The sequence below is a fragment of the Melopsittacus undulatus genome, chromosome Z, assembly GCF_012275295.1.
Source record: "Melopsittacus undulatus isolate bMelUnd1 chromosome Z, bMelUnd1.mat.Z, whole genome shotgun sequence".
NCBI classification, from domain to species: domain Eukaryota; kingdom Metazoa; phylum Chordata; class Aves; order Psittaciformes; family Psittaculidae; genus Melopsittacus; species Melopsittacus undulatus.
The window spans coordinates 88,219,327-88,363,505 of NC_047557.1; the positions used below are offsets into that span (position 1 = coordinate 88,219,327).

Genomic DNA, 144,179 nt, shown 5'->3' on the forward strand with positions numbered 1-144,179 from the left:
CAATATGGATATAGATCCACAAAGAAGATTCTCCCTACTGTTAAGCAAATGTGTATCTGACTGCAGAACTAAGACAATGAAATCTGGAACTTCAGTTCCACACAGAAGCAGTAGTTCCTGTTATCAAATCATAAATCATGTCAGATATCCTTTCATTTATATCCAAATCTCAGTTCTATGCAGTAATGCTGGAAAATTAACGCTGACCCGAATGCTGAATAATATGCTCAAATAAAATGAGACAAAAAAATGAGGTAGTACAACACTGACATTCCAAATGGTGTAAGCCATACACAAAAACTTTCTAGTCGTCTTCCCAAGGTCTTCAGGTGCATGAAATAGGCATGCATCCACACTCTTCAATGGCTTAAGGGCTAAAATGCTATAGTGAAAATCAGGCAGCTGCCTAGGAATGGGGTTTGACCTACTGGTAGTATTCTAAATAGCCTTCAGGCTAGCAGAAGCTTCCAACACAAACCATTATCTGTACCTTGTGAGAGCAGCTTAGTGGACGTTTTTTCACAGCATAGCTGAATGGTAGTCACCATTCCCAACACAGTTCCCACAGCCCTAAAGTTCTAGAAGCAGAGGCAGGTGGTCTGAGTTTTTCCTTCACATCTGAATGTTAAAATCAGCCTCAAGATTTTTGGCAGAGCCACGTGCAACTATATAAAGGTAACTTGAAGCAGCCAGAGGCAAAGAAAGAAAGTAGGCAGCAGGAAAAGTCAAGGACACAGACAGAAAGGCATGGTAACCCATCTTTGGGAGAAAGCTGAGAGAAAGCAAGAGAGCAAGTGCACCTTCTAAAACAAAGGACTAGGAACTATAAACCAAGAAATTATTTGCTGCAATTTGATCCCAACCATGTTTAGATAAGCAGTATGTACAATAAGGAACTGCTTTTATGTGTCGTTCCACATAAAAAATTCTTCTCTGAACAGGAACCTGTAAAATGCTGAACAACAATAAAGCTCTTATGCTATTAATATCCTGCATTTATGAAGTACCAGTTGTCATCAAGAATGTTCAGTGTACCAGTCACTTTCAGAGAAACAGACCAATTGTAAAACATTCAGCATGCATTTGCATGATTAGTGAAGGACAGTGAAACATAAATCTGCATTTGGCTAAAAATAAATACGAAAGAAAGACTACAAGCACATTTGTTATGGACACCAGAAACTCCTACATCCAAGTTTCAGAAAGTGTTCTTCCTAAGCACCCACGTAAACAGCCAACAATTCATGTGCTCTAATATGTTTAAATAATTTATTTTAAAAGAGCAATGTGATTTATCATTGCATCTGCAGTAGATGTAACATACAATTCACACCAAGAGGTCACTTTCGTATTTTCCTTCAGGAATTTTCTTTTATCCAGAAGATACAACATGCTCACTCTAATAATTCATGTATTTTGGGGACTACTCACTAGCAGTGGAAACACCCAGACCTCTCCTTTCCATAGGAACACTGACCAACCTTTCCTCCTGTGCCTTACATTATACTGAGCCCTAAACAATGGCCTTATCAGAAAAATCTTTGTGTAGTGCCTGCATCATGCAGTGCTTGGAGTGTCTGCAACTGTTCCTGTAAACTGCAGTGTTATTTTACATTTAGTTAAATTGTGCAAGTCTTGTCTATCCTTAGAGAACCATATTTTCCTGGTCAGCCAAGCATTCTAGTTAAACTGACTAGCAGAGTTCTACATAAACAGTCCCTGTTAATAAATATTCTTCCACCCAAAAGATAATCAGTGGAACTAACCTGAGAAGGAAGGCTGTTGTTATTCAAAGTATTAACTAGAATCTGTGCTAAAATTAAATAGGAACACGATCACCCAGAGGTCCAATATACTTGCCAACATTTTTCCCTTTCGTGTGTCCTCTAGAGGAGGAATTAAAACTGTAACCAGGAAACCAACATAATAGCATGAACTGAAGTTTCTTTCATCTAAAATGACCCAAAATGCCCTCCTGGAAAAAAAAAAAAAAAAAAAAAAAGGGAAAAAAAGCTTGCCTTCCCACACTACTGCTAAATCTCTGGGTTAAAAATCCATGCAAATCTAATGCAGTGAAGAAATGCGATGAAAATGAAATTAATGTACTTTTGTACATTTGAGAATTTGGAAGAATCCCCCTTTCTTTTGAACATATAAAATGAAAAGATCCACAACACCCAGAAGGCTGTGAATAATTATTTTTACTAACAGGACTGCCAGAAATTTTTAAACACTTACTAAGCACAAGATTTCAGGATATAAAAAAAAAAAATAAAACTTTTAAGTCTTTTCCCCAGATTCCTTTCCTCAATAGACTTCACATAAAGAACTTATTTCAATTTTCCCCTCTATTAAAAATAAATGACATTAATAAAGCCAAAGAGGAGTCATTTCTATTCATCTAAATTCTGCAAGGGAGCACACTTATGCAGATGGATGTGGTGAACAGTAAAAATCATTCAGAAATGAGGCTGCACTGCTTCAGTTTTGGCCTTCCTAGTGAAGTAAACAATAAGCTTGATTCTGCTCTGTGACTTATTACATAAGTGCCACTCAATGGCATATTTTTACAGCTGATACGAAATACATGTTAATCTTATTTTTTGTGAACTTTCAGTAGCTGCAGCTTTGCATTAGGCAGTGACAAGTATGGAATAGTTCTATGGAACAGAACTCAGAATTATTTATAATGAAAGCCAACAGAGAGCTCCAGTTCTTCTGGTGTATATGCTGAAGTAATCCTGAAGTAACTTGATTTGTAGAACCAAACTGAGTTTTGAATGAATTTCAGCTAAAATACTCCAGGTGCTGTCCTAACAAATAACTGTAAAATAGTCTTTTTCCCCTTGTGGGCTAAGCTAAACTCTTCCAAATAGGCAGAATTTTACTGTTTATGAACTACAGCATTCCTGAGTAGAGACAGTGGTCCTGTCTATTTTGCTCTTCTTTCTTCCTGATCAGCATGTATTTCTATCAACCTCTGATCTCTAGAACATGGCAGTATGGGCTGTGAAATCCCCAGCTGCCAAGCCTGACATGAGAATTCAAGTATTTTTAACCTTTGGTAAAACCTGATCTCAGTTCTCTTACATGGTAGACAAGATGGTGGTATTGCAAAAACAGAAGATCATCCTGGCTGCAAAGGGCCTTGGATCTTACATTCACAGAATAACCTTTCTTGGTATAAGGAAAATAACATAAAGCCTATGGTTGATGCATGCTACATTCAGTTTCTAATACAAAGAGGCCTGAAATCAATTAACAGAGCCTATCAGAAATCTGACCTTGTATCAAGGTATGAAAACTTCTGCATTTAACTGAAATATTATTATTTAATGAGCTGCCTGTTGGCTATGAGAAGTCATCACATTTACACCCTTACTGCCCAGTTAAGCTGAACTGGACAGTAGCACACTCTAGCCCAACTAAGCCACATGCTGTTTTAAATTTGGTTATAAACATAAAGGCTCCACATATCTAGCTGGCTTATACAGCAAAACATGCAAAACTTTGTCAGTGAACAGCTGCCAAAGATTTAAAGCAAAAAATGTCTGTCACCAAGAATAACCCATGCAACTCCTTCATTACAAAATTATATGTCCTTGAAGGACATCTAAGTAAGTCAACTATTCATCTGTGTAAACCAGGTGAAAATACTGACACTGTCATCTCAACTTCAATTCTAAATTTACTCTAGCAAAAAAACTGCTCTGTTTTTTTATTAGATCAGTTTGTGAAGGTGTATAACTAAGGGTCATTGATAGAATGATATAATTTTATATCCTGAGGAGACTCTCTGTCCTATTGACAGGACAAGAGCCTAAGATAAATAACTATTCTAAATAAATATTACTTCTGTAGGAACAACATTAAATATTCCATTACATGGAAACTATTAAGAATTCCAGCAAGAAATCTCCAGAATTGTGCAACAAAATTGCACACTCTCATTTCTCCTCCTGCCACAAGAAAATGACAGCAAATACCACAGCCAATGCTCACGAACAATTCTACTTTTGAATTCTGAACCCTGACTCTTCAAGTCATGCTTAACCATTATCTTGAGCTGGGAGTAGAGTACCTAAATTAAATATTATTATTTTTCTCTGCACTCCTTCATTCTTTATTTCCAAGCCAGCATGCCAGTTTGTAGTTGACCATCAGGGGCAAGGTAGCACCCTGTTAAAATAGCAGCTGTTGTAAATCTTAGGTCAAGTAGCTAAAAGCTGCTATGCTAAAAGTTACTATGGTGAAACAGCAAAACAAAGATGTGACTGCAACACAGTCCCAAAAAAAAAAAAAAAGAAGGAAAAAAAACCCAAAAAACCAAACCACAAACCAAAAAACAGAGAAATTCAAAAAATTCTGCAGAGAAAATGTTAACAGGTTAATAATAACCACATAATTTCTGTCTTCATTGCTGCCTTAGATGTACCATTACAGGACACAAGCACAGCTTCATTTTGGCAGACATTTATAGATACTTACTATACCATCAACCTTAGTCTTTTTTGTGTACTCATGCCAAGTCCAAAGTGACGAATTTCTATTCATTTCAGCAATGAGCTTGACTTAGCAATACACCGCTGGAAAATGTAATTTCAGTTTTCACTGTATCATCTCTTGCTGTAGTAGTATTATTCCCTTCCTATGTTTTACACCATAAATTATGTCAGAATAATAATGAATCAACTCAAAACACAGAATGACAATGTTTACCTGATGTGAACATACTCTGAGAGTGAAATTAGACTTGCTAAACTGCACAGGCATAAAACCTCATCATGTACATACATATATAATTTAGTTTCTTACAAATATGTAAGTGCATATTACGAATGGAGAGCAGTTCAGTTCAAAATGAAAAAATGTGAGACCTCCTGACTGTTCAGTGCCCAATAAAAATTGGCTTTTACATGCTGTGGGAACACCTTTTACATCATTATTTAAGTCTTAATGGACTGTTACCAGCTTTGCTTGCTGGTTTTCTCACAACTGTAACAAAACTTTGCAACTTCCAGTTATCTGGGAGGTTTTTTCCGTTGTTCACGCCATATACAAGCTATGGTCCTTGTTTCCTAGCAATTTCAACTTAAAATCTTGCTATTTTTCTCCATTTCTTCCTTGGATAAAGTAAGTCTGTGAAACAAAGTCATTTTAAGCATATTGTTTGTCAAGTTTCAGTCATTAGTACGTAAACATGTATTTGTATTCTTATGGTTACTCAAATGGGTGGCATTTGAGTCAGTTTAGTCAGGTAGAACTGAGATCCTAGAACTTTCCAACAACCACAATTAGACCAATAAAAAATTTATGATCTTGCAACCTACTGATGAAAATACTAACTTAAATTATAGTCTCATTGATTTTTGTTCCTCCACTCTATTACAAGCCAAGCACATAAATGGAGGAAGGAATCAAATTAATACAATCATATAGAAACATTTTTAAATGGTGTTCATCAGTACTTCAGTTAAATATCCCCCAAATTATCTCCTTATTGATATTAACATCTTTGATGATTTTGCACACCCAGAATAGATTCTATAACATTTTGACTTGTCTGTTGTTAAAAACAGCAATAAGAGAAAAAATGTATTTTAGTATTACCATAAAGTATTGATTTTAATTTGAACAGAAAAAAATTAGCAAGCTGATTGGCAATCAAAGCATTAAGACTAATAAAAGCACTGTAAACTTTATCTTATTTTATCCTGTAATTCTTTCAAATAGTGTTTGTTTATCTCAATAAAAGTAAGTATTGCAATGTGCTAGATAACAACCTTTTAGGCTGATTAAATAAACCCAGCGCTATTTTATCTTTAAAAAGCCATCAGACTTGCAAAGAAAATACTCATTAGTAATCTGAAAACCATGTTATGCTACACTTGCATTTAATAAGGTAACAACTTACATTTATGCAGTACCTTTTATCCCAAAGCAATTTACAACTTACAGCCAGAGATTATCACTTCATCTCCAGTGAAACTTGGCAACTGTGAAGCGTTGCTCTGTACTATAAAGTAAGAATTCTGGTAGGTAACAATAAATATAAGGTTTCAGTTGAATAAATATGACTCTTGTATTTATGCCTCCAATTAAATAAAGCAAAAAATTTTAATTCTTTTTTTGAAGTTTCATTGCCTTTTGCATCTAGCATGCACTTGCCAAATGAGAAACAGGTTCTATTAAAAGCAGAAAAACATTTGCAACATCCCCTTATAGATTATCTGAAACAAACATTTTCAGCAACATTCCTGATCCAACAAGGACTCTGAAAGTGCCATCTAACACATAGTTAAAACTTCTTCCTGAACTGCTTCCTATGTATAACTTTGGCAACAGTACTTAGGAGTAGCTTGTGATCAGGAGCTACATTTAGAAATACCTCTAATGTTCAGGTATTTCAATGAAGATAAGGTTTAAGAGAGAAAAAAAATAGTTATGCCAAGCATTCAAAATGTCACAAGTTAGGCTCTTACCACTAGAATAACCATATTATGCTAAAACAAATACAAATTGTATACTTCCATTTTCTGTTAATTTACTCTCTGAAATACATATTTTCAACTTACACCCTGTAGCAACAAAGATGAAAAAATACTTCTTAAAGTAAACAAACAAACAAAAAAAACCCCAAAGAGAAACTAAAAACCAAAAACCACTGAAGGCAAGAAGTTATATGACTTAATGTACTGTGGATTTAGGGGAAAAAAATACTCACTAGATTGCTATAAAGTTAAACACAAGCAGTTTTATTTTTCAAATAAAATTTGGCATAAGGGTAATTAACTATAACTGAAATTCATGCTTTTCTATGTAGAAAAACAAGGGCATGTGAATTAAATGAGAACAGAAAATTTAAAACACTGATAAAAAAGAAAACACCTTCTTGCTCAATCAGGCTGTGGGACCACCTACCATAACACAGGTTGAAAAGCAAAACATGAGTTTAAAACTCCAGATAATATTGGATCATCCCATCCTCAGCTTGCACACGAAGTCCTTCAGAGAAATAAATGTTCAACATGCCACCACACATTTAAGATGTCTAATGCAACTCTCTGTAAACTTTCATGACCTGCTAAGATAAGCAAATTTTAGAATTAGGACTCTCCTTTGGAGACAAGACCGCAGAAGGTAAAGAAAGGTTTACACAAAAAGTCCATTCCAATTCCAAGATCAAAATCTGATTCTTGCCCCACGGCCTACAGAGTGCTGTAATTCAGTTAACCTTCTGCTAGAGGGGGAAACAAGGAAATTACAGCAGCAAGAGGCAGATCTCCTAAGAATCCATTAGCAAAAGAACCAGACAGATCACTAATCTGATTTCATTTCATACGATACATAAAAATCCTGTGAGAACCAGCCACATTGTAGTTTTCGTATTTAAATAAATTGAAAGAATAAGTAAAGCACTAATTGATCATCTACTGTGAAAAGGTTTGGAGAAATACTTAAAGCACCATTGTGACTATTCTGTGAGAATAAATGATAAAGCATGCATTTCCATGTGTATCTCAGAGTGAATTCTTCATGCAAGCTGACACGGCCTTTTTGACATCCAGTTCTTCTCAGACACTCATGCATAAACACTTTGCTACAACAACACTGATGAGCAATGACATAAGGAATTTAGGTCTAACCAACCAGAACAGTTGTCTGAACAGTTACATCCTTAAATCCTCAAACCCCTTCCCTCGCTCTTTTAAGCAAATGAGGTGGGTTTTTTTTTTTTCCTTAAAAATGTGATTTTCTTCAAAATATGATAAAAAATTGATCATATAGTTGTCACTTAGTACATTTTTTTCAGCAAACCCCCCAACAGAAGAGCAGCACAATAAAGAAAAGCATAATGAGAGTACAGTGGAGCCATGTTCTTCCCCACAGATTGCACTCATCTCCTCTCTCATTCTACCTCTGGCTAATTATTCACAAAGACTTTGGAAGAACTAAAATTGGTGCAGAGTTTTAGTAAATCAGCTTAGCCAGACAAATCTCTCACAGTTTTCATTTAATTTCATTTTGTTTCTGCAACTGTCAACTTCCTAATCACAGCTAGTCTCTTCTAAATACTCTGTATTCTGCTGTTTTCAGAATAAAATAAAAAGCAGAATCTTAAAGCAAAAGTTTGTATCAATTTTTATGTGATAGTAATTTTTAAGTAGTAATTTCTAACAGATTCATAGCCTGCAACAGGTCCTTAATATTTGGAAATTGAAATAGTATTATTTTGGTTACATATAACCAGCAATCTAAAGGGTCAAGTGACCTTATAATATATCCTATTTATACTGCTGTCCTCCAACATTTCTCTCAGAAAACATAATTGTGAAGGACATCAGAGGCTATAGAAATATGCTATAAATTGTGTGCTCCCCATCCACACTACATCTTTGGTCAGCAGTACCTCTTCGAAATTTCAGGAGATAAGATGCACAACATACGATCAACTATCTGCCACCTTCTTTTTTATGGGAAAGTTGAATATATTTCAGGTCTAATTTATATAAAAATCTGTGGAGTGATGAAGGTATTCTGGAAAAATATGATCCAGGATGTCTTCACCATACTAACAAGCATGATAAGCAGCAAATCAACCATCACTGATGTTGTCTGTCTTCTGAAGCACAGGAGTACATTCCACACTGCTTTAAAAAGTAAACACTTCTTCCAGCTCTTACCAGCAACATGTGAAGTCCTCACTTCTCGATTGGCCAAGAAACATAATAATATGATACAGATAAATTTACCTAAGCTGAGGTCCCAGTACATTAGCACCCTCTGGGTCATCACCCTGATCACTTGTTCTTAAAATTAGCGAGTAACTGCTACTTCTTTCAGGACCGATATTTGGTACAAGCATCAAGGACAAGGCTAAATCATATCTTCAGCTTTATCTGAACAGCCCAGACTGAAGTTGTTCTTAAATTTTATTTCATTTTTAGGCTATAGGCTAAAAAGCCAAATGAAACACAAGCCAAGTAGGAGTCAAAACACCTTTATATTTAACTTCCTCAATCTCAGAAAGAAACTTCCCTGTTATTTTGATGGTTTTGTCAAACAGGAATGGAACCTTCCTCTTTTTCCCTTTGTTTTTTCCTTTCCCCAGAAAGAAAATTCCACTTGCCATTTCAGAATAGTAGTTTGACTAAAACTGACCTTCTTTAGAAGGCCCCACTTAGCATGGAAAAGGTTTACTTCTGCTAGAATTTGCAAAGCAGCATTATACTGATTCTTTTTCCCTTGCTTTTCTCCCTTGACATGTACACCAGCACATACAGTATAAATTTTCATCTCTGCACACAGTGCTCTACATATTCTGTGGTATCCTGCTGAGCTTAAACATTTTGCACTTGCCTAAAAGAAGTTTGAACTAAAAGGCAAAGAAAGGCTGGACCTTTCACTGTTTTTATTGCATGGAGAAAAATAAACGAGTCCCACCAACCTGATAAACAAGCAAAAACAACACATTACCCTCCCTGTTGGCATTCATTGCACATGTGTACATGTGTTTCAGTATCACCATGCAAACTCATGTATAACTTTGGCAGGTGTATGCATGTGCAGGAGAGCATAACATACTGTTGGCACCCATTACCCCTGCTTTCTTGCCCCAGATCATATAGTTCATGGTATCTCAAACAGTATTGCAGTGTCACAGCCTTGCCAGAGCATCTCAGTCATGTATAAGATACAAAATGCTGAGGAGAAGCTGCTGCACCTGTCTTGAATGTCCGGGACTCCAAACCCTAGCAGATGAAAACCAAAGCTGTTACTAAAGTCACGTACAGGGTGGGCTGCAGATACCCTGTGGCCCTCTGCATTTTTGAAGTATATATTTTCCACTGCAAACTGGTTCAGGATTTCTAACCAACTAACAGTTCATTAATAGCTTGAAGACAAACACCCTCAGTGAGAGCTGAGCTAAAACCAGAATCTACCCTACAAAACATACTTGACTACCTACGTGAAATTAAAGGTCTTTTAAAAGTAACTGTTCATGGTAATGTCTTGTGCTGTGTTTAATCAGATAAAAAGCAAGTAAAAATGGTCTGTTATGTACACTTGGACATAACGGTTTCGTTTTCCTTTGCGTATTACACCACCAAGTGGCCTAACACTCTTATTTTTTTCTGTTCACTGTTTCCTCCAGGGACACAACTACACACAGCAAAATCAAATTAAAAGATGAACAGCTACCTAAAATTAAAAAATTAACCGGAGTATAATCTGACAGATTCAGCTGCACATTTGTATTAAACTTTTTACTATTTTTACAAGTGCAAATTTAATACAAGCATAAATTTTATTATCTGTTTCTCCTCTTACAGCAATTTAGGAAAAGGTTCATCTCCACCTCTGTTTGGGTGATACATGTCTAATGGTGTAGTCTGATGAACCCGCTATGAACACAGGCATTTTCAGATGCTTCATTAAATTTAAAATATTACATAAGCAATTAAAATACATACTGCTATGGAAGGGGGGGGGGGGGAATGGTTTAGGACTTCAAATAAAATCTGGCTAAGCAAGTGAATCAAAGAAACTCAGAGCAAGCTTGTAATATTTTAATTGAACAAGCAAAGCTTGCAGGTATTTGAAATGAGCAGGACTACATATGAGATCAACACGATCAGATTCAGAATCGACACTAAATATAATTTGGTAACACCTCCAAAAAATATCAGATTGCACTCACCAGTTAAAACTAGAACTCAATCTTTCCATCCTCATTTTCAGGGCCCGATCTTACACTGCCACAAGATTGCATGGCTTTTCTGGAAATCTGCTCCATATCTAAACAATGAGCTCATCATTTAGACAACATTGAGCTACAATTTTTATGTTAAAATTATTTATTCCTTAAGTTATCTTACTGAGACGATTTTATTAAGAGTTTAATACTCCTCCAAGCCTGAGGAACACACTTCTTTCAGCATGCTTACAGCAAATGCCAAGCAAAACTTTAGACTTTGTTGTTTCAAGCACTGTAGAAAGACAGCATCCAGGCTGCATGCAGCACTCACGTAGATTTTAGCTAGACATGTGCAGAAGTAGAGCTATTTCCCTGCTACATGGCTATAAGCATACAGCAATTGCAGAGTGAAACTCCTGCTCCTTTGCCCAGGTATGTGTTCCAGGAAGTCCACTCCATGATAGCTGCTGCCTTGAACACCTTAGAGTAAGCTTGGAATAGAAGAATATAACTAGTAGGCAAAATAACACAATGGGATGCAGATTTCAACTAAACCTACTCAGGAATACAAGTGTGATTTGCATTCAGAAAGGACTAGCTAAACAGAAACAGAGGGCATGAAGATGAAATGCTGGGCTGGAGCAAGTCACCACAGAAGACAATATCCTGCATTGAAAAATGGCCTCTACCAGTAACACTCTAAAGAACTTACCTGCTGCAACTGCTAAGAAAGGCTCCAGTCCCAACTTGTTTGCTATTCAGGTTTCTCCTTTCTTTAGCTCCAAATCCTTCACTTGACTAGAGAGAAACAGGGATGATGAATAAATCCCATTTGTCCATCCATCTCCACTCAGGAGGGAAGCTATGTGGACTCAGCTGAATCCTGTTTAATTTTCCCAACCTGTGCAGCAATAGCAGCTAAGAACCAATTCCATAAATATTCAAATTTCATGCAATTTCATGCATGTCTAGGAAAAAATGTGCTATTTTAGTTCAGTGCAACCAGGTATTTCTCCAGGTGCATAAAATAACTTCAACAGAGATTTATTAAAAAAAGCACCCACAGGATTTGGACAAGGTTGCAGGAAAAGTATTTAGAAAACACAGACTTACACAAATATACACACCTATCTAACAGAGTGATCTGTATGACTGCTCTATGGACATCAAAACAATCATCCATAATTATTATTGAATTACAATGTTATTATAAAGTTTATTACAGTCTTACAGATCTTGGGGTAGAAACAGATTATGCCTATTATCACAAGTAAATTAATTAGGAGTACTTTTCTTAGACAATATGCCATTTCTTCACCACTAATACTTTATGATGTGCATCCAGAAGGGAGTTACCACTCCCAGAATATGCAGCACTTCAGTGCTAAAGTAAAAAAGAGAAAACACATCATAATAATGAGGCAGTCTATTCAAGCTAAGGGAAACATTTCCATCTGCCACACTAGATTTTGTCAGAGCATACGCATATGGCAAATGACACAGTCTCTTTAACAGTCACAGAATCAAGAAAATAGTCCTATCAAACCTTTTAGCTAATAAGTAAAAGTCATATTGATAGTAACACATGAATCAGTGAAACACTGTCTACATTCTTCAGCTATATGTGTATAGATATTTTTAGAAACGTGTGCTAGTGTAAAATACTGGGTTTAAATAAAGGTTTGTCACAAAAAATGTTTGGCCCAATGTTTATGTGTGTCACAGACTACAACCCAAACCTCATTATGAAAAACTCCCAAGCTTTTACATACTTGTACACACATGGAAATGTTCTTCCAGAACTTTTAGCAGACTTGGCTCCTGTGCTTTGCAGCGGTCTCTGCATCCTTCTGATTTTATCAGAATATACCTCTTCCTTCTGGACTACACTAGCCATTAGCAAGAGGGTTTCACCAAGTTTCTTCTATCTCTGTTAACACATTACATTGGTTTTGCTATTTACACACTGATCAAATACATACCCAGAAATGACTGTGCTCATTGCATCCTTCTTTGCTCAGTATTTTGGATGAAAAAAAAACAAAACAAAAAAAAAAAAAAAAAAAAAAAAAACAGTAAACCCCAACCACCCAAAACCAAGTTAAATAGTTATTTGACGTCCAGCTAAATGAATGTAGATTAATATGATCTTATGCTATCCACAGATTTCAATCCAAGTTCTTTAAATGACAGATGAAGGTCCGTAAGAAAACACTTGGACTTCTATTTTCAAACATTTCCTCCATTACTCTTAGAGGCTAACAGTGATACCAACATGCATTATTTTCTCTCACTCTTAAATGCTAGTTGCTATAGTAACCTGACACTGATCAAGATGAGGAAAATGATCCTCAGAAAATATGCAGTGAATGGTAATTATTAATTCTGTACATTCAACCAGCAAGAATAAGACCTTGAAATTCTAATACTACATAGTGATAAAACTTACAAATGGCTTTTTAGAAATTATGCCCACACAGACATTTTCTGAATAATGTCATACATGGAAACAATGTGACCTGAAGCAGGGCTTTACATGCTGTTACTGCCAGCTATTTGATTGCTAACAAAAAGTATTTCAAAGAGCATAGGTAAGAACTTTAAAAGCGACTACTCAGAAGCAACTGTGGACACAGAGTTTCTTGCCCTGGCCCAGCTCTGTGTTTTGTGTGCATAAGCTGCAACAAATTTCCTTTTCTCTGTGATGTAATTCTAGAATCCATTCAGCTGATATCTGAAATATCTCTGCTCACATTAACAAAACACATGCATACTTCATGCACTTCAACTTGCAGTCACATTAAGAATTCTACCAAGTTATTGCATTAGCAAAACTCATGCATCTTCAGCTGACATGCAGATCTTGTTACAAAGCTACATGCAGACCAAGTAACAATAAGATCTGTTAACATTCCTAAGTGACAACACAATATTTTGAGGGCCAAAGCAATATTGTCTTTTTCTTTGTAAGTAATTGAAGCTTCTCTATTTGCATTCCTTCAACCAGAAAATGTATTTTGTTCAAAAAACTGATCATGCAGGAAGGATAAATTTAGTTACAAAAGTTGCATGTAAGAAGTAAAAATCTTTATCAGCTCCCAAAACCAAGTTCATCAAATGGAACGAAAGTGCTGCAACCTTTAGAAGAAATAGAAGACCTCTCATCAATTTAGTCATTCTGTAAGCCATATTGCACATTAACTTGAGAACATAAAAGAAATACCCATTTGTATTGAGCATTAATATCTAACAGCTTCCTTTTTAGAAATCTGATTTGCCTTCTGGAAAGCTGTGTATTAGAAACTGTTTTATACTGTTTCCATGATACTTCTTATATAGTTCCTCATTAGAAACTTACTGTATGATACTTTTTATATAGAAGTTTCTATATTATACTTCTTAGACAGTTTCCAGATAATTCTGCATACCAGTGAAGAATGTCACAATTAAACAATGATTTACTAGGCTCAGCATTAGCATATAGCACACATAATGCAAAAAATCTTAAAATAACTAGCAGCTAATTTATTCCACTTTAAAGCCTGTTTATGGGAAGCCCCCAAATTTTTACACAAACAGAAAATAATGAGATTATATAATTTTTACTAGCAAAAGAGAAACATAGGATACATTCTTATTTCCAGCTGGAGTTAAAGACTGTTGAAAGAAATTTGAACACTCCAGTGATCTGACATATTGTAGAGGGTCTTGCTGTGCTTGTAATCAAAACACATGCTTCATGAAACAGATTTTTAAAACCCTGTACAATAAAACTACCAATAGCTGCTCTGATCCTTGTTCAAATTTGTCTATTTCAGTGCAAATATACACCATGAAAACTTTTTTGAAGACAAGGAAAAGAAAGAAAATGTTTGACATCAAATACTTTGTTGAAGACAGTTTGTTAGGAATGAAGTTAAAGCCCTTCAGCAAAAGTCCAATGGAAATCAAATGCCAATGTGTGATTTTAATTAAAAACTAGGAGAACAAAAGTTTCTTTCACAGCCATCTGCAGACTGTACACTGGAGACAGTTATAAGTTTTCCTATCCTGATTTAAGTTAAAGGAAAAGGAAGAGAAGAAAGGAAAAAAAATTAGGAGAAAAAGAAAAGGCAACGAGGGGAGAGAAAAGGAGGAAAATACAGTATGGTGAAATGAAATACTCCACTCCAATGCTCCACCCCTCAAGTAATGATGCCAAATTTTATACCTTGAAGTAGGGTGCTACAGTTACTTCAAAATAAAGTGACAAGAGAAGGCTATAGAATATACAGCACATACATATACAATATATAGATGATGTATTAAATCTTCGGATTGTCATATACTGGGGAAAAAGAACAACCAACAAAAACAAACAAACAAAAAAAAAACCACCACAAAGAGATCCATTTCTTGAACTTGTTAGCAGTTGGAAATTATTTTCCTAGTTACAGGAACTCAAATCAGCAGAACAGCCCACTTAGGAAGCATTACAAACCCAGATTTTTGAATGTGTATTTCATGCCAAGTAGGGTCCAAATCCTGAAGTCTAGAATATGACTAACAGACATCATAGAAGTATCAGACAAAAGTCAAGAATCCAAAAGTCTGAGAGTCAGATTTCCAAGGAAGTCACCACATTAATTTAAACAGTGCAAAATGTAGATTATTTGAATGTGGGCTTCCCAGTCCCTAGGGTTCACCTACGCCATATTTCTAAGTCTTTTTCGATAATAAGAGTATGTAAGAGATTTTAATGAAAATTTTCATTACAAGTAAGTAAATCATACCTGTAGACAGGAATTCGGCAAAACATTAAACAGTGTGAGACTTGCAGTAAACCAAAGAAAGTCAGCCTTCCACAGTCTGTAGCTCTGGCCACCCTGAAAGCTCTTCTGCCATGGCACCAGACATACATCTCAGCAAAGCTATGGCAACCTTCAGTGAGCTCTGAACACTAACAGCCTTCACTTCCATGGGGCAAAATTATAACGCTTGAACAATGTGACTGGTTGTTGAAAATATTTTATCTGAAAATACAAAACTCTACCAACAGGAAATAGCACCTCACAGTAAGGTCTTTATTTAACAGTGATAGAACAAATTACTTTTCAAACATGTAAATGACACCTCTTCCAAGTCACATCCAGCATCTGTATTGAGCTATAGAACATTCAGGATTTTCCTTTTTGCACAACTGAATTCCCCTGAAATTGGAAGGGTGTCCCTGACTGGGGCTGAGAAGACATTATGTATTGGAAGAGGAGGCAGGGATAAGATTCCTCTACTTTCCTCTGGTGCTACAGGTAACAGCAGAACTGGTTCTCAGGGAAGTGACAAGCAAGACCCAAAAACAATGCTCTTGAATACTGCTGAGGAATGAAGCACCTTCTCTTTCCAAGCTTACCCAAGCTGGACAGTGATTTGAAAGGCTGTGCGAGTAGTCTTGAAGGGAAAGAAATACCGCTCTCTTAATGGGAAAGGAGAGCTAGAGACGAAGATGGCAAACCCAGCATGTTCCAGGGGTAGGGGTGTGTGTGTGTGTGTGTGTGTGCAACAGTTAAGAACAAGTATCTTTCTCTCACGCATTTAATGTTATTGAAGGAGACACCTAGGAAGAGCAGCTGTCAAAATTGCAATATCTCACATTACTTGTTTGTGTATAATTTTCTCAAATTTCATTAAATTCAGGACAAGAAATTTTGGGATAACAATTGAACAAATGGTCATGTCATAACATTTAAAAGGCAAAAAAAAATACTTGGAAAATCTGACAGTCCTCTTGTAAGAATAGAGGATATAGCAATTCTTTCATTCTATAAAGCACATCCTTTAAACATTTACTAGTCTTGTATTTTTTTACATGTGGCCACATTCCAAGCAAAAGCCCTCTACCTCTCACTAAAGTATGCTGAAGAACATTCACTGCATATGTAATAAGAGTATTAAAGGATCCAGATGTGAATTAGAAAAACAACTGTGTCTATTATAGCTGAATTTCAAACTACTGGAGTAAGATCAAGCAGGAAAGCTGTGGCTTGTTCCAGAGCACCACCCCCACAATTCTCTCAGTAGGTTACCAAATGACACTAAATCTAACCAGCAAAATGCAAAACAAAGCTGTTACATCTGATTGCATTCCCAGTGACTGAATGGACAATGAACAAGAGATTTTTCTCTAACTTCCCAAGATTTAAAAATAATCCTTGTGTAGATGTACAGCCACCCATATCATACATTTCTAATTAACAACTTATTTTCTTTGGCTATGAAATATCACATATGAGTCAACAGACTTGAGGAGTACTTACAAGACTATTCTGTGGGAATAAAATTGAAGCTTCTCTTTTTAAATAGACACAGTTTATTTTTGGCACTCTAAACTTCAGAGAAGTAAAATTTCAAGAGGTATTACAGAATAGGTGTTAGCAGAAAACATTACGTACACAGCATTGTTGAAGCAGCCACAACTCCAGCTTAAGCAGTATCAGCAAATACACTGTTAGCTTTGAAGGACTATATAGTCAGTGTTGTTTAATTTTGAAAACCATTTGCTTGATTTGAGAAGTACTGCCAGGAAAGGCAAATGGGTTAACTTCCACCATTTCTAGGAAACCTCAATTTCTAAGTTATTTTTAACCTGTAATGGGTAATACACATATATTTGCCTTAAATTAATAACCTAATTATAAAGGCTTGCTTTCTAAACTGGTGAGCATTCAGTTTAAACACTCATTCTGAAAGGCAGAGCCTGCCATAGCCAGGGCTGGAACAACCATCACTGCTTTGTGCCAGAGCACAGGACAGACCTGTCCCTTCCACTAGTGCAGTCCTCAGCACATCTCTGCAAACTCTACTCTTCCTCTGGCACAGAATCACAGAATCCCAAGATTTGGAAGAGACCTCGAAAGATCATCTAGCCCAACCCCCCTGCAAGAGCAGGGTAACCTAGAGTACATCACACAGGAACTTGTCCAGGCAGGCCTTGAGTATCTCCAACGTAGAAGACTCCACAACCTCCCTGGGCAACCTGTTCCAGTGCTCTGTCACTCTTACAGCAAAGAAGTTCTTCCTGATGTTAACGTGAAATCTCCTATGCCCCAGTTTACACCCATTGCCCCTTGTCCTGTCACTAGATATCACTGAAAAAAGCCTAGTTCCATCATCCTGACACTCCTCCTTTACATATTAGTAAACATTGATGAGGTCACCCCTCAGTCTCCTCTTCTACAGCCTCTGCTGTTCTCGCCGGTACAAAGCTTGGCCACAGGTTCTCAGTTTCTGGGCCTAGTTCTCAACCTTTGGGCCTTTATCCTAAACTGAGGTCTGCTGCAAGCCAGAGCTCTGCAGCAGCACCAGGTCAAGCAGACCCCTTCATGCTCAGTCAGGTGCAGCTTAAAACTGCTTTAGGAAAGCAGGCTTCCCTAGCACCCCTTTTGCTTGTACCACACTTGCCCCCAGCACTTACACCCACAGCAAGGGCAATGGCCGCAGCGCAGGCTAGTGCGAACACAGAAGTACTTGGGGAGAATTCTGCAAAAGGCACTGGACCGCGCTGCCCCTAGACCTGAACGTGGGGAAACACAGTGGCTGCAGGGGGGGCGGCAGCGGGGGGGGGGGGGGGGCGGCAGGCCCCCAAAAGAGAGCAGGCGAAAAACCACCCCTGCTCCGCAACTGCCTCGACCAAGCCAAGTCAAGCCAATTACAACCCTCCCGCCACTGCGCATGCGCCGGCTGCGGTAGTGCTCGCCGTACCTCCAGGCCGCCAGAGGGTGCTGTCTGCTTTCTGATAGTCCTTCCCGCCGGTCGCGAGAGGCGCCGCTTGTCGGGGGGGCCGGTCTCCGCTACAGCAGCGCGGCCTGCGCAGGCCCGGCTGGCGCCATGGGCAAGAAGCACAAGAAGCACAAGTCGGACAAGCACCCCTACGAAGGTGGGGGCGACACCGGCGGGCAGGGGGTGTCAGCGGGAGCGGAGCCTCAGTCCTTCCTGCCGGCCGAGAGGACCGCGCGGCCTGCCTGGGCCCACTTCCCGGGCGTAGCGGCCTAGTGCCGCCGCTGAGGCCGAGCTGGGTTTACTGGCGGGGGTCGGGACTCCGCCCGCCGGCGCTAATTCCTTTTGAGGGAGAGGCAGAAGAGGCCGCGAGTCCGGAACGCAAATGCAATGTGGGCTAGTGGCAGGATGGGGAGGGGAGCTGGGGCGGCAGAGCTTGTGGTGGCGGGTTCAGGCTGAGAGCAGGAGCACGGAGCTCACACCGATTGTTTTTCCGCTGTTTTAAGAATACGTAGAAAAGCCACTGAAGCTGGTGCTGAAAGTTGGAGGAAGTGAAGTTGCGGAGCTCTCTACCGGAAATACAGGACTTGATTCCAGCCTGTATGAAGACAAATCCGAACATGAGAAACACAAGGACAGGAAAAGGAAAAAGAGAAAGAAAGGGGAAAAACAAGTTCCTGGAGAAGAAAAGGAGAAAAGAAAGAGAAAAGTTAAGGTACGTATTCATAAAGCATGTATTTATGAAGCATGTAGACATGCTTCAGCTTCCTCTAGTCTTCACATGAAGAGTTGAGCAGAGAGGACTGTAACTTGTATTCTTAAGTTGAAACACATTCAAACTCACTATGTTAGTTTTGCAGGTTCCATTTCTCTGGATAGTTTCATTAGAAAAAGATAAGTCGTCTGGAATATCTCATCTTTCAAAAAATACAGAAAATTTAAAAGGTGGGGGGAATATTCTGTCTCTAAATTCATTTATATAAAATGGGAAGAAGGCTTTTCAATTCAGAATAATAGAATCATAAGTTCTTAATTAATCTGAAAAAATACTTCTCTTGTCAAAATCTTAACATAGTAAGTAATTAAAACACATTTATTTGAAGAATTATTGGTACCTGTAATTTAAATTTCTTGGCTATTTCATAACAGCTTTTTCCTAAAACTTAAATAAATATCTTATTAGGAACTTCCCTGGAAACAACTCTCTGCAGAGTTGTTCCTGTCATGCTATAAGTGGCTGTCTGTCACATTTAAAAAAATAATCCACTGGTGCATTGCATTCTGTAGCTGAATATTGTCCAGCAGATGGAGACAGTACATAAAGTTTAAGACTTACAACTGTATTTTTTAAAATATGTGAAGTTGTTTTGAACAATCCAGAGAGTATTATGTACAGTGGTAATGCTGGTTTTGCAGCTTCTGTAAGTTTCTATATCAGTATTTCTCTTTCTAGGAAGATAAAAGGAAACGAGACCGAGACCCTGCAGACAGTGAGGGAGAACAGGAAATGAAATGTCAAACCCCCATTAGATTGGAATTGCCACCAGAAAAACCACTGACAAGTACTTTATCAAAACAGGAAGGTAAGGGGGGAAAGAAAGAAATTTCTTTTGTTAATTGCAGTTTTCTTTAATTGACTCAGATTTTATTGTTTCTGTAGCAAGTAACTTGACATTTTTTGCCATATTAGTATTTTTCCCCATCTCATACAAAAATCTGAACCTACTTTCATCTATACAACTTTTGCAGACTGGTACCTGGTACTTGTGTCAGAGTGGGCACAATGTCAAGGGCAGTGAGAAAAGTAGATCCTCTATATATGTTGTGGGTTTTGCCACTGTATTCTTTTCATTTATGATAAACTCTCAAGTTGCATCAGTTTTGTTTAGTTGGTTTCTAGTACCTTGGACATTTAGTACCTCTTGCAGTCAGTTCTGTCTCACACCCTTTCTCCCTCCACTTCTTTTTGATCTAGAGGTGGAGCAGACACCACTTCAGGAAGCTCTGAATCAACTCATGAGACAGCTGCAGAGGTAAATGTCTGTGCTATGTGCTTTCAGGGCTATAAAATGAAAACATACATTAAGGAAAGAGCATATAAAAAGCTGAGTGAAAATATTGCTAAATATATTGCTAATAGGACTGGCTTAGGAATTTGCTAGTTTAAGAATGCATGCATCTAACTTCTCAGTTTAAGCTTCTGGTAAACACTTCCAGTTTCAAGTTTAAGATACTTTTAAAAAACTTCTAAAATGCGACAATTTTCTGATAATGTGATGCTTTCTTTATAAGAACTCTTTTTTTCAGAGAGGCCCAAGAGTTTGGAATGAACTTGCCAAACCGAACCTTCTTTTACCTGGAGTTCTCCTTTTCTTAGGATTATTTACTATAGAAAGGAAGTACACATTGAAAACTTAAACCACTTTCTCTTACTGTCGTATTAACCAAATGTCTTGATCAAAACACTCAGATTTGCAGAGTTTGCAATTCTTTCAAGTAATCTGTGGTTTAACATATTCATTGTTGACTTCAAGAGTATCTGTCTGTCTTGCACAAGAGTGGTTGAAAGATCTCTCCCATTACCTGTATCATCAGATTCAGCTTGAAACTTGGTTTACAACTTCTCTCTTAACTTTAAATTTTAAAGACTTTGGTTTCAGTTTCAAGAAACTTAACAACCATAAAAAAGTGGGTGTGTTTTTTTGGCTACCTTTGCACACAAAGAAGCAGTCACTTTTGCTTTTGAGTCCTTTCTCTCAGTTGGAAGCCATTGTGCAAGTGTTCCACAGGTGTCGCAGAATATCTGTGCTGTGTGCTTCTGCAGATGTATAGCAAAAGGCTTTTCACTGTTCTGTAGCAACTTGGAGCAGAAATCCCTAAGTCATAAGTATGCCTCAGGAAGAAGGCCTGAAATGCCAAAGATTCCACCAGTGAGCGTAGTATCAGCACTGGTATAGGAGGCCAGTCTGACACTGTTTTGCTTTTCACTGATTTCAGTGATTTCACTGATTTCAGTGAAAAGCAAAAAACAGTAGTCTGGCAGGAGAGATTCTTGCCCGCTTAAAGCGAAGCCTGATCCTAAGGGGAAGATACCAACCAACTATATATTTTTATTTGAATGCTATTAGAAGCACCCAGGAGCATCAGTGTCTGTCAGAGATCACCTAAAGTCTTAAGAAATTTTAATGTAAAAAAAACTATTAACATTAATTAGTAGTTCTATCATAACTTTCATCAACAAGCTTTCCCTTCTGTTAATTTTATTGTTAAATAAACAATGAATGACAAGTATATATTCTCATAACATGTGTTCCCTTTGTTTTTTGGTGGTTTAATTATAGTACAAAACCACTTTTTGAAAAGCCAAAACCTAAAAAAGGGGTGGTTTGGGTTTGTTTTTTGGGGTTTCCTTGTTCTTAGGAGTACAGGTAGTTACAAAAATGTGAAAATAACTTCCATAGTATGTTTGTGGCACTTTTTTGGTATATAGGTTTGCCTATGGGATCTGTTCAGCCTTCAAAACTGAAAGATTATGCTGATGCAAACCATTTCTAGCTTCATGTTTTTGATTCCTTTTCAATTTAATCCTTTCTTTTCCATTTAATTTCCAAGCTCAATATGTTCTTTGTTATAAATTGAAACATAAAAAGCTGTCTTTTCATTTCTTAACAGAAAGGATCCAAGTTCTTTCTTTTCATTTCCTGTGACTGACTTTATTGCTCCTGGCTATTCCATGATCATTAAAAACCCAATGGATTTTAGTACCATGAAAGAGAAGATCAAAAATAATGGCTACCAGTCTATAGAAGAATTAAAGGTAATTCTGTAAATTTTATTTTGACTACAGAGATAGATTATGCTCAGTTGACTTGAACTCTATTTTATGAGAATATGAAGCTGCCAAAAGAATTGATACTTCTGCCTGAAGTAATGTTTCTTGTTGAATTTTAGTGAGCAAATTAATTCTGGAAGTGAAAGAGAAAACACTTCTGCTTTGGACATGCACATCTCAAAGATGTGGACAGTTTCAGGTTTTATGCAGGATTAAATAGAGTCTGTCAGTTTGTTCTTCAGCGTGTCATTTTAGATATTTACTTAAGAATGAATACATTATCATTTCTGTCAGAGTGCTTTCTTTTTTTGAATGTATTGCCTTTCGAAAAACAAGGACTCTAGTGAATTTCTTGGCTTTGCCTGTCTGTTGCTACTTTCTTATTTGTTTCCAGTTACCTCTCTGCTAGCCAGGCTTATCTAGTAGATCCACAACTAGCCAAGACAAGATGAGCTCAGCCTGTTGGCAGCAACCACTTAACCCTGTGCTGTAGTGTGTCCATTCAAGGTCCTGTCTTGAAGACCCCTAACATTTCTAGAAGGTGTGGGAGCCTGTTTTGTTCTCTTCAGCAGTATTCTCTAATTCTTTACAGGTTAGATAAGCAGTCAAGAAGTGTAATTTGCATGTAACAGTTGAACTTAGGCAGATGTTGGTTAATAGTATGGGTTGTGTTTTCTAGCACATTCCTCTTTAGAATGCAAAAACTTCAGAAGAATATTCCTTGTTGTTTCAGATGGTTTTGGTTAGTTTTTCATTTTATCATTTCATCTTTGTAAATAGCTGAGAATGTGATAAAACATACCTGCCTGTAGAGGCTTTGCAGTGAGTATAAAAATGAAGTTTCTAGCTCAGTCATTCAAGAAATGAACTTCAAACAAGCATACATTTCCTTTCCTCATTGTAACTGCAACTTTCACATATTCTTTATAATGATTTAACTTTGAATTGCCGCTTTTCTGTTGTAACAGTTAGCTTTATTGTCTGTTTTTATGTTATTTCACTTTGTTTTCTCTTGTAATGACTGCCGATTGTTCAGGGAAGTGGGTAATTTTAGCTGAGAGGATTTCCATTAGTACTTTAAAAACCACAGACAATACTGAATACCTAAGAATACTTTCAGGATGTTTATTGCTAGTTTTGAGACTTGTAACTTATCTTTGTTTAAATTTTTAATTAAATAGATTTCATAGATTCATGAATTAAGTGTTCTTTGAAGTTTTTTTTTTCCCTTAAGCTCAAGACACTGCATTTGCAACAAGGCTTTTAACACAGTATAATATAAAATCTTAATTTTCATTCCAAAATTATTAATGTCTTTCCAGGACAACTTCAAACTGATGTGTACTAATGCAATGATTTACAACAAACCAGATACCATTTACTACAAAGCTGCAAAAAAGCTGCTGCACTCAGGGATGAAGATACTGAGCCAGGTAACAGAAAATACAAAACAAAATACTAAAACATATACTGCTTCTTTTCTGATCCCTATTTCATTCCACCTTCCTTACAGGGATCTCTTGAAAACTAATAAAAACTTCGTATTTGTCAAATGCTTGCATATTAGAATTTAAATATATTGTTTTAAGGCTCAGGCTTCAGTACTACTACCAGATCAATTATTGAAGTAGTTTGCATTTAATGTTTCATTTTTTGAACTGTCTGTATATTTGCTAATATAAGAAAGAATGAATTGAAATAAAATCCTCTCTGTGTAGGTTATTAAAAGATTGATTAAAGCAGCAGATAAAAGGATTTCTGTGATTTTTAGGAGAGAATTCAGAGCTTGAAACAAAGTATAGAATTCATGGCTGACCTGCAGAAGACAAGGAAGCAAAAGGACAAGCCGGAACTGCAGCAAACTGGGGAAGATGAAAATGGTCATGGAAAAGATAAAGGAGAACCTGTGGATGGTGATGCTAAAGCATTCAAAACACCTGGCAAAGAACACAAAAAGTGAAGTATTATCTCAATAATAGTTACAGCATACACCCTTTACATGCTGCAGAAACAGGATGACTTTTAGGGACCAGTGGATGGCTGTTTCTCTTTTCCCGGTACTCCGTAGACGTTAAGACTTCCTCGTCTCAACAGAGCAACATTTATATAAAGTGTCCTCATACACCAAAAAGACATAAGATTAGACTCTTTTACAATACCCTTTTTTTATATGTATAGATAATTTTTTCTTTTAATCTATATAAATGACCTTTTAAACATTTTGGTACAAATAACTGTAGCCAATTTCAAGTACTGTTGGGAGTTTTTGTATTTTCTATTTGTAATTGAATTTTGTATTTGTATTTGAACCCTTTTCAGTGTTCTGAGATGCTAGAGACTTTATTTTCACAGATTTGAAAATACAGATAGTAAAATTCAGAGTATCTAATATTTTATCAAAACTATCCTTGTTAGTACTGTGGGAGTGATGACATAAAATCTAGCAGCATCCTAACCTCAGACACTAGTATGGCTTAAGTAAGCTAAATACAGAGTTTATTAACATAAAAAAGCATTTACTGATACAAATCTGTTACCTACTTTTGCCAGCTATTGTCAGTGGCACTTTTGTTACCTGTTTTGTTTACAAAAACAGTTTGCATAGGACACAAAAGCAGTTTCTTCACTATATCTTTTCATGGTATTTAACCAGTTGGTGTCTTAAATATATCTGTTAAAGCTAGTAACTATGTTGTGTGTGCTTTATTCACAGGAAGGACAAAGATCTGCTTGAAGACAAATTGCGGAGCACTAACTTGGAAAGGGAGCAAGAGCAGATTGATCGTATTGTTAGAGAATCTGGAGGGAAGTTAACAAGACGGCTTGCAAACAGCCAGGTAGGTCTTTGTCTATTTAGTAGTGTCTTTCACTTTTTCATAAATAGGGTGACTTAGCATCTTGTGTCAACTGAAACTTAAGGTATGCTTTTACTACAGTTACAGTTTACACCATTCTGCATGTGACTGATCTTCTGTGTAACATAAGGTAAAAAAAAAGCATATCAGTTGAACACATGCTGAATTTCAGCAGCAGAGCAAGTTCAGCTTAAATTTCCAGAAATTTTACATAAAGTAGTGGAAAAGTAAGAAAAGTAGGAACCTCAAAAAATCTGACCTGCAAAAACCTGTAGTTCTGAAAAAGCTGCATATCTGATAAAAGGTTATTAATGCTCCAGGAGAAAGAACCCAATTTGGTAATAATGGGCCCACTTAATTTTCAGCGTGAATTACATGTATTATCTCTTAGCCTCTACAGAAACAGCAATAGTTATTTCTTAATTCCTTGTGCCTGTACCAATAATAAAATTATCTAGTGAAAATAAAAAGTTAAAGCAGCACTCACTTTTGAGTCTGACCTTTCCAAATCCCTTTCTGATTCCTGCTGGTAGAACTGTTTCATTAAGTGTTTTTATTAGTTTAAGAAATCAAAGTAGTCTGCTCTTATTTCAGTGTGAATTTGAAAGAAGAAAACCAGATGGTACAACAACTTTGGGCCTTCTTAATCCAGTTGACCTTACTGCAGGAGGTAAGTTGGTATGATTCAGGTAACACGCCGCTTTCACCTACCAGGCCTGCTGCTGTTTTGCTTGAGGAGATCAGCAAATGCTGGCCAAGAACTGAATGTTTCTTTTCAGTCTGATAAAGATCTGGATTTTAATAAGCTGCAGCTCAGGGAGCACACAGATAGGGACCAGTTGTGCCTGTTATTAGGATCAGCTGGAGGGAGCCCTTAGTGGCTGCTGCTTCTCCTGTGTGTGGGAGCTGACTAGAAAGCTTTTGCCATTGGAGAAGGAAGTACCTGCCATATGCTTGGGCACATTTCATTCTTGGACTCCCCTTAAGTCTGGTCCGTGTACAGAATGCAGTGTCTCCTGACCTGAAAGGTCACAGATGTTCCAGAATTAGCCACTAGGAACATGTTGGTGCCATCTGTATAATGCCACTAGCTAAAAGAATGCAGGTGGTTGACATTTTAACTGGCAGCTCATTACAGAGCCAAACTGACTAGGTCAAGAACAGGCAGAAGTCAAGCTGAAGAGTTGACTTTTCCCTTTCACCTATTTGTGCAGTAGAAAACATCAGCAAGAATAAATAAAGTGTGGTCTTCCTTGTAAAGAATCAGATCCTCTTTAGTTTCATAGCCTCTGTTAGTGGAGAGCAGGAAGGAGGAAGACTAATAATGAAAAAAATGTAAATTCTAAATTTTCTATACTTAAGTAGTATTGCCACTTAGTCTGGATTTCATGTTTAAGATTACACATAGTCTTTACTACAAAGCATTTGGGGAGGAAAACTTTGAGAGTTGTATCCTGTTTATTCTGATGTTTCTGGCTGAGTATTAAATAATTTCCACATCTTCCTATGTCACCTAACTACGGCTAACATACTATTGCTGTGTAATGATACATCCTATTGCAGAGCCAGGTTACTGCCCTGTAAAACTGGGTATGACAGCTGGAAGGCTTCAGTCAGGAGTTAATACATTACAAGGGTTCAAAGAAGATAAAAGAAACAAGGTTACTCCAGGTACGTGCTCATTTCTTTTGTGGTTGAATTGCTTTGTTGGTGGCTTTTTGGTCTGTTTTTTTTCTAAACATAAATCATTCTTCTTTTATAATGAAAATATGTTGATCTCATTAACATGCAAGTAGTTTGGAACTAAAGTATTATTCATTATAAAGTGCATTATTTAGTTTGCTGATGACACCAAGCTGTGTAGTTCGGTTGATACACTGGAGGGAAGGAATGCCATCCAGAGGGACTTTGACATGCTTGTGAGGTGGGCAAATGCCATCCTCATGAAGTTTAACCATGCCAAGTGCAAGGTCCTACACCTGGGTCAAAGCAATCCTAGGCACAGCTACAGGTTGGGGAGAGAAGAGATTCAGAGCAGCCCTGTGGAGAAGGACTTGGGGTTGCTGATCGATGAGAAAATGAACATGAGCCGGCTTCAGTGTGCGCTCACAGCGCAGAAAGCCAACTGTATTCTGGGCTGCATCAAAAGGAGCATGGCCAGCAGGTCAAAGGAGGTGATCCTGCCCCTCTGCTCTGCTCTCATGAGACCTCACTTGGAGTACTGTGTGCAGTTCTGGTGTCCTCAACATCAAAAGGACATGGAACTGTTGGAACGAGGGCCACAAGGACGGTCATGGGGCTAGAGCACCTCCCATATGAAGACAGGCTGAGGAAGTTGGGCCTCTTCAGCCTGGAGAAGAGAAGGCTGCGTGGAGACCTCATAGCAGCCTTTGAGTATCTGAAGGGGGCCTACAGGGATGCTGGGGAGGGACTATTCATTAGGGACTGTAGTGATAGGACAAGGGGTAATGGATTGAAACTTAAACGGGAGGTTTAGATTGGATATAAGGAAGAAATTCTTTACTGTTAGGGTGGTGATGTGCTGGAATGGGTTCCCCAGGGAGGTTGTGAATGCTCCATCCCTGGCAGTGTTCAAGGCTAGGTTGGATGAAGCCTTGGGTGGCATGGTTTAGTGTGAGGTATCCCAGCCCATGGCGGGGGGGTTGGAACTAGATGATCTTAAGGTCTTTTACAACCCTAACTATTCTATGATTTTATGATTATTACATGTCTTGTCAAACAGCAGCATAGCACAAAGCCTGGCCTGATTTACATATACAAAAAGGGACGCATGCTTAATCTTCATCTATATTGAGAAAAGGTTTTTGCAAGCTTGAGGGAGTGTAGTGGATAGCCTGAAAAGCTGTTACCAGCACCAGACTGAATTTTCATATTGTGTTATGGTGCATAATATTGTTAATAAAACATTTTTAAACAAAAATGCACTTGAGGTGGATGTTACTGGAACATGTTACAGTGTGAATGGATAGTACTCTGTGGAAGTTTGTTTTCATTGTAAGAAATGTGTTCCTAAAAATTTCTTTTTGGGGATTGTTTTACAACCCCTTCTCACTTTTACCTGATGCACACCTATCAGAGGTAATAATTAATACTGTTGTTATTGATTAGTGACATACTTGAATTATGGACCCTATAGTTCTTATGCTCCAACATATGATTCCACGTTTGCCAACATAAGCAAAGAAGATTCTGACTTAATCTATTCAACATATGGGGAAGAGCCTAATCAAGGATCTTTCAGGTAATAAACCAACTAGAATGTGTATTATAGCTTTCACAGTCAAGAGCAGCTATGTGTCACTGCAGGATGGGCTGTGTCTTTGCTGTTGAGTGATGTCACTACTGTCTTTATAGTCTGCTGAATTTTGTTCAATTTAAGAAACGAGAATTTGCCTGTGAAGTGAAATTAACCAAAATTGAAGGATTTTGATACAACTTTTGATACTACACACAGACTAAAATTTAGGTATACTTACGACTAATTCTGAAGGACTTGTGTTCAAAGCCAGGAAAACGTTGAGTGGCACAAGTGTTTATACAAACTGGATATTTTAATATTAATGAACTTCATTACTGCCTTGAGTGAGGCATATATGTAGTCAAATACTGACCAAACTACTGTGGTTGTAGTGGGAGAGCTGAGTCCAGAGATACTAATTTCCAGTTGCATTCTTAAATACTGTGTATACTGTTTGATTTTTTGGTATTATTTACTACAGTGCAAATTAATTCTCATTGTTTCTGTTATTCTTGATTATAAAAACTTCAACATTAAAGTCCTATTGATTTATAAGAATTTCAAAAATGGATACACAGCAGTATAAATTTGAATGAGATGTGGGAATACCAAAGAGAAGTACAGGGCAAGTCTTGCTCTCAGTTCAATGCAGCTGACTGAGGCAGTATAGTTTCCTAGTTTTTCAGGTTTTGTTAGGAATCTGAATGGGTTCCTCAGCTACAAAAGGCGTGGATAATTAAAGCAAGCTGTTTAGGTACAGTTCTGTGCTACTTCTTGTATTTCTGTTCTGTACATACTGGTTTGAGTTTACGTAACATTTTTAAATTGAACATTTGGTATTAAAAGTAGTTACATTAATTCTTTTGATCTTTAACTCTTTTGATCTTTCAGTATCCATGATTTTTTGATGAAATCACAAGATTATCCTTTCTTAATGGCTGATAGTTTGCTTGATGTTCTAACTAAAGGAGGACACTCTAGAGCACTCAGAGAACTGGAAGTGGTAAGAGTGGATTTGAGTACTGTCAGTCTTTAGTTTTAGCACACAAGCTAAAGTTGTGTAAAGGGAAAGGTGATGCTGATCCTCTTCATGGGCTCCCTTGTAATTGGTACAATTCGAAAGTGAACACTGATCTTTGTCTCCCATGGATGGATTTTCTGGAAAGGGATTATTCTGACTTCTTAATTAGTGAAACATGAAAATTGACAAAATATTGAGAGAGACAGTAGCACATTCTTTCTGTATCTTCTCTCCCACTCTCATCAGCACTAGCATCTATTCAGTAAGAAAATGCCAGTAAGCAGTAGTTTAGAAAAGAGGTGATCATGGACAGGCTTTCCTATCTCCATGAGAAATTTATCATGTTCTTAGCAGCCACTCTACAGTACAGAAGAACTAGTAACTAGTTTTTCCCTTTACTTGGTACAGTGCTTTTGAACTCCAGATATGTGCTATGCAACAGTACTAACAGCTACTCTTCACCTCTTAGGAGATATCAGTATATTCCAAACATGAAGGGAATCAAAAGGGCTGATTTGACAATGTTAACTTAATTGGCAATCTAAGAATGAGTTTAAATTCTCCACAGGACAGTTCCTGTTAACTAGAAGTTTTGCTTTGAGTTTTACATCAGCGTAAACTATTAAAATAAATGGATCATAGCCTTTTATTAATGGGTCATACATTAGCTAAGTTAATACTAGTCATAGTTCATGGGTCAAGGATCAGCCTTCAACACCAGTTCACACCTTTGCTTAGTACTACTAGTTCAGCTCTTTTTTGGTACCCAGCAGTGACACTGACTTATAGGGTTCCTGTGGCAGCTATTAAGAGAAATACAGTTTCATAGAAACAATACATTTCAGCTTCTAAAGGTCATCCTTCTATTTCTTCTTGCCTCCCAGTAAATAATCTCTGATGTGACATCAATGGGGAAGAACATGTGGACTTTGCAAAAAGCAATGCAGTGTGTGCTATAAACATGAATTTTAGTAAATATTAATACCTGAAGAAAGTCTTCTAAAAACCAGCTGCTTTATGACTTGGTTTACAGAGAAAGCTCCTTATAACATTATATTGTTACCACAGAAGTCCGTCAGAGAAACTCTCTTGAGACTCAATTTGGAGTTTTAGAAAGCAGGATTCTTTATTGCAGCACTAGGGTGCACATGCGAATCATTTCACAAAGGCGAGCACCCAGTACTTGCTGACAGCTGGTATATATTTAGCGTACTCATGCATATTCATAGCTTTTCCAGGAACTAATTATGATATTTGTATCCTAATTACACATGCGCTTTCTGGCTTAGTGGGGGTCTCTGGTGGTTGCCAGTAGTCTTCCTCAATGTGCTTACTGAATTACCTCAGTGCTTGTGCATGCTCGCAAGGTCCTAGGGCTGAGTTAGCAGCTGTTATGTCCTTGCTTCTGTTCTGTTCAGTCTTGCTCCATGATGGGTGCCACTCACTATCTTGAAGGCCAGCATCCTTGGTCTTAATGTACTGTTCGCTTAGTTGTTGTCACGCCAGTGATGTCCCTTCCCCATCAGCCAAACATTCCTTCTGTTAGCAAGTCAGAAAAGTTCAGTCTATTCTACTATGTTAAAAGCGCACACACTATGGTTAGTTTAAGATTTAGGATTACAGTATGTTTACCTCACTTTAAAAATACTGCATTTTGCAAGGTTTTGTTTTGATGATTAATTTTAATAATGCCTTTTTTTTTAAATCCTTTCTTGATTCAGCCATCAGAGGAGGCTGAAGTACCACATGAAAGAAGCAATGCAATGAAAGATGTAAAGGTAAAACTTCTGAATCAATTAACTTCTCTAACCTGTCTAGCCTCACAGTTACAAAACTGCCTACAGCTGTACAGAATGACAAGCTGTACACTCTGTGACTCATGACGAGGATGTGCCATTGCGTAGGCATTTGGAGAGTAAGAATCTCCAAAAAGTTAAGTCTTAAATGAGAGTTTACATCAAGAGAACTGGAAGAAAATGTTCATATATTTTGTTTCTGATTATTTAAGCATGCGTTACATCTGGTTGGCAGATACAGTTATTTTATTGTTATCTTAATCTGATTTGGTTTAACATGAACTTATAACATAAGTGGGGAATATCACATGATACACAGCCGTCTTTGAGAAGTTTTCTCAAATACCTTGCAGCCCTGTAGGTGTACAATACACCTCTAAAATCATTCCACCCAACCTCGTTCACTTTGAAAAAGTGTAGCAGCATTTCTAGGGGAAGAGGCTGCTCTCCTGGAGCCTTCACCTGCAAGCCCATGCCGATTGGTTTTCAGTTTTGGCCTCAGATCTTAAAGCAGATAATTTGTTTAGGTGAGCTCAAGGGAGTTTTATTCTTTCTTTTTCAAAATAGGGGTGCTGGTCTTAAGTTTTTTTTATCATTTGTACATGCCCCCAGTGGTTTTGTCAGATGCCATTTTCTGTGCAAGTATGAAACAGAATCATAAACTGAGTAACTGTAGAGCAGTGGAAGTTTCACAGGGTGTCTTTTCAGCTTTCCCTCTGTATGTTCATGTTTGTAGAGCAGATTAATTTTAACTAACTGTGCGTTTGGATTTTCCCCAGTGTTGTTGTTTGAAGGCTGATCTAAATATTATCTAAATTACTACTTGCTGCTTTTTTGTTGTTGTTTTAGATTATGGAAATTGATATTGCAGCCCGATTGGACTCTGCTAATAATGACAGACTTACAGCACTAAAAGCAGTTACAAACTTTGGCATGCCCATAGAAGAGCTTTATTCAGAGGGTGAGTTTTCTTGGTACTTGCACGGTTGGTCTGTCTGTAGCTGTTTCAGTTTCTCAATCCCTTTGCGTAGTCAGCCTTACTATATTTTATATCCTAATGTGATAAATACTTAATATTTATGTAATACATAATGTGATAATCATAAATACACTCTGTTACTAGTTAGTTTCTTTTCTTCCTTACACAGAGGCTGAAATCTTCCAGAGGAAGCTTGACGAAACAACAAAGCTGTTGAGAGAACTCCAGGATGCTCAGAATGAACGACTAAGTACAAAACCACCCCCTAATATGATTTGTCTTCTGGGTCCATCTTACAGAGAGATGCACTTGGGTAAATGCACTTTTGCTGATCATTCTTGCAGAACTGATAAGTCTCAGCTTGTGTTAACTTCAAGAAAGATAAAAGTTTAACAGTTACAGTGCAGACTATATGCCTTGTTAGGCCTAGAAAATTCAGGGGTTTTCAGTGTAAAGCCAGATGAAAGTTTTGAGCAGTAATTACAAGTATTTCCTCTTTATGAATAGATCACCCTTAAACTGATAGGGAGCTTTCTGTATGCTGCAGCATACAGAAGAAGCGTTTGGCTAGGTTATTGATTTTCACATGGTCTTTGAACAGGGCCTGCTTAAGTATTACTAAGTTCTTAGCATAAGGCTAGCTTTACTCTAGGTTTGATCTGGTTATTATCAGTTTATTTTACTATACCAGTTAATACCAGTCATACATTTTTTAACTGTTTGAGCAAAGCTGCCCATCTCTCAGGTCAGTTACACAGCCTGGGTTAACAGCAGCCTTGAAAGACAGGACTGTGTACAGGGGTAGCTGTTACTCAAGTAAAGCCAACTTGTGCAGTACCAGCTACAGTGTATGTGGTCTAAAATCACCCCCTTGAGGTGGTAAGATAAATCCCCCATTATTGGGGAAATATTACCAAGCTGGTATTACACCAAGTCTAAACCAGATCAAATATTACATTTCTTAACATGTTTCAAGTACTTACAGCTTCCTTTTGGGCTGAAAACCACATCTGTAGATCAGTGTCTCTGGTGTACATACAGAACTGAATGCTGTCTCCCAAAGGCCCTCCAGTGCTGACAAAGTGGCTGTGGGTACCAACCAGGTTCCCTTTCTGGGTGCTGTGTTGGTGTGAGCCAAACATTTTTAGCTCACATCTTAGCTTCTGGTGTTCCTTGACCACTTCAAACCTTACCCAGCAGCTCTTCCCTTCCTCCTCCTCTTCATAACCATCTCTCATAGTTCCCAGTGTGTCTTGTGTAACTGCATGCGGTACAACAAACCACTTCTGGTGCAGATACAATACTTAATGTAGCTGTATCTGTATTTAAACAATTAAGCTGGTTTTACAGTGTGAGGGGGTCATTTCGGGGATTTTGTGCTGGTATGAAGCATATAGACACATCCACTTCTGTTTTCCAGCGGAGAGAGTAACCAATAACCTGAAAGAACTTGCACAACAAGTGACGCCGGGTGACATTGTTAGTACCTACGGAATCCGGAAAGCAATGGGAATTTCAGTTCCCTTACCTGACACAGAAGACAGCTGGGTAGATTTGACAGAGGGTGAGTGTACAGAGACATATTGTAGTATCTGTTTAACTAAAACAACCACATCTGCAGATCATTAGACTGACTTGCGGTAAAACTTGCAGTAACCTGGTTCCAACTTTCAGTTCTTCTCCTCTTTTTTAAATTCTCTTTCAAAGGGGAAGTTGCTGTGCTTGGTCTCAGTCCAGAATTAATCTTTTGGATGTATGGAATTTGCTAGGTGAGGACATCATGTTTCCTCTTTTTCCAGGCTTGTGGCTGTGCCTGCCCTTTGCTTAGTTTGGCCAGCCGCACTGTTTTGTAGATGGCAGCATCAGGCCAACCCAACTTCTCCAGCCAAAAGTAACTGCTGGTTTGGGGGGGGTTTAAGGAGTCAGGTCAGTGGAAGACCAAGTGCCAGAAGCAGTTCCCCCCCCATGTGGCACATGATGGGTAAAAGTTGGGTTCCTCCCCACTCTTCACAACAGGCGAGTGATTCCTTTCAAGAAACTAATAAAACAAATTTATTCAGTCTGTGTTTGCAGTTAAGATATTTCTTAATAAGAAGTACAGGATTACTTCTGGAACTTACCTCTGCAAGAAAAGTGCTCAAGAAATTTCAGCTGCAGAAGTGTTGAGCATTTTCTATTCCATAGCACTCTACAAGTTGAGGGTATGTTACAGAGCCAGCCAGCACATGGCTGTTTCAGTACAGATCAGTGCAGATACTCTGGCTAGTGCAAAGTGTGTAGCTGACTTGAGACTGTGCACCAATAGCAGATGCCAAGAGGAGAACTCTAGGGAATATGTGTTGCATTTAGGCATTTCCTGTGCTAACTGACCTCGTACCTGCTGTAACCTTTCAGAATTTCAAGAACCTAAGAAGACTGTCACCATCCTGGAAAGAGAATGTGGCCCAGTCACAGTCTGAGGCTCTGGTCCAGTTTACAGCTGTCTAAATGAACCTCCTTCGGGTGCATTCACCTGGCACATGTACTTTGTGTGTTAAATTACTTTTGTTTATGAATTCTGGGGACTGGTGACACTTGAAATTGAATGGTTTGTACTAGAGTTAAGTCTGCTACATAAATGCACTAAATTATTCTTTTGGCATTCCTTGGTGCCTCTGATGTGTTTAAGTTTTCCTGGATTGTTAAATGTCTGGAAAAGGCAAAGCATAAGTGAAAATGTACCTGTATATGGGTCAGGGACTCAACCAGCAGTCTCTAAAAGCAATCTATAGACTCTGCATCTCAGTCTGGTTGAGGCAGAAATCGTTAGTGTCTGAACAGGCAAGTGTCCCTTTTTAAAATTACTGTGCAACTCCAGTGATCATGAGGAAGAGAAATAAACTTTTTGAGAAATAAACTTTTTAAATACAAACAACAGACCCTGTCTTAACAGAAGATGAGCTGTGGAAGACTCTGAATGTGGAGCCATCTCAGAGGGGCACCACCATCTGCTCCCAGTGTTCTTAAAGCTTGAGGGCAAGCTGAGGCACATACCATGCTGGTGAGGGGAGACAGACCCACCCACTTGCTGCTAGGTGAAGTACCTCACTGCTACAGGATAGTCAGCTCTGAGAATCTCACACAGGCAATTTTACTGAGAGGTACTACTGAACATCATTACCTGCATGATGATTTTAGGCTGGCTTGTCAGAAAGGAGCATCTAGTTGAAAAACATCTAGCATTAAAAGTCAAGTTCCTCATTGCCAAGCTACTGCCAAAGCAGACTGACCATACAGCTTTTGGGCATGGAGAAGTCAGGCACCTCCATGTTACTGCACAAGCCGGGTGTGCCCTGTGCTCATCAGTCTCCTGCAGGTGGGCAGTGTTGTACATGGGCTAACCATACGCATCTTGAAGCATTTGTAGATGTTGCTCCTTTTGCATCATGTTTCCAGTATAACCCTGGATATGGCCAGGAGTGATATGCAGCCTGCCAGTCCCTCTGCTCAGCAACCACAGAACATGCAGGGGCATGGAACTGGACTACTAGGTAACACAGAGGCAAAGTATCATGGTGAACTCCACCCCTACCCCCAGTCTAGCATCATCCCTACACTCCCTCCCTTCTGCCTCTCTAAAAACAGCCACAGGAATGTTCAATTGTTTTGAAAGTTCTACAATTAAAATTCATCCCAGAAGGACTGAACTCTCACCCTGGGTTTTGCCTCAGTAGTTCCAGTTGTCCCAGATAATTTCTTAATAAAAGTAAAACTTCAAAACCACTGGATTTTTTTCACAAGTCAGTCTTGGTAATTGCAGCTGAGATACTATTCCAGGGCATGATTTTTTTCCATTGGTATTTTAGGTCATTTCCATGCTATAAGAGACCAAAGGCACAAACACAATGCATCTCCCTTCACATTGCAGGTAGTGGAGCAGGTGGACACAGGACAGAAAACCAAGTATTGAAACTATTCTGTAGCTGTTGACACGCGATTTTACAGCATATTTTCCACTTGCACACTTCAAAAAACAAAAAATACAGAAGTTGACTTTACACGTAAAAGCTATCTTATTAACTCTACAGGGTATAAGAAATGTACTTCCTTTTCATGAGGATCTTCATCAAAATCACTGCAGACCCAAACAAGTTTCAGGAAGTTTTTTATTTAATAGTAAAACCAAAAGTTTGTTCTTTAAAATAGATTGCTAGTTCAAGCTGTTACTAGCTCTTCAAGTGAGACATAGTGCCGGTTTTTCAGTTTAAGGAAACAATAATGCTGTAAAGAAAGATTTTGCTAACAAGGTTATTCCTTGATTTTAAATTTCACAGTTTGCTCTCACAAGGACTGTTGAAAACAATTATTTAAATACAGCTGCTGCTTAAATTGAACTTTTTTGGTGACTAAATGTAGCTCTCGTGTTACACAGTTCCAGTTCTGATGAGAAATCAGTCCTCTGTCATCCCCATATCCGACTCCTTTGTAACAGGCCATCTCACGTCCCAGGTACGTCTTGTGTAGCACACAGACACTGGGTGAGCAGCGCAAGTGGCATTGTGTCCTCTTAAGCATGCAACACTCCAGTTTCATCCCATTTGGAAGCTGCAACTCTCTACATCCCTTCTGGAAGTGAGCATCAGTTGAAGTTATGCCCAAGCAGGTTGATAGTACAGTGTAAATAAAAGCATTTCAAAATGCTGTTACAGAGAACTTTCTTTCACAGATAACATATGTCTACATCCTACCGGGTCTGTGACCAGGGACACTTAAAAGCCAGCTGCAGCCTCAGGCACAATGCACTTGGCAAAACATTAATGATGCAAATAGTCACTTCACCTAGCATACAATATCAGTGACCAAAAGGAGCCTTTGAGGCATGCATGGTACTTAGAAAACAATAAATAAATATCTCAAAACAAGTGCTTGCTGAGCATCTGTAACTACAAACATACAACATACAGGAGTAGCAAAAGCCACTTTAAAGTTTATTCAGCTACAACACTGACCTTATGCTAGCACAAAAAGTACAGAATGTCCTTCAGCGAGTCCATGTGTGACCCAGTCAACCTCAAGGTTTTCTAACCTGCCATTTCTTGTTGGAGACTTGCTACAGGCACAGGTTTGACCTACCAAATAGACAAAGGCTAGAAGCACAATGTTTAATCCATGGCTGGATAATACTTAGATTTCTGCCTGTCTTGAAACAGTCACTACATCTTCTAAAGAAACCACACAATAATTGGAAAGTGGCAGTGATGTGTAGAACTGCTTGTTAAACACTTTTCTGGTACTAGTTAGTACTAAACCCAGAAATATTAATAAACACTGCTTTGTAGAAGAGTAAGGCTTAACAAAATGAATGTTGAACTTAACCACCATGCTGCATAGTCATACTACATGTGGTGTATCAGGGAGCGGGGATCCATCCTTAGTTAATACCTACAATTGGGCACAAGCTGTTAGCCTTACAAAATACTACCATCGCCACTAATAGAAAACAGAATAAGTGACTGCAGTAAGTAGAATAATGCAATTTAGAAAACAGCAAAAGTCATTAACAGTATAAGAGTTAACACACAAAACCAATGTGTCAGCAAGTCCATTTCCACGATGATCTTACTCTCTGCATGTACTTCCAGTATTGAGGCTCTGCTGAAACATTTCCATTATGAATACATTTTTTCCCCACATCCTTTTGAAGCCTTCAAACTCAGTCTGTTTCATAAACTGCATTGCCTTTAAAGGGTACATAAGCCAGCCAGAGGCTAGTCAAATTGAGGAAATAACATAAAAAAAAAAACCCAGAGCCACCTCTAACACAGTTCTGTTTCTATAGTATCTGCTGTGCTGCTAACCTGACCTTGTAAGTCTGTTCTTCAGTCCAAACACTTCAAACCAGGTTATTTTTGATCCCATCAGTGTCCTCAATGCAGCCAGCATGCAGAGCTACCACTGGCACCAGCAACACAAGCTGCCCTTGGATCCTGTCTAATAAAGCACCAGGACAAACCGCAGGAGGCCCGTGCTCCTTGAGGTCAAGTCTATGTTTTTACATCTAAAGCCTTAACACTCACTTAAGTGACCATACAGAATGTGCATGCAGATAACCAGTACAGATGCACAGAAACACAATGGAGGACATGTAATGTAAACATGCCAAACTGGGTGAAATCTAGCTCTAAAGAGATGTTGGTTGCAAAAACATTTGTTCCATACAAGGTACTACTGTGGAGGACGCAAGGACAAGGCAACAGGGATTCCATGATGTGCAATTCTTTTTTCCTGAAGGAGCTCAGCACAATTGTCACAGGATATATTTACTTGCAATCCTCTTCCCATTAGTCATCATCAGCTGTGCAGTCTGGTTTGCACTAAGAGCAGGATCCACAGCACCCACAGCATCACATTGCTGTCCATGACAAATGCAATACTGTAGTAAGCAGGTGTGGGGCAGAACCAAGCAGTGGAACATTCCAACCTAGTAATGAGTTCTGCTGTGCATCCACAGCTCTTGGTGCTGGAGCTGTTAAAACTCCCACAGCGCAGGTAAGGAAAAGATCTAACTGAAAACACTTCATGATAATTCCAGGTAAATCCCCAGATCGATACAGGAAAAGGTAGCCTGTTTCAGGCTGGTGGCTGCAAGCCTTCCAGGAACTATTCAGAACTTCTCCTCTTGAAAAAAAAAAAAAATAGTAAATCATTCTCTTTATGTTGAGACGTAGAGGAAATAGGAATAGTATATGTATGGGTTTAGAGTAAGTCCTTCACATAAGGAGAGAAATTCTAAGTCTTCACAGAAGGGAGGCAGTTCTAAGTCTATTTTGATCAAGTTCATCATAGCCTCAGTTCAGTCCCATACCTTGGAATTTGGCCATCTCCGTGCAAACAAAGTAAGTCCTCAGTTCTCCCTTGCCTTTGACGTTAATGAGTCCCCTACATTCACATGAATAGCCCAACTCCTGTAGTATTTTACTTGTTTCTTCTGTGACCTTTGTGCAGAAAAGAATGAGAAACTTGTGAAAGTTTTCTGATTATTCACAATAAACAGAAATAATGTCTTAGACATTCTGGGCTCATATGTTTACCTGGATTTTCCCAAGCTCCCCTGTACTCTCCATGCGGCTGGCAACATTGACAGTGTTCCCCCAGATGTCATACTGAGGTTTCCGAGCACCAATCACACCAGCAATCACAGGGCCATGATTTATTCCTGCATAAACAAGAGCAGGTGTCATTACTTAAGCAGAAAGTGGTGTGATCTCTGCCTTCAGTATTAGCTGTAAGTCATGAGCTTCAGGGGAAAAGAAACAAAACGAAGCCAAAACAACCCCTTTACCCTGCACAGGTTTCTAGTGTGTGGTGTTGCCACTGGTCTATAAATATTAGCACTGTTGCTCAGGAGATGTGAAGTGACTCATTCGGTGTAAAATGGGAAGTCTGAGAAAGAGCTAGGGTAAAGTTCATATCAAAGCAAAATTCCTCCTTGTAACACACAGAAATGAACATTTGTATAATGACAATTACGTCTTTAGCTAACAGTTAATAAGAGGGTATTTCACTCTCCATGTGTACCTTTAATGTTCTCCAAACTCATCCAGCTGCAGCGTTCATACTGCTCCCTCCAGTGAGTAGAACAGCCCATCCATGAAGGAACTTGGTACATTAAAAAAGCTAGACTAGACAGCACTGCCTTCAGCTATTCATCATTTTATAACAATACAAAGACTGTGTTCAGTGGGAAGAAGAGCTCCCCAGCACTCAGCAATTTACCTGTGTTATCCTACCTCATTTTTAACTTTTACTGCAGAGTTAATATTCTTCACAAACTGAACTTACCAATACGAAGGCGGAAATTGTTAAAGGAATGTCGGTTGATGCCATCCAGTTTACTCATCAAGGCAATCCCATATTCCACCATAATCCCAATGTGAGCATGCTGCCTCTCCTTATCCTGTGCAGTTCATAATGCAAATTAATGATCAAATCATGACACAGAAGTTTGAGTCATGCCACTATTCCAAAACAGTACTATCAGCACATAACATGTATTTACAAGGATGAGTGCACTCACCCTTGTCGCTGTGCAGAAGTGCACATTCAACAAACATTCAGAATGGATTTTAAAAACTACATAAATTGAACCAGAATGGCTGTAAGGCAACAAGCATGGCATGATTTAATTTTATAATGAATTTCTGACTGGCCTTTGGGATTTCAGGTTTCATTTTACATGTTTTGTAGATATTATGTACATGCATCCTAATGTCACATGCAAACCTGTGATTGTGAAAGTGAGCCTGAGTACAGAAACTGGTTTTTACTCTTCTGGGAGATAGTTTCAGATTCAGACCTAATGTGGCATTTGAGGATTCCCTTTATGTGCCAGTTAAGAGGTGTGACAAAAAGCTTACTGTGCAGTTTTGAGATGGCCTTGTCTTTGTCAGCCATTCTTTGGCCTCCCTATTATGACAGCTGTCCTATTAGGCATCCAGAAACGTTAAGCTACTAGAATCAAAGATTAAAGATGTAAAAAGTATGCTGGAGTTTCAGGTTTAATACGTGCTTAGGAAAAAAGAAAAAAGATGGAACTAGGAGACAAATAGCAAGTTCAACAGCAGACAGTGCACTTTTATACTTTTCCATATTTCAGAAAGTCACTCTTGGAGATTTATTTTCTTTTTGATATCACATTATGTTTTGTTACCTTGAAATGCACAGATAATACCAAGGGCAGATTTCAGCAACAACGCACCTGGCTGTTCTCTTGGCCAGGTGTAACACTGAGGCCAGCTGCTGCCATGTAAGTGCTCCCAATGGTCTTTATTTTTTCAACGCCACTGAACTTAGGTTTTAACAAGAGCTGGTTTTGAAGGGAAGGAAAACAGAAATTTGAGACTTTAATACCAAATTTCACTGTGGGATTTAGCCAGAAATCTTTTACTGTCTACAATAAGCATTAAAGATCTCTAGGAAAACTATCAATCACGTGAACATCAGATAAGGTACTGAGCATTAGTTTCACAGTTTTGCTCTACCTACTCACAGGAGAAATAAAAGCACTGAAGTACTGAAAGTCCTAAAATTCAGGACTTTCAAATCATACTACGGATGCATTAAGTGATGTAACTGAAAAAAAAAAAAAAAATCAGACGAGAATATATCTTTCAAGATAGCAAGACTGAAATCAGAATTTAGTTCAGCATAACAGCCTTCCATCCACCCCAGTGCTCACAGATGTAGTGAAATGCTGTATTTTGCAGTAAATATGTAGTCCAGGCTATTTTTGCCAGAAGCTTAATTACCTCATCAAAATCAGCAATGATTTCATTTAACAGCCGCAAGCATTCCAGGCCTTCTTTATTGACGTCACATTCGGTATAAAACACCTTAAAATCTGGTACTGATGCAAACATGACACAGACACAGTCGTAGGATTGATGGTACCAGTCCTACAGAAAAACAATATATTCACATATTGCCAGCAGCCACTTTCCACCACAGGTATTCAAAACTATGATTATTGTTTGTAACCACTAATCTAAATTACAGTATTCCATTAAGTCATCTGCAGTACTTTACAGTGAACATATTACATTCTATCAGAAACATCAACAAAAATGACTTGCCTAAAGAAAATCTGAGATATCTGTGTATCTTAAAGATTCTCATCTAATCTCGAAAGTACCAGTCTTCTGACACTCACCATGATTTTCACGGCTGTGAAATCATAAATATTTATTCTAATGGCATGCTGTCAGAATAAGACAGATGTCTTTAAAAGAGAAAAACGTTACCAATGAACTTCTCAGTGGGTTGTTACTAAGGCAATACTATCCGTTCCTCAAATAACTTTTTCAAAAGGAAGGTTATCTTCTGTGGTAAAATATGGTCTTTGGAAAGCAGTAAATCCTATTCAAATATTTGCTGAACTCAAACTGTATCCCGAAGCTTGACTACCAATTCTGAAAACAGATTTCAGAGGCCAACTAAATGTTGGCTTTTTTTTTTGGGCCACCTGGACAGCAGATTCTTGGGTTGACAAAGGTCTTGGGATACAAAGAAGAAACAAACAATGCAGACCTTTACAGACTTCTGTGTGCTTGTTAACATGGCTTTCTATGTCACATAAGTCCAATTTACTGTCCTTCACATAGCAGAGAATAAGCATACCTCATTTCGTTTTTCACCAATGAAATATGCAGCAACATGTGCTGGAAGCACATTTTCCAGCAAAAGCCTGTTAACATTCTCCATTGTTTCAAACTGTTCATGCTCTTTTTTAAACTTACTCTTCCACAGACAATCCAGTCGACAGTAATAGTCAATCTGCAAAGGGACAAAGTATGATAAATTAAAGCCATATAATATCTTGCTGATAAATATTAATCAATTTAGTTCAAAAATGTAGTGACAATAAAGTTTCTTCCAGGCCTTCCTTTTGAGCCCATGTAGTTACGAAAAATATGCTTTGAGAATGAAGGTCAGAAAAATACGAAGCAGTCAGTATAAATATACCAGGTGTATTTACCAAAATGACATTTTAATAATATGGTGACCATTTTTATCTTGAATTGCTGCCTGTATTTATAACTAATATTGACATAAAAATAAAGATAGTTTCAAAGTGGAAGAATTTTAAAAGTTGTGACTTCTGTAATGCAAACACTGTTGAAAAATATAAGAATGATCCCACCCCTTCACAGTAAAAAGTTTTACATTATCTGTAAGTACAAGTGAGCTCATTATCTAACCAAGTACAATATATTAAAAAGATTCAAATATGTAGTAATTTAGAGCACAATTTCAATGAACAACTCTTTTGCATTTTATTTAAATCAACTTGCTGCAAGTAGAACTGACCTATTGCTTTTTAAATACATACCTGTTTTGCAAGTAAAATCAGGGTTATGTAAAACAGAACCAGATATAAATTAGTTGTTATCCTTGGCTCTTTGATGAAAAACCTGAAAATAAGAAAGCAATACAAAGTCATCTGTATCCTTTAAGAAAATCCACATGATTAAGGGTTGGGGATGGTGGAAGAGGAGAAGAAGAGCACAGCAGACAAGGGTGTCCTTGTTGAGACATCCACCACTAATGACATTGTTCATTTGTGCCAGCGGCTATCTGGTTACAGGTCCTATGCTAACAATGCGAAAGGATTATCACTCAATTGAGTACATGAACTGCATTACCCATAACAACAAAATGGGTGCCGAAACCTTGTTTATAGTAGCTATTATAGCAATGTGCTCAAGTAAACATGGCTTTATCATAATGGAGCCGTCTTCATTTCCAATGCACCAAGTTACAGCTTTCAACCCCACACTGCCCCACAAAAACACACCCCCACAAAAACACAGCCAACACAACCTGGAAATAGGAAAAGAAATTTCATATGTATGGAAGGAAAGATGATAACAAAAAATACGCTGAACAGCTAAAACAAATACAGCCATTAGAAATCACACCTATATATAGTTCTATACAAATCTGAGAGGCCACTCATATTTCATAGTAAGATTAGTCTGCCTTATCACATCTATTAATTTTCACAAATGCATCAAACAAAATTCTCATTATATGAATAGCCTGAGCTAAATTAAGATCTCACTTGGCTTTTAAAGCTGTGCTGACACCTCATAGCCTCTGCAAACTAAATTCTTCCTAATCTTCAGCTATGAGATTATGCTGAGAATCTGAGACAGACTTACAAATGAAAAATAAAACCCTTTAATAAGATTTCTCTTAAGTGTTTTTATATTTTTTCTATTAGTTTTGTAAATTGCTGTTACTTTTCAAAATACATGCAATTAGTAAAGTAAATGAAGTATTCACTATCCCACTGACTAGCAAGGTCTCATAAGTACAGCTGGAACATCAGACCTTAGCAAGGCCTTTCTTAATAGTTTGACAAAAGATCAACCTTATTATGAGATTAATATTCTATCCCCCAAGCCTTTAACTTGAGTTTACAGAGCTCTTAGAAACCATATTATAGCATCTTTCAGAAAACACACTTCCTTGAAAAAAAAAAAAATTAAAAATCCATGTCATTAACTTTACAGAAAAGTTTTTAATGTCCAGCTTACATGATTTTGATATTTTAATATTCTCTAAGTGTAGAAAAATCTAACACCTTTAAAGAAACATTATTGTCAATTATAAAATACCTCACACTGCACCTGGTACTGTTGCCATAAAAGCTCAAGTTTCTGTGCTGAAGGGTATTGAAAATGATGAGGTACACAGTCACAGCAATGGACAGGAGGAGAACTTTGAGTTCAAAACTTATTTGGAGAAATACAGAGCAAGCGATGAATGCCAATATGCAGCAGTAAGTGTAATACTGTAAAAGAAGAATTGAAAGAGCAGTTGAATTATTCAGGCTTTATGCCTAAGAGGCCTTCAAACAAATGTTCTATATTCACGATCATTAAAATTTAGGTAGAAGACATTACAATCACTTGCTAAATACACTTACAGCTTTTTTTTTTTTAGTTACACTAAAGGCTGAACTTAATACTTTCTTTTTTAAGTGTTTTGTTGTTTTTTTTAATTAAGGCAAACAAAAAGCTTTAAAGAAAAAGGATTCCACCAACATAAGCAGCATCAGATAAAAATTGAAGAGCACAGAGAATCTATCTTCTGAAGGCTATTAATTTAAGCAATTGTTTGTTTAAAGTTCAAGCTAAAGCAGGCTCATAGTCCACTGAACAGATTCCCACATTCTGGCTCTGTTCTTGACAGTGACAGATTCCCCCTATGTAACCTTAAGCAGACACCACATTCCCATCTCTCACACCTATACCTTGGGAAGACCTTGACCTGTTACCCAACCTTAGACACAGGTTCTTGTGTCTATTTTTATTAGCATATTTTTTAATTATATTTTATTAGCATATTTACCGCAAGAATTTTGATGCTCATAGGCATCATCAAGCTGTCACCATTATCCAAGTGAATTACTGAAAAATCTCCTAGAGAATCTCAGTTCAAATGTGGTGTCTGAGGTCACCATGCAGCCAGGAACACTGAAAGTGTCTGGTGCTACAAAGTGCACTGTGCAGACAGGATTGCTCCCTGCAGCCACAGGCACAGGTATAGAACACTGAGCTAGCACTCTTTAGTCTACAAACAACTCCACACTAACCTCAGCTTCTGCTCCTTAAGAATTTATTTCTCTTTATGTACAAAGCACAGATTTTCACCCACAACAGTACAGACCTACTATAGATCTGGGGGGTTCTTGGCTAAACAGTTCTCACTTCTGCTGAAGTGAATGAAACCAGAACAATTTACAGAGCAATTCAAGATCAGAGCCCATATAGTATTGCATTATACCAACACTGTCACCCTAAAGGCATTAAGTATAACTTCCAAAAAGTAATGAACACTCAAAACTTACAACCCTGGAAAGAAACCACTGAAAAAACCTCTGAATAATAAACCACTAGCTAGAGAACACTTTTCCCTCAAAGTTTTAGATCTACTTTTAAGTCTGAAATGTCAAAAATTGCAAACCCATCCTTTATTTAGCAAAGCAACAACAGCTGAGACATCCTGATTTCATGAAGAACTTTCCTGTTGTCACATATCTAAAAAAGCTGGTTTATACAGGAACAGAAGCTGTCAGCTGTCTGTAATATATACGATATTCAAAGATCTGGGTTTTAAAGTAACACATATTCACTACTTACAGTTTCCTCAACGCAGGATTGAGTTGTGTTTCCAAAAGGCTGATTTACAGACATGCAAGAACAGAAATTATCAGATGAGCACAATGTGTATTATGTATGTGTAACATCTTTTATTGTAAGGACTTGAATGAAAGGGCCCTCGCACAACTGGCTGCACTCTGGTTACAAACATGTCCAGCATCTAAAAAGTATCTAAGAGCATCCCCAACATTTGGGCAACCTGAAGATAGACTGCTACTTTGGAATTAAAGAAGTAAAAAAATTAAATAATCATTTTGTGTCATTAGCAAGTGATGAATCTATCCTTATTGAAATGCTCAAGAACACCTTTCAAAGGTGCTGAGTAACCAAAATAAGCCAAGATTCCAGCTTTACCTGTAAGTACTTCAGACTTCTGAAAAATTCAAAAGAGATGCACAGTAAAGCCACAGCTAAAAACAGAAAATACCGCTTGGACTACTTTGTGGCATGAATAAGGCTTTGTGTTCAATGATTTAAAAATTCTACCTCTATAAAAAGATCAAGGATATCAAAATTCTGCCATCCATCTATATTATACACACCATTCAAAACTGATTTTATTTTAGTCTTAGAAATGAAGACAATACTCACATAGGTGGCAGCACCAAGGTAATTTGATCCAGTAAAGTTTGCAGGTTTGCTCCCTTCAGTGGTCTTGATTTATTGGGGAAAAAAAAAAAAACAATAACAAAACCACCTTAGAAACTTGTTAGCAGGTACTCACTAATGTTAAGTTTTTCTCCATATGTTATACAATGAGTCCTGATCTGATTGCCCTCCCAGTGCTACTGCGATATAGGTGTTGAAATACAGTGGGATCTCATACGGCTGTAATAAACACACATGAACACACAAGGTACAAGAAGGTTAAAATTGCTGAGTAGTTACTTATTTTTTTCATTTAGGGTGAAGTTTTGTATTATGACCATGCTCAGCTAGGAGGTAACTAGCACATGTGTGTGGTTCTGTCTCACCCCTGAGTTCACAGCTGCTGCTCCTGTTTTCTTCTAGTTTGTCCCTGGTGCTGTCATGATTTAAGCCCAGATGGTAACTCAGAACCACACAGCCGCTCGTTCACTCCCTTTCCCTTCTCCCCACCCCTGCTCACAGAGGGATGAGGAAAGAAATCAAAAGAATGTAAATCCCATCGATTGAGATAAGAACAGTCCGGTAACTAAGATATAATACAAAACTACTACTGCTACCACCAATAAGAGAAATAAAAAGGGGAGAGAATAGGAAACTAAAAGGGGAAAATAAAACAATAAACACAGATGATACACAATAGAGTTGCTCACCACGTGCTGACCAACACCCAGCCTGACCTGAGCAGCAATCTGGGACTTCTGGATGAATGCCCCCCAGTTTATATACTGAGTATGACGTGCTGTGGTATAGAATGCACCTTTGGCTAGGTGGGGTCAGGTATCCTGTCTCTGCTCCCTCCTGGATTCTTGTGCCCTTCCTCACCGGCAGAGCATGAGACTGAGAAGTCCTTGGTTAGGGTAAGCACTACTGAGCAACAACTAGAAGTATTGGTCTGTTATCAGCATTGTTCTCAGACTGAAGTCGAAAACAGCACTGTACAGGCTGCTAAGAAGGAGGAAAATGACTGCTACTGCTGAACCCAGAACATGTGGTGTTCACAGGACACCACTGAGACAACTCGAGGACCAAAGCCAGCAGAAAAACAACCCTACCAAAAAAAAATTAAAAAATAAGCATTTCCTGCAGTTTCAGAAGAAACTCCCCATGGAATCAAAAGAACAGCAGATGAAGCACTAGGGATCGGAAGGACATCACTTTTAGTAGCTGGCTATCAGACAGAATCATAGAGTAGTTAGGGTTGCAAAAGGACCTCAAGATCATCTAGTTCCAACCCCCATGCCATGGGCAGGTACACCTCACACTAAACTATATCACCCAAGGCTCTGTCCAACCTGGCCTTGAACACCACCAGGGATGGAGCATTCACAGCTTCCTTGGGCAACCCATTCCCGTGCCTCACCACCTTTACAGTAAAGAACTTCCTCCTGTCATGCAGGACAGTGTCAAACGCTTTGCACAAGTCCAGGTAGATGATGTCAGCTACTCTACTCCTGTCCATCAGTTCCGTAGCCCCGTCATAGAAAGCCATCAAATTGGTCAGATAGTAGTTTAACTCTTAACATGATGTGCTACATACAATTTGTTTGAAAAAATAACACAGCAGAGTGGTCTTGATCATAAGGTAACTCCAAAGGGTTGTTTTTCAAATGCATATATCCAAGGTTCAATACAATACTCAAACTACAGGTAAAACACCAATGCCATTTGCATCATAGTCTAGCAGTAACTACCCACAATATCTTGGGTCTTAAGAGAGCCAAGCTTTATTCTTCCCTCCATCATCTGCATTAATATTGCGTTAGCAAGTAGCACAGTAAACTGCTTAACACTTCTACCAGCTACAGCCAAACATTTAAACCCACATTAAGAAAAATGGAAGACCATTTTAGTGATGATGATTACAACCAGCAGTAATTATAAATTCCATCTTGAAAGTGAGAAAAGGTGGTGTAAACTAGAATTCAAATCTATCACAGAAACTTTTAATTCTACCAACTGGGAGTTTTTACTTCTAACGCTTTTACATGTCACCATGCCTTATCCTTGTGTACATCAACTCATGTTGCAAATCAGACACTAGAAAAAGCAGCAAAAGGCACAGTATTTGATAAAAAGAATACAAGAAGTTACTTAAACTGTGGATGTTACAATAAATTCACAGAGTAAAGTGATTACTTACAAAATTAAAAATGGCTATAATCAGCAAGGCACCAATAGTGACAACTGCTAAGGGAAGCCTGAGTAAAGGCATTGTTTCTACCTTTTCCGAGATAGCACAAAGGTGGTGCAGCAAAGGCCAGCGTTCTGCGCAGCGTTTCTGTAAACAGAATTAGTTTGTTTTAGTAGCACAGGTTACACCTTGATGCAAGGGCAAAAAGAGTTTTAAATATAAAATGCTTTTTTCTTGCAGAAGGGTGTCAAGAGTCTTCACTAGAATCCTAATTTAGAACCCTGAAGCTAGTCATTCAGATCAAATACCTAATGCTTTTTCACGTCTGAAAATAGCGATAATGCTTCCTTATTTCAAAGAAGCTGGGTCCCAAACTTTTCTAATTTCTGCTTTAAAAATGCAAAATTATAATCTGATTGAAAGCTCTAGAGAAATGTTACTAAAAATACAGTTATAACCTATGTTGGTTTGTTGGGGTTGGGGGGGGGGGTCCTGTTTTTTTTTGTTATTGAACTGTAACATTGTATCTGGAACTACATTGCCGGACGACTGAACCAAAACCCATCATAGATGGTCCCCTTTCTTGACATCCTTATATCCTCTACTTGTTGCTATATAGAAAAGCATCTAGTAAGACATGTTTTTCATGATTGCAAGGATTATTCAAGGTTCTGTACCAAAACATTCCCCATGCAAAACTCTAGCCTGATGCAATTACAGTCTTGGAATCCTCTTTTTCTTTTCTCCATGTGTTTTTTCAGATGCAGAAAACACCCATGCACACATATACACACACCTTTCCCTCTTTCTCTACATAGACATATATATATATAGACATATATATATAAAACCCCATCCATACGTAGACAAAATATGAACACTATACATACATAAAATCTATACATACTATCTAACTGTACTTTTAAATTAATCATAAAACTTTATCCTGTGTAAAGAGCATAATTATATAGTTATTTTTCTTTCCTTTTTACACAACTCAATCATGGCTCTGTAAGGGACAGTGTTTTTCTGTGCCAGTTTTCCTGCAAGAGCACCACCACCACCAGGCTGTAGAGTGATGGTGGCATGTTCTCAACAGAATTTCAGAATTCCCTCCCACCCTTGGCTTAGCACAACATAGATTTAACAAGTGTAAGGAACTCCCTAAAATCCCTTCCCTTTCCCACCCCTGCCTCCATATAGGTTTTGGACTGAAGAAGGATTTTCTTTATCTTGTATCATTGAATGTGTCCTATGTCACTATGGGCCCATGTCACTACAGACTGTCTATGTCACTATGGATTTTTTTATACAGTAATTGCATGCATATTTAATAACACAAAGAAAAAGGAACTATAAATGCAAAGTGGTCTAATGGATGTAATGGTGAATTTGGAATTCTAACAGCTGTGAAATTATTGCCAATAAAATATTCATGTTTGTAATATTCATGGGACCTTATGAACTATTATCAAAACCTTCATTCAAATTTATTTTTATTTTATTTTTTTTTTCTAGTATAGAAAATATCGAATTTCAAAGCAAAACTACTATTAGGGACAAATATACAAATAAAAATAAATTTAAATACCCCAGCCCCATTCAGCAGGCAATAATAACTTCCTCCTACCCATCTATTCTGCCATTCAAATAATTTTCTGAATTACAGTGAGAATTTTCAGACATGAAAATCTGTTTCAGGCAATAAAATCTTCTGGTAAGCTAAAGCTCAAGGCTCTTGTAATTCTTATTGGAATTAGCAGCTTAATTCATCATCCTAAAAGATAGACCAAGGTGCTGAATTACCTACATCTGCTTTTGAAAAGAAGAATATTTTTTTTGTTTTAAATAAACTTACCATACATTTCTCAGCAAAGCATACAAACAAAATTAGTACAATTATGACTGCAACAATGCCAAAGGAAATTCCCAGTTTTGCAGTTCTAAACAGAAAACATAAAATAAACCAGTGATAAATAGGGAGGGAAGAATCAAACCACAACTTAGTCTAACGTTTGCTAGCACTGTTTCTCTAAATTGAAATAGAATTTTTCTTCTAATAGCACTGGATGACCATACCATTGCACCAACAGGTTACTGTTGCTCTGTTACACAAATACTACTTGAAGATATTCTATTGCTCACTGACAGACTGAACCAGCACCCCTTGCATAAGCCACATGGAAATTGCACTGCAACAGCCATAAAAAACAAATACACCATAAACTACAGAATTATCAAACACCTGCTTTCTCAGAGTATGCAAAACAGCTCAAAATTCCCTCCTTGTATTTCTACAGACAAAAGGTCACTTAACATATCTAACCAAGTAGTCCAATTTTTCATTGCTCACTCTTATTTTAATATGCTCACAGCCAACTATTTTTGTAAAATAGGATTTCTCATTTAACTGAACACCTCCCTGTGTGCAGTAAGCAAAAATAATATTAAAGAAACATTTTTATTTTATTTTCACCCTGATATCCAGGCAGTTGTGCCAACATCATGACTGCACTCCTTTACTAAGGTGTAAATTAGTACTAAGAGGTATATATTTCTTAAATGTAAACCAACAGGAACTCCAAGACTGTAAAAAGTTTCATGCACATGAGTTTCGCTTTAGCTATTGGTTAACTTGAATTATAAATTATTAAAATACTGACACTTACTTTGGCATTATGAACATCTGTATCAGAAATATACAAAAGAACACGAAACTGGCACATGCAAAGTAACTCTTCAGTTTTCGAATTGGAATGGTGCGATACTGAAAAACAAATCATAATAAATGTTAAAGATAATTCCAGGCTGTTTTAAAATCCTATTACATTTTTGTGGTGATACACATATGCAAATTTATGCTGTATCCTTAAAAATATACATACAACTAAAAGGGAACGAAAGAAAATCAAGTCAAATTCACTCACATATCTGTCAAGAAAAAACACCTAGTCCAAAAGAGCATTTCAGACCAAGAGGGAAATCCAGCAAGTACATAAATCAGTGCTTCACAGATGCAGAGCCAAAATCATTATGAGAAAAAGATATACACAGAAGTAAACCTAACACAACCAGTAAACCTAAACTACATACAGTGCACCACAGCACATTAAACTAAGGAACAGGTATTCAAACAGGAAAAATACACCATACATAACAAATAGCATCATACTTGCAATGAAACAACCATAGAAAGCAAAGTATTTTCAAAGTACTTTCATTATGGATGCAGAATTTTTTTTTTAATTTTTTTAATCTTATTGCTTCCAAGAGAAGTTCTTCATATCATAAAGTTGCCAAACTCCTACTTACTCCTTTATGGCAAAAATTTAACCACAGATTACAATCTCCTTTAATCTACAGAATTAGCATTCTCATGAAAGAATGACCAACTCAAATGAATCATAAGATGTGCTTTCCATTAGTTACCAAAAATCTCTTTGGATGTGCAGTCACCTCCAGAATCCAGTTTCAGAACAAAAAGTTTCAAATACATTCTTATGCTGCTCTGAAGTGTAAATCAAAGACCAAAAAGGATTATTTTGATATTACCAACCTCTTTTTCAAGACTGGGTTCTGCAAAAATCAGTGAAAACCCACAGAAGTCATCCGATCTGCCACACCATGGGCTGCATTTAGAGAGACATGCATTACAAAACGTACACCAACAGGCCAACGAGATTAGGCAAAATCATCATTGTACTTGAGACACCACAGTATACAGGATGAGAGTGCCACTGTTTTACACACATTTGACAGTTTTGCAAGCTCTTTATGTTTCACAGCACAAGAACAGTTATGCTGTTATGTAGCTGACAGGCAGATCCAGAACACTCTCACAGGCTTCAGCGCCTGCCAGTTACATGCAAAATGTAACCCCAGGCCTTGCCAAAGGTTTACAAACACCAGAGTATAATAGCAGATGTTAGAGATGGCTCACAGCCTCCAAAAACTTCCCCAAAATAATATCAGGCCTCCATTAAGAATAGCTGAGGTACAGTGTTAACAGCCATGATATAATTTAGATGAAAGATTTTTTTTTCTACTTGAATCCACTGTTTTACATTTGATAGCAATTTAAATACTGTTTTAAATTAAAAACAAAACAAAACCCAACCACAAACAGCATTGCCTGTGTTTGTCTGCTTTTAAATGCAAATATAGTATCAAATGTACCACCTGCTACTGATACACCATTTACCTTCCATGAACTAGGCACTAAGGGCAATTATGTTACTACCCCCAGAAGTGTGGCTTGACTTTATACACAGGTTTTGTTCAGTACTACACCCGATTTCCTGATATTTCTTATTTTAATCAGCAGAACACAAACATAAACTTCCTATACCATCTACACTGCAGTTCAGCTCATTACTTCGGACAGTCCTAAGAAACAAAGCAATCATTTTGCTGTTTCATACCACCCCACATTGAACAGCTATAGTAACGATTAGCTTTTTGCCATGACAATGCAGTAATACTTTGATATTCAAATTAAAACCAAAAAGGATCTACAATAACTGAAAAACAAACAAAAACCAAAAGAGGGTCAAGACAAGAATCCTGGTAACTATTCATTTTTGAGAAGTAAATTTTTTATATGAGCTTAAAATTCAGAGTGAAGATTACTCTCAAAGATGAAGAAAACAATAAGATACTGCATACTTAGTTGAACTGAGGCCTTCAATGGTTGACATCATTTCATCATAAATATCTTCTTCTATCCTCCCCTTCTGAGATGAGTTTCTGGGAAAGAAATGAAGTCCATGTCACAAATGCTATTCAGAAACAGGGAACGGCTACAGGGGGTCACACTTTCAAATGACGTAAGTAGGGGAAACTACCACAAAGGCATTAAACAAGAATGCTCCAAACTGATAAACATGCATCCATAAGCACTTTACTGAGCATTTCTCTAGTTATTCAGACTATACATTTTTTGAGACAATATTTTTATAAACTACAAGAATGTTTGACAAATGAAAAATCATTTACTTGGTTAACTCAGTGGTACAGGTACCATTGTAAGTTTTTCTACATATAGTGGCCAATTTTTTATTACAGTATGATGGCATACATTAACACTACTAACCAAAGGCATTATCTTCTAAAACATAAGATGTATTTATTTATAATACGATGATAAAATTTGTTTATTTGGTAGTATAATGCTCATGAACAAAACTAGCATCTAAGAGTAAGAAAACTAAAAGCTGAGGTAGCACAAGGAGTTACAGTGTAAACATGTATACCATATATGAGGTGTCTTGATTTGTTTTCCAATGCTCTATAGGTCTCTTTACTTCCCTATTCCCTTCCATCCTGCTACAGGCCATAAAATAAAATGCAAGATGAATGACTGAGGGGCCAGCTAGATAAAAAGGGTGGGGGGACAACCTCCTGTTAGAGTCTAATAGTAACAAGCATCAGTTGAGAGGTCTTTTAAAGGACAAAGATTTAGCTTAACCTTTCTAATGCAGGGATACTGTATGCAATGATTAATCAGCCAAAAGATCGCACGCTTTCAGTACCCTGAACTTCAAGAGGAGCACAGGATCACATGTTTTAAAAGAAGAAAGTATTTGACAAACCTATCAGAGTTTCTCTGGCGTCCAGTGGAACTCAAAGGTATTTCCTAAATCAAATGAGGAATTAAGAGTAAGTTACACACTCAGTAAATGGCAAACAACTATGGGAAATAAGCTTCAGGAAGCTGCCAAAACCATTTCATCCAAAAACAATAATCAGAAACCCTTCTCAAGTAGAAAAGCTTACCAAAAATCAATCCTTCCAGCAATGCTTTCTGCTTTAGCAACTGAGTGTTTTCTGACAAAGATATCGTTCTAAAATCATTGAACAGATATGCCCTCTTATTTTTCTCCACAGACAGAAGTAATTAACATCAGCAGAAGCAAGGAGATTGAAAACCACTTCCACAGACCTGAATAGACCCATACTTAAATTAACATTTACTACAGCTATCTGTCCAGGAGCACACCAGAAACCATGCACATCACATTTCTGCTTGCAGGAAGAAAAATGAAATTTCTTAAAATTTAAAATCTTAAAAATTTTAAGAATTCATTATCTTAGAAATCCTTCACTGACACAATCCTGTTGCAGGAAGAACCTGTAAATGCACTGTTAATTTTCTGTACATTTTAAGTCAGTGTTGTGTGCATCTGGAGCCTGGGATAAATTATCTTTTTTCCAAAACCACATGTGAGCAGGACCTGTAGATGGAAAAAATATTGGGGAGTGGGAGGTGGAGGAAGTAAGATAATTTCAAAGTTTTACTTTGAAGGTTTACTATGAGTATAGCATTCTAGAGATTGGTGAAGTTTGAATACTGTGAAGTTCTGACAGAAGCACTTGTTTCAGAGATACTGCCTTAGTTCTGTGTACACATGTAAACATCATGAGTAAGAGCAGAATTTCAGCCACAAAATTTGTGTCAGATTTCGAGTTTCACACCATAGACACAAGGAGCAGTCTGCAATTGTAAGATTACAATTACTACTTTAAACCTCACCTTTCGTTGCTTTCCTTGTGAACTTGAAGAGTCACTGCTCACACTTTCTCTGTGGTTCAAGTGTGCAAAGGGCCTGGCTGCTCCCCAGGACTCTAAATAACGTGTCATCCGAACAGATGCCCGCATCTTCAGCCCATCATTAACTCTTGTTTTAGGGAGATGATTATTTGCTATGCATTGTTTGGACTAACAGAGAACACACATTTAAAAACAAGAAAATTACACAAATTACAAACAAATGAAGCTCTGTGTACTTTAGTAGTTTAACTATTTAGTAGGACTCTAAACACATACCAGCAATGTGTCGGTCAGCCTCAACTCCTTTACCTCGTTTAATTAATGTGAGCTAAACCAGATCATGACATAATTAATTTGCTCCCTCTGCCTTTACAAGCCTTCACTTGTAACATTGCAACATTCAAACTTCCTTTTTTATTTACAGTGTGAGAGACTGCAGGATCTTATGAATAGATAAAAATTCCTTGCAGTCAGCACCCCATCAGGGGAAAAGATTCCCAGTTCCTGAGCTGGGGCGTATCAAAACAGTGGTTAGGAGAAGATCCTACAAATTACAGACTCAGCATTAGATTATATCTCTGCATCACAGGTGATGAGTTAGACAATACATACAGGGCATACAGCAATATCTTTGTGGGTCTACAAGGAAGCTAAAACTGCAGAATAAGCCATTATGTCAATCACTGGTTATCCTCTAACATTTCATAGGTATCTTCAGGTGAGCAGGGACAATTTTAACAGACTTAGATCCTTATTCTGAGAATATGTGCTGTGTACATGTAGGGAGGGTTGCAGTGCTGAGTACATAAAACATGCAACAAAGATAAGATTGTGTTCTTGGTAATTAAAAGTGGCTCTATGCTGTTCCTTCCTGTAAAGATCCTGAAAGAAATAACTTTGTAATTTTCATTCTTTTTTCCTTTTGAAATATTTTACTCATTAACCACAAGCTGATTCAAACCTGCAAGACTCCAGGTGTCTGTGGTTACCAGGCTCTAAAGGGAAAACCAATAGTTGCTAACTTTATACTCTGAAAAGAAGGTGACTCTCACATCCAAGATAGTGAGAAAGATGATGTCAGAAGCTATTTTACAGGGAATATCTTTCTGAAGGTGGTCACATAGTACAGGTATTCTTTCATGACTTCATTCCACCCTTTGACCTATATTTGTGAGAGACACATTTCACATAAATACAGTCAAATACGTATTCTTACTCTGAGTTGACCACGTAAGAGGTTTCATCATAACACTACCTTCAGACTAAAGACATCTTATAAAACAGTAGCATATGTTTTCAGGTCTGAAGTCCCGAATCCAAGCTACTCAGATGGCCCATACCATGCTTCAAATTCTGCTGCTGAATTTAAAAGGAGTATGTAACATAGTCACCTATGTCTTTAAAATGTATTATATATTTGAATAAATACACATTTAAAAACAACCACATACCCTTGGATCAACCACTAAGTAGGTTTTGATATTCATAGATTCAAGATAAGGATCCCTCAGATGTCCATTCCCTTCTTCTACTTCATATGCTTTGCCTAGATGATTCAATGTTGCTTCAGTGATGTGTACGCGGCTGAGAAGGGGAGAAAGAACAAGAGACAGAAACACTTACAGAAAGGTCACATTAAGCATTTCATTTACATTTCAATGGCCACTGCTGACATTTCTCCTTTTCAGCCATCTTGTGCTTCGGCAGCCAACTGCAAAAATCCTGCCACTGCTTGAAACCATATTTGCAATCCTTTACTGCAGTTCTTCACAGGGCATCTTTCACAGAATGCTGAGAAACACTTCCATAATGAGATAGCATCAGTATAAAATTAAATATAAATAAGCAGAGATATATAAGAAACAAGAATAAATGTGATCAAAGGAGATCTGATGACTGACAAGACAAACTTGCAGACAGGTTGTTTCAGATGGCAGGAGCTGCAGGGAAAGCTTACAAAACACAAGGGAGGGCCGTCTCATGCTGGAAATGCATGAGCAGAGGGGGAGATATCTGGGGGGAAAAAAATGGAAAAGGTTTTTTTGTCAGCTAGGAGCATAATTCTGAAAGCCTGTCTTTTCTGGAACAGAGGAGAGCATAGCACAGCAAGAACAGCAGCTTGCTTCTAAGGGGAGCAGTTAATATTTTTCTGGACCCATGCACACTTTCCCCTTAACATTACTTAGTTCAGTATCCTGAATCATGTCGTTCCATAATAAATTATGCGTAAAATCTTTCCATAGAATTTCTCAACAAGAGACCTGAGTGTGTTCATTAAATAACATTTCTTATATTCTACTTTGTTATCTTCCCACAGCTTTCCTCACTACTCTTTGGCACAGAGGGGTTAAACACTGCTGCCGGTCCTACATCCATCAGCACAGAGCTGGGGAAGAACATACCCAGAATGGAAGCTGACAGTGTGCAGCACTCCTATCTAAATACAGAAAGTAAGGGAATAACTATCCCATCTATAACTGCTTCCTTATGCTGCATGAAGGTCTGCATGGAGATAGTTTAGCCAACACCTGAAGACCACTGGCTGTGGCTTCTCACAAGAAAGACTAAAAATTCCTCAATACTTTTAAAGCCAAAAGGTACGAGTACTGGAATATACAGGATGCATGGTTTTATTTGTTTACTGCTAATTAAAAAAAAAAAAAAAGCCAAAAAAAAGGTCTTTAATTGTTACCCGGATTATGCAGTTTTGCAATCAAGGTGAATCCTCACACCCAAAATTTAAAACTTGCTCTAAAGCATCACTTTCTCCCACAGAGCCTGGGTGATGTCTGTATTAACTGGGCCTTGTAACACTCATGTACTGCAGCACATTTTCTGTGCTTTTCCACCTACCTCAAAAGGAAATAAATTTGTTCACTATCCCCATGTTCCATTTTACCAAGCTTTCTCTCCCTTTTTCCCCAAATCACACACTGCTGTGGACACATTTCAGATCTCACTGCAAACTTCCTCCCATTTAAATTACCATGCCAATGATTTCTCAGCAGTTACTAACACTTATTGGATTCTGGGACCAGTACGTAACCAAAATTGCTAAAGCTGCCTCTCAATGGCAAGCTGTAACATGCACCATTGCACTTCCCATCCTACTGCAGAATAACTACCCTGCTGCATTCAACTTCCTATGCTTACAGGCCTGAGAATATCATGTTCTGATCTTTCAGGCATATAGATATTAGAGAGAATGGGTCATAGATGTATTTTTAAGTTTGGTTTTATGCTAGTTCTTTTTGTTTTGCTAGTGTACCACATTTTTAGGAATTAAAATAATAAAATTGGGAAGATGAACAAGAAAATGGAAAGGAAATATTTATAAAGTTACAAGTTTTCCTGCATCCTTTCAGAAGTCTTTAGAATTCCTTCATTTATAGGAACCCAAAATATACATACTTCCTATTTTAAATAAAAGCTTGCAACTGCTTCTAATGACAAAATTTCTGATTCCAAAGGAGCAGGACTAGCTAACATTGGAATGGGGAATCCCAGACACATCTTTTTGCATAATTAATAGAAACCCTTCCTCTCTGTGAGGCTCAGTCTTCCACAAGTCAAAGGTTTCCTTTGGCTAATTTTGAACCACATGATAAGTGAGCTCTAGACATGTGTAGATATAGGAAACATTAAGTGTAATGTTTCTGAATCAGCATGCCAACCAGCTTTAATCTTTAACAGATCATCAAACATAAGCATGCAGAATGTAATGGAATAATCAAAGTTTCCAAGATTAGGTAGTGGTCCTAAACATGACTAAGAAAATTACATTTGCACACCATATTCAGTCACGTTGTTTGCTTTATCAACACAAGAAACTTTACAAATTTGTGTTTAATCATGCTGAGTCAACACACTAAAACACTCAGCATGGATGGTATTGCAACTCTTAACCAAGCAACAATTCATTTTCTGTTTTGAGCACCAATGCAAGAAAATAATTTTGTATTCATATCCCTTTATTGCTTTGCAGAAATTAACTTTTAAGTGACAAGCATATATCTAAAAGCTGACTGAAGCATAGAAACAATAAGAAACTCTTTTATGTGCCTGGTTAGAATCTTCTTTCTAAAAGAAGCCAATACTTTAATGCTTAAACATACAGCCAGATGAATGTCATTTAATTAATAAGTACTAATTCGCACACACTACCAAAACCCTACAAAATCACAGGCTTATTTGGTAATGAAAAATGGGAAACAATATGGGAGAGGAAAGGTGAAGTTTCTTAGCTTAGTTGTAATCTCCTAGTTCAGCTTGGGAAATAGCATACTTTTCTAAAAGCTGGTGATTTTTAAAAGCACTTGTATCTGTCCTTTTCAATGAACATCTTAAAAATGGCAGCATGAATACTAGCTTCAGACTCAATCCTCTGCACTGCTGAGCAGCATGTGGCAAGTTACATTACTGCTTTGCCTCAAGCTTTTTCACTCAGGACCACTCACTTCAGTTCCTGTTCTGCCCATGACAAATGCTACAGAGAGAAATACAACAACCAACAGCTCCAGATTCTCCTGGCTTGGATGCTCCTCATCAGACTGTGTTTTAACTTTTGAATTGTTCACATTTTTGTGTGGACACTGGTGGTGGTGCATATAGGTGCACTCTCTATATAAATTTAATATAAATTGAATATATTAATATTCAATATATTAACAGAAACACTAGTTAAATATGCAGCTTTGTCTTGTCAACCTAAGTAGTATATGTATTCTTTAGGTAAATTTACAAATATATATTATACCTGTGTATAGGAGTTAACTAAATCACCGTAACACACTGCTGAGGACATAAAAGTTTCTCCAATGAAGAGAAGGTCAAGAAACAGTCACTTGCCTAAGAATAGAATTTTATAGCACACTGAAAACAGAATCGGAAAATATTAACATTTTACAGCTCTGGCGAGTTCACATTTGTCTTATTGTCATCATCTCATTGTGAAGATCTGTGTCATGGCACAGTTACAATTCCAGACTCATAAACCAGGATTATAAAAATCATAATGACAGAGCGCATTAGCACTGACAGGGAAGATTCTCACCCAGGTACGCCAGCAGATTCCATGCGGTTTGCTAAGGACACGTCATGTGACCAGACATCATACTGCCACTTCCGGAGGCCAATGACACCGCACAGCACGTTCCCAGAATGGATGCCAACCCTCATGTTGATATCCACTCCCGTGGCTTCCCTCACCTGCCTATGGAGGGAGGAGAGTATTAGAGAGTAAGTCACATCTGTGATTTTCTCCCCACCTCCTGGAGATCCATTAAGATTTAGTCTCATTGTGCACTTAGTGCACAAGGCAAGAGACGACCCAATGTGTAACTATTCAACTACAGCTACTTTGAATGTTGACAAAAAATACTTTACTCAATCTCTTCATAGCCTCAATACGTTAAAAAGCCTTCTGTGCTATACTTACTTTATTGCTTCACACATGTCAAGTCCCATTTTAACACAGTTCCTGGCATGAACCGGTAAGGACACGGGTAGGCCTGAGACACAGTAGTAACAGTCTCCCAGGATTTTTATTCTCATGCATTCATTCTCCTGTGAAATTATAGTAAACATATGTAACAGGAAAAACAAGTAGGCTAATGACACCAAAACTAGGACTTGTCTGTATCATTTTGAGAAAGTCAGGCTTCATTCAATCCTTGTTAAAGCAAAACGTATTTCTCTTTTCCCACATCCAAATGCCTGGATATTGCTCAGCAGAGAGTAAGAGGAATGACCACTTCAAGCGGTTCTGAAATACAATCATCTTACTTGTTTCTCACTTTATTCTTGGAACTGTGTGCAACTGAGAAACTATAAATAAAAATAAAACTGTCACAGAATTTACCATCCAAAGGGTACAATCTTCCTATTTGTTAATCTCTGCCTTTATTAGCACCTGAACTAGAGGCAGTTTCCTTACCTTTCCCTCAAGTTTGGCATAGCAGCCTCATACATAACATTGTTGTGTATCATCATCAAACACGTAACAGAATTTAGAGAGAAGTGACAGATTAAGCTGCCCAACCTGGTAGCTTTGCAGAAGCAAAATGGCACTTTTTGTTTCAAATATGACTGAAGAGGAAGCTGCACACACTACACTTTGCTATCGCTAATATGAAAAACATGCATTACTATCTGGCAGCAGAAAACTTTTTCCTAACTGTGCAACAGAGGATACTGCTGCCTATGGCTGGAGGGAGGAAAGAGGAAGAGCAAAGAGCTCCTCATACTGTCTTTTGCTAAAATACTTTTGAAGAATTTTAACTACAAAGGTTGCAAGTAAGCCAGGGCTAATTCTACAAGGTTACATAGTGTTTGACTGATAAGTAGAGATGGTTTTATTTGAGCTAGCTCACACTTCCAGTTGCCCAAGCCTCCCTGTTGTAGAACCAGCCCAGCAATTCTTCAATCAACTCAAAAATCAGCCCAAATCACTGGCAATTCACCAAATTAAGCTGTTCTCCCTCATCAAAGCCTGTAGAGAATGTTTGTCATTCTGCATCATCTTATACCCTCCAGTAGGTTCTGAGTGTTGCAGCAAAAAATAAACTAGGAAACCCAGCCCTAGATTAGAACTGTTAGACTTCAGCATCCAGCTCGGTGTCCAGGTTACCCATCAACTTTTACTAGGTAAACCAGAGCCCAGAACATTTTTACAGTATGGAAAAGATGACTGAGAACACTCCCGAGCAGAACAAAAATAGTTCAAAAACAGGAATCTCTTCTTACATTCAACCACAGAGTTGCATAAGACCTTGACTCACTAAATCCAGACATTTTTTAAACTGTGCAATTTGCAGACAGGAGAAAATGAAACGTATCACTCAAAATCTAGAATCTTTTATATTTTTATGCCTGATAAACAGTTGCAAAAAACTACCAAATATGTGTAACCTCTACTTTGACATAAAAAGCTTGTGGCAAATAAGATGACATGGCCTATTCTGTGTGTTCCGAATAGCTGCTTCACAACAATACAATATTTAGTACCACTCTCTAATTAGCCAGTACTTTTGTTACAGCAACTGTTTACTTTTTTTTTTTGTCACATAAGACACAACAAAACAGTATTTATTTTCCTAAAGCCATGTTTACCTCATAGTACTAACAAAAAAATCAATGGCTATGATGGAACATACACCTAGGATTAGGATCAGATTTAGGGAATAACAGAAATCATCACACAGAGTCAAATCATGCAAACAAATATATAATACAGTCCCTGTAATGTGACAACTCAAAAAAACAAGTTTGCAATTACCACTGCAAAGAAGTTAACCTCAACCAGCACTTGGAAGTGGAAGAACTACTGCCAGCATACAGGGTAAGTAGTAGGGGTATCTCTTCATAGGGGCCATTTTAATCAACTTCTCATTCTTACATTTTCCTGTAAGCACCCATTACTGATTATACTCCTGAGTAAAGAACTCCTTGGTCTTATGCAGTATAACTGAATTAATGAATGTAAATGTTTGGCTGAGAGTTTTCCATTTATACAGCCAGCACTCCTTCTAACTGAATACACCAAAGCTCCTCAATAGAGCTCATGTACATCACCTCTTCCAGCCCTGTTACAATTACTTCTTGCCATCAGACAATCCCCTGAACAATACAGATAAGCCTCCAGACTCAAGAATTAGAATTACAGTTACAGTGCTAAATCTCCTAATTCTGATAAAAATTTTGCTTTAATGCAATTTTGCTAGTTAGTTTTGAAGCTAAACCAGTCTTCCCTTCCTGACTTCAGAAGCACCAATTGCCTTCTGTCTTGTGGAAAAGACAATTTCCTTTTCCAATGGTGGCCTTTATCCCTGGCTACACAACAAACTGCAGCACCTACCTTTGCAATCTGATCAAACTTTCCAAAAAGTTCATTCAGCATCACTACTAGTTCCTTAGGAGAGCAGTCACTGGCAAGGCGAGTAAATCCTACAATGTCTGCATAAAGAATGCTAGACAGGAACAAAAGGGAAAATCAACATAATAGAAACATGAAGATATGTCTTTTCCGCAGTCTTAAATATTACAGTGCATTTAATAGCAAGTGTCTCTCCCCTTGGAAAACAACTCCAGAAAAAAGGATTCAAGTATCTCAACTGATTAGAAGACGGCACATCAGTTCACAACATGTTACTTTCCCACAACAGAAAAAAAGCATATTCAGACCGAAAGTCTACTTTCAAATTTTAATTTGACTGGACCATATACATTGTAAAGAATCAGCTGCTTAACACAATTACTTCTAGACTTTGTACTTACCTAACATTTTGGTGCCTTTTCACGTATAGACTATGGAAATTATTGTCATGCATTTGCCTATTATCATTAGTTTCCTTTAACCGCTCTATGATTGCTAGCTTCATTTCCATAGAGATATGAGCCGGCAGTATGGATAAAAGCAAATTTTCCTAAAAGGAGAAGAGGAAAAAAAAAAAATCTATGCAAAATTCTCAATACAGTAAATTTCAAACTGCAGGATGTCAGTGACTGCAAGAAGAAATAGAAAAAAAGAGATGCCTTTATTCAAATAGCCTTTGAGTAATGTATGTCAGGGTTCCCAGAAAAGATTTTCACATTTCTATTCTCAAAAATCACAGATTTTACAGTTAAGTAAGGTTGTTGCCTTTTTATTTTTTTCTTTTGTTCCTTGTAACCTAGATATGGTGTATCTCTGTAACTATGACACACACAAAAATTTAGCATTCAATACTACAATTTCAGGATAGATTAATATGTATTTTGCCCACCAATCTCAGTGTTATGTTAGCATTGTCAGATAAAGTTTCTGGTAAAAGCTTGCAATTTGTAATGAAAACTATGCAGTATTAAAAACCCTGGTGAATTCTCAAATGCTGGAAAAGCAGCGACACCAAAGTGTCGACAACATGCCATACCTTAAGGGAACTGATGCCACTAAAAGAAAGTCTTTTGAACTAAGTGACAGTATAAAGTCTTCAAAACCCATTTACATTGTTTGACTGTCCAGTGCACTGTTTTACACTGGCTTTGGCTTAAAAGTATTTTCTTCAAAAGACAACTCTGCTAAGCTACTGGGCAGAAGAGGAAGACAAAAAGGGAGTACTTTTAACCCAGGAAGGGCTCTGCCTCAGACAGTTACCAGAGAAGAGGAAATGTTACATGGAGAAGCTACAGGCAGGAACCTTTTCAGAGGACATTGCCAGCAAGGTCAACACATTGTGTAACTGAGTAAAATGCTGTCCTCTTGGACCAAATCTTTTCCTTTTTCTGTCCCCTTTTCCTGAACACCTGATGCAGCAGCATTCAGAGGGCAGTAAGCTGCCAGTGTTACTTAACCAGTGCCTGCCACCAAAATGAAATGCCTTAGGATCACAGTGCGAGCTCTTGAGCATCAATTACTGCCCTACACTACATATACACAATTTAGTTTGATATTGCCCCCAGAAACAGAAACAGCTCCTTCTCTTCCTCTAACATTTTAATACTGGGAGAGTCAACCTTTTGGGGCAATTTAAACTGACAGCACAGCCTAGTGACTGCAACAGGGCTACTTGAGGCTGACACATCACAGTTTTCAAGGAAGTGATGTTGAAAACTGAACTGCATTTCTCACATCATCTTCACAGAGAAAAATTGGGTGGTAATAAGGAGATTCAGAATTGTCTGACAAATTACAACACAGATGAAAGCAAGCTGTCCATAAACTTTAACCATATCTACACCTCAAACAAGCAACCATAAAAACCATGCAAGTTACCACATCACCCAAAGAATGAGAGCACAGTGCCTGTATAAGCTGATCAGATGCTTCCCTGGCTGCTGTGTGGGGAAATTCTGCCAGGAGTTTCACACAGATTTGTCCTGTCATCTCACAAGATCAGTATCAAAGGACAGATCACATTAGCACTGTGGCATTTTCTTCTTTTCAATTTGATCCTGTCAGCCACTTTTCAGCCCCTTCCTTTTATCTAATAACTTGTGGGCAGAGAACTCAGTACACATCAGCCTTCTAGAGCTGCTGTTCTTAACCCTATTTATACCAGGATAAAAGAGGAAAGGCACCCTAGTTTCAGCTTTGATTCTTCTTTACAATCCTTCCTTGGTAAGAAATTTATCTTCCTTGCTTATTCTTTAAATACCACTGGAGTTTATGGAAATAAACAATTTCATACTCAAATGTGGTAATGTATTACACAGTTTCTTTTTCTGCCTTAGCCTCTGATTTTCTTCTAGTAAAAGAAAAATAGTTTGTGAGACAAGAAAATACAAGAACAAATAAAACAAAAAAATGTGATCAAGGGAACAATTAAACTAACTGTTGAAATTACAAGTATTTTTCAGGGCATTAAGGGCATGTTCATTTAAGTTACCTTGGAAAAAAGTACCCAAGTTACACTTGGAAAAAGTACCTAAAATAACTGGAAATTGCATTCCTGTTACAAATACGGTGATTTTCATATAGACAAGCCACAGAGAACAGCTTCCTCCCTTTAACTTCCTTCTTTTGTTACAAATGGCACAACTTTTGTTTTCGACACTAGGTGGGTATCTCAAAGATTGGACCAACCCTTTCAACATGCATTAGTCACCAACTTTATAAAATTATACGACTTTAGAAATTAAAACAAACAATTCATAACATGAAATATTTCACTCACTTGTTGCCTCTTTTCAATCTTCAGTTTCATTCGGACCTGAATGCACTTTAAGGTGTATCTATACAAATCCCATGAAGCAACCTGCATTTGGCGTTTGTGAAATGCACCCACGAAGTTACCACAAAGGAAAAGGACAGCATTGGCAAGTAGCTGCACAAGAAGAAAAATATTTATTTACTGCAGAACAGTCATTGATCCTTGACTACCATATATGCTAGTCCCTGAAAGACTATCTACCCCAAGCCGCATGCAATTTACCCCATCACACACAAAATCACAGTGTGGCAATTAGCCAAGATGCACCAGGGGATATCAGCTAATTTGCACAGTCATAGACATTCATGTCCAAACATATAGTAGTATAATGGAACAGAAAATTCTGCTATATCAGTTAGCATTTATTTGCAGGCATGAGCATTCAATACAGGCAGAAACCTGCAAACACATTCATGCATCAGTGTGCTGTGTGATGCCTGACACTCACTTGCATCAAAAGAGCTGGGGTGCTCCTTTCAACACTCTATACTAATAAGTGTTGGTGAAACTTATTAAAAAACCACAGAGTGGCACTTCCAGGTCCTACTGATCCCCCAGGGCAGCAAAAGCCCTTTTGATCCACCTGGTAGTCAGTGCCAGGTGAAATTAGACCCATCTGAAACAGCACAGACTCGTAAGAATGATTGTGAAAAAGTCTGACATTTTGAGTAACCTAATAAAGAAATTAAAATAAGAATTTTTCTTCCATTTAGGTCAGAAAAATCAAAATTCATTCGCGATTAAAATAACTGCAATTTAATGAAAAGCTTGAAAACCATATTGGGCCTGACCTCCAAATGCATGAATGTGAAAGATCCATGTGGAAGCTTAGAACTTATTTAAACAGGATAGTTATGCCAACATCAAATAGCAATAAGACTAGAGTTTTTAATTACTTAACAAGGAGTATTTCCTTACCTGAGATAGAATGGATTCCTTATTTTCTTGAGTATTCATGCTTACCATAATGCTTAGAACAATAATATGGGAGAGAGCAGAAAGAACACTAATCATGACAGCACCTCTCATCCCAAAGGGTAGCATGGTGTAAACTGTGAAGATTATGAATAGAAAGAATGGCACCTTTGGAAAGAAAGACAGAAAGAAAGAAAAAAAAAAAGGAAAATAATCACACATACATGATATGAGGCACCTGCCAAAAATCACTACAGAATAAGGAGGAAAGTAGCAGGATTCTTGCTCGTTAAATTAAACAATTAATGAACAATTAAATGTTGACATTTCCAAAAGCACAATTAAAACCGTAAGAACAGTGGTAGTCCTAAAAGCCTGGAGGGAATTGCTATAGAGGGAAAATTGCTTGGAGGAAAAAGCTGTAGATTCATAGGTAAGATAGTTTAACATGCCATACCACCTTTAAATTTTTCAGTTGTCCTTGCCCTTCCACCCTTAATTTATCCATTACAGCTGAAGATGCATTTTGCACATCCCATACTAGGAACAGTGTGTTGCAAGGATAGCAGTATTGAATAGAATCAGATTTCTTACCTTCTCCAAGTCATTATTCTAATGTTAATACCACCCAATCACATGTATATATTTACTCCATATTTGATAAAAATAAAAAAAATCCAACCAACATTTCCTGTTGCTGACACAATCATTATTACCACTAACTACATGTTTAGCTGCACAGATTTCACAAAATGCACAATGGCCCACTAAAGAGCTAGGGAACAGATGGAAGGTCTATAAAACTTAAATCCCTACTTAGAGCTTTGCTATAGTGTTTAGCTCATATATATGGAAATCAACAAGCCTAATCAGAGAATATTGCAGTGTTCCTGGCTCAGCTCCATCTCATCACTGCAACTCGTGTCATTCCAGACATGAGCTTCTTTTAAGGAAGTATCAAGGCCCAGTCTGCATTTAAAAGTTTTGCCAGAATTGATAGTTTTACTGGGACAACAATAAAGAGACAAACAAGAAAATAAGAGTTTTTATTCAACCAAAGTTATCTTTTCATGTTCATTCCAACCCAAACCATTCCATGATTCTATGATCTTTACTATTTTAGCTAGACTGAAAAAAACCTTTTTTGATGTATTTACGAGCCCCACCACACAATGTTCTAAACACTGTGTAACAGTTTTATAGGCATGGACAAGCAAAGGTCATACCTGCTTTTAAGTAATAGCTTTAGTGATAAATTCATAACTTAAGACAAAAGTCTGAAGTGCATCTGCTTAGTTCTATTTTCTAATCTAACATCTCCTTATATTTTAGCCTTTAAATCAATATTAATGAATTATTACCACATGACAACACAACATTGGCTTGCAGCACTGAAAGCAGCAAAACCAAATCTTGCTTCATTACATGTTCAAACACTGAATTTTGTTTTTTTCCTAAACTAATAGGTTCTTCCTTAAGTTAAAAAAATACTGAACAGCAACTGTAAATACACAGTCCTGGCTTTAGGCCATAATACAAATCAGATTTTGGTTGTATAACTGATAAGTTAAATCTTTCGTTATTTGAAATAAAGAGGGGAAGAGTCAGTAAAACAAGATAAAATGTAGTTTTTATTTCAATTAAAAACTCTTCTGTTTACATTATGCGATCTTAGGAGGAGTTTCCTACAGATAATGGTATTTCTGGCATCATGATATCGCCTGTCTTCTGATCAGAGATACTGAGCAATGGACTTTAGCCACACCCAGCTATGCCAGGATGTGTCACTAATTCTCATTGTTCACTTCACCTCTCCCACCGATTTGAAAACAGGCTCCCTAGGGCACACCCAGATCTAGACTCCTTTACGCACTTCTTCGACCCTATAAATTAACAAAGCAAGTATTATTCATGAAAAATTCTCTCAAAGATGAATTGAGGGTAATTAAGATTCAGCAAAAGACAAAGAAAAATACAATTTAATTATAACTTAATGATGCAATTCCCACACAAATTTATGCAGTGATCCAATTTTCTCATCTGAATTGTGTTTCATTATAATAAAGAATACAAACTAAAATTTACTAAAATAAACTAACAAAACCAATTTAGAACATGGATCTAAATCTCACAAAAAATTATTATGCAATTATAATAGTTAGAAAAAATAAAGCCCACGAAACACACTCATATATACTGGCTAGAAGTTTCAGGTAAGTACCTGAATAAAGAAGATATACACACACCTGTTCCCACAGTTGGTAATCATTTTCTCTTTCAAAAAGTGATACATATCCTACGATTAAGAAGCAAACCCAAATCACAACTCCAAATAGCATCAGCCACCTCCGAAACAGGGATTCAATACATAAAAGTAAGTACATGACTGCAAATATGACAAGAGCAGCACATACTGCAATAATGAAGGCAAGATGATTATGTGCTTCCTGTAAAAGGAAAACAAAGTGTTATAGTTGGTCTAAATGTCCCCTTCGGAAAAAAAAACCAAAAAAAAAAACAAAAAAAAAACAAAAAAAAAAAAACAAAACAAAACAAACATAAAATGCTATATTATACTGTCCTGGAAACAGCTTAGATAGCTTTAAAATATGCTAACCTGAGTTCCTAAGTAGTCTGACTGTGGCGGCATTAGTACTTCCTCATATTCACACACACAGGGATAATAAATACTATTATAGATACCCAGTCAACCCCAGTTCCACCACTATTATTTCCAAAATTAATGGGTTTGTCTTTTAAGCTGAGATCTAACTACACTATATTGTAGAATGCAGGTGTACCCAAATCAAAGCATTTGAGGAGTTCAAGCTTTACTAAAAAGTTGGTCAACAGATCTTTCCCAAAGTTTTACAGGAGATGACTTCTTATGTATAAATGGTATTGCTACTTCTTTCCTTTTTTAAGATAATAAAAGCTAAAAGGGATACAAGTGCAATCTATAAGATTAGATTCATTGCTAAAGAGAGACATAAAGGCACTTTATCAGAAGAACAGTATTTGTAGAGCAGTTTTAGAAGACAGTGGATGATTACAATAGCATCCTTATTACCTTTTACAACATTATGTTTAAATCAACTCCCCTTTTCAACAGCTGTCAACAGGACTGGCTTGGATGCTAAATTTCTTTACAGAAAGTTTATACTACACAACAACAAATTCTTTAATCTGCATCTTTTCTATGCCTACAGGATCCCTATTTTTTACTAACTATTGATTCAATGGGTCACCCATTGTATTGGGAGATTCCTGTTGTGTTTGAATTAATATCTACAAATGCTTAAATAAAAACAAAAAAATCACCTCAAGAATTCATAACCAATGAATCACTATATTATTTTGCATTTTTTAGCTGACTCTAAAAACCATTAAGTACATTTTAACTTATGTTCTTGTTCCTTCTTTGGTCCCTTTATTACTTACTATCATAGCTACCATTTAGCATAGATTATGATTTTTTCATAACATACAGGAAGACAAGAACAATACTTATAGTAACTGCATGTGCCTATAAACACAGTCTCCTCTCTTCCCTGTCCCTTCAAAACATACACAATATTACACATATAATTACTTGATTTCTTTTAACACTGCAACTTTGATACCATGCAGCTCAAAAAATTATTTAGCTAAGTGTTTCGTGTGCGGTTATAGCAACTTATCATCTTTGTAAATATCAAACGCAAAGAAAAAGGTATACTCACCTCAGTGGTAAAAAAGACTATAATTAGAGTAGTCCAGAAGATGATTGCTATGAAGAGCAGCAGCAGGAGGAGTGGGTGCTGCTGGCTCGTATAGCGGTACTTCTCATAGAGTGGGTCTGACATCCTACAGTCATCAGTTTCACTGAAGAAGTATTTACCTTTAGCTGGCATTTTTTTCCCAGGTTAGCTGCTATTGCTCTCAGTTTCCAGTGCACAGAATAAGACACAGCTGAAGCCAGTGCTTTAAAGAGAAGGTTTGACTTTTTGCTGCTGCCTCTGCAGTTTTCAGGCACACCGAGTAACTCACGTTCTCCGGTTTTACTTCTCATGAGCATTAACTTCAGATTTCCAATGCAACAAGAAGCAGTAGAGTTAGCCTCCCCACAACCACAGGCAAATCATCACCAACCTGTATTCGTGAAGAAAAGAGGTTTTGTTGTGTGTTTTTATTAATTATTATTTTGCAAGTCTGTAACTCCATAAGCTTGAATCTCACTTCCCAGGATGAACTCTGCTGAGACACAGTATCATCAACTGAGTGTGTGCAGTTACATGTATAAAGTGTTGCCCAAGGCAAAAAAAAGGTGCCTGGCAGATACAGGGACAGGGCTCAGGTAGTGCTCACCAGTGCCTGCCCTGCACACACAAACTGTGCCCTGCTATAACAGCTGAAACATTTTCATATCAAAACCATACTAGCTCTGTTTTGCTGCCTTTTGAGCAAATGACTGAGTTTCCATGAGCATGTTATGTAACTAAATCTTCTGAAGTAATTGTGCATGCCTCTGCATGTATATACATATATATGGAAGTTTAATCACGTAATACACTGTATTCTTCTTCAGGATATACATCTTAAAAATTAAGAAAACCTCTTTTTTATATTCCTTTCACACTTTAATTAAAAGGCATAAAAAAGGAGAAAAGAATACAGTTGTCCACACCAAAATTCACTAAACTCTTTTTTAAACAGAAAAAGTTAACATCTAGTTCTGTATACTTCATTCAACTCTAACTAATAGTGTTTCCAAGGCAATAAGTGTGTCCTGTTAACAACGAACATTAAGGAATGAACTGTATTGTTAATTACTAATGACCAATGTCTTTTAAATATATTCACAAATACAGTTCACTCAATGCCAAGACATGTAAAACAAAAAGAAAGTAGGGGGATGGAATTGAGGGAAGCATGAAAAACAGGATTTCAGAAGAAGTTTTAATAAAATTTGATAGCAGCACAACAGCTTTTTTGCCACTTCACTACCATCACCATGGTGCCCAAGGTTATTCCTTTGGGGAAAAAGAACCCTCTAAAAGACTAGCAGAGAAGGCAAATCCTTACTCTCAAAAGGCAAAACATTTAACCAGACACAGGTGTTGAGACTGCATTCACACTATAACCAGAAGTGGTGTAAAAGAAAATGTTTCAGAAGCCTTACTGAGTGATTTAGCCTATGTAAATAGAGCCAAACACCAGCATACTACCCAGTTACTAATGACCAAGCAGACAAAACCAGATATGCCAATGGTAAGACCGGACAAAAATGTTAACTTTGCAGCAAAATGAGTAACTACAATCCAATGTCCAGAGTTTATCACGAACTTGGATTAATCACAAAACCAAAAAATATTATTTTATTATTTTCATTCAGAATAAACTCACATACATATTAAAAACTGGAATAAGACATCTTTCAATACTTCTTTCCTGTGTATAGTTAATGGTACACCTAATATCTCACCTATACTGACTATTACTGAGCTTTTCTTCATGTGAGGTACTGGAATGGGTTGCCCAGAGAGGTTGTGAATGCTCCATCCCTGGCAGTGTTCAAGGCCAGGTTGGATGAAGCCTTGAGTGATATGGTTTAGTGTGAGGTGTCCCTGCCCATGGCAGAGGGGTTGGAACTAGATGATCTTAAGGTCTTTTCCAACCCTAACTATTCTATGATTCTATAATAAAAGGCCTCCCATTTCTCATCTGAAAAATAAAAAAATTCTTCTGGTACTCATACATCTGCTGTCCATAGTAATGCTCTTGCAAAGCTGCACAAATGCAATTTGGAAATGACTGACACGTAAAGTAAAAGAGATGCCAAGAACAAACAGAAACATTCAGTTAATGCCCTAATGCACTTTCCAAGTCATACAGGTGTCTGCAGAATTGCTTGAGTATAGGCCATTTTTTTTCTGAAGACTATCAGGGGCAAGTATTTTACTCAGAATTCATTTTTCAGTAACAAAGACAGCACATTATAAACAGTGGGAAGGATATGACTGTGACGCACTGAAGAAGCCAACATCTCATTGAACAGCCTGAAGAATTCCTTTAACATGGTGGCGTAAGTGCAAGTATGCACTCTGCCTGATGTGATCTACTATATACAGAAGAGATTATAGGTTTGCTGTCCCAGTTCCCTTTAAAAAGTGTCTTTTCAGACTAGAAATAATGAAAAAGGTTCTTTAATATACTTAGAACTTGCAGAAATATGATTTTGAGGGTAATTTTTATGATAATGAGTATTGTGAGAGGCAGCTTTATTTTTTTCAGGTAGCAGAACCAAATCCATTTTCTAAAAATAACTGCTCATTGCTAAGCAGTAATACATTCACAATTATGAGAGACAAGCAATACTGTCTCGGGCTACTTAATATTAAAATCCAAGAAAAATTACTTCGCAGCTTGCTTTCTGCGATTTATGCTTCTATGTCAATGAAAAAAAAACAATACCAGGGACAATCTATTCTACAGAACTATACTGTGTGGCTGTGATTCAGCTATCTAATGTTCAAAAGATGAAAAAGATGTCAAATGTTAGCTTGGAATTATCTCCCAATATTATTTAACAGTTTTACAGGATACCAAGTTGAAGAAACATGTCTCTTCAATGGTTTAATCCATTTTAATGAAAAAGAGATTGCTGCTTTATCAATTTGTTCATTTGTCCACTGATCTTTGTGGATATACAAGTAATCATGAATGTTATAGATTTGCTTCTCAAAACTGTTAGGTAAAGAAAGACCCAAACAGTACTGTATTGGTTTATCAAGAATCTATAATACACTGCATAACTGCTACTTTGAAATGAATAATTCACCTCTGAACTAGTTTTGATTTGCAACCCAAGTCCCACAGCTGCTACCACACCCCTTAAGAAGTACCAGAGCAACTTGTGCTCCTTCAGCCCAAGTTAAATATTTATTTAGATTCCAAATTACTTGCAGCACACAAAATTGGCTAGTTGAGAATCAAGCAATTATGCATTAGTTAAACAAACACATTTTTCCATGTGACAAACATAATGATCTCCCAATCATCACCTTACAATCAAAACCAGAAATACACATACATATATATTAGCATAAGAATTGTATTTTGGCTCCAAAACCACTACAAACACTGTTAATTTTATTTTATTTTATTTTTAACACTACTGGCATTACCCCTTTCCATTAACCTACAAGACAGTCTTTTGTTTAACAAACTTCCACAGACTAGCCTGGAAGTCACCATTTTTTGTGCCCTTCCCCCTTCTTCTTTGGTAATTTTTCCAGCAACCTTCTGAAAATGTAGAAGACAGCCTTGAGAGAGAAAAAAAGCTTCTACCTCAGGGATGGCATTACACCCTACTAAAATCGTCAATCTAATATACTTCTGCTCATATATTTAAGGCTCACATGAGGCCTGTGCACCACAGCATCATTTTTGTCATTTTTTGGTCATTGTTTCTTGGAGATCTGCTATTCTCACACCACTAAAGAGGTGTAACCCTGAAATGGCAACAAGCCACAAAAACTAAGAAGCACTCCCAAGAAGTACCAGTGGCAACACACCAACTCAATTGGAGACTGGATCTAGGCTGCTGCCATTAAACCATGGAGCTCTGATCATCTGTTTAATAATAAAAAAAAAAAAAAAAAAACAAACCAAAAAAACAACAAACCTAATTTCGTTAGAAGCCTTCATTGTGTTCTGAAGAATTAGAAAGGAGAAGGAACAATTTGTCAAACAGATCAATATATATATGAAACAACCCCAACAACAGGGGTTGGAAACTGCACTAAGAACCTACAGGAATGTCCACCAAACAAAGAAATATCATTTAGTCAGATCTGGGCGAGTTCCACAGATCAACATCTTACGAGCAAAGCAGAAAATTCAGGGCAGAGGAGGCAAATTAGCTGATGGGGTAAGAACACAATTCCTTGTGTCCCCAAAGCACCAAGGACTTCCTTCATCTCCCATCTCCAGTCTTGTCATAAATAGTATGTAGTGTACCTCTAGGTAAAAACCTTCACTCACATATCTGCAATGCAGGCATACTTTCATAATGTATTTTCATAATGCATTTTCATAATATGACCAGTTACTAAACAGATCACTCTTCCTCTCATCTTATTTTCTAAATAGGCTATTACTACTTTCTAAGGTGCATCAACAATGTATTTTCCACTCTAATGGCAAACGGTCATGCAAACAAATTTGATAGCACCTAAAATTTCATACTCTGACAAGGTGACCATCTGTAAAGTAACGCAAAAGTTTGTGAAATGGAGATGACTTTTGCCTTCCAGTGGTTCGTTCAGCCCTGCCTGCACAGCAGTACTACATAGCCAGAAAAATCGAAGTTATTTTTTCTATCAACTTGAAATAGAATTAGATTGAATTGCATTTCAGGAGCCTCCTGAAGCTTTGGCTGCTAAGGTTTTATTTTTCTGAAACAACAGTAAACAGGCAAATGCCATAAATACTAGGCTTCTTGAAATGCCTCTCAAAATATACTGGGATTAAAAGTCTGGCTCGAGTCTTTGTCCTGATAATAACTAAAAGGTCTTGTGCCTAGGCCCCAGTTCTTTTGATCAGCAGTAGTTAGTCACCAGTGTGCAGCAGCTCTTTTTCAGCTTCAGTAACCTTTTCTGCTGTCTGGACAACTGCCTTGCTTCCAGAAAGTCCCCCAACCTCACTGCATGCTTGGAGCTAAAGGTAGGCACTGCTTTGCTGCACACATTCACCCCATCTACAGCTCAAGTAAGTAGCAGAAGTCCATCAGCTTGCCCCCACAACACGTGGATGCATTTGTTTCAGGCACACTGCACTAGACCCTTTTTTTCTTTCTTTTTCTGTATTCAAATCACTGCAGGTCACACATCAGCACAAGGGTGTTGATGCAACTTCAGAACTTTCCTTCCCAGCAACCGTCCCCAATGAGCAATGCAAGGGCAGACACTGGAGGGAGAAAACAGAAGAACACTGAAGGCATCAAGAGAGCAGTGACTTGTCTCAAAATGTGGCACAAAAAGCATGCTTCCTCCAGCAATGCAAGGTGGAACAACAGGAAGAATCATGTGTTACCCAATACAAAAATCAGACACCACAGTTCTTGCGACGGCCCTCTTTGTCTCCATTTTTACAGAGCACAAATAGTTTTCAGGTGCTAGCTCTGTTGCTGGCTGGGGAGCAGACCTGGTAAGCCTGCACCCTGCACTTTCTCCCTCACACAAACAGGATGCACAAATGGCTAGTGATCATGTCCTTCCCCCTCTTCTCTTGGGATAGCCATTCACAGCAGCTACTGACCAAGTTAATGCTTTTCCAAATGGGACCAGAGTATGTTGCAGGTCAGTTCTTCATTTCAACATTACTGATGTGTTCACAAACACATCCACCTCTGCCTGGACAATTCCTGAAGTATTTTTTCACTTACCTATTCATTTGCCAAGGGCTTAAGTCTTGCTCACCTAAAGACGTTTGTTTACTAAAAAGCAGTCTCACCCATGAAATATTAAAGGAAACTCTTACTAAGCAAAAATCAAGCGATATATATATATATTGCCTTATACTGCTGCACAAAAGCAAGCTGAACCAGTTTTTCCATTTTGAACTATTACGGCATCAGAGACAGAAGGTGCAGTTTTGATTTCCATTACATCTTTTGTTTCACACAAATGACAAGAGCGTTTCTGAAATTACTTCAGCAATTTCCATGACAGGAATGATTGTTGACCATAATTACCCATTTGCAAATATTAATAGAGAATCAAGGATCTATAAACATCCAGTAGCATATCAGTAGATGAATTATGAATCTCAGGCAAAAATAATCTCCAGTTTACTGGACTCCAAAACTAATTCAGTCTAGGAAATGAACATTAGCAATCCAAACATACACCACAGGAAATACCATTCAAAGACAACGTTAAAGACAACGCTTCTTCCTTTTAGACTTTCAAAAGACAGCCTGCAGTCACCTCAGCTTTTTCAGCTCATACAAGAATATTACATGGCAAGCAGATGAGGTTTTAATGATCTATCTGCTAACAGTAGCGAATATTACTTGCGCTGGTAAGTTTCTTTACAAAGATAAATCTCTTGTGTGTGTGTATATATATATGTATATACATATAAAATGAAGGTTTTCCTGTGAAATTTCACCTTAATTACATCTAACTTCTGAATAGTTCCTTCTGCAATATTTATATTTGCAGACTATTTTCTTACAAAAAGTAAGCATACCCACTTCAGCACATCATGACTCAAAACTGTATTTACATAAAAAAAGCCAAATTGATGCAAAAAGTAGCCTGTTGTTTTGGGAGGAAATAAATAAATAAATAAATCAGGAGGCATAAGAAATCCCACCACATGTCAGAAAGACTAGAGTAAGACATGACGTTACATTTCTTAGGCTGTGCCCTTGAACACTGCGAGCCACGACAATGACAGCACTGAAAGCACTGAAAGGCAAGCATTGAGATGGAACTTTATTCACCATCTTATTTCAGTAGATTGCTTCTTCTCATGACATTTCTCCTAGAATAGTCTTTAAAATAGGAATAACCTGTTATTCCTATCTCAGATTATACGAATTGTGTAGTTTGAAAACAGTTTTTTATTCACCAGTAAAAATGGAAGATGTAAAATACCAGAGACTGCTGTTTCATGAACACAGACCTCGAGCTCAAAGCTGGCTCAGAGTTCTCAAAGAAGGAGGTCTCACCCACTGGGACCTGTACAGCAGCAGGGCCTGCCTGCCCAGGAACACAGCTCCTGCACCTGCTGGGCTCTCTTCAGAGCTTGTTCACCAACTGCAACTACAGAGAGCTATTTTTGGCAGGTCACTTCTCTGTCAGGGTGGTGAGGTGCAACAGCTAGCAGAGGTACTGATGAGTTCTGGAGCTGGCCCAGCATGTGGAAAAGAAAGGCAAACCGCAAGTAGGAAAGCAAGGGTAGCAGTGAGCTGTTAACTTGAGTCATCATGTCTCACAGATCCACAGCCTAAGAATATCAAAAATTTAACTTCTAGAGCTGGGGGGTTTGTTGCTCATTTTTAAATACCTCTATTATTATGGGATGCTCTTTGAGGAGTGATTAGTCACAGAAAGAAACCTCTACCGATCCAAGCAGGACAGAGAAATGAAGACAGAATAAAGATGATAGAAGATGGCTCAGGACACAAAAGATTTGTAATTTAAGACTAGCTCACAAACCGATATAGTGAAAAGGAAAGAATTCATATAACCAGATTGGTGCAACTCATATGGGAGGGGTTACTACTGTTCTAAGGTAGTTTATTGTGCAAACACATGATGGTTCAACCAACAAATCTATTAGGCCTTATAATTAACTGCTGGGTCTGGCTCAGCAGGGGAGGGAGGGGAGGGAAGGGAGGGAAAGTAGTCTTTTTATAATACTGGTTTTCATAAGCAGCAAACTGCAGGGTGTAAAAAGATACATCACACCAGAAGGGAACTGAGCTGTGCTTTGCATCTTTCAAACTCCAAGGTGTGTGATTATTTCATGATTCCCAGACTCCCTGTCGCATCTCACAGATAGATTTTCTGACTTTAGAGGGTTTAAAACTGAAAGTACTACTACAAAAGTCAATATTCAGTTACACTTTGAGTTTTCAGTGACCTATTTAAAATTCATGTACTTGAACACTGTGGCCTCAGAAGTCAGGATAGCTTTTCATTGTGTAATTTCAATTTCATTATATCACATGCAGAATGTTTTTGCAGTTATTTCTAATAATAAACCCTGCAAAGTTAAACTATATAAGACTCAGGAAAATATAAGAAACAAAACAACACTGAAACACAGAATATTTAACTTGAACACTACAAGGAAAAACAGAGAAACATGGTTGAAGTGTGTGTGTGTTTGTGTAAAAGCCTCAATTTCTACTAGAAAATTCCTCGATTTTTACAAAAATTAAAATCCTTGACACTTTCAGGGTTTTGTTTTTTTCTTTTTTTTGGGGGGGGGGGTTAGAGGAAAAAAAGTGTATTACAATACATAAGACTAAGACTATATTGAAATTAGTGGTAAGAAGAAAAATCACTTCAGGAAAGGTATGTTTAAACTGTCAAGAGGTTATTTTTCCTGACATTATCGTTTAGGACACAGAATTATAAGTGTAAGGCAAAAAAAAGTGCTCAAGCTGACAGACTTCCTAAGCTCAATATATTACATCTAGAAAAAAAAAATCTCATTTGTATAGCAATATTCTGAATATGCCTCAGCTTTTCTGTTCACTAAAGCAATCAAGAAGCACAGGCTAATGATGTGATGGAGCCAGAGCATGAGGCTGCAACATTATTATTCTAACTATGGTTGGACATGCCAACAGATATTCGAAAGTTAAAAAACATTCAACCACACACACACTGGGAACAGGAGTGTAAAGGGCACCACACATTACTCTTTTTTTTTCCCTGTCTCAGTTATTTAGGGGGAGTGTTACAGCTCAACATAGAAATGCATCTTTTCCACCTTTAGAGTAAACTGGGTATTTGCACAGAACAGGTGCAATCATGGCAAGGGATAAGGGCCATGCTACAAGTGGGAAGAAGATAAAAGCTGACCTGAGCAAGGTAAGAAAACACTTGCTATTTAGGTTCTGTTCAACTAAACCCAATAAAACAGAGAAGGAGGCTCAAAGATAAAACCTCTTTCCTATCTACAGCATTTCCACACTGCTGAAGTGAGTAGAAATACACAAAGGCAGCTGAAGTACAAGCACTGTGCTGACATTAACAGCTTCATTTCTTTGTTTTTTTTTTTTATTTCCAAGTCTCTAATTTTTTGCATGAACAGAGGCATGTGCCCTGAAAATGTGTCACTGACTAGTAGGTGACAGACCATTAAGGCTATTTGAGGCACAAATCAGCACTGTATTCCTGCTGTACTCCATTATCAGTACAGAGTTCTAGAACAGAACCAAGTATTTCAAGTGATTTTGTCAAACATTAGCGAGAGTAAACCATAATGTAAGAACAGTATCACTTGCGTCTGCTGCCTAAGGCCAAACTGATTGTTTCTATCTTTATTTGTTTACTAAACAGTCTCATTTGTATTGCCCTTCAGATTAGTACTCCTCCTGAAACAACCACACTGGCAACCTTGCTTTGGAAATAAACTTCAGCCCAAGGCCAAGAGGTGGACAATGGAAAGAACACAGTTGTGCATCAATTCTTGGAGCAATGAATGGCAGGATGATATTACAGTACAAATATTTTTGTTAAGGTATAAAATGCTCTTTAGGAAAGCAAAGCCTTCATACTATTTATGAGGCAAGGGGGAAGGGAAGGACACAGATTAAATCCAATCCCCCCTTTACTTAACAACTAGTACATCAAGAGTAAATCCTATCAACTAGATAGTTTTTAAAATCTCATTTCTAGATCCTATTTATTACAAGGGAACTTTAATGTTCCCCAAACTTCTTCACATGTCAACCAAGCAACATTTGTTACACCACCACATCCGTACCTCACAGCCAAAAAAACTAAAATGAAAACTAACACTTCCAATGAGGAAGTTCCCTCCCTTGGAGGTTAAGTATTCAAAACACCACAAAGGAGACATACTTACACTTCTAAAAGAAGAGTTGTTTCAGCAGTCATGCCCTGCAACTCCAGCCAACCACAATTCTTTTTAAGAAGTTTTCCAAAAAGTAATATTTAAGGTTTAGGAGAAGTACTTTGCAAACTCATTCTGGAAAAAAGCAACAGTAATGGGATGCAAATCTCTGCAATCTTGTACTTCCAGTGCTACTTGACAGCAGCACACGCTTCAAAATTGTGAGGAATCATCCACATATTTTTCACTGGTACAGGCAACATGCCACAAGGGCCAAGCATTCACGAGTGCCTGGATAAGCTCTCTGGTCACAGAAAGAGCCAGGCCATGTAGAAGCAGTGACAGCTTTACACAGACAACCAACACACCTCATGGGATTTTTTTTTTCCACGCTAAGTTTTGATGGTCTACTAACATAATGGAATGTCCATATAGAATCACTTTCATTCTCATTTTGTCCTATCTTTCATCTTACCACTTTTAGAGCTTTGTTTGCCAGCCAGCCCTACTGTTTCCAACTCCACCTGGCTATTGGAAATCTATACCATGTAAAGACCACCTGCTGACCACTGGGTCACCAAGGAAAACCTGGGTATCTCTCCTGACAACAGCCAAAATTAAACAGACACTTTGAAATTACATTAATTCTCCTTAAACAGCTTTATCCTTTCAATTTTCTGATTCTAAGTCCAATTAACTAGTGTTAAAACAGAATTAGATTGAAACAATAAAATAATTATGGCAAGATTTCAGAATATGGCAAAAGCCACTTTTCTAAAAAGCTATATAATTACTGCCTTAGAGCAACATGAAGTCCACAGAACTTTCCAAAACAGCAAAGTACACAGCCACTATCCTGATGAGGGTTATCACTGACCAGTACTAGCCAATCTCCAGGGCTGTGCACAGCCATTGAGAAAGCATGTTTTCCCTGTAATGTAATGCTGAGCTGTGCACAGCAGATTACTCCAGGGGCTTATGGTCTTCAATCTCATTGAGACTACTTGCTTGTTGTTTGCTTACCATTACAGGCCACAGGGTTTATTGGCAGAAGTCGTATTTCTCCACTCCACTGTAGTCAGTTCCATCATTTTGAAATTCCTGCAGTTGAGCAGGTAAAGCCCACTTAGGTATGATCCTTGCCACTAATATCTTGACATATCACACACATCAACCTTCAACAACACAGGGAATCTTTACTCCAAGGACCACATTAATAATGCTTCTGTATCTTCCCCCTCAGGAATTAGAAACTAGTCAATCTCCGTCTCCACACACTATGACCCTTTTAACCAGACAATCAGTAAAAGAAAAAGTACTTAACTATACTGTGGTAAGCTGCAACATTAATGTAACTTGACAGAAATACTAAATGATAGATGGAAATGTCTGAGAAGAGGGCTGAAGACTGATGAAAGATATTACCTTTATGTTAACTGATCCCAATCCTTTTCAGTCAAGGCAGTGTGACAGATAAGGATACTCTGCTAAAAAGAGTGTTTTACTAACTTTTACAGCCTTCTTGATAATGAAGGCCTTAAGATTTTTTCCCATGAGTTTTATTACACATCAGCAATATCAGCAATAAAATAAATCAGCAATAAATATATAAAATAAAAAAATACCCCAAGAAGTAAAATTTTAATAAAACAATGTCTATGTAGTTCAAAACAGCATAAAATATTGTTTGGTATTCTGGATCATAACAAATATGACAGCACAGCAGGAAAAGCAGCTAAAAAACAAAACAAAATATTCCCTCCCTGTATCTTGCAGCTCTGGATAAAGACTTTTCTACTGCTGGTGTGGAAATAAAAAGATTCTGCCCTCTAGGTTTGCTTGTCTTAGACCACAAAAAAGGCAGAAAGGCACATTCCTAGGATGCCATGAATCGATGCAAATAATCAGAAGCCATAGTTGGGTTATCATCCTTTAACTTAGCACACCAACTCTCCTGTAGAGGAATCTGCATGATAGGTAGCAGCTCTCAGCTTTGCCTTCCTTTCCTCCTACTTTATTGTCTTCACATGCACTACAGGAACAACTGTTTAGATGTGACAAGATGCCAGAGAAGTTCAATACCTCGAAGTAGCAGGCATCAGAAAGAGGCATGGTTGCTCACTATTCATTGTTGGAGTCCAGTACACTCTCATCAGGGACAGGAACCAAGCAGGGGAGTAAATAGTTATATGCAGTGTTGAAACAATCACCCAAAAGAGAAGAGGCCCAGAGCAGGAAACCAGAATTACAATGTCAGTGAGAAACCTGATACAAGTTAAATAGCTGTGCTGGAAAGGGAACGTATCAACATCTACTTTGTTGTTCACCCCAAAGCTCCATCAATAGAGACCTACTTGGGAAACCAAAAGGTAAGTGAAACTGCCCTGTAATGAGGCCTAAAATCAGAGTGGATGAAAAGTATTTTATTGTAAAAGAACACAAGTAAACTCGTATTTATTTTCAGATAAATTTTTGCTAGGACACACAGATTACTTCAATCAACACTGAAAATAGAGTACCCTATTCTACTGCAGTAGGTTAAACATCCAGTTCATACCTAAGCCCTGGGACAGTTGTGACCAAGTCCCACTACATTTTGGGCAGGAGTTAGCTCCACCTAGCCAAACCAAACGGGCATCAGTGTTTATAAACTTTAGGCAGAAACTAGAGCTGATTCTTAAGAAAAAGGTCAAGAACTTGACAAAGTCCTCTAGCAGCCTTGTAGATAGATAAGAGGGGAAAAAATGTCGTCTTGCTGAATTCATCAGAAAAGGCAGATATATATCAGTTGTGTGCGTGTGTACAAGCAGACAAAAAGAAGACTTTGTTTAACCTGTTACATGTTCAATGTGGAATGCCCAAATAAGCTGCTGCTTTACTGTCACCTTATTATGCATTCAGTATTAAGGATGAATAATGGTAATCAGCAGAGAGACGTATCATTTTCCTTTGAAATGGACCAGTGCTGTGTGTAGAGCAATACTGGGCAGTAGTTTATTGGTATTCAGCTGGGAAAATTAGGTTGCCCAAATAGTTAGGGTGTCCCAGAAATTTCACGATGTCTTTTAAAAAAACATACTATGACAAATTTTAAAAGTAATCCCTGAAACAACACTCTTCAGAGCTTTTTAGAAGAGGAACTAAAGGACATAGAATTGTTGTTGTCAATGTTTATGAAGGTACTTAAACGTAATAAGTGTAACCTGCAGTGTACCAAGTTAGCTTTAGAGAACTAATTGAACAACTAGGACTATGCCAAATTCACAACATTTCACCAATATTTCAAAGATGTGTCTAAAAGCAGAACTTTCACCAGAGCCCCTGATATGCAGTTGTGTGCAAGAATCACTGTTGCAGAGGAATGAAGCTGCTGCTCCCCCAGCAGTGTTCTCAGACTTAGGTCCTGAAGAGAGTCTACTTCCTATCACACACAGACATGAGCTCACACACAGACATGAGCAAAGACAGTAAGTGAGAGAAAGACTACATCAAAATGTAAGGACAGTGGGGAGGGAAGAACAAAAACAAAAGAAGATTCTCTGTGTATTTGTAACTGAAGCTCCTCAGGGGCACCACAGGCTGATAAGCAGCAAAGCTTCCAGAAGCGATACACAGACTGAGTACTTGGAGCCATTTTGATCTGCAATACAGACAAACACCTCCACATTCAACACTAACCACAGGCACCTATTTCCCTAGCAACAGCTTGCAGGTCATTTTCATTTTGACTGAAGAACATTTAACCACTTACATTGTAAGCACTGCACCTTGCTGCTCTAACAGTAGCTGCTTTTCACACCAACCAAATTGTTATTTGTGTAGTATTGAGCTGGTGGGTCAATGCTGCACCTGCAGCACAGATCTGCTTATCATGTTTTTTAAAAAGTATCTAAACTTTATTAGGTTTGAACTGGTCAAAGGTGAAAAAAAACTCTACGGTATTAAAAAAAAAAAAAAAAAGAAAAAGAAAATTCTTCATTTTGCTCCATAGAACACCTCTGTCTATGACTATTTTCGAATTAGCTTTGGAGTATTAGAACACACAGTAGAGGACAACACACACGACAACAGTTCTTGATTAATTATAGGAAGACTTCAGTAGCTTCAAGAAACAACAAATTTCACATAACAAACTCCAGAATGGAAGAATGGATTACTTCTATATTATGAAATCCGAGACTTATACACTTTACCAAATATAACACTTATTTAGAGCAAAGACTTGCAAAATTGTTTGATTCTCCCTATTTTTATTCAAGACATCTGCTCACTGATCATTCAACAGAATATGTAATGAACTGTGGAAATCCAGATTTCACTGTGGTTCTGGAAATTACACAGAAGTTAAAAAAACATTGGGTTTGTTTGACTCCTTTTTTCAAAACAGCAACACCCTTCTCTTTCTTCTTTTGATCCAGTCATGAGATGCACTTTGTATTCTGACCAGTACCTTCATTTTTTAAGCATAAATTACTAATAACAACTTTGACCACTAATTTCAAAAAGTGTTCCCACTCAGAGTTTCTGACTGGTTTATTTGACACATCCATGAACCTCTGTCAAGAAACTCTGCAGTGCACCAAGGTTTGGGTTATCTACCTAGTTTATTTATTAACTTAAAAGTACAAAGTTACCATGAGTCTCAAGAGTTTACCCTGCTACTAGCCACAACAGCAACACCAACACTGTGGAAACCTTCATATGTATGCTCATCCTGAACTGCCACAAATATACAAATACTTTATTTTAGTTCAAATTAATCACATTGATACCAAGAAGTGAACTGTTCTATAGGAAATCTCTTGTATATTTTTTTAAGAACTTCTCTAATAAATATTCTGAAGTACGGACATTCATTTATGACTTTCAGGGCAAAATACAGTTGCATAATGTGTACCCAATACAGGTTTGGAAGTATTTTTCAGATCTGTAAAAAACTCTATTACAATAATTTCAACTGAACAAAAGTAGTTTAAAACAAAATTGTGATTGTATTGTTAAAATACCACACTCTACTTCAACTATATCTTAACAGGCAGATCCTTCAGGCACCGTTTTATAATGCTGCTGAAGTTATTTCTCCCTCAGCTACATATAGTCCTTATTTGAAATACTCTCAATATTTTTCAGAAGTATTTAAAATACGTTTGATATTACCTTCTTAAAAATAAACAATCATTTATGAATCAAAAAAATACTCTTGCAAATACCAAGATACTTCTCCCTATTTTACTGTCTGGCTGATTTTTAAAGATCACTTCCATGTTATCCTAAATGGTAGTGTAAGGAAATACAAATCGAACTGACGCTTAGCTTAAAGTTTATTTTATTCAGAGGCATCCAAGACTATTTACTGTAGAAATACTATAAATGCTCAGGAATAAAAAAGAAAGTCAGAACAAAGTAAACACTACTTAGATCAACTGGCACTACTTCTTCTCCTATACCTGTACCTTCTAAATTACATTGAAAACCACAAGAGTTGACAGTCCACTGATTTCTCCCATAAAAAGGATTTTGAAATTCCTAAACTACAACATGAACAGGATGCTGACTGTACATGCTGCAACTCACTGAACAGCTTTCACTTCCTTTCATTTTACCTCTTGTTGCATTTGAATGTGGTTACCACTATGTTATAAATTTACATGAAATAAGATCCTCTTCTGGATATATCTAGAAAACTACATTTGTGCAGAAAGACTGATTTCTGGTCTCTTGGGAATAATATTTCATTAATGTAGGAGCTACTTCCTGAATGTGGGACATTTGAAGTAAGAACACACACAGGCAGAGCCAGTCTTGAAAGTACTGCTAAAGAGGTTTCCAAGAGTTTCTGGCACAACCTTTCTTGCTCTGACAGGTCTAAAGGTTATGTAGCATTGCCAGAGTGGTTTTCAGTTTCAGTAATCAGGGTTTTTCTACCTGGTACAAGAAGTTCATTAAGAACTTTGCAAGCAGCAGTTCATATTCAAACTATTTTGCATTAAATCTGCAACTTTTTAAAATAAATGCAACAACAGAAATGTCATTATTACAACGCATTTTCAAATAATACATGGCTGTACTTGCAGCTGCACCTCTCCAGCTTTAGTGGAAGTCATTTGGCAAAACTCAGCATGGGTCTGGTTTAGACATGCACCTTGACAGGGTTGATAGTGACAAGGATTGACATCAAACCCAGCCTGAGTGAAAAGCACTAGAGAGCAAAGGAGACAGAATATGTGCCAAACTAATAACACAGCAGTGGACTTCAACTATTCACCTACAAGCAGGTCAAAAGGCACAATGAGATACAAAATAAAAAGTGCTGGATATTCAGGAATTACAATCTAAGAAGTAACCATTCAAAACTGAGAATAAACAGTATCCTTTCATGAAAATGTAACTGAGCTATCCAACAAGTACCTGAGTTTATCTTTTGGTGTTGAGGGAGGAAGTAAGTTTTCATGAAGACTACACCCCAACAAAACACAAACTAATAATGGACTTAAACCATATGCCTAAAATATGGCCTGCTGATGGCTTCCTAAAAGATGACCCATTATTCAAAGACTTTAAATCCTACACAGAAAAACCAGGGAAAAGCAAGCAGTTGCACTTAGGGGGAAAGTGCTTAACCGAATCCCATCCTATGAAGCACCTCAGGACCAGATCTGGGAAGAGAACCCAAGCTTGATAGCTTGATACCGGCCAAATCCTACCCAGTATATCAGGGAGCTTCTGCAGAAGCACAGATTACCCATTCAATTAGCATCACAGCCATTTTCCCTCTTTGCAAAGTTCTGATTGCTTTTAACTTTCACTGAGTTGTTCAGCACAGTTTAAGAGCAAGCCTGAGATCCAAAAATTGCCAAAAACCCAAGAACGTTATTTCACAAACCACATCCTGTGGTTAAAGCATAATAAATTCCAGAGGTATTTTTCTCGCCTGTAATCCTAGCCTTTTCTGTGCACATACAAATTCTCAAAACCTTCTGAAGCCCTTCGCCTCTGTATGAGAAGGATGAGCACTGTGATTAAGGCAAGGAACTCAAACCCCATTTTCTAGCTTTTGGCTCTCCCACAGATTTCCTGCTGGCTGGCCTGGTCTGAGTGTGTGGTATCTCTCTCTTTTCTCCCAAAGGAACTGACCTAATACAATCATCCATCCACAAAAGGTGCCAGCAAAATAAGTGAATACTCACAAGACATTTTAGGAAAACAGTAGTCCCAAAGTTTGTAAGACACAAATCAATTTGGAATACAACAATGTGTTATAGTAAACACCTTCATTAGTACTTAAACCTTTTGCTGGACTTCAATTCATACTTCCAGAAACTGATATAAACCCTGAAAGAGAATGTCTGGTCAGCTGTGGCAGGAAGCATAATGCTGAGCTTTAAATATCACACAAAATAATAATTAAGTTATTGTGTAATATTATTATGTTTAAAATAAATATATAATTAAATAAGAATGCATGATGTTAAAGATTGAAGGACTGGCATTCTGCTGCTCCCACTGATAGACACAGTGGTTACAAAACCAACACAGTGAATCAGTGCTATAAATTCAGTTACAGAAGCAGGGGAAATCTTTCATTTAACACCATATTTTTTACTGGCAAAAGAAATCAGTATCTCTGAGCAATGGTAATGCAGAACAGTGGATGAAATCATGAAGCTCCTTTCATTCCTTTCATATGGCGGTAACAGGAACACTGTGGGTTTTTTTTTTTTTTTTTTTTTTTTTTTTACGTACAGTGCAAGCTGGCACATGCATTATTACCATCGCTTCCTATTTCTAAAGCACAACTCACTGTTCAAGCAAACAAACCCAAACATAATGAGAGAAGGATCTACATGTGAAGCGAGAGGTATTACTATCAGGGATGTATTCAAATACAAATATCTACTGCAGCAAATATTCATAAATCAGCACCCTTCCTACATGTAGTTTAAACTAGTTTAATTAACAGAAATAGAGAGGAAACTTCTGTTGCTCATTTTCAACAACTAAACACACAGGTCTTGCCTATGGCTCTGCAACAGGGGTATCCCAAGTAATATTTGCTCAACAAGTTTCTCCTCCTCTTTCTCCAACCACTAGTTCTTATCATGACACCACACCATTCTTTAGTTAGGTGGATGTCACTCATCCTAGGCCCACAAACAGTCAGATCAACTCAAATATAACCATTTGTGTCTCCTAGTTTTTGTTCCTTTTTGTCTACAAGGCAAACAATAGTCAGTGACTGCAGCGCAGTTTTGTGGGCAGCATGGCCAGCACACCTGGGAGCGGTGGGCTGCAGAGGCAGGACAAGATGACAGCAGGAGGGTGCTCCTTAACCAGAAAAGGCTGCTGCAACCATCAGAGGAAGTGTGCTCCCACAGGTGCTCCAAAGCAAGGGACAGCCCAGAGAGATACTAGAAAAACACCAGCAACAGAAAAGATCAACTTCTCTGGGGCAAAAGAGATCTCTTAAAGCCTTTGCTAAACAAATGGTTAGGGTGGTCTGTAATTCTCTATTTTAACACCTGATAAAGCTATTAACAGTTTGGCTATACCCAGTCCACACCTCAAGGAAACGTTCAAGAATTTGAAGAAGAGGGACCAATAAATATACACAAGCAAGGAAGACTCACCCAGTCAGACTGGCTCTGGAAGCTGCAGCTGTGAATGAGGAGATCCAAGATGCTTTCCCAGACTAGTGAGGAGAATCATAATTGCATCATTTTTCTAGAGGAGCAGTGTCAACAATTTAGGCTGTGAGTCAGTACTAAGGCAGTCAATGCCTTACGATGGTCCCTGGGGCACTGTGCTATTAGAAGTGATGACTTTCACAACCAGCTGCTGAGCAGGATCCAAGCCGACTTACGCTTATTAAGATAAAAAAGAGAACTGCTACTTTATTTTTCAGTAAGAGCAAGAACATACTGCCAGTACTTTGGGCAAGTTCCAGCAGCCAAATTACTGTTAATGTCCAGAATGCTTCCACTTTTGTCTGGGGGCCTCCAAGATGAGTAAATAAAACCTCATGTACTCTTACTTTCTTTTTTTTCCAGAAAGAAAAAGCCATTAAAAAAAAGTCCAACTTGCTAGAATCATCCTGTGCACACTATTTCACTGCCGGGTTTATGCCTCCACCACTGAATCACACTCAAGACTCCTGCCTTAAAAAACACAGTAATTTCATGAGGGAAATCAAAAACAAAAGCGCTCTTTACTCCCAACTTGGAATTGTTGCCTGGCAAGGTGTACACCAAATGTATCTGTATTCAAGTGCAGGAAATGGGTGAGGATTAATCAAGGGAGTTTAAAGATAAAAAGAATTAAAAACCTTAAATTAAAAACCTTAGCTTCTAGTCAGAAGAGGGTTAAGCACACACACTGAAAAAGTGCCAGTCATTTTGGGACCATTTTGCAGTTCATAATTAAACTTTTTTTTTTTTAATCTTACACACCTCCTGTAAGCAAACCTCACAACCAAGTATTTTTGCATTTGATTATCAGTCTAGAAAGACATACAAGTTCCCATAAGAAAAATCCACAAATATTCGTGTGTGTGTAAAGTGTTTCCGAAGTGACACACTTCCAATACATTTACAAATCCAAAAACCGCTTTTACACTAAGATTTTCCTAATACCTTTCTGTTGGTTCTAAACTAAGTCATTGAACTGACTTGCACAAACTTTCACTATGAAATACCATGAGGCTTGAAAAAGAAAATGTCTCAAAGGCAAAAATGTAACAAATGAGACAGAAGCCACTGAAATACAACAATGCACAATATGACAAATCCTGTATTCATATCTGTCTCTGAGTCAGCCAAGTTCATCCAGGAGCTAACAGCCAAATGTTTCAGGGTAAGGAAAAACATAAACCATATGCAACCCTTCAGTGACCTGAACCATGCATAGAACACGCACATCTACATTTTTAGCTACTCTACGTATTACACACAGTCAAAAGAATTATGTAACATGTATTTAAATCATGAAACAGTGGTTTACATCCAGACTTTTAGCACTTTATCACCATATTAAGCCTAGGCATACAGACACTACAAGAAGTCAGAAATGAGGAAGGAAAAGGACAAAAACTATGTGAAAATGTCTGGTATGTACTTCTGTTAAAAAATTCTAATCAACTTCTTAAAATGACTGTAAGCAGTTACTGTTTGGTCATACATGCATTCAGGCACATACAACTTGGACTAGAGCAACAATTCTGTCACCATCTCATTGTTACATATACACATAAACATATACGAGCACAAAAATTAGACGAGAAAATAAGTTGAAATTAAATACAAGGCAACAGTCAAAATTTGAGATTCAAAACATTTTAATTGTTCCAAGTTTTTTTCAAAAAGGCAGAAATGTTTGAATATGCTCAGAGACAAGTGTGGAAAAAGACTTGTGCACACAAACTCTCAGTTTTAGATGGACTTTAAAAAAAAGGGGGTAAGGGGGAGGGAATACAGCAGATCTACAAGAAAGGTGCCAACAGTTCAAATGATGTTCCAAACAAATCAGTGAGGTAAAAGAATAAAGCACCCCATTGGGAAACAAATTGTCCATCATTGGTAGCAGATATGAAGCACAAATTAAGAAAGTGTTCAGAAAAAGGTTTTATATTTAGACAATAGCTAGGGTTAATGAAAATAGAAACTAACTTTCATTGAATTCTTCATCAAAAACACTGATTTATGAAACCCTGAATTCTTACAAAGGATGACACAACAAAAGAAGTAAAATAAAGTAAAATCAAAGCTGCAAACCAAGCATCCCAAATACAAGAGATATTTTACATGCAGTATAAATACGAGCTCCCTGCTTAATCAGCATCAGGGCTGGAAATAATACTGTGAACATAAAGGAAGGATTCAAGTCACCGTAATAAAGATATTAAGATTTACAGAAAACTATATTCATAACATTTCCCCTAAAGTTTCCTCCCTTGGCTGGGATGAAGCCCAGGACCTAGCACAAGAATATGTTTAGAAACCTAGCATTTAAACAAAAAGCAGTACATAAAAATTGTAAGTGTGAGAAAATAATCCTGAATTAAGTACTGCTACATATGTGTGTAATTCTAATGTTTCTTCCTGCAGTTCATATTGTGAAGGACAGTTGTGGTACTGGAGTGGAGCGCTACCCATTCAATAGTATCTCTGATCACAGTCCTGTGATGTGACTTCCACAGAGCTGTTAAAGACCGGAGGAGAGGTCTGATCCTCCCCACTGACAGACAGGGAGTTGGACTTCACCTTACCACTGCTCTTCCTCCAAGCACTTGAGCAACTTTCTCATTTTGCCCTTGGTTTCTGGCAGAACAGATCAGGAGGAGGTCAGCCTAAGGAACAGGGACAATTCAATGAAATCAGAATTTAGAAAACCATCAAGGAACTCAGACTGCATGGTAAATCCATCAAGAAATCCCAGATAAGAAGGTATATTCTCATTCCGGCAGGGTGAAACATAAGAAAAGCCAGGACACTCATCAATAAAACTAGATGTTTGTGTCAGCCCTCCTACTTTGAGAAGCCTGTACCTCTAGTTCTGGTTCAGAAATTAGTCTCTTGCATGAGCAAGCTATAAAAAAGTCAAAGCTAAGGTAACTGCATCAATACCAAACCCTATGGCATATTCAAAAAGCATGACATATAATCCTAGCCATATATTCCTTCATTTAGTGTGCCTGAAATCTAAAATTAGTATTTTATTCTAGAGAAATACATGTAAAAATGTAAGTCATAGGCCCAAAGAAAGTGCTTAAAAGTTTGCTGACTTCTTCATTAAGACAGGAAGGAAGTTATAAGAGTCCACTGGCTCACAAGGGTGGTGCTTTATCAGAATATTAATGATAGCAGACATTTTTAGTGGAGGCTAAATCACAAAATTGTGTTTCAAACAAAGCTTTTAGCACTTGACAGCAAAAAAAAACCCTCAACTTAGGCCAAAAATAGATTAAAATTTGTAAGGCAAGTGAAAAAAACAGCCTCTCAGCTTTGAAATGCCTTTCTTCTTTTTGATGACTCATAAACAAAAGCTGTTTGCAATATTGCAAGGAAGGGGCTCCCCCAGGTTATTATATTGTAAGAAGAGTATTGGGCTTGGGTTTGTTTCTTTTTAAAACAAAGAAAGGACAGGTGGGTAAAAATCACTGTCACTTGACTTCTCCTTTTGTTAGCTACATATCAACATAGATAAGACTTAGCAATAACAAATAGCACCTTACAACTGCGGAAAACTACATCTTGGGATCATCCTGACACAGGCGTTCTTTCCAATCAAAAGGCATACAACATTTTATATTCTATAAAGGGTCTGACCAAGTTATCAAATTGACCAGATTTTGAATATTTTCTGTGTTTTTTTTTAAGGCTACCATGGTAAAGAAAACTGCCTACCTAGTTACACAAACAAATTATTAGTAGATCATCATCCCCATGGCAGGGAGGCTGGAACTACATGATCTTTAAGGTCTTTTCTAACCCAAACATTCTGTGATTCTATGATTAATACATGAGGATTCACTGCATGTAAAATCTCCCATAGTAACGCCCAACATACAAACTCATAACCTCTTGTAAAAGAAAATAGAACAACCTGTCTCATATTTATCTCATGTAGGATAACATTATACACAGGTAATAACTAAAGCATTTAACTTGTTCCCTGGCAACATTTTGTACAGCCATCTTAGTGTAGATTGCAGCTACCTGCCCAATTACAGTCTAAAAACTTGTATGGCTGTAATGACCAATCTGCTCCCCTGATGTAAGAATACAAGTTTCTGCTAAGAAGATACACATGCAGCCTGACTGCATATACTTCTGGAATGAGTGAGGAAACAATGTCAGCATAAGCAGCTCTGCAATCACAAATTCCTATGACTGTAGCAGAACCCACATACATATTCTGAAATTCAGCTGGACATTACTAATGCTCTTTTAAACATAACTTGTTCAAGAAGGGGAGCACGGTTAGGAAGGGCTGGTTGTAAGGCACTGCACAGAGTGAGGAGCAGCCCTCAGCCTCCGCTGCTGAACAAGACATCATTGAAGACCATCCACAATTACCTGGGCCATTCCCTAGCAGAACAAGTAGTTAGTGACTACAAAAACCAGTTTTTCAGGTCTGAACTCAAATTGTGTGGTAACCACGCAACAGACCACCCAAGGGTTTGCGACTCACCAGAGGGTCACACAGCAGCAGAGGGAACGACAAAAGAATCAAAGCCTGCTCAGATCCTTCTCACAAAGCAAAGAAAATCCTGTACTGGGAGGGTCAAGTACAGGAATGGGGACATGGGAACTCTGGAGAGCATTGATCAAATCCCAAAGAACACCCCAAAGAAGGGAGATGCAGGAAACAAACAGCATGCAGTATAGTTTGTTTTGCATTGATCAGCAATCTCAAGCCTCACCTAGAAAAATGTTTTAAAAATTCCCTCCACAACTAGCTTTGTGTCTTTGTGACTGTCAGCTCTCGCATGCCTCCAAAAGTATTCCTAGCAGATGGGACTTTGGAGAAGTTTACATCAAAACAGATGCAGAAGCAGTGATTTTAAGGTCCAGAGCAGCTGGTTCCAGGGTACACGCTCAATGAGCAAGTGCAGAGAGGCAGCACCAGAACTCCAAGGTGCTTAAAGCACTCACATATGGGTTAGACACAAATAGAGCTAGGCAGTGTCTCACAGAAAAGACATGAATCAGGCTAAAACCACTAACTACCACACAAGAGACCTTATTAAAATTCAACCACAACAGTGAAAAGGATTGAACTGTTCCCCACTCCAGAGTCTGCACACTTCCCCCACCCACTCTTAGCCCACTGCTCTGAGACCAGTGCTCAGGTCACAGCAACTAAAAAATGCTTCTGGACTATGTGATCTCCAATGTGTTATGTAGCAGCATGCACAAGTGGTTTTCAAACACACCAAGTTTCCAGAAGACACAAGCTGCCTTTCCCCTTTCGGCATCTACGGAGCTAGCATTTCAACATTATCACTAACCCAGCTTACTCTGGATCAGGACAAGTTTTTCCCAGGTCTACTACAGTATTATTATACAATATAATTAGGTCTCCTCTGCCTGCAACCTACAAGTAACCCAATTTCTGTGAGGGCAGTGCCACAGCTAAGGAAGTCTTTCCTCTCCCCACTTAATTTCTCTCCCTCCCTCTTGAAAGCCCCTTTATTTCTAGTGAAAATGTTTTTATAGCATGTAAGAACTGCAATACTTCACCATCTTTCCGAGTCCTCCAACTAAACACTGTTTTATTCAGTTTGCCAGAAGTTATGCTGAATACACTGCACTGGAAAAGCGCTGCCTCACTCTTTGCCTTTGTTTGAATGAGAAGCAAATTAAACGATTCCCAGATTTCCCATACTTTTTACGGCCAACACTCCTCAGACTTAGCAGCAAATAATAAGTTTGGTTGTTCTAGGGTTCTTTTTTAGCAAGTGCTTCTCAAAATATTAGCTATCCATTTGTAAATATACAAACCCAAAGAATGATGCCTGCGATAATGATACACAGAACATTATGAGAAATCATCCAGAAGGACAAAAAGAAACAAGCACAGTGTCTTTTAGATCGTGTAGCATCCAGAAATGACACCTTAGTTTTCTTTATTTATACATATTATTTATATGTGCCTTATATACACATATTTCTATTCACAACAGAGACAACTCCAAGAAAAGCCTAACCATCACTGATTAAGGATTTATATTTCAACACAGTTCATAACAGGCACAGCAGAATGTATTTCTAAATACAACAGCCTGCATAAATGTAGGACAAAAATTAGTTCAACATGTAAAACAAGTGTTTAATGCTACTTTGGTAAACCAGTTTAGCTACAGCTAGATCCAAATCCCCTGTGTGAACATGTTTGATAAACAGTTATGGAACACAGCCAACATAAGAACAACTCTCAGTTCTTGCCTAAATCTTGAAACAGAATCTTGAAACACAGACTTATCCCCTTTATTCTTCCAATGTATTATTCATGAATTGCAGTTTAATCTCCTTTATCTAGCAACATTGTAATTTATTGGTCTGCACCTGACCAGGAACAATTAACACCCACATGCAGTTCTGCTCACACTGGCAACCCCTGTCGCTAAATCATGTTCTACAACTCCACAAGTGTGCTCTGAACATGCAAGCAATCAACAAGTCAGCTCACCAGGGAAAATAAAACCACCTGTGTGGAATTTTGCCTATCTTAGCACTAAGAACTGCATCAAATTTTTTTTTTTACAAAGTAACTGGATGCAGGGTATTTTTCCCTGTTTCTTTGAAAGCTAAGCATGGTGCTTATGGTCTTACCAAATTAAATTCTCACTTTCTCAGAGCAACGCCTAGCTGTGACTAGCTTTCAGCAGCTGTGACTTTTGTATTATTATGTTAGGTGCAAAACCACTGCACCGTTGCTATAGCACTGCAATGCATTTTCTGCCTTATTTAGTGCAGCATCCTGAGGAAAAAGGGACTGGGGGACTTGTAACTGTTACTGTATTACAATTAGCAAACTGAAAATAAAAAGCAAAACCTACTAAATCCAAACCAGCATACTCCTCAGAAACTTGCAAAAAAAACCATAGGTGATTTTTTAAAAGTACTACGGTGAAGTATTTTCACATTCATTTCCTCCTGTACAAGTAAAGCAGAGTAACAGAGTTCCTTCTTAAGAAATACTGTTACTGAATTAACAATTCCAGCGGCAGTACCTCAAACCAAAATATAGTCCATATTACTTTTCCAATGTATCTGCAGAAGCATAACTTACTACTTGGATAACAAGTATTTAGATAACTTGGAGCACTGTTTACAGTATAGCCACTGAAGAAAACAAGGGAGCTGTCCTTGCCTGCATCTCCAGAATTTCAACACATTTTTGTCACTTCATCAAGCTTAGCTGTTCGGTCCCTACAGTGAGGGAAGGATGCGTGGCGGGGTGGGGGAGGGGGTGGAGGAGCGAAGTCAGACTGAAAAAAAATGCTTATCCTATCAAAAAAATAGCTTTTTGCCCATTTGGTTCCTGAATCAGCTCACCAGCAGGTTAGATGAGCACCAGTGCTGACTTCAGGGAGGGGTGTAGCACAGGCATTGCCTGCTTTTAGTAAGAGCTGCTGATTGAGCTAGCTCAGCTACACCACAAAAATCACACCCTCCATTGCTCTTATTCCTGCAGTTATAGTCCAAGTCATATAAGAATATTTCTAGGGAAAAAAAAATCAACCATCACTAATCATTCTTATGTAACTAGTGAGCAGAAAGGAAGTTGAAGTTCTCAGCACATTTTCAAAAGCTTTGCCCTCCTGTACATATACAAGCATTTGCTGGGGAAAAAAAAAAAAAAAAAGACAAACCAACAAACAAAAAAACCCAGTGAAATTGATGAACTACATAGACACCTCACAACAGAGCAAAGTCAGGCCTGAAAAACAAACCTCAATCAAATCACACGGTTGCAAAGTACCTGGCAGTCTATGTCAATTCTAGAGGAAGAAAAAAGACTCACGGAGTTAGAAGTCCACTGCCAGAGGCTTCATACCAGAGGAGAGACTTTCTGAGCTCTTCTCATTGTGAAATAAGGACTTGCACAATTAATAAAAATCAGAACTGATTTCTTATCTGTGGTAAGAACTTTAAAAGCATTTTCACCTCAAAATCCAGTTCCTGATTAAGATGTACTAGTAATGACTACATATGTTTCTCACATCGTCTGTCATTATCCCAATAAATATGTCACAAACATATAAAGGTTTGTTTCCTTAGCATTGAAAGGATAGCCACTTCATGCAGCAGGCTGAAACTGCCAGCAAAAGAGCAGCAGAAGATCAGGCAGAAAGTATCAGGAAGTGAGAAATTTTGATAGCCATACCCCAGCTTCCTTTCAAAGAAGGAAATTGAAACCAACATTCTGTTTTGCTACTGCAGTATTGTTTTTTTTTATTTAGTCCCACCTAAGCTCAGTAGCAATAACAAAGAAAAACCCTAGTACAAAGTTCATCCTCTCTCAACTTGACCAAATCTGTTTTACCCTCTCCCCCCGTCCCCCCCCCCAAGCCTGAGCTTGTTTCACAAAGCAACTCCTTCCTTAAATACCGTAACAGACGGACTGGGATTGACATGATACAGGTGCTAAGATTACCTCACATTTAAATGATCAGGGGGTTATTGCCCTTTTCCGTTAATTTCAGCTGACTTTGAATAAGCTTCAATGAACTCAGTCTGCTTGAATCCACCTTTGACAGCTCCTTCCCAGCTTCGTTCACTACCCAGCCCTTCCATGTGCTTTGTCATTTTATTAGCACCCTTGTTTCCTCACCATTTTGGTTATGTGGTTGGAAAACAATATCTGAGTAAGAATTAGTCACTGCTAGCTGGTTTGATCAACTAGTTCTTTAAAAGAACTCCCTAGTATGAATGTATTATATTTTTATATCAATAAACTTAACATCACAGATTGTACATTAAGTAAATACTAAATAATACTAAAGCACAGGCTGTATTGCAATGAAAAACATCTTACTGAGATATTTTATTCAACTCACTGAAATGCTAACTAATCATTAGTACTTATAACAAAACTTCACAGAGTAAAAAGGAACAAAAACAAAGTTATACAGTCACATGTAAACTATTTCTACATTTATCTACCTATAAAATATTTATATTGCCTCCTCTGTTGAAATAAAGCATGCATTCTTAAGACCTCACAACTTAAAGTCCTTTTAAAACATTTCCATATTGAGTGTATGACATAAGTTTGCTTGCAGCTTTATAACCAGCCATTTACAAGGCAGCATTAAAAAAAAAAAAAAGAAAAAAATATAATTTATTGCTATACTTGCTGAGCACCTCACAGAAACACATTCCTTTTGTTATGGTCTGAGTGACCACTCGCATGTCAAACAGTACTTGTTTCTGCATCACACAGAACAGAAGGTGGTACAAAGCTCAGTCACTATTCTTCAGCAAACTGTGATACAGGACACAGGAAAAGGGGTCTGAAAATTATCTTGTTCAATTATCTTAACCAACAAGTCCCTGAAAGCTCCCTGAGCAGAGCAAACAGATACACACTAGGGGCAATGCAGATATACCTACAGCACAGGGGCCCTTCAGGAAGAAGTTGCAAGAAAGACACAGCCCTATTCAAAGAAACTTGTCACCTTTCTCCAGCTTGTGCCTTGGCAGTCTTTTTTTATTTCTGGTTTACTTATTATCCTAGTTTTATGCCCAGAAACAGAAGTTAAACACAACCTGTTTGTTCATTCTCTCTAATTACAGACCAGAAGCTACTTTTAATGCTGAGATGAGGATTACAGAACAGCTGTTAGAGAGAAGAACATTTTGGCCATTAGCCGTGAAGGAAGCTCTTAGGAGAAGTGGTATGTGTGGCCCCACATCACGAGAGCCAGCTTCGACTTTGTTTTGTCTTTAAAGCACCAGCAGTACTGAAGCCTCTGAACTGTGGGCTCTGTAAAGTCAAAACAGCAGCCTGGCTGCCACAGAAGACAGCTTATTTGATAGCTATAAAAAATGCTACTGCAAACAAATTTGAAGGACACATTTTGACACAAACACATGTTATAACTCCAAGCTACTGAGATAAAGCAATTCCTCAAAAAAAGAACAGCAGCCCCACGTTCTACTTAGATTTTCCCATTTATCTTTGTCATTTTCTAACATAGACAAAATTATTTCACCCTTTACATCTTAATTTTACTAACTCTGAAGAGGTAACACTCTGCAGTAGCAACTTATACCTGATGTGCAGGAAATACTACTACAGCATATTTACACTATTGCATGTTATGCTTATTTAGCAAAAAAAAAAAAAATCCAAAGGAAAAATCAAAGGTACTGCTTGCCTCTCTGCCTGCATGCATGGAGCACCCTTTCTGCTTGGCACTGCAAGACAGAGCCTGGATTCTACTTGAGGTGACTCAGGAAGACAGGATGGTGTAAGAAGCAAAAGGCAAACAACAATAGTTATTTACAGTGACTTTCAAGTCGCTGGAGATAACAATGATAATTATTTTTATCATGAGATAAAATTGTTATAAAAATCCCAGTTTTTTGAAGACAGCATTTTTTTGCAGGTGAAAATGATGCTGTTTTTAAATAAGAGGAAATCAAATATCAATGTCTTTGCTGTTTTCAGAATGTAAAATATAAATTACATTTTCAGCAAACACAAGAAACTGGCTATTCATGAGGTACACCATAATGATCAAAGGAAGAAGCTGCACTTCCTTATTTTAATAACAGATGATCTAACTGCACAGTGGTTACAAACTATTTCACACTGTAACATCCTGTCAGTTTAGCAAATTATCATCTTGAAACTTTGCAGATGCTAGTTTAATAGCTTATCTCCCTATTTATGCAGTACTCAGTCTTTGAAAGAACCGGTTACCTCCTCAAAAGGTGCTCTAAAGAGACTGCATTTAAGAATTTGAATACTGTCTGCGCTCTAATTAGAGAGGAAAAGAGCGATCTTCGGCTCAGACACGTCCCAGTTTTCATCTAAATAACGTTTTCAGTTTAAATAAAAAGTAAAAAGACCTTAAATAAGGTCTGTAACTCCATTTTAATAATCTTTGGAACTACTTGTGAACACAGACGGTTCTCACACAGAGCATCAAATCCAGCCCAAAAGAGCAACAGCAACAAGTGAGCAGCTCAGACAGCGGCCAACGCATGCTCACTACTAGTGAATACGGATCTTTACACCTTGGTAAGGTAAAACAGCGCTGAGCCAGACAACTCTTTGTAACATAAGAGGACAACACTAATTCCATTGGCTATCTGCTCTTACAGATAATTATCCCAGGTTTATTTCAGAGGAAGATAAAACCCCCTCTGATTTACACAGAAAAATATTTCTACATATGCAAAGCCTTAAATGACACTTGCAATACAAAAGTTCTACAGATGCTTCGTGCAGTTGACCATCACATTTTATTAACCTAAAACTCCAAGCAAATACAGGTAGACAGGGTCCTGTTGCAGAAAGATAAAATGTAGCTTCGACACAAGATTGAGGGAGCTGTCGCTGGGTGAAGTATTTCAGCCCATATTTTACAGCCTTCCGAATGAATCAAAATCAGATTGAGTCATTTTGATAAATCCTATAATGTTAAATCAAAGTCAAAAAAGTAACCCAAGAATAACTCTAACAACTCAATTTAGAGTTTGGTTTTGTTTCTTTTGTTGTTTTGGTTTGTTTGGTGGGTTTTGTTTTTCTTTTTTTGTTTTGTGGGTGGGGGGGAATGCTGCTGTTGTGGTTTTGGGGTTTGTTGTTTTGTTTTGTTTTTTTTTAATTCCAGAGCAGATTTTTTTTTTTTTTAATTCAAGAGCAGCTAGCAATTACAGAATCATCCACATTAACAGAAGACAATGGTCATCTGTCTCCAGGCTAACAAATAAACTAATTAGCTCTCACCCAGGAGCTGCTCTATCACTTAGCACAAACCATGAGAACATAAATATCCACATACACTAGGGAACGAAGTAACTTCCTTGCTTACTCCTAATGGTGTTGACATTACCTTCATTAAGAAAAAAATTAAGGAGTTTAATGGCTGCCTTGCAAGAGCCTCCAGTGACCCTAATTGCTGTTAGTAATGACTCCTGGAAGCATAAATAACAAGCTATAATGGCCATTAGAAATCAGTATTGGCTTATTGTTCTCAGCGTTATTCCACATACTCCTAATTTTCTGTTCTACACTCTGAATAGGAAGAAACTGTCAAAGTGTTGGTAACTTCAGCAAATACTGGTTTTGGTGTCAATCGCTGCAAAGAAGATTATTTTTCTTTTTTAAAGTACTTAGTTCACTATACACACAAACATTCCATGAGTGCACTCTATCACAGGTCTTAACACAAACCTGAAATACATTCCTCTTCCACCTACAGAGAAGAGTACAAAAAATTCCAGATCAGGACTTCAACATTGGCAAGGTCAGGATACCTAAACAAACAAAACCCCCAACATGCACACAACCACACCATCTGCTCTTTGTTTATTTCTGACCTAGACATAATCATTAAACCCTTCTAGACACGCTCTCTTTCTCTCCTGGAATCCTCCTTGCTTAACAACTGTATTAAAAAAAAATAAATGTATATATATATATATCACTACATTATTCTTATTTACACTCAAAATATATAGTAACTCCTGAGTTTCTTTGTGTTTTTTGAGTTACTTTTCCTCTTTAGACACAGACAAATTCCTATCTCTCTCTCCTTTTTTATTTTTTTTTAATCTTAAAAGAAAAGAGGATGCCTTTTACTTTAAATAAAAAAAAAAGACCCCCACATCTTGGATCTTAGCACAAAGCAGTACAGTCATTAACACAAGTACTGTTACATCATATTACACAAGATGAAGAACTTTGCATCTTGCAGCACAGGACATTTTATTTCCTATAGTAAATCTCAACCACCTCAAAATCAAATCCAGTTTTCAGGTGCATTTGTGTGGATTTCCCCCACCTTGTATTTGCCCAGCACTTTGCACAACGTGGTCCTGGGCCACGACCAATGCACGTGAAAGAAGATATAAAACATATCTGATAGGAGCACAGCAGACCTCTGTGCTGGACCTATTTTAAAGTTTACACCACACATTTACGTTCCATGTCCAGAAAACGCTTTGAATGTGTCTTTGCCAGCCTTCAGCACTTCTGCTGACGACATCCTTGCTGGCCATAAAAGAAACCTCATGTTCAATGGACTTTAGCATGGTCCTGGACAGCTGGTGATGATATACCCCTGCTCTATGATACACTTTACCTACCACCGGCAAACAGAAGACCTAAGCAGTAACGCTGCACTCTGTGTATTAAAGCATTTTAATCCCTTCATTAGCACAGCGCACTCACGTGTTACAGAAATGCCGTAACATGTCCTGCCGAGGAGCGACCTACCTATTCAGCACTCAAAAAGACACAAACTACAGGTATTTAAAGTTTTCCCTTGAGAGCTAATCACTTCTTCGAACAATTTTAAGCATTATATCACTAAAGGAGCACTCAGTGCTTCGCGGAGTGGGCCCGTCGGGAGGGGAGTCCGGGGATTGCCGTTCGGCTGTTCGGATACCCGCGGATCCCCTGACGGTCCCACTCCGTGACAGCGAACTCCGACCCCCAAGCCTCCCCTCCCCAGGATCCCTTGCCCCGCCATCTCTCACCTGCAGCATGCGGAAAAGCAGCGGTACCGGCGGGGCAGCGGCCAAGGGCCGGGGCCAGTCCCTCAGCCTAATACCGCCTCCTCTTGAGGTGTCTCTGGGGCCCGCGGAGCCTCCCTGGCGTGGTGAGGGCGGGACGCTAGCGCGGCGGCAGCGCCCCTCCTGCCCCCTGGCGGGTGGTGGGACGGCCGCCGGTCCCCCTCAGAGGCGGCCATGAGGGACTGGGGACTCCGCCGCGCACACAAGAGGCCGGTATCGCCTCAGCCTCGCCCCTGACGATGGATTTTTAGCAGCAACACATGAAAGGGAACCCCTCTGCTGTGCTCCCCCTGGAGAGCCCCCGGGCAGGGTCTACAGCACCCCGTCCCTCACACGCTGTGAGGGTGTCCATGTCCACCCCATCCTGTTCACCCACGCTGTAAAGCTGCGGAAACAAACTTCTTACTGAAAACTTAGGAATAAGTTTAAGAAATAAAAGGTTTATTAAGAAATATAAAGATTCATAACCAGCTGTCAAAAACCAGGCCACTGTTGTGGTGCTTTTGGCATGGCCTCAACCTTCCCTCAGGCAAGCTGCACCGGCTGAGGAGGGACCTGACCCTCAGAGGCTATCCCATGGCACCAGCTTTCCATCCCTCCATTTACTTAGTGCTTTTTCACCCTCTCGGTATGTTTTGGGTGAGTTTCTAAAGATGCAGCAATGATTCCTCAGTGTATTGAGCCTTGAACATCTGGCCACTAATGCAGACCAAGCCCAGCTCCACCACACTTAAGTCCTACACAAAGGTCACTGTAGGCAGTAGAAACACTGGTTTCTGTAGTGTTTTGGATCAAGTTTAGCTGGGGGGGTGTTAGTCACCAGTGACCACACTCAGCCAGTGGCAGGCAGGCATGCGCTGGCTACCTACAGCTACAACCATGTGTTAGTCATCCATGGCCCTACCATGGCTGCAATCATAGGTTAGTAACTAAATACAGCCATTTTTATTTGTGCACTGCTAACCAGCTGGTGTTTGGGACACAGTAAGGCAGAGCCTTGTGCTTGAATTGACCCTCTTAGAGGGAGCTGCACTTCTGTGCATACACCACAAGCATGACAGCTTCATTTGACTCTAAGCTCCTGTTTGAACACAGTAAGCAAATAAGAAACATACTGAGACTGCCCAGCCACTAGAATGCTCTTGGGCTGTTAGGAATACAAATCTTGAAAAGGAATTTCAATCAAGTCTCAGCACTTTGGGACAAGTATATAAGGAAAACAGAGAAGAATCAGTTGTGTACCTGAGGTACAGGACAGGGCAGCAAGTGATCTGGACTCTGTTCCTCTGTTCCCTGTCCTGTGACACTTTCATGCACAGTCCTGAGCACGTTACTTAATGTTACCTAGGCCTTGCCATTCCTGTTTTGCACATTGTGTATCTGAAAAGAATTAGGAAATTATTGGAGAATTCAAATGGAAATGGTGAATAAGATATTCAGACTATTTCTTAGAGAAGAGAAAAAGGATTGTTCAGTAAAATAATTGTTAAAAGAATTCCTTGTCTTCACGGAAAGTTGGATTAGATAACAAGATTTAATAACTGCAGGAAATGGAAAATGCATTGTTCTGCTGAGATCATGAATGGAGTCGTTTCAGAACAGATGGACTCCATTTACTACTTCATCAAAATTTTGTGGACCTTCCGAGTACACAGATTGCTTAACATCATTTCTGTATACCCACAAATATTTGCTATCCCAAAGTAAGATCTGAAATTCCTGCATGATTCAATGCAACTGACATTGTAGGGATTTTTAATGGCAGCAGTTCCAAAACACTCCAAGTGCTCTATGTACACTGTTGTGCAGATTACTCTTAAACTACTGGTGATTATTATAACAGTTTCAGGAAAACAGATATAAAAGGAAAAAAGCAAAATATGAAGATTAATATCCATTTAATTGGCACATGCTATGTATAGTATTTGTTTTTCTGGTGCTAATTTTTGTCTCAACTGCAACGTAGCTGGAGTAGTCAGGGCTGTTTCCCACAACACAGATGCTACTACCCCTTGCTGGAGAGCTCTGACATTGCTGGAAGCCCTGCTCAATGCGACTGCCCAAGTGTAAGGTTCTGTCCTTGGTGAGAAGTGATGGCACTTAATTTGTCATTTTAATAGCCTATCTTTTTGAACCTACAGACTGATCTAAAACCAGTTTCCTATGTGTATGTGGTAGCTGCAAATGTCTGATTTTGTGAAAATGTAGCCCTTTATCAAACGTCCGTCTGAAATTATGTTGTCCAAATTAGAATGCAGTATCCCTAGATTTTTATCTGTCTCTGTCTTTTGTGAGACTGCTCTTCATAGACAAGCAAGTATTACTATTTTCAAGGTCAGCAATAATATACACATATGCAATGATACATACATATCAAATGTGCAAAACCAGAGTATTAAACACACAAATCTAATCTTCCCAAAGATTGAACTGGGTAACTGTATCATAAATAATACTAGATTTTTAGTTAAAATAAAACACTACACATTAACTGATAAAAATCTAATGAAATAAAATTCAAGCTATTTTCCAATCTTCTATTTAAATTATTTGTAGCTATGGTATTTATACCAAACCTACTTGCAGTGTCATTTACAAATGGAGTTACAGAGCATTACAGAAATCTGTTTTGTACAGTTCAGATGTGTGCTTCAAGTACCCAGTGCCATGAATCATTATGAAAGAGGGAAAACCCACTATTTTTAAAAGAAGCAGAAACAGAAAAGCATAGTAATCTTCAAGATTAGTTCTCATATGGAGGTTACATTTTCCTCTAGGTAAGTCATTGTAGGTCAAATCTGCCTTCAGTATACGCATGCTTGTACTATTCACAATAGTTACAAGGATGACAGCTCCTTCTAAACCATTTTATTTACGAAATGTTTGAACATTCAGGTTTTCAATGGCTCCCATAAATGAGCCAGCTAGGACTCAGAGGATGGTTGCTGAACAAACAAGTATGTGACAAAACCAAATCAGAAATATAACCTCAGAAAATATGAATAATTTGAAAAATAATATACAGTAGACTGTTTTGTGGGTTAGACATAATATAATCCTAAGTGGCATAATAATGTTAAATAGTATTTTTAAAATTAGCAGGTAGACTTTTGAGTATATTCACTCATTCCAAATATTCCTTTGACATCCTCCAGTACTGCAGCAGTTAGCATTTAGGAAAGCATGTTTTACCATGCTGCCTTTCTGCAGTCCCTTGTATCCAGAAACAATGACCAGGACAATCTTAACTTTTGCTTTTCTTCACTAGCTTCATGATTCTGATTGAGAGTCAGGAGTGAATGTTGTCTTTAATGAATGCTACAGTAGAAAGTATTAACAAGAACAATTTTTTTGTTTTGGATGAGATTTAACATCTATTTACCAGTGAGCATATGCACTCACATTACCCTCTTTGGCCACTGATCAATTTAGAGAATGAGATGCATAACTTCAGTAAAATATTTGCTATTTCCTGTAAATTTATGAGATCAAAGATCTCTAATAATAGAACAATCTCAAAGTGCTAGGAACTACAGGCTTAGGGAGGATGCAATATGAAACTATTTTGAGTTACCACCCTCATTTACAGGATAATATTAGAATCAATTGCTGAACAGCCTTGAGTTTATGCTATTAAATGCAGGCGTTTTATCCTGCATCAGCCAGACTAAAGAGAAGGTAGAATTTCACTGCTGTTACAGTTTGAATTTCTAGGCCTTCAGATCAATTGAACAAAGTTTTGGGAATCATTTGCTGCTTTTCTGTAAGCAAAGTAATAAATCCTATACATGTTTCTTTAGGGAAACGAAAAGCCATTCAGGTCTCTTGTCTTATTTGTTACTTCTTTAAAAGCTGCCCAAGAGTCTAACTGACTTGGAATGCTGATCATATTTTCTAGCATTCCAGATCTTGTGGAAGCCAGTGGGACTTAATTCTACAACAGTAATTTATCCAAAAAAAACTTCAAGCCCAGTGCAGACTCACAGCACTGTTACAGAAATTAGGATAAGTACCAACAGTCAAAAAAAGTATGTGACTGAGAAGCTAGCAGTCCATATTCTAGAGAAAATTAAGGATTTAGGAATTCTAATCCCACTACCTGCAGCTCTGCAGCCAGGGCCAGGAGATTGTGTTTGACTTCTTGGATTAAGAATCAGAAATATATCTCTAGCTGCTCTCCTACTCATGCTTAAAATTCTTTCTCAAGAGTGAGAACATGCAGTATGCCTTGAAAACTCAGTGGTTGGCTAATCACTTAGGCCTTCCACCTGTACTTAGAGGTGTGATTTGGACTGCACTAGGGGCTACTGCAGTCTATTTGAAACAGATCGGACTTGTTTCCAAATCATTCTGCATACTCAAGTTGACCTGTATTAAAGCAGAACTTTTTCTCCTATAAATTAAATTATTCTCCACAAGGCTGAGTGACAGAACACCTCTCTTCTGAAGACCTGTGGCTTCCTAGAAAGCTGTTAGATGGTCTTATCAAGAGGTCACTGTTTCTTTTTGTTAATTGGTAAGTTGCACAAGGGAAGAAAATAAATGAAATGAAGGCCACTTCCCTGTCAGGTATCATTACGCTGCAGGTGGGGTTTGTAACAAAATGGGAGACCTTATTGATTTAGAGAACACAGAAAGAACAGACTGTTTTATTTTCACAGTGAATGATGAAACTATTTAACTAACTGTTTTCAATTTGCACTTCCAGTATCTTTGTGTTAGTAGCCAGGAGGGCATATTGGAAAGAAAAGAATACTTTGAAAAAATCAGTAAGAAAAAAAATGGACCATGTATATTATTAGTGAAGGACACTTTTAGATAAATCAGAATAAAATTCTAGAACAGAAGGTTCTTAAAGATTCCACTAGAAAACATGGATCTATTAAAAAAGAAAAAAAAAAGAAAAAAAAATTCTGTTAAAGCAATTTTCAAAGTGTGCGGACAAACTTTATTTGGTTAAGTCAATGCTGTCCTCTTATATTGAAGTCAATGGAGTAAAAATTACTTACATTACCTGAAGATCTAGCCTTTCATATTAACTTATGGAAGCTCAAGGAAGTAGCTGAATTCTGAAAGATTATTTAGATTGCAATGGTGATTTTAAAAGAAACAATACAGAGCAAAAACACAGCCCTCCCTTTATTTTCCCTTATGCTGAGAAATGGAGTGTGTTTTCCTCCAAGTAGACTGGGTTTTCAAATAAACCAATACAACAACTACCCCAAAACTGAGTGGGACCAAGATGAAAAATCCTTTAGCTTCTTACTATTCTGATATCACAGTGCTCTGCTGCAGCAGTCATGTATGATATCATTTAATTGCTCAAAAGATCAATATCAAAAGCTACCCTGTTACCACCAGACATCATGAAGCTACTAAATATAGGATAAGATTGTAAGAGTCTGTCTTGCCCTGGCAGATCAAAGAGTGGGCAACTGGTTACACAGCTCATGAATGTGAAGATATTCCACTCACTGGGATCCATCCTTGGTGGGGTCTGTGGTACTAGAAGTCCTTCCCCATTCACAAGGAGCTGAAGGAAAGACTTCGAGCACTACCTTCTCCTTCATGCACCCCCCTCCAGGAAAGCACCACCTGTGCAGTCACTCTGTGGGTTAGTAGGTCTTCTGACATTGTAGCTGTGATTGTCTCCTAAACAAACCTGGAGTGAGAACAGGTCACTGTTAACAGGTGGCCTGTAACTCAGTAAGATGCCTGCATAGTTCTAGTTGCCTTACTGATATATATAAGCATTTGCTTTTGCCTACAAAAAGCTAAAAGTCTTTGAAGCTCTGAAATCAAGAGATTGAGAAAATACAGAGGAAAAAAACAGGGTAAATTGATCTCATGAAAATCAGTGGGAAAACTCCCCTTAAATTCAAGAGAACCAAGATTTTAGTGTTAATTATTAAGAGTAAGGCAAATAAGAAACCTCAAATTTGCAACTGTGAAGGTTTCTCTCCTTTGCAGTAAAATCTAAGAATTTTTAATGATATAGTAACATTAAAATTGAGTTCATACTCCATCTTCACTATTCATATATCATATTATTAACTCAAATCAGCTGGGAAGTGATTTATTGCAGGATAAGCATTGTCTAAGGCCTTAACATGTCCACATGATATTGGGCTGTACTTGTATTTTTCTGACAAAACTTCCAGGTGAATAGACTACAGAACAGGGGACAAGCTTAACTATCTTCTAACATGATTGTGTAAAAAAACAAATACTTGCTGTGCTAAACAGTAATCCACCCAGCTCATAAAATTAAGTCTTCACCAACAGCAGCAGCCAGCTCAGGCTACAGGAGAGCTGTGAGAGCCTGTGCATGCCAGATGAGGCACAAAGGTAGGAAAATGTATCAAAATTTAGCCACTGATGAGGATGCAAGACAAGAAATGAAAGTAAGTAACTTTCCAATAATGACATCAGAAAAGTAAACATCAATTGTTAATTGTAGTTTTCTGTTCTAAGCATCACCAGAACATTCAGACCCTCCCAAAATACAAGTACAGTAATTAGAGTTCACAGCTACTGGTTTTTGGGGACAGATTTTTATGTGCAAGTGTTGAGAACTTGAAAAAAGTATATAATACAGAAACTATAGAACTAGCTTTATGACTTGTTACTGTACTCTATTGCTTTTATTTTAAAAATACTCCTCTACAATCACCACTGTAATCTAAAATATTGCTTTATTCAGTAGAAGTGCACTAATGTCATTTGAAGATTTAGGGTTTGATTTAGTTGTTTTTTTCAATCAGACTACCCATGCATGGTGAAATTCCCAAACCAGCACTCTTTGTAACTGCCAAAGTTGGATTCCTTCCCTTTTATGTTAATGCTTCAGCTTCCAGATTCCTAAGTTCTGTGTTTGCCTGTACTCTCCAAGAAGTTTGTTCTGGTTTTGATAGGCCATCATGTGACTTTGTTCTGAAGTATTTAGAAGTACTTAGCTGATAAATACATTTCTGTAAAGCACCCTGTGTATGGAAGCAGGCCCAGGGAGCAAGAGCTGGCCATGGTGGTCTCTCGCCCCATTTGCTGGAAGAGGTGAAGGCCACCTGCCTGCACAGCCAGAGGTGCCAGGACAGCCCACTGCACCTGCTCCTGATCTAGTAGCTGGAACCACTCTTACCACCTTGGCTTTTGACCCTAATAGTGCTTAAATATTTTTTGTAAGCAATAAAATTCAGTTTTCTTAGCTATATCCTCAGAGTAGTGGGATACTGTGGGATGTAGGATGCACACTTGCAGGCAGTAGCTCAGCAGCATCAGTTAAGTTACTACAACCTGAAGGTGCTTTTGTCCGCATACAAACAAAATTATGAAACAGGAAGCTTCAAACTACTTTTAGTAGTTGGAGTATGTGGCTTAGACACTGCACAAAGTGATTCACAAGATGGCACCCATACCAGCTCAGAGATACTTGATGTTTTCAGCAATTAGATTGCTTTATTATGTTACCTTGATGGATAAAAGTTGGTATCATAACACAGATTTAGTAAGACACACTTTGGGGTGAATAAAGATATTACAGAAAAGATAACATTTTACAAGTTATTCCTCCCTTGCACTGTCAAAAACTTTGAGAATAAAAAGCAAACACGCTAGCACTGAACGAAGACAATATGAAAGATTTATAGCTGCTGCTGGGTGGGCCATTGATTTTTCTGACTGAGAACTGTCTTTTCACAGTTACTGATTACCAGGCAACCACAAGGGAGTTTGAGTCAAGACCCACTACAGTGAAGCAGAAAGTGGGGAAAAAAAAACAAACCAACAACACAATTTTAGTCAGTCCCTTACAGAGTCTAAGAATGCACATCAGTTTGGTTTGGAAATAGGCCACATGAGGAGGGAAATGCAAACAGCAACTATTAATGTGTATTTCACTTAAACCACATTATACTGTTTTTGTAAGACAGATGTGTCATCATACTCCTGGTGCTACAATCTGTTGTACACAAACCGGTAAGGTGGATTTGTTTGGGGATTTTCAGAAATGGGAGCTTTAAGTTGAGAAGAGATATTGTTGCATTACATTGCCAGGTGGCATAAAAAAGCAATTTGAACCAGGTTTATTTTCAGATTTCAGCGTCACCAAATCTGGTTCAGTAAATGAACTTTAGACCTGGGAAAATGCAGCTGAGAGCACAGATTACTTTCTCTAATAGCTATTCAGAAACACTTGATTGCTTAATGATATTTCAGCTCAAGAGTCAAACACTGCTTCATACATAAGCAAAAATAGTTTTATTTACCTGTATGAGAACATTTCTTTCTTTCTAAACAAGCAAAACACTCACCACTTTGCACACAGGGCTCCTCAGACTTCCTCTGCCACCACACAAAAGCATTCCTTACAAGCCAGCTCATACTCAGCCAAGTGGTTTCTTCCTCAGGTGTTTTGTATTATGGGAAATTAGCATTTCATTATACAGAAGGACTTGGGGAGGGTGGGGGAGAGACGGAGGAAATTAAAAAAATCAGCCTAGCACCCAAACATCACAGATTTGCACAGAAACAAGCTTCAAATATGGCTGTATGGGGGCTACAGGAACATATTTTTACTTCACACAACTCAGATCATGAGGGTTATATGTTTTTATTTTTTCTTTAAAAAACAGCTGTATCAGCAGGAAATATTCTTTTTTTTTAAGTGTTACCAATCTCCATCCCTTTTCTGCTTCACTATAGCTCTTTGGCCTAGATTTGATAAATTACATACTTGCCACCAAATCTTTGAGCCACAGAAAACAAAGGGTAGCCTCAGAGCTAAAAAGGGATCAGAAGACTCATTTCATCAAGCTTAAGATATCAAGAGCCATCAAGGGTTAAAAGAATATCTTTTGAAAGACTCCTAGCAAGAGAGAGCAGAAAAAAGACATGCCATAATCAGTCTAATTGCCTACAAACAACTGCTTTTTAAACCGGGTGCAGAATGAAGAAACCTCCACATACTTCAATAGTGAGCAGACTCACTACTCTGGTCATTCTGTATCTGATAAGTAATGTCAGAGCAAGCTGGCTCATCATAAGACCTGCAGCACCTCATTGTTTGTACACCTTGGAAGGCAGAAAGACAGCGTTCCTCCAAAGGGCTTTTATGAGGAAGATCGCTAGGATTTCTTCATCTTTCCTTACTTGTGATTTTCAGGATCCCATCAACTTCTACCAATTAATTTACAACAACAACAACAACAAAAGATCCACATTCCTTCCTCTCCACCCTCCCCATTTCATACATGTCCAAGTTCCCTGCTGGTTGCACTGCTACAGGAAGGAGCAAATGAGAATAAGCAGTTTTAAAGCTGGCTACTGCCAAGAGAGGCCTTCTGAATTGTACAGTCAAGGTGTCTGTCAAAGGCACTCAACTTCTGTTACAAGTTTTTGGAGTCCACAAATTGGTAAAATGGTCATGGTGAGGAAATCAGTAAACAGACCAAGAATTAAAATCAAAGCTGTTCAAAACTGACTAATTAAATTTTAATCAAAATGCAGATTAATTTGGTCTAGCACTACTACGCTCAAATGCACAAGTAACAGCCACCTTCTGGCTCTTGTATTCCTATTTCAAGTAGATACCTGACACAAACTTTGGGCTTGTAAAGACTAATTAAGGCCATTTGAATTTTAATTCTTGTGTTACTCAGAGCATTGCCCATTAAGTAACTTGCAAAGGATTCAGTATTGGGTAGGTTCTCTGAGATCACCTCTAACATCCTAATAACCAACCTTTAAAAATTAGATGATTAGGCTCAGAGCAAATTACTACGGGGAAGAGCCAAGTAACTGGCACAGCAAAATCTACAACCGTGAGGTAATTAAGCACCATGAGAACTGCAAAGCTGTTTTCAACTTATACATGAAACCATGAATATGTATATGTCAACTGATGGTAAATGACTCATGGAAATACAGGCAAGACATATTTACATTTAAGTCACTGCACCTGGAAAACATTTTTGAGCAAAACTTGTGGAAACACTACAAAGCAGCTAGAAAACTAAGCTCTCAAATTCCGCACTTTCAAGACAGTTTCAAGACATGGTAGACTTGATTCTTCAAAAACTTTTTTGCATCATTAAGCAAAAGAATAGAGTTCTAGGAGTCAGCAGAATAGATAATCGCTACGTTTTTCACTTCAACACTAATTACATACTCTTTTTTGTTACAGGCCCCATATAGGTAAATATATTCCCTTCTTGAATAAGTACATACTTTGTAATCTGCTATAGATTTTACTCCTCAGAAAATAAAGCTGGAATCACACATTCAGTTTTAACATCTACCATGAATTTTAACATCCATCAAGATGTTGAATGGCTGGCTTGCCTTTATTTGCAATGCATTTTCAAGATGACACTACTTTCCAGCCAGTTGCTCATATTATATTTAGGATGCAATCATGATGACTCCAGATGTAAAATGGGAAAGGTCCATTTTGAAAGTACATAAGAGAGTTCCCACCAGCCATTGGACTACTCTTTTCTAAGGATTAAGTTCTTGGAAAACACGTTTATTATAAACATTCAAAATCTGAGCTGTAAGTTCTGAGGAAGCTGCACAGAAAATGGAGGTTAGTAAACAGAATCCCGTCATGTCCCACAAACAGGAAAGTTTCCTTTTACTTCAGCTTCTCTTCTGGTATAAGGTAGAAGACAGACAAAAAAATAATAAGTAATATACATCTTTTAACTATAAACACCATTTCAACTGTTTTTTAAGGAAAAAAACCTTTAACAAATCAAACAAATGTCAAAAAGCAAGACATATAAAGATTTAAGCGTATTTATCAATTTCAGACAGTCTTTGGTAGACTACTAATGGCAAGACTACACGTGTAGCCTGCTCTTTCCACACACAGTGCTGTGGAGGAAAAACAGGTTAAGTGTCAAGAATGGTGATAAACTGCAGTAGTTAGATTAAACATTTATTTTTCATATATTCACAAAATCTTCACAAAAGTATTGAAACTCAAAAAGGAATTAGACTTGAGTCAAATACAGAGATGAAATGTACAAGACAAATGAGCAGGCAAACTAAAAGGTCTTGAAAGTATTTTACTTCAGATTGAAAAATGAACAGTTCAACTGTTCTGTTTAAATAAAGATTTGCAAGATATACAGTATTTTATGAATACAATGCTGGTCACTTGAGGCAATGTAAAATACCTCAACTTTTCCTTCATGCTTTTTTTTTTTTTCCTTTTTTTTCTTTTTTCTTTTTTTTTCTTTTAGAAAGGTACTGTTTACCAAAAAGAAACTTGAGCAGTCCAGGAAAAGCTATTTTCCATTAAATTTATGAAAAACCATAAATTGAGGCAAACCTAAGATTCCCAATGGAATCAAGATTATCTTCCCGCTACCACCACCTTAAAATTATCACATGCTTATTGGAACACTAATATCTGCACCCTAAGAGTACATTTGCTTTCAACGATGAGGGTGATACTTTTAAAAACACTTCAGTGTGGTAAATGCGATACAGATCTTTGCAAGTATTAAGTTTTGGAACAGTTTTGCTAATAGCAGCTAACAATACTGGATTAATATAATTTATAAATAATTGTTCCCTAAGTGGTGAACATAGGTCTACACATTCACAAGAATCTAAACCAAAATAAATACTGTGATTATGCGTAATGTGGTACAACTTTTACTACTTCCTATAAGACAAAAGCTCAACATCTGGTGGATAAAATTATCTGATCAAATTAAAATATGAATCTAAAAATTAAGAGAAAAAAACCCCAACCACTGTCAAATTAACATCACTTAAGCTTAGTGTCTGAGTAAATGCTATGACTTTCCTATTTTCTGAATTTTCATTTTTGAAGTAAAATAAAGTTTCCTTTTTGAAGTAAGACACTTTAACACATTGAAAATATTTATTAATTTAAGTGATTACATCAGTTCTGGTCTTATTTTAGCATTATTTTACTTTAAAATCACTGCACTCATTAGTGCCCATTAAAGATCAGGTTGGTCTGTAGTATTCTGTAAATGTGTATTAAAAAATGTTTCTAAAAGCTAATAGTATGTTTTATGAGAGCATCATCTCCAGAACAGCTGCATTAAATACAGCCATATCTGCCAATTGCAGACCTTCTTCTTTAAAGAATTATGTAAAAGTAAATGCCACTTAACTTCCCTGCACTAAAGTGTCCCAGCTCCTGTCCCAGGCTATGCCTGTGTGTGAGGGTAATTACACATTTCATTTGCATTCATGGCATCAGAGTTATTGCAACCTAGACATGTAATGCAACTGAACCAGACAAACGCAGAATTGAAATTAAATGGTAGCTAGCTCAACAAGAACTACTATGAGATATGAAAAGTTTGGGTCTTTAAGGCAGTACTAAATATATTTTATTATTTGAAGTCATTTTGGCTTTTTAAATAATTAAGTGTAAATATAAAAATGTCTAAGAGGGGAGTGAGAAAAAAATACTTTAATTGTGAAATTTACTTAAAGCTTCAACAGTTATCATCTCCTACAGGAATTAGCAAAAATATAAAAGACAAAAAAACTCAGATCTGGAAGGGGGAGGGAAGGCACAAACAAAGAGGCATGGGATTAAAGCAGCCCAGGAATGCAAACGTCTATAACAAATCTAGTTCTGTCATTTGTGGTTTTTTTAAACAAACAAACAAAAATTAAATAAACCAATCACCATCAACAACCAAACAACCCCTCCCCCCAAGGGGCTTTATATTTCTTAAAAAAATGAAAGGGTTGGGTAGAGATCACTAAAGGGAGGAAGAGAAGGATGCAACCATAAAATCCCATTGCCTGAAATGATGGCACTCTAGAAAACAAGGTGAAGGTTACTTCTCAGAGATGACAAGTCCAGTGCCTACACAAAGTACACGTACACTTTATGCAAATGAAAAACTTCATTTGCCACCATAAGCCTTTCTTGCAGAGAAACAGCTTTTGCAGATCAAATGTTCTATTAAATCTTAAATGGCAAGAAAAGAAATTCTGAGCAATATAACTAGTAATGTCTCTTTATATGGATGTTAAGATGACAATTCAGACTATTTTCCAAACTAATCCTGAGAAAAATTCATGTTTACAATTTAAACAGTAATGTTATGTAAAAAGTATTAACAAATCCACTATTACAAATGTCAGTTTTCCTATGGTCATCTATATATACACAATAAAATGGTAAGTATATGCAAAAATAACTAAAAAATCATGCACAAATTACTTTCACCTTTAAAGGCTGGGTTTCCCTCAAAATAAATTTTTTTTGCTTTTTTTTCCTATTTTTTGTGTTTTATTTGTTTGTTACCACCCCCTAGACACACTGAGTACTACCTCTACAGGTCAGCATGAGCTGATGGGAAATACATTTATTTTACATTCAAGCTTTTATATCCTAAATGACCCTGTTGTAGCATATGACTTATCAAATGAGCAGCCTTTTCCTCTTTTTTTATGTTTTTCTTTTTAATTTTTTTCTTTTCTTTTTTTTTTGTTCGTTTTGTTTTGTTTTTCAACATTTTTTGCAGTGATCAATCTTCATGATCCATTCCGTGGCGAGCTGGGAAAAAAAAAATGCAGTTGCTAATCAATGTCTGAACAGTCTGAAGCTCCGGAAAAGATTCAAGGAGTCATTATCAAACTATCCTGTAGCATGAGATCATTGCACACAGAAGAACAGTCATAAAATAGGCAACTATCTACAAAGGTCTGAAAGGGCTGCATCCCTCTTGTGTTTCCTCTTTTTGCCGTGGAAGAACGGATGGTGTGATTTGCTGCCTTGATGTTGTTTGTTTGTGACTGAGGTACTGTGGCCTGAGTTTGTTGGACCTTGGAAGCCTTTGTTAGAAGAGCGAAATAATCGGGCAGATCCATGCTGTAAAAGAAAGAGAACATGGTAAACCAGTGCTAAAAGGAAATAAAGCGTGGCAACTATACAACCCTATTTTGGGATAATGAGGACTTTAATTCATGAAAGCACTAAACTTGAAACAACTCATACGGCAAAAGAAGCCAGGCCATTTCTGCCAGGACAGCAGCACAGTACCATGAATCTTTCACTTTAGTGGCTGCACACAGATGTTCATCCCTAGACCCGACACCATACAGGTCAAGAAAGGAGAGCAGAGCACTTCGAATTGTGAAAAGGGCAGAATTGTTTTATTGCTCCTATTTTGCAACTATCCAAAAAGTGTTTTATGGAAGCAGAAAATCACAATCCAAGGTGACAGATGAAAAATGCTGAAATCTCATCTTCTGTGCAAAATTAAAACAAGAATCTTTTAAGGCCAGGACTAACTTTATACCACATCTTTTTACATATGTAGAGTAACTCTGATCGTGCATTTTCACATTCCAGCACCAGAATTAGCTCTGTGTAGTCACACATACATTCATGGTATATCAAAGGCCAGTTTGTAAACTTGGTACTAGCTAGACTGTCAGCAAGTAGGAGGAAAGTTTCCAGCATTACTTTTTTGGAGCAGTATTCGAGATGATTCCAGACTATGTTCCATGTATTAAAGAAGTCCTAAATATTTAAAAAAGTATAAAAATTTAAACTGCATATATCCAAAGTATGTTCTATATAGAGGCATATAGTATTTCTAGATTACTGACTTGTAACTCCTCAAAATGAGAAACCCCTTAAACGCATAAACTCTGGTAGTTCTCATCGTAAAGATATTTGTCTTTAGGGGCTAACAAGAGGGAATTTCATGTATCAGCAAGCAGTCTTCATCTCCCTTAATGAAAGACAGTTCAGCAAGTACCAAAAGCTAACAGAGCTGTCATAGTTTGTAACATAATTTTACTGTTTTTCACTAAGTGTAGGCAAGTGTCTTTAGTATTCAAATTCTGCAGTCAAGACTGGACTAATGTGCTTTCTGCACAAAAGGAAATGGGTACAGCACAGCTGTATACTGCTGTTAACACCAGGTTTCCCAAAATAAAGTCAATCTGATTTCATCTGGTTCAAGGCTGGTAAAGCCACTGTTGCAAACTCCTCTGTGTAAGCTAAACAGAGAACCAGGTGATTTTAGATACAATCAGTGTTCAGAGCTTTTTACTGGGGTGATGGGGAGGTGAAAACTGCAGTGTTTCCTTTCAAGAACAAGCTACTCTTCCATGAAGGACATGTACTGTTCAACTGATTTATACAGTTGTTTCCAAAGGTTGCACAAACCTGAGATTTGTTCGTGTTGCTGGAAGTATTGGCTGTTTGGCTATTTTGTGTTTTCCCACTTGACTGGGAGGATTCCAGTGACACTTCTTGTGACACCACTCTGTTTGTGGCAGACTGGCGACAACTCAACTGTTTAGAGGTTTTGCAAGGTGTTCCATCAGAATCCTTCAGGAAAATGGAAAGTGTTAGTGAGGTTTTTAAGTGAGTTTTTCTATTAGTGAGTTTTCCCGTAAAAATATAGCAGTGGACAAAACTTCAAATGTGTTTATTTTATTATAAATTAAAATTCTTTAAATTCAGAATTTTTATAGAGTAAAATGGGCATATTTTAAAATGTATTGATGCATGATTCTGATTTTAGAATTTAGCACTTTTTTTTTTTAAACAGGATTCCCAGAAACTGTAAAGGTTTTGGGGTTTGGGTATTTTTCAGCATATGGCTTAGGACTACCAGTCTTGGTTTTTTTAAACACAGTTTTCCCAGAGAAAAGAAGGCTATAGTAACTTTATATATACTGTATTCACTTTTTACGTGTTGTGTCAAAAACACACTGCAACCTACATGTGTAGAAATTGCATAGGAGGTAACATCTTATGCAAGTTACGATTCTGGATGTCATAACTGACTGGGATTCCAAACTTACAAATGTATTCTGTGGAAGCACAGATCAGGAAAAAAACAAAACCCAAAGAAACTACAAAAAAAAAAGCCTGAAATCAGAAAACCACCAGTACTTACTACATCACTGGAGCTGGACAATGTAGAGGATGATGATGATAAAGGACCTGATGAAGAATTTGAAGAATGTTTACTAAGTGTTTCTGAAGTTTTATTTCTAGGTTTTGACAGTGCTTCATTCTCTTCAGCAAGATTATTGTTGCATTTGTCTAGTTGCTGGTTATCTACTATCAAGGTTACTCCATTACCTATCAAAAACAAAACAGAAGCATCACCACACAATAACTGCTAAAATATGATGTTTTTCTTCTTTTTAATATATCCTTTCGGGTATTAGACATATCTATTATACCCAGCAGGACATGTACAGGCATCTGCACATGTGCATACTTGTAATACATGCAGACACATGTTTGTGTATATGTACTGCATGCAGCAAGCCAACAACTCGCAGAAGGTGTGGTGGTTTCCCAAAATCCATTCATGTACACTGTGAAAACCACCAAGCACTACCTATAGTTGAAGCTGGAAATAAGAGAGCTAAGACATGTAAGAAGATAGTAACAAAGTTCAGATGTGCTACTTAATGAGATTGATTCCAACACACTTCAACAGCACTCAGATAGCTAGGTTTAAATTCCATTGCTAAGAGACCAACACTGAGCAGCTCCCATTTTATTTCTGCTGAAGCTGCTAGGATCATAAGAACTTCAAATAAGTCTGGTTGCTTTGCATGATAACCTACCCTGAAAATATGAGACACAGAACTCTCATATCTCACTAACTTCTACCTTAATTTAAAAAAGAATCAGAACTTAAACGTAAACTAAATCTACAAGATGATCACTGTAACTGCCACCATTATTTTCCCGATATAAGGTTATTTTATTAATGTTTTATCTCACAAAAGACTCCCAGGAGTTACCTCTAATTTACATAGCATATATTTGCTGCCTCACTAGCTGTGTTTGCATACAGAGGTTAATATATAGATCATATCAGGTAGCCAAGCATTACTCTGTAGCTTGTGGGACTGAACAAGGGTTGGCTGCCATGACCAGGTTGTGTGGCAGTGCCATAAGGGTCTGCAAACTGATAAAACACAAGAGGTCCAGGAGCACATTCAATTTTACAAGGACAGTGATGGAAATCACTAACAAAAGCTTTAAAAACAAACAAAATTCCATCCTAACGACCTGGTAGTTGCGTCATCTTCACTCCTTAACCCCTAACAAGGGAACACTTCTAGAAGGCAGCATTCTAAAATTAACTGGAGAGTATTAGCATTAATTTTAATTCAAAAACTTTCAGACAGCAGATACACCTACACCAAAAGAGGCTGGCAACTGGCTGGTGAAATCAGAAGATGGGCAATGCAAATAAAGATGATTTTAAAGGACATTATCAGCAAGTCCTTCAGCTAGACTTTATGTTTTTCCATTTGTTAGTAACAGGAATCATGATGGATATTTCAGGATTTTTTTGTTTAAAAGACTGATTCCACTTATGTGGCCAACCCTGGTTTAAATATTGCTTCCATACACATAGAGTATGTTAAGTTTTAAAATGAAAAAAAGAATAAGAGGGTTGAGATTTAGATTTAAGCCAGCGTTCCCAGTAAGTCTTTTAAAAACCCTGTCAACCTTTAAAGGAGAAAGGAATTGTGACAATAATGATGCGTAATTTGAATTGGAAGTTTTTCAGAAGTCTCCTATTGCAAGTCCAGCAATCTTTACAGACCTCTATGCTGGCCACATCTACTGCAAAAGAATAAAGATAGACGTGGCATGGCCTTTCTACTCTTGTACAAATCTACATCTTCTGGACCAGAACAAAACAAAAAGCAGAAAAGTGTATTCATGTTAAGATACATGCGCTGCCTTATAAGAGGCAAAAGCAACAACAGAATCTGATCAAAGCATGCAGGAAGCTTCCCAGTATCAGCCATGCTTAGTCAAAACTCACCGTTACACGAAGACTCTGTCCTACTCTGCATTCCCCACTGCTTTGATATCCAGTCTCTGTATGTGGCCACCTCTTGCGTTACTCTAATTATTCTACCTAAAATACTGTAAACGAGGAAAATAAAAAAAAAACAACCCAAAACCATCAGCACAATTTTTAGACACACAGAAATATAAGCAATTAACAACTGAGATTTAGACTCATAAAATTTACCTTTCCGTTTCGTTGTTAGGATAATATTTAGCTATTGGGGAAACTGCATGGCTCAAAACAACATAGGCATAATCAAAAGCCTGTTTCACTTGCATGGCACCATAGGAGCTCCTCCCAACATCATTACCTTAAAGTAAGAATAGAATTAAATAAAAAAGTAAGATTGAAACTGCGGTTATCTCCTTTCAGACAGGAGACAAATTGCCCTTACTTCCCAACTCACTGCAGTTACCTCTTGTAGAATAAGATTAGTGGAGCATAACTAGTTGAAAGAGCTTAAAGACCTATAGAAATTTACATGCACAGAAGTTCAAAATAGCAGTTCTCTGGGTCAAAGTGCAATACATAAATAAAAAAATAAGCAACCATAAAACCCTGTACTGTTTATATTACACATGTAACAGGACTGTCCGGGATGTCATTTTTCTAGATCAGAAATATGGTAACTCTCTTCTCTGAACAGCACTTGACTCACCATTCCAGAAGACACCCCACTGAAGCCAACAATCAACCTTAACATAAAGGTAACAGTACAGAATGAAGCCACTATGCATTTATGGAGCACTGACTGCAGCACAGGCATGCTCTGGGGTGACACTGTTACTTCTACTAGGAGCACGTCTTAAAGAACACTGTTGTTTTCTGCGTCCATCTTGTGTTCAAAGACATGAATGAGGTGTTTGTTTGTTTTTTTTGGTGGCCACTCTACTATTCTTGAATTTCTCTGCATTAAGCATTCCCTTGATTTTTTCTTAGCATGTTAAGTGTTGGTTTATGAGGATACCTGGCTGTAACGGATCTTCAATATACAACATCGACGGCCTGTAGCCATCCAGCATGCTTTTTTGCACTTCATCCTTGGCGACGTAGGAGCCACCATCCTTTATTCGGATTCCAGTCTTCAGATAATTGAAGTGACGTCCATATAATTCAAAAAACTCTATTAAAAGAACACCATAGTTGGCATTCGGCATACAGGCATCTTCCCTGGGATGCAGCTATTAAGAAGAGGGGAAAAAATCATTTTCTTCAGACTTTAAGTTTCAAGTGCCTTTAAGTGCCTTTGCTTTGTCACAACAAGCATGTCTAAAAACAGTAAAAAATAATAAAACCAGAATATATAAAACAAACTTGTCTAAGTACACTATTTTCCTTGATAAAGCAGTATTAAATCTTTAAGACAAGATGCTACCAAATCTTTCATAAATTAATTACCTCCTAAAAATAAGGCTGTCAAGTATTAATGTTTTTGTATTTGAACTTTCAGTTCAGTAAGTGAACGTCCAGCACTAACAGCAGGGTTCTTGTAAAAAACAAATGTATTTGCACTTCACAGACCTGGATTTGCAATACAAATACAGGCGTTAACGTTCACAGCTATAGAAATTATCCCCTCTGCTGTTAGGTATGCAACCTGATGGATTATGAACAAAACCCCTTCATAATTTTAACTGATAAAAAACTTGACTGCTTTTTTTTGCAGAGCAAATGGAGATGCTATTAGACAATACAAGAAAAAAATGGGGATGGGAGAGATTTTGGTTTCTTTCAAAAAGATAAGCCTGTGCTCTTCATTTCTTTCATGCTTGGCAGGCAACTGCACTAGCACTCAGCAAACACCAAACTCCAGCTCAAGGCTCAGGTTTAAAAGTAACTACAATCTGGAAAGTACAGATATACACATGTACACATGAAGTTACACAATAACATTTAATACAAGAAAAAGAACAAGGCCAATAAAGTCAGAACTCAGCTACTTCATATTTCTACAATATTTTTCTCCCATGGGCACAACAATATAGATTTAGCTCTTGCATTTTGTCCTCTTAGACATAAAGTTGTAAAACATGTGTATTTGGTATTGGTTTAAAAACCTAGGCAAGCTAGCAAAATTCTGCTACTAACTTGTTAAAGCACACCCAGAGTGTTAGATCTGGAAAACAAGGGTTATAAAGGACAGATGCATCTAACAGTAATCTGCTTGAACCAGCTTGCTCCAAATAAATCCTACAATGGTCAAGTTATTTTACCATGAATGTATGCCTGGTACTGATAGACCAATGGATGTTCCAAACACCTCTAATACCGGAAGTGCCAGTATGGGAAAAACAAGGCGGTGAAATGTGTCTATTTTTAAAAAAAAAAAGAGGGTGCAAAACCAGGATAGCATAGATGATTAAACTGAAGGGTTGAACAAATTCTTTCTTAATGTTATATCTTTTTGCTCCAATGGCATCAACAGATTTCATGAAGCTTACCTGAAGAAAGCTGACAGCCATTAAAAAAAGGCTATAAGAACCGATCCCCCCTGTAAATACTTCATTAAGGTCCCTCTGCAATAGGAACTGTTTCAATACTAAAACTAGATACGGTAACACAGGGTATTTCTGAAAGAGAAAAGCAAAGGTGTTAGGATACTGATGCATATATACAACTGCTACTAAGAAAGCATATTGAAGCTATCTGTTACACTACATCTCAAAGCTAAGTGTAATTCTGATTTATCATTTTTAGTATCGGGGAGAAGCCAGGTGGTCATTACAAGTATTTTACCTCTTTAACGCCAGTGGCAGACATCAGCAACAGAAAAAAAGTTACTACTACTCATAAAATCAGAATGATTTTGTTAAGATTATATGAATATATTTGATTTTCTCAAATGGAATTGAAAAGGAAAGCAAAGGAAGAACTGTGGCGATATCTATGTCTGTAGCAAAACCTTCCTGCCACAACCATGCTGATATCCCATAGTGGGCAGGAACTTCTGTTCTGCAAATTCGTCAGAAGCCCAGAATTCAAAACAGTTCTTCAAAATTACTACACCCAGATAACACTTTTGGAGGAGTCAAATACTTACCTTCGGGTACCTGGTCCTTCAATAGGTTTGTCAGCATGGATTTCCTTAGAGATGTGCATACGCTGCACATGCGGAGAACATGGACCTTTTGGGCAGCAGGGGAGGCTGGGGCTATGCCTGCACTCTGAACACCCCCTCACAAGGGAGGGGAAAAAGAAGCTCAATAATATCACTCCTGTTAGCAACACAGAGCTAAGAAGTTCTTTACTTTCAGGAAAGAGATGTGGATCATGGTATCTGTGATTGCAAAAGATTAAAGGGAAATTGGGAATTTCTCAAAGAACAAATCTGCACAAGTCTTACAGAGAGTATCAGGAGCCCTATGTAACTGAAGATCCAAGATCAGTTTTTGAACTATTAAGAACTTAAAGAGTCACAAGCTGGGGTGTTGACTATACCTGTATATTCAGAGATGGGATTTTTCTTAGGAAACTGCAAACCCTTAATTAAGGCTTCAGCCATCTCAAACTTTCCAAATAAAATGGATTAACAGAAATAAGCATTTCCAAAGGTAATACTGAGCACGACACCTCCATTAGGTAATTCAAAGTAATGTGGGACAAAATAGACCCAAGAAAATACCCTGCAAGTGTTTAATAGAGAGATCCTCAAGAACACCACTATCAGTATGTGCCAGAGCTGAGTGCCACCTCTGCCCATGTGTGGGCCACCTGTCACACATGCTCAAAGCCAGCTCTGGTGTGGCACAATGGCATGGCCTTGGCTTGGGCTGCTGCGAAAACAGCTCTGTGGAAAGCCTCTTTGGGAATCCCTCCACCTCACTCATCCCTCCACCAGCTGCTTTTCATCTCTGCTGTTCCCCTGGTGTCTGCCTGAGCCATACTGCTGTGCACTGATGCTGATCCTGACCCTAATGACTGACCTAGTGTTCTTAGCCTCAACCTCCTCACTGGAAAACTGTCTACCAGCCACTGACCACCCTCTGAGCTGACCCCAGGTACTGTCACCAGACCTGCTCTGCTCCTCAGGTACCATGGGCTGCACTCCTGCCCCATTTCTGCCCAGCTGCCACTCACAGCTCCCACTCCCTCCTCAGGGGCACAGCCTGCTCTTACCATGCCCTGACCCAAGGCCAAAGGATCTCTAATGAGTTGCAAATAACCCAGGCAAAAGGAACACACTAACACATTTCTCTTGTTAAGCACACAAAAATGCTTTCAGATTCTTAAGAGAAGGCTACCTCCTCTCTTGAAACGAAGAGGCACATAGAATATTTTGGGCACGCAGACAGGGCCCTATGGACTTACCTAAGAAGAAATGTATGTGCAGAATGTAACAGAAATACAGCCCCTGTGTTGTGGCAGAAAACCAAATACAGATTGCCTGTCCACCAGAAGGCAATGCAACAACTCACAGAATGTAAAAACTGAAGTTAGCTACCAAGTTCCAGGCATGTATCCTAAGACAGAGAGAACCTGGAAATCTTCTTTCCCCAACAAGAAGCTACATAGCACAAAACTATCAGTCTTGACTTTGCAGTAAAAGGTTGGCCAACACAATCAAATTCTGTCCATCACAGAGATACTGAGAGAAGGAAGGTCTGTGGACCCACCCCACCCTCTTACTCTGAACATGGGTGCCAGAGGCCTCATCACTGCAAGGCTTACATACGAGCACACAGGTAAGACTATGCAGACAAGAACTCGGACTATTCTACTGAAACTAAGGACAGAGGTTTTTCTCCTGTGTCCTTCTACATGTTAAAGAAATAGATGCTGTAAGAAGCAAACTGAGCTACTCTCATACTTGCTTCTAATCATACATAAAAGAACTGAAGATTAACAAGTTGAAGGCTGTACATTCAACTCATTACCAACTGAAAATCCCCCCCCATTTAGAAGACATCTTGCTACTCAATTACATTATTAAAGTAGATGTACATGGTTGCTAGCCCTTAAGACTGAAAGAGAAGTAACTGCTTTATCCAGATGCATAGAGTTTTATGAAGGAGTTTTACATGTTCAGCTACTGAAAGTTTCGATTCTCCTGCTGTCATTAGTTTGGTTAAAAAACCCAAAGTTAGTAGTAGAACAGTAATACCTACACACTGAAGGAAGACTGAACTGCACTTCATCCCCCTACACAGAACATGAAAATCCAAGAGAGACTTTCTACTGCTTCTGTATTTGCTACAGTGTCACTATACACTGAATAGCGGAAGGGAAGTAAAACAGTGTGATGATCCTTCAAAACTTCAAATAAAAAAGCACATTAATGCTTATACAATGACCGTGTATACTAAGCAGAAATAACTGTAATGTATCTGTGATACATGTATTAGTGACTCCCTGAATAATGACTTACCAAATTTAACTTATTCTACTTTATCAGCATTTGTATGCTGAAATAATATTAATTCCATAACAAGACTATTCCTCCTTTCTCAGCAATGCATGGTTATTACTAATTTTAAGTTAAATGAACCACAGTTAGAGCAGAACGTTTAAGACAGGTATTAGTGTGTTTTCTTTAGTCACTGTACCATTAAAACTTCTCAATATTTCATACATTACTATCTTCATGCCTTTCAGGGCAAAATATCTAAAACCTAAGAACATCACAGAGTAGCAGCAGACCACAAAAATAACAGTGAAAGTGTATCACTAATCAGGATGCAGTCAAAGTAAAACATAAAATCAAGTTATCAAATATTCAGCTCTGCAATTCTATTACAGTGTTGCCTAACCTTGATAAAATCTTTGATGAGCTGGGCTGCTTTAACCCCATTCTGTACATTAAAGCTTATATCAACTTTTACTTCAGTGAAGGAATCTGTCAGTTTAATAATGGGTACCTGCAAAAGAAAAACAGGTTAAGTCAACACAGATTTCCAAGACACATTTGGTTTCATTCATACTTATATGCACCAGTAAAACTGAAACATTTTATGACGTTGTGGAGAGAAATCAGGACTCCTGTCTATTTATGAAGTTGCTCTCTTTGCCAATCTGTTTACATCAACTTTGCTTTTCTAACTCATAATTGCTATTTTCAATTTACTATCCTGTTTAACAGAATGTAACACTTCAAAGTGATTAATTTCGTATTGGTTTTAGTCAGTTCCTGGTGCAGCAGCACAGTTCTAGAGGGAAAAACAAACACCAGAGGGAGACAAACACTTAAGAAATTAAGATAAATGGTAATAGATACTCTTAATAAAATACACACTCCTGTGTAATTGTGGGTCATTGATTCCTCATCAAAATTATCTTCAGACAAGAAGCACAAGATACTGAGAGCACTTTGACACATCTCCATGTGAGTGGTTTCCAAATTACCTCTCTGTTAATAATAGCCATCAATTACACACCTCTTTTAACCGCAACACATTTATCATCTTAGAACTAGCAGAAGGTAAGAAGTTATAATGGAATTAATCCTATCCTGTGCAAGGCACACTATCACATAAGGCTGTACTTATACTTCAATGTAAAATGTATTATGTCTGCTTCCTTATAATAAGAAAAATTAATTATGTACAAACTAAGTCCAGAAATTCACAAGTTTAATCACATTGATTCACAACAATGACTAATAGGGTCTCACTTAAAAGCAAGTGTATGTTGTATAGTATGAAAAATCACATTTTCCCCAACAGAAGAAATGCTTCTGTTGGAGCACTATCAAGTTGGTTTTTTTTGAGTAATAAAAACTGTGCAAAGTAAAAAGGCTCTATTGGTTCTATCTTGTATTTATATATAAAATAGTTTCTGCTTATGAAAAAATAATTCTTTTAACCAAGATATTTTATTAGACATTTAGCTTAGAACAAGGAAATACCCTTTTCCCGCAAACTTACAGTTGCTTTATCTAAAACCTTTACTGAGTTTTCATCTGCTACATTGTGCTTTCTAAGAGCTTCTTCCAACGTCCAAAGAGGTAATGTCTCCCACTTTCCAAACACAACTAAATCAATATCACTGAAATAGAAAGAAAATAGATTTATTCAAAGACCAATACACTTAAAAGATGAACAGCTGACATCCACACATAACTAGAATAAAGTGATCAAATGTATCTTAGCCAAATAATTTATTCTTAATTTTCTGAAGAAAGAGGAGGGGATGAACTCTTACACCTGGAGAACTACAGAACATTTCAGATTACCAAGGGAGGGGACAGACACACACATAAACCACCTGGGCTGCAAAGCCCAAGATTTGTCTCTTCAGGCCACACTGTCAGCAGAAAGGGGTCAGCTTCTCCAGGGTGATTCTAAGCAAAACATTAACTTGTTGTAGAGCACCACTTCTGGGCTGTATCAATCAGTAATGCTGATTTAACAGCGTGTAACTGAAAGGGAAAGTCCTGTTCCCCATCCTCTGCTCCCAGATGCATGGCCCAGTCTCCTCCTTTGCTGTAGGTCTGGTGTTTGTCTAGTCCACAGCAAATCAACTTAATGAGTCTGGCCAGAAACCAATTCCCCACCCCTAAGAAACCAGAAAAACACTCTGGGGTAATTTCCTGCTTCTTTGCATCTCAAAGTTGGGTTTCTGGGTGATCAGAACACCAGCCAGCACATGGCAGGCAGCTGGCCTGTAGTGCCAAGAACAGGCAACAGTGAAGGAGAGAGGAAAATGTGGCAACTTCGACTTCAGGAAGCAACAAGCTGTTAAGTAAGATCAAACCATCTAATTAACTTCATTCATTAACTCAGCTCCTTTAAGAGATGTCTTCATCCCACTATACTTCCTGTGCATACACATACTCACCTAACTATGCAGGGAGCTGACATCCTAATTCAATGCCTAAACTCAGATCCAAAAGGTGACTGTGAGGGCCACTGTAGATCTTCAGCTCCCTCATTTTGCTACCCAACTTCTTTGATTTCCCCCGCTTGTTTGGGAACACAAAGGAGGAGAGCATATAACCCTGCAGCTATACAAGCAGGCCACTTCAGTCACACAGAAAACTGTGCAACAGGTAACACCAAAAAAATTATAACACTTTTTCCCCCCAACAGACTCCACAGGTCTGCTGATTCACAGACAACACTGCTTTAACAACCTCAAAGAAACCACATCTGCAGCAGATGAAATACCTCTTGCCAACAAGCAGTGTCAGCAGCAGTTCAGCTGCATACCGATTAGCTGCAAGGGTAGGCAGCACTCAGCCAGCTGCAGAAAACTATGTTCAAAACCTGCCTGGAGAACATGAAATGCTGCTGGAAGCTTCTCTTCTAAACTAAACTGGTGTTAAACCCACTACTGATGCTAAGAGTTAACAACAAGAGACATTTCTCTGATGCATACCGAGACAAAAAAGCAGCTCAGTTGTCACCTTGAGTATAAATATGCCTGCAAAATAACACAGAGATCCAGCAGCAAAACAACCCTGTGCCCAAACCTCCAGTATCAGCTTAAGTAAAAGGATATTAGGCAAAACATAACATAGAATAACAGAATAAAAACTACACTATAGGTCTTTCACCAAAACATGAAAAACCCATATAGCCATAGCTATTACAGTTAACACTCTTAGTTTTTCTACACACTTTTCAAAGTACTAATAGCCTAACACTTTCTTAATATAACAAGTATACACACAAGTAACATGGATATTGGGAGATAAGTCACTACAGATAAAAGTTTGACAGGCTATCTTTTCTCTTGTACAGAATTTATACTGAAAAATTACTGACCTTGTAGGTAAATATAAACCAGTTTTAAAACTTCCAAATATCTGCACCTGAAACACAAGAACAGGATATATGAAAACAAATTGTCAGGCTTCAAAAGGCAAACAAGTTCTATTAAATTGCTTGTAAAGGCCGGTTATTGCTACCCTCCATTGGTAGATATTGGTATTGCTAACAGGCACATTCTGAACAGAAGTACTCTTTGCTGCTAAAGCGTTCACATCTTCAATGTATTTAAATCACTAATTTTCCTTGTTATTACCCATGAAACATTAATAACTTTGACATTACAAAACCTTCTTTTAATATAAAATATTTCACTATGACACAATTTAGCAAAACTCCATAACCCAAAAGACTTAAAACACTTTAGAATGATAGAACATTAAAAAAACCCAATATCAGTTCAATTTATTTTTTGCTTTTATATCTCAAAGTGTACCCTTCAGTTTTTAAATACATTTTCTAAGTTTAATATATTTCCATTGCTCTGCATACTAAAAAAAATTATATCACAATCCATGTTTTTCTGAATCACAGATCAAGTAGCACAACTCTCTTTATTTTTGCTTAGACAACAACCAAAAAATGTTCCAGGGAGTTTGACATCCCCCAGATTTCATTTATTATGTTGGATTTTTACTAAAACTGGAGGTTTAAATAAGGAGGTTCCTATTGTAAACTGTCCGAAACCATGTTCTCATTAACTTAGCCAAGCCTCGCAACGGAGGTCAGACTCGTGTGCTAAGTCTCAAAGGGGTACTGGTGAGACTTCAAAGTGCAAATATCTCCACATTTGGTCTAATTTTCAACCAGTCTTCCAATGTGTTTCCTGGAGCCACTGTACAGACCTTTGTATTCTGCTTTAAAGAGTCTCATGAACTATTTTGACTGTCACCTATATTTGTATGTCAAGTGACCCACTTCTTATGTTTTTCCCCTCCAGGATAAGAAAAAGGGAGAAATGGGAAAAGATAATGTTTTGCAAGTAAATGTTCTGGTGCTCTAGTAGACTAGGAAGCAGTTTGAGTGCTTTCTCTTGATTATTTTACATTGCTTAACTCTTCTTAATCCCTCAACTCATCCCCAACAAAAAGCACATGCTGGCAGTAATTTGAATGTTAAAAGTTCTCAGCTTCTCAAACTAGAAAAGACTGCAAGAGATGCCATAGAATTAGCATCAACATTGTGCTAGATCTTGACAAAAGTATAAAGGCATCACAGAGCTAAGAAAGTAATAATGACTATTATTACTACTTTAAATCCAGGATAATAGTAAAAGCATCCCCTGTAAAACTGTTTGGGTTTGTCAAACCTGGATTTATTTGGCCACCAAAAATATCTGTGGATATGTGGAAAAGTGCTTTGCCACAGTCAACCACTGATAGGTTTGGAAAAAAATTAATGTCTTTTCACATTTTTAAACAAAATAGTGCACTCAGCTGAACAGCAAAGAGAGCCTTTACTAAATAAACAACCCCAAAAGTATTCATAAACTTACTGATTCAACATATATGACCTTTACGGAAAGGAATGAGACAACATCTGCTGTTGTACAATAATTTAGAGTACAAGAAACACTGTATTATCATAAAAGAAACCCACACCCACACTTCACTGCCACAGATCTGGAAAGATGGGAGAGGAAGAGTGAGGAAATCAGAAAAGAACCATTAAAGGATTTTGACTTACAGAATTGGTATTTAAACTGTTGGAGCTCTGTAGCCACATACATATCTAAAGCATCCCAAATACAGGACACTGTCATGATTTGAGAGACCTGAGAATTAGTTTTGTAGTGTGCCAACACTGCCAATTACGGTTTTATTCTACATGGACAGAGATATGTATTTGCATTCATAAGATTACTTAAGACTTCACAGTACTATAATGGACTCCTCCTGCTCTTGTATGTTATTGTTACTATTTATCCTACATTTCTTCAAACTTACTCATATTAAATTCCAAAGATCCTGAAGGAGCTTTAATTACAAGCGTGTGTCCAAATATGTCCTCGCTATGAATAACAGAGCTTGGAAACCCACATAAGCTTGGAAAGTCCTTGCTACCAAAGCCCCTCCATCAAGACAAAACAAAATCTATCCATATCCGATTTAGATTTCCCTTTCTTCTACATCATTACGTAGAATTTTCCAAAGTTTGTCAAAATAAATAGAGTTAATCTTTCTACTTCCATTTCCAAGGATAATATTTTCACAACTGAGGAGTGTGAAGTACGCCACATTACCTCTTTTCAGATCTATGACACCACACAATACTTAGACACGCAGCTGAGGACATTATGAAAAACATATCCTAAATTCCACTGTATAGCTACTTCCTTGTTCAGTAGTCAAACTTTCATATTCAACTGGTCAAAAAACTTTTGTCTTAAAATGTTTTCATTTAGTATTTTGGACTGTTCCGTTTCAGCATAATTAAAGCTTTTCTTATGGTCAGAGACTTGCTGATGCCAAGAACAGTTCTCACTTAGTAGGAATGTTTCCTTCTAAGCACATTCCCGAGTAAGAGAGCAAATGACACGATTGCTAACTTCTATAAATAAAGTAGCAGTTTAGGATACCTAGTTTTACCCTCCCTCCATGTGCTTTTTAAGCCTTTTCCCAAGTGGAACAGGAAAAAGAAGTATGTGCACAGACACATACCACACACTCACTATAGTCTATATGTTTAAATCCCTGAAGCCTGATTTTCATTTTCCTTGGTATCTGATTTTCATAAAGTCTGTCTTACCTATGTGTTTAGTGAGAAATTACAAACTGAATGTGTATGTTTAACTTATGAGTTTATTTTAGCTGGATTAATTGCATCTATGACTCAAAATGAGCAGTTTAAACATTAACTTACCACTTTACACTACAGTTAGAGGTGAGGACATTGGACCAGATAACATTTTACCTTCTCAGAGCGTGTACTCAAAACTTAAATCTTACAAGTAGCTAAACCAACACAATTTCCAAAATGTTAGTGATTAACTCAAGCAACTGAAAAATTACAATAAAACACTGTCAAAGTTGAACACAGTTGAGTTCAGCAGTTCAACTTCCAACCAGACCTATAAAGTATTACGAAAATAATGCTACAGTAATTTCCAGCTTGTCACCTGGTGTGCTGTGTCACTGTTCAGTTCTTCTACCCTCCAGAAAATGGAAGAGCATAAAAGAGGAGAATTCTCCCTCAGCATAACAGTAGCACACAAAATGAATTTAGGCTCTGAAGAGCAGGTACTGACTTGAGAAAAACTGACATGTTCTTGCTCTCAATCATTTTCAGGAATAGAAAAAAAAAAAAAAAAGAGGGTCATGGCAGTTTTAATTTGCAGTAATTGAAAAGTGAACCTGTTTTCAGCTACATGGGTTATGCTTCCTCTCAGTTATGTTACAGCTAAACCCCAGTAGTCAGCTGTCACTTGTGGCAGGGCTTGTAATTTGCTTCCTCCTCTTCAAGGGACTATAGCAACAAAAATCCGTTTCATTAGTTTTAAGAAAGACTATTTTCTCAAGTCCTAAAGTCATATATATATATAAAAGCTCATTATTTTAATACAAAAGACCTAGCTTTTACAGATCAAGTGTGTCCTACAAACAGTATCTCTAGAAGCATTAAGTTCTTGTGCCCTATTCAAGGTGTTACTGGTAACAAAGAAATACCCCCTGGTAGCAAACTCATTCACCCCACTACACTAGTTAAGTCTGCAGCACACAGACACGTCTAGGAAATAGTATCAGTCTTCTCCTGGCTGAAGCAATTAGCTATCATGATGAAATCTCCTGTTACTTCGGCAGGGTGTATCAGAGCAAGCACTATTTTCTACTCCAGCTGTTTCCTACACTAGTGCTTGTCAAACAGGCAGCCCACTATTCCTGCTCTTGATTAGGGTCTAAACACTGTTTCACTGGGTTAGAGGAGATCTAACAATAGCTGTGAGATATGCTGAAGTCTCTTACACAGCTTCTGTGGAAAAGTTACTGTTTTACTCAATGAAAAAAATTACCAGATATGTGTTGTACTTAATATATGTATGTCCATACTATACATCACTAATACGCTGACTAAACATGAATCAACTTGAAAATGTTAGTGTATTTTACACACAAAATTATCCACCACGTATATACAGTTCAGAAAGAATTCCTATTCTGTCATATTCTGCCAATTTCTAAAAAACACGTTCCAAACAACAGGCTAAGAAGATCTGAACTGAACTGTGGGTTTAAGTTGCTCATGTCAAACCACTGCCTTTAACATGGGCAGGATCAAAGAGCATTTCTTATACTAAGATTCTGCTGTCTGAATTTGGTTTGCTATTCCAGCTAACAAGTCCTTATTTTCCATTATTGTTATCTACAGATAGATGACTACAGCTATACATCTGCATTCTGAAAATGAACATCATGTTAGTGAGGGATACAATAAAACTAGATGCAATTATGCTAAAAATCCAACTGTGTGCCCATAAAATCACGCTGAGTTGTAAAAGCAACTTCTCCGGCTTCTCTTTAATCCAACCTTTTCATAGCTCTGAACAGGAGAAACTTGTTTCAACTGATGAAGTACTAACAAAACCCCATCTTCAGTGGAAAGAGGCATTCCAGATTTAAAGCTAAATACAACAGACCTACAGATCCACAAACTTGTTTTTCCTGTACAAAAAAAAATGGTTCCTTTAAATTCGTTAAGATGTCAATTTAGTTTAACTGCCTATTAAATATAGCATGGTCTATGTAACATGGCATGGCTGGCATTCCAGCTTAATAGATAATTCAAGATCACAGGTCTTTGGACTAGAAGCCTTGCTACTAGCAGAGTGATGACTTTCATAAGATATGTATGTTTTTAACACAATACTTTACAAGCATGAATGCCTCATATGTTCCCATTAATTTTAGTAAATAAATATTCATGAGACTAAGTGTAGCCATACCTTACGAGTTTTCTTTGACTACAGCAGATCTAGATTGTCTTTGCTCCTATGTGTGACAGAAAATGTTGACCTGTATTATTCTAGGAAAAAAGATCATCTCTCTCATTTGACCAGACATCATTTTGTTAGGTTGTCGGTTTGTTTTGTTTTAAATATGGAAAAATAAACAGTATTTTCATTATTCAACACTTAATGAAGTAAACAGGCATAAACCACTTATTTAAAACCAGAACAGTGTCCCACTCACATCTGCATTAGGCCACAGCTCTTTTATAACGTTCTCTATCCTGTTCACCACTTCCATCCGCATTCTCTCTTCTTCAGGTCTGGGAGACATGTACTTATAGAAGTCAATGATTTCTTCATGAAGACTAAGAAAGGAAAAAAACAAAAGAATAGAAAGTCATGAAAAAACCCACAGGAGACTGAAACAGCAACTACTCCACTCAAACACTCTTTTTAAGCTCCTAGTTACCTATCTAGCTAAGGGGTAGCTCAAGAGCACCATGCAATTGAAAAAAAAAAATACCAACAAAAAAAGAACCAACAACAGGCTCACAACACTTTCTAATGTTTAATTTCCTGTTAGTTTCTTGTGCCATAGGCTAATATTGCACTGCACTCGCTAAAAGCATGGAAGCAAATCTAAATCCAAGAGCCTTTAATTCACATTGAAAGTCACACTGATTTTACTGCCAGCACAATACAAAAATGGTTCAGTCTTCAACTCTGAACGCAGCTGCAAAGGCCGAGTACACGCTTTATTTAAACAGGAGGTTTTCAGCCAACGCTTCCTAGTCAGCCCTTGGCATAGAGAGTTTCAGGCATCAGTCTGTGTTCAGTACCAAGCATTCAAAAAGTTGATAGTAATTGTGTCAGTACTAGAGCTGGAAAACTGATTCTTTCACTCCTTAAAGACACATAAACCAGAAAGCCACTCTCTCCCCACAACAAGAAAATAAGTACTACACACACAGGAATGGTGGCTCAGAAGTGTGATTGACAGACAGTTGACCCATATATTTTACAATTTACCATATTAGATGTCAGTCATTAAGTTGTGTTTAGATTACCTATGATTAGATCTGAAATAAAAATGTCTTCATACAGTGCCACAAATTTCTATGCTCACATAATATCATAAACACATCATCTTGACTAACAATGTACTTAGAAAAAAAGACACAACCCTTTAATTTCAGCCACAGAGTAGCTAAATTAATTTCATCTGTTTCCTGCAATGACCATTACGGTAGTAGCCAGTTGTTTTTCAGAAATGTATTGTTTCTAGTTACCAAGTACAACTGCATTTCCTCTTAAAGCTTTGAGGGACCATCAGAAGAAAGCAATTTATTAAGAACAAGCCCTTAGATGATATATGGAATCTAATACTTCCCCACTGCATACACACTTCAATAAATCAAATGTTACTAACTGGAAGTAGAATATAGGTGTCAACAAAACATTAAAATACCTGAAAGTTGTATTTAGCAGTGTCAGGGTAGAGACAGAACTCAACCCATCTGCGTTATGTTCTTCAATACTGCAGCGTTACGAACAACGAAAGCTTTTTTCAGAGACAGAGGAATAAAATATTTACATTACTTTGTGCTGAGCATTTATTGGAATCTTCCCCACACACAGTTAGAGGAACAGTCATAAAAGTCTAGCATCGTGGCCAGCACCACAGCTCTCTATAGTGAACACAACGAGAAGAACTCTCAGAGAGTTCAGTTCCTTCAAAGGGAAATCCAGACAGATACTCAATTTAGACAGCTAAATCAACCTTTGAAGAAGCTTCTCCTCCTCTGGTGCTTACAGAAGGAGCCTTACAAACACTTAAACTAAAAACTAACATAAATCCATCCCCCAGGCAATCTGCAAAAATGCAAGGTGCCATCTTCCTCCTCCACTCTTACTGCCACACAGGCACCATGCCCTGTTCACACACATCACCTCAGGTACCAAAAGGATGTACTGAACACAGCTGCAATATTCACACCAGTAAATGCTGTTTTCAGCATTTACTTTGACATTGCTAGTAAATTTCTCACTTCCTCCTAGGGCTGCTTTCTTGTTTTACCTTGGAAACTTACAACCTGGGGCTAATGTGCACATCCCACATCACCACTGCAACCCCTTAGAAGAACACTGTCACTTCTGCCTTTGGTTTCTCAGCCATCTCCTGTTCTTCTATTCTTCACTGCTATTCACATGTTGAATAGCAACTTGAACAGCACTTTATGTTGGCACTTAAAACTTCTTACAGCTATCCTCCCCTTGCAATAACTGAATGCAGAAGTATGTGACAAAGCACAAGCTGAGTACTCCAACAACCAGGTTCACTCTCCATCCCCACTGCAAATCACACACACTGAATTTCTAATATGATCTCCACAAGCTTGAACATTAATTTAGCATTGGAAACCAGGAGCAACAGGGAAAACAGGCAAAAACCTGATAATCAGACTCAAGAAAACTTGAATTATTTTTCAACTGTAATTTGGTGAACTGGCTTACAGGAAGTCCTTGGCTTCCTATCATACATAGCAAACTCTTTATTTATGGGCTACACTGTGGGGATTTGATTAAGCCCTGTTGCTGTATCTGCTCCTCTGGCCTTGCTGGAACAGACTGGTTAAATCCACAAGGCACAAGGTTTACCCCAAAGCAATGTTTTTAGCAATGTAAGATTGAGTGCATACATACACTGCATGCCATGCAGAGAGGCACCACCTTGTCTGAGGGCACTTAACAGCACGTGCTGGGATAACATCGAGGGACTGACCCTGGTGAGAAATTCATGTATGGCACAGCACAAATCCATACTGCCCATCATGAGCAGGCCCAGCTGCTGCTGGGCTTCTGTTTTACTGGAGCTAATTGTTCCCCTGCCCCATAACAGAACTTTGGAAGAACAAGACAATCAGAAATGAGGTCCCCAAAGTGCACAAAGGGCTGAGCCATACAGACACTGCAGTTCTCGGGGCACTTCTCTTTATTAACTCCACTGACACTCTTAATTGAGATAATTTTTTCAGTTGGTGCGTTCTTCAGAAGCACATAAAATAGTGACGTGTTGTCAGAACCAGATGCATTTCTTTTTATAAACATAAATAATGTATGTCTGCATCTCTTGAAATGGGATCCTCCTTAATCTCAGCCATGTAAAAGCCTTATGGGAAAATAAAAACTTAAGTAGCACGGAAAACCACAGAAACTTACATTACACATGCACTGAGTGTTACTAAACAATGCAGATATAGAAAAAAATGAACTTTGCACTTTTTCAGTGACAGAAGAAAGGTTTAAAGACTACTAGAGACAGTTCCCATCAGTGCACCAGCTGGAAATACTAGAGACATATCTGTATTTCATTCGCTCCAAGGACTGCTTGTGCTGCACAGACCACAGCATGCAGATGGCCAGCAGAAACCATGAAGACTACACCTGGAACCATACCTCCCTGCCCGATAATGGCTGCTGCCATGAAATAAGAGAATAGTTAATTAAAGCCAAGACAAACAGAAGTAGCCATATGCAGATTCCAGAGCAGCACAATAAGATTTGGAGGTGGGACTCTTAATTAATATGGAGTTAATTCATGCTGTACTGAAAATTAAAACTCAATGTTAGTCACTGTCTTAACATCTATTACAGTAGTTGTTTTTTAAAACAATTTGTTTGGATTAATGGAGTCCATTTATAAGAGCCTCTAGTGGAATTTTATATCTTTAGCTGAAATGCAAGCCTCTAGTGGAATTTTATATCTTTAGCCAAAATGCAGATCAAAGAGACTGAGGAGCTATTTTTGGTATCTGAACAGTATTTTATTATTTAATACCATTACACTCATTAGTTATTTTAGATAAAAGTCCTTAAAAGGAGACTTGATTTTAGAAGGGAATTACACTGTAATAAACCTGATTTCATTATGGAGAAATACTTAATTTTGCTTTACAGTCACATTGAAGCATACCAAGATCCAAGACCCAAGACCTACATAGGATGCATGAAGATAGTTCTCTGCAATATGTAAGAGCATTAGTTTACTGGTTTTATTATAGTAAATAGCTGTACAAGTGGGTCTTTATTCTGCACTTCAGGATATCTTGACACATGGGGAAAAGAAAAATAAAACAGTCTCTTTCACTTTATCTGAGTATGTTTTAAAACAAAGTACTACCTGCACTACACCCTGTTTTCAAGCCTGGATGATTCCATCAGAATTTCACAGACAGAACAGGATTATATAGAGACCACTAGTTAGTGGATTATACTGTGTTATGTTTACCTGACAGAGATAGTGATGCCTCATTACAAAATAAATTATGACTGCAAAAGCTGTAACCATGAGAACTTCCCACCATAACATCACTGACTAGCACAAGGAAGCCAAGTCTGCTAGGCTTGAGCCATTCAGGTGAAAAGCCCCAGCCTTTGTGCAGATGCAAGCACTACGGAACACAACACTTAGTATTTCTTTCTTAGTTGGATCACACCTTACTTTATTTTGTAGCACAACTCATGGGCCCTAGATGTGCAACTCAGTCTTCTCAAATGAGTGTATATATACCCAAGACATTTTTATTGTGGAGTATGTATCTTACTGCACCTCTGGCAATCAATTAAAAAATAATAAGGCATGAACAAAATGTTACCTCTGTCATACATGAACAGTATACAGATATGTGGACAGCACATACATTTGTTCATACACTTCATCTACTGGACACATAAAGCAGCACAACTCACTATTGCTGCAAACCCAGAACTAGAACAAACAGTGAAACTTGGAGGCACACTGCTTTATGAAATGTAACTGGACATGCTACAAGTTTCACTCCTCTGTCCCAGGATCCATGCCACGGACTTTCCCTGCCTGCCCCAAGCACCTGAGCAGCAGAGTGCAGTCCTGCTACATGCAGCAGTCAGCCAAAGATAATTCTGACTGCTTTTGCTTACTCACAGGCTAGCAGTGACGTGTTGCCTTTGCATGCCACCATGCAGTATTATACTAACCAGAACACTCAGTTTTAATTGAAAAACTTCCTGCTTTTGTAATTCTGGAACTGTGCTATACTTCCACTTTCCTCTGGCTCTTCTTCACTCTTCATTTCACAGGAGAAATTATGCAGGCATGCATGTTCTAATTTTCTCAGGGTGTTACCCATAGCTTCTGCTCCAGTGGTTAAAAAAGATTCGGTGATGATTTTTGACATTCAAACTCTATGTTTTAAGATGAACCATTTCTGATTTAAGAGTTTATTGATTTTACATCCACACTTGGATGAGATATTTGCAACACACCCTTTTAGCATTAAATTAGCCTTTTACATCTGACTTCTTTTTGGACGAATAATTCCTGTAGGACAATGTTCAGTTGCCCCTACTATTTTAAATCTCTTCAAAAATTCAAAGGTAACAAGGAGAAATATTGTAGAATCCAGATTTGTAACTGTCTTTGGGGAAGAATGTGAAGAAGGAACCTGAGGTATTTTAGCTTTCTTCAAAGAATCAATGGCTCCACTCCTGACAGAAAAAACTACTGCTGCACAAAAGAGCAAATATCTCTAGTTTGAAGCTTCCCAAGGTGTTTTGCTAACAAAAAAAAAAATGGTACTGGTTTTGTCGCAAAAAAAAAAAAAATCATGGCAGGGAAGTCTGATCCTTCAGAAGTTTCAATGAACTAAACAAAGCTCTTCCCTCTCCCATCTGCAACCTACTTGGTGCTGAAGTGGTTGAAAAAAAATGTAACTTAGGGACAGAGAGCCCAACCCTTCCTCTATCACCTCCCAACTGCTAGCTAGCTAGCTATTTATTTATTTGTTTGTTTGAAAAGCAAAATGGACACACTACAAGATGGGGAATCCAACAGCTTCCCAAATTAACCTTACATTTTAACATTAGACTCACACAAGCATAATATTGCTGTTTAAGCCCAGCCAGTAACTCAGAACCACACAGCCTCTCACTCACTCCCCACCTTCTTCCTCCCCCAGCTCCCGGAAGGATGGAGAGGAGAATCAAAAGAATATAACTTTCATGGGTTGAGCCCAGCAACTAAGGTATAACACAAACCACTACTATTACCAGCAATAACAGAAATTATAAGGGAATAACAAGGGAAAAAAATACAACCGCTCACCACCCGCCCACCGATACCCAGCCTGACCAAGCAGTGATCTAGCCCTTCGAGGTAACTGCCCCCAGTTTATATAGTGAGCATGATATGCTGTGGTATAGAATACCCCTTTGGTTAGTTTGGGTCAGGTGCCATGTCTCTGCTTCCTCCCAACTTCCTCTACTCCCTGGCAGACCATGAGACTCAGAAGAAGTCCATGGTCATAGTAAACACTGAGCAACAGCTAAAAACATTGATGTTATCAGTGTTGTTCCCAGGCTGAAAGTCAGAATCACAGCACTGCACCAGCTACTAAGAAGGAGAAAAATGACTGCTATTGCTGAACCCAGGACACTCAGTAAAGTAATTTCTAGATTACTGTTGCAATCTACACATGCTAAATGATGAAGCAGGAACAACAGCTGACACTGTAAAGATCACACTATTTTCCCACCAGAAACTCAAGCAAAATCAAACATTAGAGTAATGAACGGAACTGAAAATATGAAGCATCTGCTGAGGTCATCTCCCTACTACCTGGGCTTCTGTAGCAGGCAAATTCTTTTAATATTTGCAGGTTTATGCTACTGAAAAAAAACACTTAACTGCATCTTGCAGGTGATTTAATAGGCAGTTAAGTTTCACAGCGACCGCTACATCAGTCCTCTTAAGAAACTAAAATTGGCATAATAAACCAAACAATTTTCTAAAGCCTCGGAGACTTTGACCACCACTTTCTATATCCCTAGTTAGCGAACCATATCAATATATTACAGGTCACATACTAACTATATTTAGAGCCATATGTGCTCTACGGGAGCTTTAAAATGAATCATCCCAGAAGATGCCTGTATTAGGAACCTGACAAACAAGGAAAGCTCACACATTTTTCTTCAGTTCAGTCAACTGTTTGAAATACAGCTTCACATACGATCTTTTCACAGTTTACCTAAAACCAAACATGAAGAAAAAACAGGTATTCCACTGCCATATGACTGCTAAACATCACTAAAAATTAGGATATCTACTGTATAAACAGTTTCCTAAGATGTAAATGGAGCATTTCACTTTGCAGAGTGCCAGGCAAATGAGATTTATTTCTTTCTCCTCCATTATAACCCAGGTGCTTGTTACCACTCCCCAGCTTCCCAGAGACAAGGTCTATTGTAACAGGATTATTAACAGGTCTATTGTAACATAAGCCTCCCTCATACATCAAAGCAAATTTAGCCAAGTGGAATCCCATCACCTTCAGGTAAAGCAGTCACCTTTTCCTGAATGTAATGGGGAGCCTGAAGAGGGGCCCTTCAAGGCTGGCAGCAGCAGTCATGTGCAGCCAGGCCATGAGCAGTGAAGAGAGGCCAGTGGAAGGAACACCTTCACCTGGTGTACCTACATGCAGATGACCACATCCAGCAAGCACACAGTATTTGAATAACTTTTGGTATTTACACATAGAACAGCTTGACCTTTCAGACAATGTGAAGTGCAAGGTCCTACACCTGGGCCAGGGCAATCCCAGGCACACCTAGAGTTTGGGCAGAGAAGAGATTCAGAGAAGCCAGGTGGAGAAGGACTCGAGGGTGTTGGTCAATGAGAAACTGAACATGAGTTCAGTGCGGTTGCACCTCAGAAACCAACTGTGTCTTGGGCTGCACGAAAAGGAGCATGACCAGCAGGTTGAAGGGGGACTACAAGGATGCTGGAGAGGGACACTTCATCAGGGACTGTAGTGGTAGGACCAGAGGTAATGGCTTTAAATTTAAACAGGGGAAGATCAGGTTAAATATAAGGAATAAATTCTTTAGTGTGAGGTTCTTTCCTGTGGGCCACTGGAACAGGTTGCCCAAAGACATGGTAAATGCCCCATCTCTGGCAGTGTTCAAGGTCAGGCAGGACAGAGCTTTGGGAAACATGGTCTAGCGTGAGGTGTCCCTGCCCATGGCAGGGGGTTGGAACTTAAGGTCCTTTCCAACCCCAACTATTGTATGATCCTATGACTCTATGACTAGGATCATCTGCCAAGTAATTCACAGAATTGTCTTTCAGAACTGAGGGAGAGCAAAATTTTCACAAATATGTAAATAATTCAGGAACCCAGGTCCTGTTTTCAGGATGTCTTTCAGGATTAAGCTAATCACTCTGACAGCAAGTTTGAAAACACTTTTCTGAGTGGCGTTAGTTTGTTCATTTCAACAATTTATGGTGGACTGATGAAGCATACTGCCTCAAATGCTGTGGACTTGCCATTAAATCTACATTACAAGACCTATGATTTTTATCCTGTGCAAATACTTGAAAGCATATAGTGCAGTTTCCTCTTTCTTCCCCCTACTCAGCCCCTCATCATCACAACCCCCTCAAATTAATGTATTTTTTATTTATGTTCTGGATTTAACATTAATTTACAGGTTAACTGCACCATGAAAGGCATTAGAACACAGGAGAAAGAAGCAATGTGGGCAGTTCTTTACAATTATTTCAATTGTTAACTCTATTTTTTATAGATCCTTTGTTTCAACCAGGATGAATGCTCTCTTCCACTCATTCAAGTTAGTTCTAACTAAAAGTGCCAAGTACATTCTTTAGTCAAGAAGTAAGAGACTATCAAGGTGCAAGCAAGCATTTTTTGTCTGTTTATAAATTGCAGTGTGTGCTTTGCCTTCCTAAAATACACTCAAACATACTGGAATTTCTTCCTGAAGAAATCTGTCTTTTAAGAGGAAAAAAAGTCCTACTGAACTTTTAATTATAAATCAGATGCTTGAATTAGTCCTACCAATAAGCGATCTGAAATATAACTCTGCAACTGATCCACTGGCATTCAAACCCATGCCATACACATACTCGGTCTTGCTCTCTATTTTTTCCAGCATTTCCAGCAAACACATCAAATGCCAACTAAAAAGATTTTTGAGAAGTACCTAACTTCCCATTGCCTTTTTAATCATACTTTACACAGCAACAATCTAGCTGAATCACTACGTGTGATTGTGTGGGAATAGTCTTCTATTTCTTCCCTGTAAAGCATGTACATACTGTCCGCCCTTCGCATCTCTGTAAGCAAGTGTTATAAGAGTCTGCTGCTTCTATTCTCCTAGGCAATGTGTCTTGCTTAACAGAGGAGTGAAAAATAAAACTAATTAAGAGAAACTGCTATCTCAACTGAGCTGAAAGTAAAAGTACTAGCAAAAGAATAAGGTGAAGCAGGACAAAAAGGTTTAATGCAGGAAAACCACAGTGGGAAGAGCAGAGATGGCAAACAGCTGTTCTATTTCATGACAAAAAGGCTTCAACCCTTGCAATATCTAATTATCTTGAAACACACCAATAATTCCAACATCTCCTATAAAATACTACAAGGTTTTTCTTTAGCATACTTGCAGAAAAGTATCAGTCTGTTGGAACAGTTACACATACAGACCAGCTATACAGTTTTCAACATTATAATTTGTGTAATATTAAAAAAAAAAAAGAATTCTTAAAGAGTAACTATTAGCATGCACTTCATACATTCTGTAATTACAACTTGAAGTAAATTTTCAAACAGCTAAAACCACAGAGAATTGAAAGGTATCTATTTCCTATAGCGGGAAATTAGTAGTTCCTCAGTCTGCCGATTCCCCTTGCTTAAAAAGCTCTCACTCAGAAAGACCAAACAAGAATTTTTACTTCTTTCTTTAAACTAGAGTTAACAAGAAGTAAACCGTCAATATAAGCAATAGTGTTACTACTAAGCCAATAAAAGTAACCATCAATATAAGCAGTAGTGTTACTACTAAGCCAGAACAAAGGCACACAGCAGGTCAGCTAATACACCTTTCTGTATGTCTTCACCAAACCAGGCTGGCAGAACAGTTATTTATATATCACTAGTATACTGATACTGTT

The 144,179-nt window shown here is 37.8% G+C and overlaps 3 protein-coding genes across 3 annotated transcripts in view; 1 reads left to right on the forward strand and 2 right to left on the reverse strand.

Moving 5' to 3' along the window:
- Window positions 1-18,479: 18,479 nt before the first annotated feature.
- Window positions 18,480-34,837, forward strand: BRD7 (bromodomain containing 7). Its single transcript, XM_005152211.3, has 17 exons — window positions 18,480-18,611; window positions 18,958-19,166; window positions 19,905-20,034; window positions 20,427-20,484; window positions 22,124-22,268; window positions 23,606-23,716; window positions 24,055-24,239; window positions 24,997-25,120; window positions 25,733-25,808; window positions 26,702-26,809; window positions 28,268-28,400; window positions 29,289-29,400; window positions 31,140-31,196; window positions 32,064-32,175; window positions 32,363-32,506; window positions 33,614-33,757; window positions 34,588-34,837. The coding sequence occupies exons 1-17, from the start codon at window positions 18,563-18,565 to the stop codon at window positions 34,650-34,652; spliced, it is 1,962 nt and encodes a 653-aa protein (XP_005152268.2). The 5' UTR covers window positions 18,480-18,562; the 3' UTR covers window positions 34,653-34,837.
- Window positions 34,838-36,320: 1,483 nt separating this feature from the next.
- On the reverse strand, window positions 36,321-89,095 carry ADCY7 (adenylate cyclase 7). The gene is made up of 28 exons (XM_031051926.2): window positions 89,043-89,095; window positions 70,554-70,962; window positions 69,078-69,278; window positions 66,835-66,999; window positions 65,881-66,030; window positions 63,503-63,651; window positions 63,084-63,195; window positions 60,666-60,793; window positions 60,282-60,440; window positions 56,680-56,812; window positions 55,211-55,396; window positions 54,270-54,313; window positions 53,344-53,424; window positions 52,235-52,307; window positions 51,348-51,445; window positions 50,537-50,621; window positions 48,688-48,825; window positions 46,491-46,553; window positions 45,879-45,917; window positions 44,352-44,527; window positions 43,061-43,142; window positions 42,349-42,504; window positions 41,481-41,627; window positions 40,931-41,038; window positions 40,015-40,129; window positions 39,264-39,388; window positions 39,038-39,167; window positions 36,321-38,850 (listed from the first exon to the last, which is right to left on the reverse strand). The coding sequence occupies exons 2-28, from the start codon at window positions 70,722-70,724 to the stop codon at window positions 38,837-38,839; spliced, it is 3,228 nt and encodes a 1,075-aa protein (XP_030907786.2). The 5' UTR covers window positions 70,725-70,962; window positions 89,043-89,095; the 3' UTR covers window positions 36,321-38,836.
- Window positions 89,096-113,861: 24,766 nt separating this feature from the next.
- Window positions 113,862-144,179, reverse strand: part of TENT4B (terminal nucleotidyltransferase 4B) — a 42,165-nt gene continuing 11,847 nt past the window's right edge. The window contains exons 2-12 of the mRNA XM_034072973.1: window positions 134,412-134,535; window positions 129,223-129,269; window positions 127,381-127,501; window positions 126,268-126,375; window positions 122,962-123,090; window positions 121,488-121,701; window positions 120,704-120,830; window positions 120,491-120,594; window positions 118,586-118,773; window positions 117,847-118,011; window positions 113,862-116,538 (exon numbers count right to left, since the gene is read on the reverse strand). Of these exons, the coding sequence (XP_033928864.1) occupies window positions 116,359-116,538; window positions 117,847-118,011; window positions 118,586-118,773; window positions 120,491-120,594; window positions 120,704-120,830; window positions 121,488-121,701; window positions 122,962-123,090; window positions 126,268-126,375; window positions 127,381-127,501; window positions 129,223-129,269; window positions 134,412-134,535 (1,507 nt within the window). The 3' untranslated portion in view covers window positions 113,862-116,358. The remainder of the gene's footprint in view (window positions 116,539-117,846; window positions 118,012-118,585; window positions 118,774-120,490; window positions 120,595-120,703; window positions 120,831-121,487; window positions 121,702-122,961; window positions 123,091-126,267; window positions 126,376-127,380; window positions 127,502-129,222; window positions 129,270-134,411; window positions 134,536-144,179) is intronic.

What these genes read in the sequence shown, in the direction of transcription:
- BRD7 (XM_005152211.3), top strand. Translation starts at nt 18,563, where the DNA reads ATGGGCAAGAAGCACAAGAAGCACAAGTCGGACAAGCACCCCTACGAA. An exon ending in ATGCAATGAAAGATGTAAAG is followed by an intron (nt 31,197 to 32,063) that starts GTAAAACTTCTG and finishes TTGTTGTTTTAG; the next exon opens with ATTATGGAAATTGATATTGC. An exon ending in TTACAGAGAGATGCACTTGG is followed by an intron (nt 32,507 to 33,613) that starts GTAAATGCACTT and finishes TCTGTTTTCCAG; the next exon opens with CGGAGAGAGTAACCAATAAC.
- ADCY7 (XM_031051926.2), bottom strand. Translation starts at nt 70,724, where the DNA reads ATGCCAGCTAAAGGTAAATACTTCTTCAGTGAAACTGATGACTGTAGG. An exon ending in AATCCTGCGTTGAGGAAACT is followed by an intron (nt 44,528 to 45,878) that starts GTAAGTAGTGAA and finishes CTTCTTTTACAG; the next exon opens with TATTACACTTACTGCTGCAT. An exon ending in AGTACCAGGTGCAGTGTGAG is followed by an intron (nt 43,143 to 44,351) that starts GTATTTTATAAT and finishes TCTTATTTTCAG; the next exon opens with GTTTTTCATCAAAGAGCCAA.